Below are 144179 nucleotides of genomic sequence, written 5' to 3'. Positions count from 1 at the left end.
ATTACAATTGTTCTGTCTACAAAACAGCTTCCTCATTTTTCACCTGCCTCACACCGACATTCCGACCTGACACGCACATCCAACCTTTTCACTCTTTCTCCCTTTCTCACCCCCTCTCGCTCATCTTCTCATTCCTTCCTGTTCCTCTCTGATTGGTGTGTGTGTGTGTGTGTGTGTGTGTGTGTGTGTGTGTGTGTGTGTGTGTGTGTGTGTGTGTCTGTGTGTGTGTGTCTGTGATTTTATTGACACTTTACTGATGGAGAAATGTCCACATGATCCGCCTTCTGTCTCAGGTGTCCCTCAGCAACACTCACAACACATCAGTCATCCTAAAGCTGCCCTGCAGCACCAAAACACATTCTCTCACACACACACACACACACACCACCAGTCATACACAACTGCACAGATAAAATCGCAAATCTTAACACAGACTCCACAGAACTCTTACCCACCCACACACACCTTTACCAGCGCAATTCTACATCTGGGGGATGAAGTGGTGGTGGGGGTTTAACAAACTCACTCACACACACACACAAAGCCTAAGGCACATCCTTTAGCCTATAGTCTCCATCCTGGGTGGCAGGATTCAAGCACACACACACACCACATAATCATGTTGGTGATGGAAGTGTCAGAACAGGGTGACAGATTAAACCCAGGCTGGTAGGCACACTGAACTGGAATCAGCATAAAACTATTATCTGTGTGTACTGGTGTATGCGTGGGGTGGTAATTCCATCCGAGACCCTCGGAGTGACCCCAAAACACATATTGACCACCACCCCCCGTGCCCCCCTCCCCCACCACTAGTGCTCTCCCCGAGGCCGCACACAAGCCAAAACACACACCCGTCTAAGCCACACACAGTCACAGACATCAAATGACCTCCCAAGCATACACATGCAAACTAACCACACTCGGAGAAGGCGCATTTGGTAAAGTGTGTTAGAATAACTTGCTAATTTAATAGCATTGCCGTATGAAACTCATTTGGAAAATTATGCGTTTGAAAACCACATAATTTTGTCATTTTTATTTTATTAATAACAAATATACTGATGCAAGAGTATTCTTGCATCAGTACAAAAAATACATAAACCTCTGTCTCTGATATTTGTTTGGAAATCAATGTCACGACATACATGTGTTGTTCAGCCTGATTTAACTAGAGCAGCGGTCCCCAACCCCCGGGCCTTGGACCGGTACCGGTCCGTGAGTCGTTTGGTACCGAGCCGAGTTGAGGCTCAGGTGTGAAATGTATAGTTTTCAGGGTTTTTATCGGTTTTCAGTGTTATTTTGTTATCGTTTTTTATCGTTTACTCGGTTTTCCTGGGTCTTTTCACGTGTGTTATGAATAAATCTTCTTTTTTTCGGTACTGGCACTAGTTTTATTTTGTTGTATTTATCTGCGACACCTTAAAGGCCGGTCCATGAAAATATTGTCGGGCATAAACCCGTCCGTGGCACAAAAAAGGTTGGGGACCGCTGAACTAGAACACAAAGAGTGTGAAGGCCGTGTACTTAAGCACAGTAATAAAGGCAGAATGTAATTTAATTGCTAATCTGACAATGGCAAGCAGGTATAATTTGATTTACATTTTAATTTGAGAGAGTTTGATTTAGCCCTGTGACACTATGGCGACCAGTCCAGGGTGTACCCCGGCTCTCGCCCTAAGACAGCTGGGATAGGCTCCAGCGCCCCCCGCGACCCTGTCAAAGGACAAGCGGAAGCAAAGTGGGAAGGGCAAAAAAACAGGAAAAATTTGCAGTATCTCCAGTAAAAATGTGAAATTCTTTTTTCACTGCTGCAGCTACTTGCTGATAGAGGAGAGAAGAGAAGAAACCATTTGGTCTGTTATCAGCATATTTTCGCACCATTAATGCTAACTAAAAATAAAAGAAGAATGGGCTGAGATTGCCCAGGAAACGTGTGTGAGTTGCTGAAAACTACAAGAAACGACTGCAGGCTGTTTTCAAGCAAAAAGGATACACAATAAACTGTTACCATCATAATAATAATTTTGACCCTGGTAGTTTTTAGTTGAGCTTTTTTTATGTGAAATCATTTTGTGTCTGTTTGCAAATTAAAATAATCGAATTATTCAGAATAAAACAAGCGGTGTTAAAAATCCCTTAGTCTGTTTAGCAGCATTTGGGAAATACTTTCAAAAAATGAAGTTTTCATAGGGGGACTAGTAATTCTACCCTCATCTGTACTGAGTAAATGAGCCCAAGGAACTACATCATTTGCATCTGTTTGTGTCCTCTGTATTCTCTGAGTTCACGAAGAGGAGAGGCCACCTCTTTGGTAAAGGTTTTCGAAAAATAGTCAGAATGTCTTTATAGAGACAGAGAGGCCTTTGGTGCTGAACTCAGATTGGGGAGTGTCTGTGGTTACAGTGATAAACCTCTGTGCCGGGCTGTCTTCCCCACACTGAGATTTTAATCACTACTTGTTGATTCAAGCTATTGTGCTTTTAATCCCCGACACTTACACTGATAGCTTTGGTAAGCCGTGGTGCAGCCTCTGAGTCCAAGTGTGTGTGAACTGTTTTTGTTGGATGTGTGGTTAACTTAGTAAAGCTGACATGGAGCAACCCAGGAAAAAATGTTAATCCCATCTGAAATCTACATGTGCTACGAGCTTCTACAAAAAATATAAAAAGTTCATGTTATTTTTACCTTTTTTAAATATAACAATGCAGTTTCCAATTAAGAGACTTTGAGCATTTAAATAACATGCACGCTATGAAAAACTGCTTTGCTTATAGTAAATTGGCCTAAAGGTGCATTTACACAATGGTGGCCTGAGGGCGAACAAATCGTGAACTAGCAGCAGGCACTGGAGGTTGTGCTGGTGGTGGCTCCAACTTATACCTGAAAAACCCAAAACTTATTTCCAGGACACCTTCAGTGGTTTAGTAGGGCCTATTACTTGGGAGGTTAAATATGAGAGCAAACAGTTCAGCTTTTTACTTTGCTGCAAGACCCAAAGTTCTGAAAAGTGCTGTGGTGGAGTTTTGCCACGGTAAGGGATACATGTAGATCTCTGATACCTCTAGAAACGAATCCATTACATGCGGCTAATTTGTATGAAAAGCACAAGTTACAAAACAAATCAGCTGGATTCACTGCAAATGGAAACAAAAGTCCGGAGTCAGCTGTGATCAGATCTGATCCTCTGCTTATCATCAGATAGCATGTGGAGCCACCCAGAGATTCCACACAAACCACATCTGCTCAGCATATGACCTCGCAGCCATGCCATACGGTCCTGTACGGCTGCCAGAGTCAGCAGGGCTCTGCTCTGATGCGCCTTTGCAGAGAAAAATGAGTCAACATGAAGAAGAAACACAAGACATGAGGGATGAGACTGAAGCAGCGGTATACAGGAAATAAGAGGGAAGACAACAGCACTGAGGCAGCTATAGCTTATTGATCTGTGGTGAATTTGTCTTGTGAGTTCATTGTGTTGTATGAATGTGTGCTTTGGTTATTTCTTCCAGATGATGAAATCATATTGCCTGCCGATCAAGTGACTTACAAGGTGATTTGTGGTGACCTTACCAGCACTTATATACCCAGCCTGCATCCTCTGTGCCGTCATTCTTACATCTTGGCTGACTTTCTCTCATCAAATAACCTGTAATCCCTTCATCATATTCAATCTGCCGACACTTTGACCTTGCAGAACAAATCATTTTGACAGTGGAGCGCTCGGGGGTTTAACCTGCTGGTGTCTGAGCCTGCTTACGCACACAAATGAATCCATGCATTCGCATCTCAAAGCGTGCATGCACTGTACACATTGTATTGTTTTGTATCTGTGTCGGAGCGGAAACAGGTCTCTCTTGCTGCCAGTAAAGTCCCATTAATCACCCGTGCAGCCACAAGGCAGGCCAGGCCAAGCCAGTGAATCGAGCTGTACGCCTGTAACGCTAAACCACAATGCCTTACTGCTTATGAGCATTGTCCATCCTCCATCGATCACGCATCTGGATCCCATTGTCTCATGCCCCGACATCAGACAGTCATCTGGAGCCCATGGAAGAAGAGAGAAGGAACAGAGGGGAAGAGGGGCACTCCGATTACTGGTAGAGTGATTAATCATAACCATATTGGAAGCAGGATGAGGCAATGACAGAGTTGGACCACAGGGCAGAATGATAATGGCTGCTCCTTTGGGTTTGGGGTGTCAGTGATACTGTAAGAATGACGAGCTGAGCCCAAAAGGTGAATGTTAGGCCTGCATTAGAAGAGGGTAAGACTTCAAATCTTCAGAGAAATGAGGGTGAATTAGCACTTTGCATTAGCAATCATAGTTCTGCTTTACATTAGTATAATACACACTGGTAGACTTGCACACTTTTTCTGTGATTTTATAAAACCATAGATTCCACTTCTACATTAAGATCACTCCTTGTGCTGCCTGGCACTGAACAGACCTGTCAAGGTGAAATATGAATTCGGCCTGCCCAAAACGAGGCAAGCATGCTAACCAATTAACTAGAGGATACGACTTATTACTAGAGGATACAGAGCCTGCACATCCCTGCATTATTCTAGCCTTTCAGGAAGCGTAGCCCTCATGCAGTTTCTGCCCATGTTTCCATTTAAACAAGTATGATTTAATTTCCTTAAGCTAGGATGATACACCACAAATATATCGTTTACAGTAAAATAGGAAAAGGGTCATGTGAAATGCTTAAATGTAATTTGAAATTTTTGAGTGGTTTTCACCATTTTGTGATTTAACCCTTTAAAACACAAGTTTCATACAGACCGCCTGGAATTACTTTGTAAATTTGTTTGTAAAATTAAAAGAAAATTCTCATCTTTCAGAAACCCTTTGAATTTTCTCTCTATGCCAAAATGGTTGAGGAGTTTCAGTAATGAGAAATGCACATGGTAAAATCTAATCTGATTTGGACACTCGAAAAAGGGTTAACCTCTTAAGATTGTTAGTCGTAGGGTTAGAGTCACATTTATCCCTTTATATGGAATTTTCACCAGTTTGACACATTTAGATGTGAAGAAGAGGAACTGAGGGTCTCTGAGCACAAAATAGGAAAGGAGTCCAGACTAGGTGAACAAATAAATGTGGATAAATACACAAGGAGGGACAGTTAGTAAAAAACAGGTGAACTTGGATACTTATTAGAAAGTTGAAAGGAACAAAGGAGAGAAAAAACCAAATCATAACGAGGGGCTGTCTTTTAAAATAAAACGGGGAGTAAAGTAAAAGAAACATGAGAGCTGGCTCCAGCTCAGCAGATAGAGCGAGTCATCTACTGATCAGAGGTTTGGCTGTTCAATCCCTGAATCCAGTCTGAGTGTCAAAGGATCTCGAGGTGTTCCTGACGGGTTCATCAGAGTATGAATGTGTGTGAATGTTAAGCAGAAAACACTGTGATGTAGAAAAAAGCGCTTGTATTCATGTGTGTGTGAAACATGTTGTATATAGTAATTTCAGGGCTTCACAATAGAAAAACACTGTATAAGAACTAATTCATTCACAATGACTCAGTGTAACAAATGTTAGAGGGAGTCGCAGGTAAAAACATGAACGTATGAAATAATAAGTTTTGAATAAATGGTTTAAAAAGCTAACTATCTTTGATATGTAACTAACATGTTACATATCAAGGTGCTGATGATGAGCGGTTCTGTGATCCTAGTTCGCACACATATGCTTTTATCCACTGTGGTTAAAAAAAGAATGATATTTTAACCAATCCATGTGTAATTAAAGGCTTTGTGACTTGTAGTTTTGCATTACTCATTAAATATGCTAAAGTTATTGTACAGCTGATTCTGATTGCTTTACGTGGGAGGCACCCACTGACTTTCCATGGAAGGACCCAAGTACAATTTATTAGTCACATGCAGCCTGCAAGTGCTTAAAAGGCAACACTTCCCTTTACGTTAAGCCAAAAGTAACACTTATTGGACTGCTGCCGATGTCTGAAGAATGAGAAGTTGATAGAGGAGAACAGGAAATGGTTCAGAAAAGTAAGGAGGTATAAAGTATATCTTTGGTTTTTGACAGAAAATATGGAGGGAGTTGAGACTGCATGAAGGGATGACTGACCTACTGTGAAGAAATTAAGTTAACCAAGAAGTTGTTTTCCTTGTGTACTGTATTATAGAACTATACTCTATAGTCTACCTGTCAAAGACTTCATGGAATATTTCTGAGGATCACATCAGGAAATACCTGCTGGGCGGCACCTACAGCTGTTTGTCTGTTCCTACTGTGTTTTCATAGAAATGACCTAAGACTGAAGCTCCACACTGTCCACCACTCGTAGTTCACCTCCCTACAGAGACAGCTCCGACACAGCAACTCCCATTAACTTCACCAGAATGCCTTTGGGCTTTAATCTCTAAATTCTTCTCAAGTTCACTCAGTGACAGTCCTCTTGAAACGTGGCAGGAGAGAGGAAGTGCTGCTGACAGGCAGAACATTGAAAAAAGAAAATCAATAAAAGTCTCTTGTGATTTTGGGTGAGCCTCTCCAGATTCTGGACACCACACAAAACTTTCAAATCCCCCCCAAATAAAAAAAATAAACTGTCTCCTTCTTTGCTTTCAGCCTCCACCTCTACTCACAACAACACCAGCCTGTGTTCAAAGGAATTCATTAAATGGATGGAGTGTGAATTATGACTGGTCTTCCAAAACCTCTTACCCTCTATCCCCGAGAGACCTTAAATAAGAGACAGCTCCAAAAAACTCTTTTTGCTTTAGTTTACAATCGAAGAATGTAATCTCAAATGAACACAACGATATACTATTGAAAAACCTCCTTTACCAAGGTTACCTACAAGTAAGAGATGTTGCTAGCTACAGTGCTAGTAACTGCTAAAGTTTATAATTTTGAAGCAACAATTGATACTAGAAATTACTTAAAGGAAACCCACAACAAGCTCAAACGAAATCATCAAGCAAGTTTGCTGTTATACAGATTTTTCACTTACTGTAGCCAACATTTATATGGTTGTTTAATTATCAGTAGCCTCACAATAAAAGCCTACAAAATAAAACTGAATAACCCACTGCCACAAACTGCAGACTTTTGATATTGTACAACTTAAATATGTAGTATGAGTATATGTATATGTAGCATATGAATGTGCAAAGTATAAGGAGCTTTCTAGTTTCTGTTTATAATCAATTTTTAATCTCAATTCTATTGACCAGTTATATTTTCATGGGCTTGGGCTGCAGGTAGGTAAATGTAGACCGTGTCTTTAGATAGAAGAAGAAGAAGAAGAAGAACACACTGCATAACAAGTACACTAAAGAGGAAGTTCTGACCGAGGTGTTTGGCCAGCTGTCTGCTGGCTACACCTGAAGCCCTGAAACATTGGTTGTATGTACTTATGGAAGGCTATGTCTTGGTATTTGACATTAGCTGATGGGTTCCCAGATTGATGTCTTGATAGTAACTAAATTTGGAACACTAAAAAAAGGATAATTTCCTGAATAATACGAGGACCTAGTAAATAGCCTAACAGCTGCATTTTGGATCATTTGTAAGGAAGCCAAACATGATTTAATGAGGTCAATATATAACGAATTACAATGCAATACAGTCTTGAGGGATGGATATTTTTATAAAATTCTGACGAGAAAAAGAAATGTACAACTGGATATCATCTGCATATCGATGATGTAAGATCCCTTTAAAGGTGCCCTAGTGGTAGTAAATATAGCGCAAACAAAACAAAACAGTCCCCAAACAGAACCTTGTGGTACACCACAGGACAAAGTGGTATATGAGGACACAAAGCTGTCAACACCAAGTGAGAAAATTCTCTCACTTGCTCTCTGAGAGGTCAGAAGAATACCAATCTAAGATTGATTTAGAGATACCTACCCATGTCCTTTCAATCAAAATACCCAACTCTGTATCACGGCAAAAACATGTAATAATCATGAAGGCCCAACGTGTCCATTTCATGTTTTTTTCCACTCCAAAATATGCAATGGACACACATGCAGAAGTTGTGTTACCAGCAAGGGAAAATAATATGTTTGAAACCATGAAGTCAGTCGTAAGTAAAAAAACAAACATATGAAGCACACTGCAGGATCCTTAACTGCCAGAAACAATTACACTAGGCGGCTAATATGTACTTACATGTAAATGTGTTAATAATGTCTCTAAACACTTTCCTGTGGTTTTTATGTTGGCTTGAAATAAAATAGCTCACTCTGCTGTTACTGCAACTTACTACAAATTTTGTATGAGTATCTCTTTCATGATTTTAAGAAGCAAAGTGAAAAATAGGCACGGTGGATTGGCGTGTCTGGTACATGTTTCCCGTGATACTGGGTTGAAATACCATGATCAGTTATGTCAAATGCTGTTATTAAATCCAAAATAAAAGAACAGAGCATTCATCTACTTCTCTCTTCATTAATTGTCATTAGTTATTAATCTCTGGCTCTCCTCCACAGCATGTTTTTTATCCTATCTTCCTTCTCTCACTCCAGCCAGTCGCGGCAGATGGCCGCCCCTCCCTGAGCCTGGTTTTTCCTTCCCACTGTCGCCAAAGTGCTGCTCATAGGGGGTCATATGATTGTTGGGTTTTCCTCTGTATGTATTGTTGTAGGTTCTACCTTACAATATAAAGTGCATTGAGGCGACTGTTGTTGTGATTTGGCGCTGTATAAATAAAAGTGAATTGAATTGAATTAGAAACTCTTAGAAGAACAGTTTCAGTAGCATGCAGATGATAAAGCCCAGCCATAAAAACCTTCTGAGTAAATTCAGAGGAGGAAACGAAACATAACACCAGAGATTCCAGTCTAATCAAAAAGGACCGACAATATTTTCCAGCAACTCCTTGCTTCCAAAGCAACCACAGCCTTGCCTGGACTTCAGCATTGCAGCACTCTTCCTGTGTCTGTGTCCGCAGGAGCTCCGGCAGCACTGAGCACCAACATCATTGGCTAATGGGATAAACGGAGGCAACCAAGAGCCTGAATCACCAAGACTTAAAAAAGTACCATGATTCCCCATAGAAGCTCAGGTGTTTGACAGAACCTGTCAGTCATACATCCAGTGAGCAGCAAGACCATCATAGACCAGTGAGCACACCATTATCAACACGAAGACAACAGCTAGCAACCAGTTTGGCAAAGCCAAACACAGGCACAATCTTGAGTAACGGGACTATTGCCTATTAAATGTAATGATTGAACAAATACTTTCATGTAGCACATAAGTACGTTGCTATTGTTTCGTTATTGACATCAGTCTTATTCAGGCCTAAGCTCCAGTATCTGTCAATAATTATGACTAAGTTCCTGTAAGTTCAGGGTTTTTTTTATGCATCTGCAAACAGGGTCAGTTCTGTCTGGTCATGGTCGCAAAGGTCATTTTCATATCTTCTGTCCAGCTGCTAGTTCGTTTTCTCTATTCGTTTGAGCACAACAATTGCGTTAAACCCTGGACTGTGAGCCACAACACCAGCAAGTCTAAACAAAGTACTCTCCACCACTTGGTGAGAATTTGGCTTTGTTTTGACCCAACTAACAACGTATACCCTGCAAGTTTGAGCAGAATATCAATTTCAGACTAAACAATGTGAAATCAGTCATCAAGTGAAATCAAAAGAGGGTAGTGGCCAGACATGAAGTGCTCTGAACTCTGACATGGACTAACAATAAAATTCTTCTGGGCTTTTACTTGGATTTACTTTCTCTGACCAGACATTTGCAGCCAGTGAATGGAAAGACTGTATTTTTTATTGAAATGAAACCAAACTGAAGGAAAGCATTAGCAGGTTTCCCCAATTCATCATTTACCTAACAGGCATAAAACGTTTGAAAACAACCTTAGATGAGTTGATTTACATGTGTAGAGGTCAAGGTGGCCAATAATTTTATTTACTGATAAGATCTAATATTATTCCAACGTGTTGGCAGTTTGATGTACCAAGAGCAAACCGGACATTTCAGTTGTAGCCTGGATCAGCCCAGAGCAGGTTCTCAAAAATATGAACAGATGAGCAGAACAGATGAACATCAAACATTTTGTGCTATCTTTGATCTGTGGATTAAAGTAATTGATGCTGAGTTTTATGGGATGGGCTGTGTTCAGTGTATGGAATATGTTCTCCGGCTGTGTGAGGCTTTGCCCGTAAGAATCTGGATGACTCATTACAACCCCACCACCCCACCCCTCAACCTTCACCGTCCAACCCCCATCAAACTCTCCAGTCAGACACCCCGAATCCTTCTCTGGCACCTCTCCTTCTTCCCCGTTCAGGGCGATAAGCCCCAATTATGAGTGCCCTCGTCCAGAGTTCACATGCGCACACACATGCAAAACTACATATAAGTTAAAAAGTATACACACACACATATACAGAGAGGTCTAGCGGTCAGGTGCTCCAGACAGCATTCCCACGTATGATTAGGCTTAGTGAGCCATCTCCTCTCTCCAACCTGTCGCCAGTAGCTCTGCTTGGCCTTAACACCCAGCCAGGCGGCTATGCAACACCACTGTCTGTGTCCATGCAAGATAGTGTGTGTGTGTGTGTAAGTATGCATCCCCAAATCCAGGCCCCGTGTGTGTTGAATTTCTCTTTCACATACAGCTACGCAGTGTGTGCGAGAGAGAGTGTGTCTGCTGTCTGCAGCTCCTAAAGCTGTGTGGATTAGTGACAGGACCTCACCAGAGCATGACAAGGCTTTTGTCTCTGGAGCCCAGTGGTTTCATGGTAGAGCATATTCGTGTGTGTGTGTGTGTGTGTGTGAGTGCATCTGAAAGTATGTACCAGAAGAGTTATTTGTTTTTTTGATTTCCTGGCTTTTATTTCTTAATCATAGTCTGGAGATGGCTCAGCAGAAGAGGTGAATAAGGCATGCTTATCATTGTATGTGTGTCTTTGGTTAATCATACTGTATTGGTGTCTTGCTTTGCTGGAGCTGCAGTGTCTCCAGCAGTCATTCCACAGGACCTCAACCCAGCTTCTCCACACCTGACAAAATGATAAGTTCAGTTCAGTTCAGTTCATTTTTATTTCAAACATTTCAAACATGTGCCTTCACAATCATTTCAAAATATCATTCCATTATTTGTTTGAAAAGGAGTAGGCAGAAGTATTTACTTATTTGTCCCTACCCCCTCAAGTTTTACCTCTCATTCATTTAATTTTTTTTAGTCTTAAATTAAACAAACAACATATGAAACAAAAGTAAAGCAAAACAAAACAAAACATACATAAATCAAAAACAAGAAATTAGCAAGCCGCACCACAGTATAGTTTCTATGAAAAACTACAGAATGTGTATATTTGCAGATACCCAAGTTATGGAAAAACAAACAAACCAAAACAAAAAAAACAAAAAAGAACCACAACACCATTACCAGCAACTCATTCTCATTGGATCAGTATAAAAAGATGTAGTTTTGCAAGCTAGCAGGATCTTTCATGCAGATCACTTCCATAATAGATCATCAGTCGACCCCTCAGCCAGTCAGTTGACCCTTTAAGAAACAGAGTATTTTATGATTTAAGACTTTATGATAAGGTTCTGAGGTTAACTATAGATAGAAAACTTAGCACGAGACGTAAAAAAAAAAAAAAAAGGCACTTTGAGCACAACCTTTGGACTGTGGAGTTGTTGAAAAGTCCAAAACTGGTGTAGCCAATATCTTGTTAATTTTGGTCTGGGATTCAGTTGTATTTATAGTCTACGGATAAGATAAGAAGAAGATTAGACTCCAGAGGTCTAATAAGCTCACTTTTTCTCATTTCCACCCTAATTAGCAAAAATGCCTTAATAATTTTTTTTTTTTTTTTTTGTAGTTCAACCACGGTGGGGTTGAGAGAGGAGATAACATTCATGATATTTACCAGTCTTTTCAGGCGTGGTTATGACAGCAAATTCACTATGACTTTGCAATGCTCAGAGAAATTCAAAAAAATCACGAGCAACATCTCAAACTCTACAGGTCTTGGTTAGCATGTTAAATTACTTTACAGCACACTTAGAAAAACCCTGAACAAGTATGGTCTGTTTGGAAAAGTTGCCAGGAGAAGCCCTCTTCCATCTTTGCAAAGTTATATCTGAACAAACCATAAAACTGAAGACTGAAAAGCAAACTCAACATATCAGCAAAAACAACTCATATTAACAATTCAGTTCAGTTTTATTTATACAGCACCAAATCACAACAACAGTCACCTCGAAGCACTTTATATTGTAAGGTAGACCCTACAATAACACATACAGAGAAAACCCAACAATCATATGACCCCCTATGAGAAAGCACTTTGGAAACAGTAGGAAGGGAAAAAAAATCCCTTGTAATAGGAAGAAACCTCCGGCAGAACCAAGCTCAGGGAGGGGCGGGGCCATCTGCTGCGACCGGTAAGGATGAGAGAAGGAAGACAGAATAAAAGACATGCTGTGGACTACAAGCTACAAGCATGGTGGTGCAGATGTGGTGATTTGGGCTTGTTTTGCAGCCACAGGACATGGACATCAGCCACTTAGTCGAACACGAAATCTTCTTCTTTACCAAATGACTCCAGCGTCAAATGTGAAGTCATCGGTCTAACAGCTAAAGCTTGGCTGAGTCACACAACAGGAGAATGATTACGGTGGCAAATCTAAAACAGACTGGCTGAAAAATAAAAGGACCACTGGGCTGCAATGGCCATTTGAAAGTCCAGACCTCAACCTGGTTGATTGGTTGTAGGCTTACACAAATGTAGTTTTGGTTTCTTTGGATAGTTTCCCACCTTTACAGAAATGCACAGTGGATGATTTCTTTGTATACCCATATTTTGATAAATTTATACACCAGTGAGTAAAAATTCTAGAATTTTATTAATCTGTTATTTAACTGTTTTTAATGAAAATGTGTGTCTGAGCTTTGCACCCATACAGTATATACGCTGTATGTGTTTGCTAACCAGGGTTGTTAGTGTTGTCATCAAAGAGTCTTGGCAAACTCGTATAAATATGCCAACTTCTGGCTACAAACAAGAGAGAGAGAGAGTGAAACACCGAAGCTGACACTTTAAAATGCTGAGTCTGAAACCAGTGGGTGGCATCAGCTTTGCTTTCAGTCTATGGTTTCCATCTATGACTCCTGTTTGAGCATACCAGCAGCAGGATATGATCCACAGGTAAACTGTTGAATAGAATTACCACTGAAAACTGAAAACTAGCCTTTTTATCATAATGTTGTGAAGACTTTGACATAAAAACAATAAATTCTGGGTTAGTTTAGGAAAACTGAGGTTTGAGGAACACTGTTGTCATAATTGCAATAATAAACCCGTGGGTTTGTTATCCAATCTATATCCAATCTGTAAAACATATTTCAGACTTTGATAATAAAACAGACCCTGTGAAAAAGTCATAATCATCACTTAGTTCCATGATACTGTTTGAACTATAGGGGCCATTTTTTGCAAAAGAATGCAGAGGTAACATTTTATGGTTTTTATTTGTTTTGTTGTCATATCTAGGATTTTTTTTTTAATAAGCTGGCTATCTGACAAAAAAAACCAGCAACATCTTGCCTCCCAATCAAAAATAGGAAATCCAGGGAGATTGATAATGGCAAAACATCAAAAGCATTTTAACCTCTGCAGACTATTTATATGACCGCTCTCATACCCAGGTCTCACTGCCCCTTCCCTGTGAAACCACAGCAGTGCCTCCCATTGCTGTCTAGTGACTGCTGTACCTATGACTTTATCCCCTGCTGGTCAATGTACATACCAAATCTAAGTGTGCGTGTTTTCCTGTTTTCCACACTGCTAGAGCTCCAACCCTATTGTCCCTTGGTGGCCGTGCACGTGTGACGGTGTGTGGTGGTGATTGGGGTTCATGGGGCTGAAGCTGTGGTTTTCCGTGGAACTGAAATTCCAACTGGAAATACCAGAGCTTTGACCTCACACAGAAAAGATCTCCCAGTCCAAATCCCTGTCTGCCATCGGATAGTCCAACACTAAGACACACGGTGGTGTACAGGGGAAAACCTAAGAGACTAGTTGGAACTGGGAAATGTAGGGACACAGCTGATGAGTATTGTCGAGTTTACATTTTCACAGTTTTTCTTAAAAAAAGGACACAAGATTTGGTTTTACAGAAGTAGTCTTAAAAACATACAAGTTGACACTGAACAATAAAATAAACGGACAATAAATAAATGAAAAAATCTGGGCAAAAAAAAAGAGGGAGACAAAAAACAGAAGATTACAGTCAAAATAAATAACTTCAAAATTCTTGTGGACATGTTATGCTTTAAATCAGCGGTCCCCAACCCCCGGACCTCGGACCGGTCCGTGAGTCGTTTGGTACCGGGCCGCGAGAGTTAAGGCTCAGGTGTGAAATGTATGGTTTTCAGGGTTTTTATCGGTTTTCAGCGTTATTTTGTTATCGTTTTTATCATTAACTCTGTTTTCCTGGGTCTTTTCACGTGTGTTATGAATAAATCTTCTTTTTTTCGGTACCGGTACTAGTTTTATTTTGTTGTATTTATCTGCAACACCTTAAAGGCCGGTCCGTGAAAATATTGTCGGGCATAAACCGGTCCGTGACGCAAAAAAGGTTGGGGACCGCTGCTTTAAATAATGAAGCTATAATCCTTTTCCATTTTTAGGAAGAGTCTTTACTCATCATACATATCTGGCAGTCTTTCACAGCTCCATCTAATCCATTTGCTTCAAGTCTACTAACACCATGAGTCCATGCTAGGTTGTGCTTAGCTATGAGCAACAACTCAAAAAGTTAAAAAAAAAATTATTTTGTTTTCTTTTAGCCAATGAAAAACACAGCACAGAAAACTCAAGGTTCTAACTGGGCGGGCAGCTGAAACACGCGTGCTTAACGTGATCAGAGGTACAGACACAAAGAAGTCAGCTAAAGCAGAATAACAACATGAAAATGAGCAGTTAGATTTCCCTTTGAATAAATGTTAACATTTGAGTAAGAGGGTGAGACATTTGCTGAAGACTTTCCATTTGGTTTCAGTGAACTTTAATTCTGATCATTCATTATTTTCATCAAGCTTTTATTCCAACTACTGCAAGAGCATTGATTGATAGTAGGCCTTCTAAGTATTTGTCTAAGTATTTTCTTCTAAGTATTTTGGTGTACACAAAAAGCTGGACAGCTTTTGTTTGAAGGTTTGGGTAAATATTAGTTCATTCAAGTTTTGTTTATTATTTTTAGCTGCCCACAATAAAATAGCAAACTACCTAGAGCCTTGGCTCTGTGTCGCCATCGGTTAACTTGGCGAGAAGTGTAATGTCTCCATGCACCAGGCTCATTTGTTACTGCAACAATAGTCCTTAAAAAATCCTCATGAATCCTGTTCTTTAATGTGCCTAAAGAGTTCTGCCTGGTTAGTGACAAAGGTGGGCACATGAGAAGTAGTGTAGACACACGTTTAATATTTTGTGTGTGTGTTTGCAAATTCTATACACCTCTGCAAACTACAGGGTGGGCCATTTATATGGATACACCGTAATAACATGGGAATGGTTGGTGATATTAAAGTAATGTTTGTGGCACATTTGTATTTGTGAGGGGGCAAACTGGTGACCATGGTGGTCATTTAGAAGTCGGCCATCTTGGATACAACTTTTGTTTTTCCAGTAGGAAGAGGGTCATGTGACACATCAAACTTATTGGTAATGTCACAAGAAAAACAATGGTGTGCTTGGTTTCAACGTAACTTTATTCTTTCGTGAGTTATTTACAAGTTTCTGACCACTTATAAAATGTGTTCAATGTGCTGCCCATTGTGTTGGATTGTCAATGCAACCCTCTTCTCCCACTCTTCACACACTGATAGCAACACCGCAGGAGAAATGCCAGCACAGGCATCCAGTATCCGTAGTTTCAGGTGCTGCACATCTCGTATCTTCACACCATAGACAATTGCCTTCAGATGACCCCAAAGATAAAAGTCTAAGGGGGTCAGATCGGGAGACCTTGGGGGCCATTCAACTTTCCAGGAAACTGTTCATCTAGGAATGCTCGGACCTGGCACCCATAATGTGGTGGTGCACCATCTTGCTGGAAAAACTCAGGGAATGTGCCAGCTTCAGTGCATAAAGAGGGAAACACATCATCACGTAGTAATTTCAAATATCCAGTGGCCTTGAGGTTTCCATTGATGAAGAATGGACCCACTATTGTACCCCATATACCACACCAAACCATCACTTTTGTTGGTCCAACAGTCTTGGAGGGATCCATCCAATGTGGGGTAGTGTCAGACCAATAGTGGTGGTTTTGTTTGTTAACTTCACCATTCACATAAAAGTTTGCCTCATCACTGAACAAAATCTTCTGCATGAACTGAGGGTCCTGTTCCAATTTTTGTTTTGCCCATTCTGCAAATTCTGTGCGCCGATCTGGGTCATCCTCGTTGAGATGCTGCAGTAGCTGGAGTTTGTAAGGGTGCCATTTGTGAGTAGCTAATATCTGCCGAAGGGATGTTCGACTAATGCCACTCTCCAGTGACATGCGTCCACATTTTGGCAAATCCAACACTGAACCAGTTTCACGAAACTTATCAAGCAGTTTGCTAACTGTAGCATGGGAGATGGGTGGTCTCGTAGGGTGTCTTGCATTGAAATCTGCTGCAATGACCCGGTTACTGCGTTCACCAGATATCAACACAATTTCGATCCGCTTCTCACGTGTTAACCTCTTCGACATGTCAACGGCTGTGAACAAAGAGAAACTTGTAAATAACTCATGAAAGAATAAAGTTATGTTGAAACCAAGCACACCATTGTTTTTCTTGTGACATTACCAATAAGTTTGATGTGTCACATGGCCCTCTTCCTATTGAAAAAACAAAAGTTGTATCCAAGATGGCCGACTTCTAAACGGCCACCATGGTCACCACCCATCTTGAGGAGTTTGCCCCCTCACATATACTAATGTGCCACAAACAGGACTTTAATATCACCAACCATTCCCATGTTATTACGGTGTATCCATATAAATGGCCCACCCTGTATAGCCTGGGCATCATTAGAGGAGGATGTTAGTGGTAAATCCCTGAAGGCACTCAGCCTTCACAGTAACAGCGAGAGGTGAAGCCATTCAGCGCCCTCAAAAAACAGAGGAATGAACCAAATTAAATTCAGCTGTGAGTGTGTCTCTCTACGTGTGAGTGTGTGCCAAATTGACATGGGCCAAAATGACACTGAGCTGGACACACTCAGCATGAGCGAAGCTCAGCAGCCTGGAGAGGTTGGTTGTTGTTGTTTTCACACCGGTGCTGTGGTTAATGCCTTAAATATTTGAGAAATCTTCATGGTTGAAAGCAGCTATCTGGTTTCCTGTTGTCTCATGGCTCCGACAAGGTAGATGAAGATGACCAAAAATCTTTTCCAGGAACTTGAGAAAACTCTTAGGGTCTTTTAGTTATAAGTTAAAATAGCAACCAAATAATTAGGTGTAGGGTTCGGTCGCATTATTCTCATATTTAAGAACCACAGCTTCCAAAACGCAACTCTCTATCATGCATTTCTTTTACCTTACAACTCTGCTGTTAGATGATGTTTACCTGAGTATGTCATGAAGGTGAAAAGGGGTAGATGTGAATCTAAACCCTTTAATAAGTGATTAATTGTATATTAAAAGGTGAAGATTGTGTTATATGGCATCTGTTTCATGTGTAGTACTCTCAAAGTCCTTCCAGATGTCTGTCTCTGCAAAAGTGGTCAACAAACCTTGAAATATCATCTTCAGTCCATGTTGAAAAATCTTTCAGAATGGTTAATCGTGATTACAAGCAAAGCAATCAGTGATGAAACTAGTGAAACCATGTGGGCGAGGAACAAGTCACAGTTTATTCGTGACAAATCTGTAACCGGCATAAGTTTGTCATTCGCCAACACACTCAGCTCTGACGTTGCTCAACTTCTGTGAATTCTAAGGAGACGAGGAATGAATTGGTAGGGAAAAGCTTGTGTGAGGGTCAAGTTCACTGATTGTTAACTTGAGTAGAATCAGAATCAGAATACTTTATTGATCCCTAGGGGAAACTATGTGTAGAAAAGGCTTAATGAATTTCTTCACAGATAAAATGTTAACCATAAGAGAGAAAATATCCACAGCCGTCCAACAGATGTGTCATTAAGGACAGCAATGTTTATTTCTGCTGATATTTCCTTTCTCTCCAATTGATCCAAGTCTGCCAAGGAAATGAGGACACACTTGATATTAAAGGAACTGCAGTGCAGTGGACTGGATTCTAGTGTGATAGATTCCATTTCATGCATATAACAGGGAATCTTCTTTACACACAAAAGTTAGTCCCGGCGTTCCACAGGGTTCTGAGCTGGGACAAGTGCTCTTTACATTATACATGGTTCCCTTAGGTATTAGAAAACACTGCATGCATTATATCCATGAAGCCATATGACACAACTAGTTTAAACTATACGCATGTCTTAAAGACCTAAAGGCCTAGATGACCTCTATTTCCTTCTTCTAAATTCAGAAAAAAAGATCCTTGTACGCTAGCTTAAAAATCTTAGAACTATAACATCTAAGCAGATACTTACTTCAGATGATATTACTTTAGCCCCCAACAACATTGTGAGAAATCTTGGAGTAATTTTTCATTGGCAGACACATTAAACAAATATGTAGGACTGCTTTCATTCATCTGCCCAATATCTCTAAAATTAGAAACATGTTGAAAAGCTAGTTCCTACATTTATTACTTCAAGGCTAAATCAATAATGTAAATCAATATTACCATCTTACTCTGAAAGATCACTGAAAAGCATTTAGTTAAATCAGAGTGCTGCAGCAAGACTAACAAGGACAAAAAAGACAGAGCTTATCTGTCCCACATTAGCTTCAACTAATTGGCTCCCTGTTAAATTGTATTTAAAACCCTTCTCCTCACATAGGTGAATAATCAGGTCCTTATCTTAAAGACCTCGTAGTACTGGATTATCCTAACCGAGTACCTGACTCTCTGGCTTACTTGTGGTTCCTAGAGTTTTGAAAAGTAGAACAGCAGGCAGAGCCTTCAGCTTTCAGGCTACTGTGGATCCAGTCAGTTTGGAATTGAGAGACCAGCATTCTCATTAGCTTTTAAATGTTCCTTTAGATAAAGTTTATACTAGTATATAGTACAGGATTGGAGGTAATCTTGCACTATCCTTTAGTTATGCTGCAGTAGGCTGCTGGGGGCCTCCCATGATGCCCTGAGCATTTCTTCTTCACTCACCGTTTTAATAACTTGTGTTTTTAAACAACATTACTGTATTTTTTTATTAGCAATTATTAAACTGTGGTTCTCTGTCTTATACTTCTCTCTCCCTTCACCCCCAACTGGTCGAGGAAGATGACTTCCCCTCCCTGATCCTGGTTCTGCTGGAGGTTTCTTCCTGCTAAAAGGGAGTTTTTCCTTCCTACTGTCACAGAGTGTTTGCTCATACAGGGTTATTTGATTGTTGTTGTTGTTTTCTCTGTTAGTGTATGGTTTACCCTACAAATATAAAGTGTCTTGATGTGACTCATAGGGGGTTATGCAGTTGTTGGGTTTCTTTCTGATTTTGCAAAGTCTTCACAATATCAAATGCTTTGAGGTGACTTTTGTGATTGAATTGAATGTCACACCACTAAAAGGAAATTCGTGAAGTTTCGGGAACTACTAGGCCTCGAGCAGGGACTTTTTAGGTGGAAAAACAATCTTCCCGGAACTTAATTTATATCCTGGTTCCTTTGCCTGATGGTTAAAATTAGTTCTTCAAAATATCCCTATTGGCATACATACTGTACTCGCTATTACTTGGGCCAAGGCCAAAGCCACTCCTGTCAACCTGTGCATGGAGACTGAAACTTTTGGTGCTGACAGACAGGCCTTTTGGACACATACAAATCAAGTTTTTCCTCACTTGCTTCCCGCTAGCGAGGAAACTGTTTGCTCCTGAGTGACGCTGAGAAATAAACACATGCATAGTTGTGGTTTCTGTCACTAAAAACAGAGGAAGTCACAGCCAGTAAATGTGGGGAAAGAGAGCGCCAACAAACGCTAAAGTCAGCACCCGTGTAGTCAACACCTCGAGGGCCCATCTCTCTGACTTTCACTCCCTCCTTTTCACTCATTACTGAATAATACTTTGTGTGAGAGAGAGAGGGAGGGAGAGAGAGTGTGTTATGTGTGCCCCTCACACAGCGTCAGCCCACTGTGGTAAACACTTTCATTTAATCATTAATTAAAGTGGGTTGACCCCTATCAGTAATGGTGTGGGGGTAAATCATCAAAACTTATCAGTCTCATTTTACCATCACATCCTTGACCAAACATCTTTACTCATGCACTTATTGACTACATCATTGCTTGAGTTTAATTTTAGTTTGTTTTTTATTTTTTTGTACTCTAAATTATATGTCATTAAAGCTTCTGAGGCTTGTCATCATCTTTCTAGTTTTATAATGTCTGATAGGTGGATGGATGCACACTACCTTTTTAAAATCAGTGGAAGAAGTAGTTGGAAAACAGGCTGTAGAGGTGGAGGTGGTGCCTTTGAGTAGAAAAATGGAACGACCGTTAGTCAAGCGGACATTCACAGTCTAATTCACCTGAATGAGGGTGAGGCAGGTGTAAAGGTGTAGATGCAAGAAGAAGTAGTGAAGATGGATGGCAAAGTTTTCTTGTTACATGACTACCTTCTGGAGTCAATAGCCAGTTTTTTAGGAGTTAAAGTGGGCAAGAAATACTAAAAGTATTGAAAGAAACTTCTACCATAGAGCCCTGATCTAAAAAACTATCATAGATTTAATGCTCTTGGTGAAGCTGAATTTAAAAATTAACTGTTTAAAGTTCTCTTCTGCCAGTACAAGAGGTGATGTCACTGGCTTGGTTGTTCAGTTGAATTTCCATCTATGTTAGCTAACTAGTGTCAGAATCGATTACTCAATTTTTTTAAAATCAAGGATATACGTCCACTTTTATTCTCTGTCTCTTAAGCAGTAAGTGCTTGATTAGTGTTTGGCTAGCTGCATCGAAACAGAAAAATACACCACATACACCACAGCTGCAGCGCTCAGGTTTGTAGAGCACTTTATGAATGAGACAATGTGGAGGACAGCCTGTTAGAGTCAAGTGTCCTGGTGGCAGTGTTGCCAACTTAGCGACTTTGTCGCTATATTTAGCGAGTTTTCAGACTAGTGATGGGATTTCCGTCTCTTTTTAGAGATCCGGCTCTTTCGGTTCGGCTCACTAAAAAGAGCCGGCTCTTTCGGCTCCGAACCGGCTCTTCAGGTTGTTTTGTTGCTTTAATTAATTTATTATTAACAATAATATAAAATTATACACAAAAAGAATTACTAACATAAAAAAAGTGGTTTTATTTATATATGTTTATATATAAATATATGCGGTGGCCCCTAGAGACAAAACACGTACAAACTCCAAAACACATTTCTAGCATGAACTGAACTTCCAAAGCAGAGCTACTAGATCACTTAAATTACACAATTGAAAGCATGAAAGCATGTGTGTATTGTTTGTGTATTTATACACAGGCACTCATATATATTCAAATAATTTTAAAAAAAGTTCATTTACCTGTTATTACCACACATCAAATCCGGTCGTTGGTACTTGCTGGCTTGTGTAGCCACTAGGTAACAAAAGCTCAACATTGCGCCTAGCATCCTGGAGCACTTCTGTTGTCTTTTGTACGTGCTTCTGAGTTTTTACGTGCTTTGGAGTTTTTACGTGCTTCGGAGTTTGTACGTGTTTTTACGTGTTTTTGAGTTTGTACGTGATTTGAAGTTTGTATGTGCTTTGTCTCTAGGGGCCACCGTAAATATACTTTTATTTATTCACTCCACATAAAATGTAATAAATAAATCATATAATACAAAAATCAACTATTCACATTTCAACTTTTAACTATTTAAATTTTCAGCTTTTTCCTTTTACAAATTGAAAGTGAAAAAACACAAAACACTGCAAACCACAACACAATTAAATATAAATTAAAATATGAAAACAAAAAGAAGATGCACATTCTCTGTCATATGGGCCCGCATGAATAAACTTTCTGAATCCTTTATCATCTGCAACCGAAAATAGTTGAGGATGATTACTATACCTTTCTAATGTGACGTTGTTGTCCCTGGCTCTCTTTCTCTCTCTCTCCCTCCGGCTCTGTTCCTGTGCTACTGAGTGTAACTACCGCCCCTCCCCCCTCTGCCCAGCGTAAAGCAGAAAAAAAGTGCGAGAGAGAGAGAGAGAGAGGCTGAGAGAAAGAAAAAAAAAAACCCACGTGACGGCTCGCGATAAGGAGCCGGCTCGCGTCGTTCACGTCAAAGAGTCGGCTCTAAGAGCCATTTCGTTCGCGAACGACCCATCACTATTTCAGACCCCCTTAGCAACTTTTTTTTCTAAAAAATGACTAGCGACAAATCTGGCGACTTTTTCTGGTGTTATTGGAGACTTATTTATGACAACTTTTTGACGTGAAAGCGGGTATCGCTCTTACTCTCAACAAGCAGCGGTGCTTTGGCACGGTGCACCTCACCCATGCCAAAGCACTCATGGGCGGGAGATGTTCACACCTATGCGTCCAAACTGCAAATGAATCGTGCTCCCGCACTGACTGTAACGCAGTCAGTTCTTCTTTTACTATTATGCTGTTTTGTGGATCACAAGGTTTAAAACTACTTAATGCCTTAAGTCCAAGCCCCGGATAAAGGAGCAGGGTTGGAATTGTGACATTAAAAAACAATAATTGCTAAAAGAAATTAAATTTGTATTTCTAAATAAATTCTAAATGCATTTAGGACGTTTTTTACTCACTTTATGTCTCTTCCATGATGTTATTTCTCTCTCCAACAACCTAGGTTGCAATTACATTAGCAAGATCAATTATGCAAATTAGGCGATGAGGTCATTTAGCGACTTCTAGCGACTTTTAGGACAGCCAATAGCGATTTTCCTTACTGTGGAGTTGGCAACACTGCCTGGTGGTTCACTGAACCCTCTAAGGAAGGAATGGAAGCCACCCCCGTAATCTTTTATTTCATTATAATACTACATACTATGTCTGCATATTTGCAGGTAAGCAGGTACAAAATAGTCAGAATTTAACCTTGGTGTAAGGTTAAGTTGGGAAAGTTGGCTATTAATTGCCATTATTTATGTTTTTGTCTATTTGTTGATAGTGTGTATAGGGCAGGGGTAGGCAACTCCAGGACTCGAGTGCCGGTGTCCTGCAGGTTTTAGATGTGTCCATGATCTATCACAGCTGATTTAAAGGGCTAAATGCCTCCTCAGCATTTCTGAAGTTCTCCAGAGGCCTGGTAATGAACTAATCATTTGATTCAGGTGTGTTGACCCAGGGTGATATCTAAAACCTGCAGGACACTGGCACTCGAGGCCTGGAGTTGCCTACCCCTGGTATAGGGTAAATTAGCCATGGAGCTAACTGTTAGCAGCTAAAGCTAATTCACCAGTCCGTGTGGCGACCTCATGGCTTTTTTTGTGTAGCTAACTGTAATCACAGTGATATAAGACTGGTAATCACAGTAGCTTTTCTTTATTTTGATATCATTTATACTACTGTATGAAGTATTTGTTGTTTTGAGTTCAAAACATACCAGGACAGTCACTTTAACACAGTGAGCCTAGCAAAAGTCTGGAGACTGTGTACAAAATATGTCTGTATATTTGCAAATGGGTAGGTCATACAGTAAAGGCAGACTTATAAAGCCACGCGAGTTTTAACTGATTTTAATTCAAGTGTGCAACAAATACATATGATGAGAGCTGGATGTTGTTTTCAGTGAAACAGACAGTGAATACTAATATATTTGAAAAAGCCAATGAAAGATGTCAGTGAACAGACAAGCAGCCAGGTCCCACTCAGCCTTGGTTAACATGGGTCAAACTACAAAAGGAAACAGAAAGCTTGGGGGTACCAATAATCTTGTTTTTTGGCTACAGATTTTGCATGTTCTGTTTATAGAGATCTGTCATTTACAAAGCTGTTGTGACTGAGGGGTACACAATGATCTCAATGCATGTTTATGCATCATCATGGCTACAATCACTCAGACTTGTTCAGCCAGTGCTGCAGTGATGCAGCAATGTTAGTTTGATCCAGTAATACTGGCTTTGGGTCTTTAGGGAAAAATGGTCAAGAGACTTATTCCTAAAGTAAATCAAATCCCCATTAGCAGAAAAGAATCGGGTCTAAAGAGGCCTTTTAGGACAGAAACTAAATGTTGTGGAACACCACGTTCACAATGTCCCTCTTTGCTGGCTCAGCGGTTTTTGACTGCATTAAATCTTTGCTGAGATGAGGATCATACGGGACCTTGTCTTTATAGCTTCCAGCTTGATGGAAGCAAAAACCTTTTGGACTACAACTTCACAACACACACAATAGACACTACATCAAATTAGGCCTGCTGATGTGATATTACTAAAGTCGAGTAGTATAATGTTGCCTTGCCAAGACTGGAAAGCCAAGAGGTGACGTGGAAGAAGACATTCAGTGCTCTGAATTAGTAAAAAGGCCGGAGTTCTCATTACATTACATATTCTGACAAGATTGCCTCCAGACCTTCGTCGTGCTTGTTCTCATAGAGACAAAGTCATTTTCAAGGTGTAATTATAATTTGATCAGCTTCCACCAAAGTATGGAGACTGCGTTTTGATTATTTTTGTATCAGATGTCTGAGCAGAGACATCATTCCACTGTGGTGTGGGAGAATTCTTCTCTGAAGGCTATAAAACCTGCAGTGAAACTGGCCTCGCCCTGTGTGCAATCATAACTTAGAAAATTTCACCAGTATGACTTTCAGGGGAATGTTTAGTGTCCCTTCATGGCCCAAACCCTGTTCCGGTGGCATTTCCAACCAGACAAAAGGAGTACTCTGCGGCAGACAATTTTTCCACCCTTTATGCCAGCTCGGGTGTGTGTGCGCATCGTGCTGAAGTGTGTGGTCACTGCTGGCTTTTTGCTGAAAGCCAAAGCTCTTCCAAAGCCACAGACAAAGCCACAGCAGGTGGATGGGTAGCCTGGTGGAGGAAAGACAGGAGGGGGCAGGGGGTTACACCAGGCTCAATGCCTCTTCTCATCACGCTCCTCGACTCTGAAGAAAAGGCTGATTAATCAGAGCCTAATAGGATGGAGGGGCCACACTTGTCCTTTAACTAAGCCTGGTCAGGCCTGCAGGACACCAACTGGCAAAACCGACAAGAACCAAATAATTCATTCCAAGGTGAATAACAGAATGCCGGTTATTATTATTTTTTCTCCATGACCTCGAAATAAAAGAGTGACCATCTTCGGGCCCATAGATTTACTTTCTAAAGAATTTGACACATTAATAAGATGAGAGTATTTTGTGCCTCCACTGTTCTAGTGGTTAACACAATAAAATGTTCCTACTTGTTGAGGTTTTCCTGCTAGTTTAATCAAATTTAAAAAAATCGGGCTGTGGCAATAAAGGCTGGTTATTTTAGTCATAGTGAACTAGTGGTTGTTGGACTGCTTAGTGTTTAAGGTTTCGTTAAAGCTACCTGGTAATAAGTGGTGTGAATAGATTCATCTTTGTACATTTGTGTGCAGAGGAGAAAAGCTCCAAGGAATCCTGATGGAATATCAAACACGTCAACAAATTCAGTATGTTGTTGTGAAGTGTTACTGTTAACACTCCTTCGAAGTTGTGTTTTATATATATTTAAGAGTAGTATTTTTTCTTAAGCTGCTTCACCCTGCATGGACTGGGTGGCACACTAATTACTAGAGGTGGGAATCACCATACATCCCTCGATACGATATTATCACAATACTTAACGCACGATACGATATTATTGCAATTTTTTTAAATATTTTGCGATATTCAGATTCTGTACATAAAGGTAAACTTTATCAATATTCATTTTATCTAATATGAAAGTCTCACACTCAGTCTTTCTCTCATTTCAGTTTGATTGTTGACAAACTGAACGGTTTGTATTACAGTCTAGTCCAACTTAACTGAACGCAACCATCTGGTACAATTACAGCTATTCTGAACTATGCAGTTTATGAAAACTATGCAGCCCCTTCAGCAACTGAAGAATTTGAAAGTAAATTAAAACAAAATATAATTTTACATTAAATAAAAAAGTTTTAAACTTAATTAAAATAAAACATGTTTATTGCTGCCAAAAAAAAGTTAAACACATTTGGACAGTGAAGGAATGTCAGGATCAGAAAAAGGAGCTGATCAACATGCTCTGAAGTCAGAGCATGTTCCAGTCCACAAGAACTTTTTTTGTAACAAAATATCGATTTCTGCTGTCCCTGTATTGATACATTATTAGCAAACAAAATATCACAATACTACACAGTATCGATTTTTCCCCCCACCCCTACTAATTACTACCACTGCTTCAAAGGAAGAAGGTCGTGGGATCAAATATCTAGTTGAGGTATTTTGTTGTGGAGTTTTGCATGTTCTCTCTAAGTGCTTAGATTAACTGGCAAATCTGAATTGCCCGTGAGTGTGAATGAGGGTGTAGTCCTGCAACAGACTGCTGGCCTGTCCAGGGTGTTGTTAGGTGAATAACAACTGCTTTATTGTCTGTAGCAGCTGGCATAAGCTCCCGTCCCCTGTGAATTGAATGAATGAGAAAAAAATTATGGAGCATAAATCTAAACCTGGATGCTCAGTTCAGGTTTTGCAGTCATGTGACTTCTAACCACTTGACCTTAACAACTGATGTGACAGTAGCCACTACAGTAGTATCTGTAGCGCCGAGGGTTTAGATATGGTTGAAAACAATGAGGTGGTGAAATCTACTTTCCACTAATCATTGCATCTACAAGTGAACTGGCTTTAGGTTTGACACAAGGTTAGAAGGCCATACATACAGGAAGATACTCAAAATCTCAAAATAATGCGATGACCACAGATCATAAAATGTCAAAATATTCTGTGTGGAACTGAAAAGCAAAATGAATGTTTCTAAAGGGATAGCTCTTCTGTATTAAGACGTTACCAGTCTCGAATCTAAGGTGAGATCATGCCATGTTTGCCTCCATCCATTGAAAGTGTTAGTTATAACCATTAAAAGTCTGTTTCCATTGAATACATGTGGAAAGAGTTGCAAAGGCTTTTGTGGCTTCAGAAGAAATTTAGCAAAATCCAATAAATGCTCTCCAGCAACGGCAGAAGGAGAAAGAAGTAAGCCTACCAGACCTCTGTAGCCTCATCGCCGCTCTGCTCAAGGCTATCTTAGGTGCAACTGGCATAGCACGCCACAATCTCTAGCTTTATTATTGGGGGTTGCGATGCATTGTGGGTGATGTGGGTGAAGGAATAGCAAACTTGATTACTTCTGAGGCATTGATTTCCCCCCCTTCACATTACCACATGTCTCTATTAGATGGAATGTGTTTTTGTGGTTAAGATACTTGCTGATGAAGCATCATCCAGAGCCTGGCTGAAGATCCCAGTGACAGGGCACTTGGGTGACCCACTGACTGATCTTTTGACGCCTGCTGGGCTTTGTAATTGATGCCAGGTCCCTTTAACCAAGCTTAGTCTGGCCCCTGGATCCATGGAAGGACTATGGGACACCGCTGCTGACTGCCCATTGTCTGTGTATGTGTGTGTGTCTGTATCTGTGTGTCCAAAGGGGTCTTTGGAGGCCTCCTGGGGGCCAGTGACTCCTCTTTGTCTCTGGTTGGCCTGCTGTCAGAGGGGCTTTGTTATGACAGTTGGGCTGCTTTCATACAGACTAAATCACCACTCTCAGCTGTTCATTTACAGGCCTAACCCCTGACAGCCCTCGTGACACCTTACACAGACGCACACTTACAGACACACACACAGACACAAAACACCTCGGATATTATCCTCTCATACGTCGACCTCACACTCCAGCTCTTTCACTAGAAAAAACATCCACCCTGTGAAAATCTCTCTTCTGTGTAGAATGAGAAAAGAGGATGAAACAAGAAGGACGATGAGGAGGTTGGATAACAAAGCTCAGGGAGGGGAGGGGGAGGCCAAAGGGCATTTGACCTCTGACCTCCGTGTTATGGCTGGGGCCCAGGGGTGGGGGTCAGAGGACATAACAAGCCCGACTAATCAGTAACTATGGACTAGATAGGATACTCATGCAGAAAACTGAGAGAACAAGAAGCAGAAGAAAATTCAGGGCCATTTAAATGTGATTTATTCGTGTGACAGGAAAAACAACAATCACAGCTACATATAGAATAGCAGTTAAACACAAACTTGACAGATTCACTGTGGAGGCATTTTGTCTCTATAGCAGTGAAAGTGAAGTAATTACTGAGCTCCTCAGGAGTTGGGACTGAAACAGTAAGTCAACATATTGTCCTATCTCTCTCTAATCAGTATAATAAATGGTTTACAGAGCCAGAAACACTGATTTCTGTAGTCAATATTGAACAGCAGTGATCTGAATTGCACACAGTGTTGCATCAGCCCAAGACAGGACTTCTTTTTGGGAAGCACAAATGAACTCAGTGTGAACAAAGGAAACCTGTTGCTAATGCAGGAGGAGGCCGGGAGGGTAGAGGACATGAGATGTTCGATGTGGATGAACAGAGCAGGCGGACTGAATAAATGGAGGTCTTGAAAAGAAGGCAACTGGACGTCTTCATGTTTGTGAAGGGGATTCACCTCTGGGAATAACCCACGTCTTTTTTCACACCTTCGCTCACGTGACACCTCACACGATCACCATGATGTTTGTTAAATCCACAATTTAAAATCAGCTCCCAGTTTGGATTCGGGAGACAGACACCCTCGGGCTTAAAAATGTCCTTTTTAATAAAGAATATAGTTAGCATTGGATCAAGTGACCCTGAATCCTCCCTTAGTTTGCAATAGGTCTCGTCTGCTGCCATGATGCACTGGCTGTTTATTTTTCCACTCACCTTTATCACTTAATATGTGTTTATACACGACTCTGCATTTAGTCGTTAATTATTATTCATCTCTGGCTTTCTTCCACAGTGTGTCTTTGTCCTGTCTCCTTCCCCTCGCCCTCAGTCATTTGCGGCAGATGGCCGCCCCTCCCTGAGCCTGGGTTTGCCGGAGGTTCCTTCTTGTTAAAAGGGAGTTTTTCCTTCCCACTGTTGTCAAAGTGCTTGCTCATAGGGGGTCACATGATTTAGTGGGTTTTCTCAATATCATTGTAGGATCCTTACCTTACAATATAAAGTGCCTTTAGGCAACTGTTTTTGTGATTTGCCACTATATATGAATTGAATTGAATTGAATTGAATTGAATTGAATTGAATTGAATTGAATTGAATTGATGGACTGCCCCCCACCTCCCACCCACCCACTGAGGGTTTATTACCTGGGATTCTCTGGGTTGTTGTAGAACTGAAAAATCATCTTGGATAAGAGTAGAGGTGGGAATCACCATACAACTCACAATACGATATTATCACAATACTTAACGAACGATACGATATTATTGCAATTTTTTAAAATATTTTGCAATATTCAGATTCTGTACATAAAGGTAAACTTTATCAATATTCATTTTATCTAATATCAAAGTCTCACACTCAGTCTTTCTCTCATTTCAGTTTTATTGTTGACAAACTGAACGGTTTGTATTACAGTCTAGTCCAACTTAACTGAACGCAACCATCTGGTACAATTATAGCTATTCTGAACTATGCAATTTATGAAAACTATGCAGCCCCTTCAGCAACTGAAGAATTTGAATGTAAATTAAAACAAAATATAATTTTACATTAAATAAAAAAGTTTTAAACTTAATTCAAATAAAACATGTCTTAAATTAAAATAAGTAAACTGTCATGTTTATTGCTGCCATAAAAAAGTTAAACACATTTGGACAGTGAAGGAATGTCAGGATTCTTGCTCAGAAAAGAGCATGTTCCATTCCACAAAAACCTTTTTTGTAACAAAATATCGATTTCTGCTGTCCCTGTATCGATACATTATTAGCAAACAAAATATCACGATACTACACAGTATCGATTTTTTCCCCCACCCCTAGATAAGAGGTGAAATGTCTTCACAAACCTAAAGAAGTACAGTTGCCTTCTTTTCAAGCTCTCAACCTACACAGGCAATGAATGGATGCTGCCTCAGTTGTAAAGAACACTAAGTTAGCGGGACAGCCTAAAGTCATGAACAACTGGACAGAAAGGATCTTGTGACCAGATTTCATGCCTGCCTGCACTGAACTGTAGCCAAGCTCTGTGTCATTTAGCACGTTACTGATCCCCCATGAATTCAGCCAAGCTTCTTCATGTCACAAAGAAAGAAACAGTTCTGAGTGTTATAGGTGGCTACAGCTACTGTGAGCTCTGGAAACGTCATTCTTCTGGCCAAGTGAAACTTTGAGGACACATCTGTATTCATAATAGCACTTCTTTTGACAGTAATGTCAGGAAAGGTGTTTTTTATAGCCCGTTTGCTGCACACAGACTTGTCCCATAATTCCACCAGTTTATAAACTGCTGTATTACCAAATAAACCTCCTGCTGCTTTTTTGAAATAGACTAGCATTTGCAGCAGTTCCTGTTGTTGTTTCTTTAATTTTATTATCATTTTAATGACTTTACCACCTGTTAAAGTCTCGGGAGTGTTTTTGCTCACTGTGAATTATGTGAAGGTGCAATAGCTAACTGTTATTTTGCAAGTCTTGTAAAGTCCCGTTTTACAAGCACAGTGGTGTTTTCTTCGGTGTATTACACTCTTGGCATTGGAGAATCTTCCCCATCTGATTGCACTGACAGTTCGGCTGCTGGGCGTGAGGCCTGTAATCCTGAAAGAGCTGCATGACACGGTTTAAGAGCTGGAGCTGTTTCAGCAGTTATCGGGTGTTTGGACAACACAGATGAGCTTGATGAACTGATTAAAACCACGGGGATCACAGTGAGTGTAGTTTGCAGTCTGCAGTAAGCTGTTGCTACACTCCCCTGACCACGGTGTGATCATTCCTAGCTTCAGGACCTTTCATGCAGAGGTTCAAAGAAATTTTGAGGGTGTAATACTGGAGACTTTTACTACTATTACTACTATTTTCTGTGGCCTGAACCTTGAGCTTCTAGCTGTTGGAATGTGTCTGTAATACTTGCTGTGGAAATTTAAATGCTCACACTGTTTGTGTTCCTCCATCAGCTGCTGCAGAGGTCATCCAAATGACTCTGGCAGAGGTTACCACCCTCTGAACCATTTATTGAACATGCAGCTGAACACTTCATCTAACACTCATCTCATCACCACAGGGACAGATTTCCAACTCTTGATACTTTGTTTCATACTTTATCGTATTCAGTTCAATATAGTTCACTATTCATAAAGAACTATTTCACAACACTTGCTTCAAGGTGCTTTATATTGTAAGGTAAAGACCCTAAAAGATGAACTGATGATTTCCTAAAAGTAAGCACTTGGCATCAGCATGAAGACTGAGGTTTTAATATTGATGGGGCCTGACTATTTAGGTCTAAATGTGAGGAGATGGGTTTAACAGGAAGCCAGTGAAGAAAAGCTGATATGGGAGAAATATGATCTCGCTCTCTAGTCCCTGTCAGTACTCTGGCTGCAGTGTTTTAGATCAAATGAAGTTTTTTACTCAGTCTGAAAATAATGAATTACACTCACAAAGTAACATTTTCAAGAACTGAGACAAGATTTTTCTAAATTTAGAGATTTTGTACAAATGAAAAAAAGCAGTCCTAAATATTTGTTAATATGCAGACTCCAAGTTCATTACAGGATAACTGGAAGTCGGGGTAATTCCATCCAGACCAGATCACTTGGTTGTGATATTTTTAAGGCCAAATACAACAAGTGTAACACATTTAGGCTGAGGGCTGCTGATATCCTTGTTCCAGCTAATGAAACTTCATACACAGTTAGATAATATAATAACGAGGGCCCAGGAGCAAGAACCGTCCCTCAGAGCATCTCAGTGTAACCCTCCAACCACTCTGCTCCAAGGAAAAATGAAAAATGAATAACCCCCTAATAAATCAGTGAAAGGCAGCATAATTTAATTCATCTTGAGTCAAACTGCAGTGAATCTATTGCTATTGTTTCATTCTAAAGGAGAGCGTTCACCTATGAATTCTGTTTCACAGGCATTTATACGTTTGTCTTAGTCTTATATGATCAAAAGGATAAATATGTCTTATAAATAATTTTTATTTATTCAGTGATGCATGTCCTCCAATGGTAAATCTGAAAGTAAATAAATCCATACAAGGCTTATTGTGTATGTTCTGTCTTACAAAGTTGAGCATTCTTCCGTTGTTCCATGCAGGGCCCTTCATTTACTTTGTCTAATGGCTGTTTGTAAAAAACATATTGCATATGCCTGGTTTACACTGATGACTCATACTGGTGGGTAGGATTAAGCTGTGTTTTAATTAGGTGTAAACATAATTTCCTTTGGTTGCAGATGCATATATAAATTACACGTCTGGATGGGTGTCGATCAGACTTCATTTGCTTTTGAAAACATTTGTGCGACAAATCCACCGCAGGTCCTCTGCTTTCTGTAAGAAGGGCAGTTCACAGTTTTATGTAGATACATAGGTGGAGACATAATCGGCATGAGGATGTCACAGTCATAAAGCTTTTGAAAGCATGCCAGGAATCATAAGCAAACACAGATTTGTTCTCTTTTCGGGCCCAAAGACGAATAAACAACTAAAAACATAACCCAGTTTCTGTTTGGGTATCGATATTATAATTTCAATTTGATTTTAATTTTGTATGTATTATTCATATAATTTTCTCAGACATATTTTCATCTTAATATCTACATTATGATCTCGCTTTTGCTGTGCATGTTTAATTGTTATGTCTCTCTAAACACAGACTACAGCTGTCACCGCCTTTGATAGTCTATGACGAGGCTGGTGGAAAACACTCTGTTTATACTAGGCTGAGATGTTTATGCACGATCCTCAAATGAAACGCAAATGCCATTTTTCCACCATCATTTCCCTTTTTTTGTGGTTCGAGTGGTATGCTTTGAAATTATAAATGAGATGATAAATTATCATCCTATTTCAGTGCCTTCTTCTGCAGTGGTTTATTGGCAATGCGGAATGGAGAATTAGCCTTGTTTGTGCCAAACTGCTTATATTTGTGTAACAGTAGTCGATGGAAACACATGATTTGGCTTTCTCCTTTGCAGAATTTCTGGAAATTTGCTTAAAATTGGTTAAACATTTGGATGGAAACTTGACTTCTGTTACAGTTCACATCAGGGCTGTTATCCCTGTGCGTGTATGTCCTGAACCACTTAGTAAATGATATTTGGTTTGATCTAACACTTTTGTTTTTGGTATATCCTATGATCCAGACTCTTACTGTCGGGACTCTTTCTATTCTAGGTTTGAAAGCTAGGTAGGCACTGCGTATAATACGCATTAGCTTATACTGTGTGTCCAGAAATAAGAGGCCACTATTGTTTATCTAAAATTTACCTGGTTCGTGAACAGGAACAAAACGTCATCCCGGTAAGGTTATCATCGGTATAACTAACCCTATGCTTAGCCCACATATCCTAACCCTTTGCTTTTTGATGCTTGTAAGTTAAAATGATTATCATTATGATCGTTATTTCTGTTACCTAATGGTACAGCATTTCTAAAGCATGTTTCTTTACATATCCTAATAGCATGGGATTACAATTCGGGAGTTATATTGTCGGCACACGGTGGCACGGTGGTTAGCACTGTTGCCACACAGCAAGAAGGTCTTGAGTTCAATTCCACCATCAGGCCGGGGTCTTTCTGTGTGGAGTTTGCATGTTCTCCCCGTGTTTGCGTGGGTTCCCTCCAGGTACTCCGGCTTCCTCCCACCGTCCAAAGACATGCAGCTTGTGGGAATAGGTTAATTGGATAATCCAAATTGCCACTAGGTGTAAATGTGCGAGCGCCCCCCCGCGACCCTGAAAAGGATAAGCGGAAGCGAATGGATGGAGTTATATTGTCAGCATGCCAAACATTTAGGGGTGAAGGTTGATGGTTCGATCCACGGCTGCTCCGTAAGATACCAAACCTCAAGCTGTGTTCATCAGAGTGTGAAGTGCTATAGGGAAATAATGCTTGGTTGAATGGGACATGTTGTATAAAGTGCTCTGAGTATAAATGCACTATGTAAGAATGACTCCATTTACCATGTCTAACCATAAGAGCTGCTGACTGTCATATTTAGGAAAACAGAACATTGGAGGATGGAGCCAGTGTGTATTTGCTACTGAGATGTATGATGAGTGTATGTGTGTGTGCAACAGTTCATTTGTGTAAAGCTGTGTGTGTGTGTGTGGGGGGGGGGGTGTTGCCTGAGAGCAAATGTTAGAGAGCTGAGCAGCATTAGTGTTACCGGGGTGACAGCACAGGAGTGTAAAAAACAGGGGGGCAATATAAAACCTGTGCTTTCCCAGAATGCCTTTGTACCAGACATGTGTGCCAGCGCCCATTGCCATGGAGATCAGGGAGGTCGTTAGGGTAACTCAGACCTTTTCTCTCATGACCCTGTTTCACTTTGCTTCATGTATCCATGCCGATCCATTTCTCCCTTTCGCTGTCACACACATTCATGCGCAGATGTGTGCGTCTGTGTGTGTGCGTGTGTTTGTCTGGGCTCTCCACACGCCGCTGCGTGCCGCGAGCCCAGATGTCTGGGGCTCCGTGGGAGATAATGGTTTCTTTGACCGGTGGTGAGCTTGTGTCTCCCTCAGCAGTGGCACATGCTTGCAGTGGTGTGACTTCAACAAACTGAGCAGGAGTTACACACAACACGTACGCACACAGAGCGCTGGAGAGGAAGCGATGATTGAAAGTGCTGAGTGTTGGCACGAGTGCTTGCATGCTTGTGTGTTTTGCACAAATTAGATTTGGTCCTGATTGTGTGCAGCAGAGGAATCTTCAGGACACCGCAGGAATTCAGCTCAAAACTTCAACATGTCCAATGACGGCCACGTAACATTTACAAATGAGCATGCATATTCATAATCAACAGCTTCTGGTTCCTGTGATTGCTGCTAACAGTACCTGAGCAATTTGAGGTGTGATTTAAAAGTTCTGAGAACAGCAGATTTTATATTCATATTTTAGATTCTTATTGTCCACCTACTGTGATATTTTTACATCGCTTAGAAAGAAATCCTATTAGCTCGCGTTCTGCTTGTGCCTTGATGAGGCACATTAGATCTGCTCCAGAGTAAAACTGGTGAGATCCTTCAATGATCCTTAGGAAATAGCTGAAAAGACAGGTAGGCAATTTTGGTGATAGGTCCACACACACAAATCAATATCCTGGGTTTCTGTGTACATACTGACACACAGTATGGGGGTGGCTGTAGCTCAGGAGGTAGTGCAGGTCACTGATCGGAAGGTTAGTAGTTCGATCCCTGGCTCCTCCAGTCTGCATGCCAAGTACCCTTGGGCAAGATACCCTCTAGATGCTCTCCGATGCATCCATCGGAGTATGAATGTGTATGAAAGTATTTAGGAAGCACTGCAAGTTTAGAAGGAAGTGAATGTGGCATGTTGTATAGAGTAGTCTAAGAGAGTAGAAAAGCACTATATACTGTAAGAATCAGTCCATTTACCATTGCACAACAATTCAGTTAACTTCCAGCAGATAGCCCATGGAGGTTTCCTCTCTACTGTGATATTTTTCTTGGAAGGAAAGTTTGCACAGGGTGTGAAAGGGTGCACAAACCCTGTGAATGCCTAAAAACACAACAAGCACTCTGGCGGTCCTGCTCTTCGCACTCTTGACACGCCACCTCTGGGACAGGTCGCTCTGGACTCTTCAGCTGAAAATTGCGAGTGAGACCAGTGATGTTTTATCAAACACAATTTTGGTCACAGAAGTTGATGTTTTGATATGAACAAGTTAGTCACAAGTTGTTACCCAGTGACTCGATTAGAACATACTGCAGCTAATAAAGCTTTGCACTGCAGTCGTTCATGTAAATGTAAACTTAGTTCACCAGGGTGCAATTCTGTTTACATTATACATGCTTCTCTTAGGTAGTTTCATTAAAGAGCATAGCATACATTATCACTGCTATGCAGATGATATCCCACTTTATCTATCCATGAAGCCAGATGGCACACACCATTATTTAACTGCAAGAATGTCTTTGAGACCCAAAGACCTGGAGGACCTCTGATTTCCTGCTTCTAAACTCAGATAAAACTAAACTTAATGTACTCAGCCCCCAAAACCTTAGAAATATGGCTGGACTACTGTAATTCATTATTATCAGAATGTCCTAAAACTGGCTAAAAAGCCTTCATTTGATCCAAATTGCTGCAACAAGAGTGCTGACAGGAACTGAAAGAAAGAGCATATTTCACTCATACTGGCCTCTATTCATTGGCTCCCTGTTAAATCCAGAATCAAATTGAAAATCCTTCTCATCACATACAACGTGTTGAATAATCAGGTCCCATCTTAAAGCCCTCATAGTACCATTTCATACTAGCCCTCTCTACTTCTAAGATTCGGCTTAAAACTTTCCTTTTTGATAAGGTTGGGGCTGGATCAGGTGACCCTGAATCCTCTCTTAGTTACGCTGCAATAAGCCCAGGATGCTGGGGTGTTTCTTCTTCACCCACTATGTCTTCATACACACTCAATGTGTATTATTAATCTCTGACTCTCTTCCACTGTGTTTTTTCGTCCCGTCTTCCTCCCATCACTCCCAACCAGTCGCAGCAGATGGCCTCCCCCTCCCTGATCACCCACTCCCGGACCCTGTATTTATGATAGCATAAATAAATGAGCTTTGATAAGTTATAAATCAGTTACTCTGTGGTCAACTCATTCTAATGTTATGCTGTTTTGCTTTGAATATTGTCATTTTATTCTTCTTTGTACTACTCTACAGCAGTTTATTCATCTATCTTCCCTGTTAAGCATATGGTAATAATAAGAAGAAATGGTCTTATAAAAAAGAAATGCTTGATTTGACTTGACCCAACCCAAAGAAACAAAAGAAAGAAAAAAAAAAGTTTTATTCATACTTTATTCTTCTCCCCACAAGATTTTTTTTTTGGCCTCAGCTATAAATAATTTAACTTTGATAATTAAAATTAATTATAATATGTTAATGAGCTGCTTTTAAAATCCATATATTATGTAAGAACTTATGAATTTCTGATTTCCTATTCATCATCGCCAAGTTCCTTTACTCACTTCCTCCCTCTGTTGGCCAGTCAGCAGCAGAGCTGGTGCAGGTGACCTCTTGGAGAACGACCTAGATGTGGTTTGGTGGGTCACCCACACCATTTCCATTCTGCTGAAATGCATGCTGGAGCTTTCCCAACAGCAACTCTCACATTCACTCTCTCCTGAGGTTGCTGCAGGTGCCGTGTGTCTCAGTGAGAAGCAATGGATGGTTGAGTGGGAAGACGAGGATTTGGAAGGAACCATCAGGACCAAAATGTAGGTCATCAGGTTCCCACACCAGCCTTGCTCCACCATCCAAAGCCTCAACTCTGTGGGTATTTTTCCTGAACAACCTTCAGACTCTGTGCTCACATGATGAGAGAACACCAGAGAACCTTGTCGGTGACTGTTTTCAGGGTTTAGTTGATGCTACATTTTGGTCTCATGTTTGAGTCTTTTGCACAGTTGAACTCATTCAGTTTGGCTGCTGGCACAAAATCTCCCCGCAGGGATCGATACACACTTATCTTATCTATAAGCATCAAAATCAGCCAGATGACCCGTCTCGATCAGCGCTACAGTATGCGTGTATATTTAAGTGTGTGCGTATGTGGCAACCAGCAACCACACTGCACACAGCTGGTGGCCCAGCTGCAGCGTCTTGTCCCAGCAGGGTGTATTCTTAGCTCCTTAAAACCCAGTAAGTGAAATGAGATGAGACAAAACACACATAACCCAAACCTCAACCCCCCACCACACACACACACACACACACACACACACACACACACACACACACACACACACACACACACACAAGCGGTGAGGCGAGAGGCTCCTGCTGAAGTTTGCTGTCTTTTTTTTGTCTCCGAGTCTGTCCACATCTGTGTGTGACTGAGACCGGCTCTGATGTCATATGTTCACGTACATCCGCATTACGCTAATTACATACACAGTTCCTGTCTTTTTATATATGTACCTTAAGCCTAGAAAATGCTGTTTCATTATTTAACATAATGAATATTCAAACCCATTTTAATAGATGTAGAAAGTCACTTTGTAACATTTAATGTTTCTGTACTTTTGTTGTTGTTTGTCACAAAGAGTTACATTGTACTATTATTTGAATAAATTTGTAATTTTGTTGACAGTGATAATTACATTGTTTGTGTAAGTATATATGGATAGGCTTTATTGTTGTCCAGAAGGTTACCACCTTAATCTGCAGCCATCTGAACAGCGCGCTGCTTTAACTTAGTCACTGGTTTTGTTATTACAAAAGCCTTTTTATTCATGTGTCATTTCACGCCTTGGGTGGGAGTAATGAAAAAAGCAAACCAACCACCTGTCTATCCACCAACGAGGTCTAGGAACGGTAATGAAAACTAAGGCTAGGTCTTTATAAGGAATGCTGTGGTAGTCTATATTTGACCCAAATTGTTTGGCTGAGTATTAAATTTCATTTACTGTTAAAGCGACTTACTCATGTTTGTACACCGACAGCGTCCTTTCAATGTGTTGGACTCTGAGGGTCAACCTTCAAACCTGGGCACAAGCCTAAATACTTGTTTAGTAAAATCAGGTACAATGTGTTAGCTCACACACAGAATCAGCCTTTCTTTGCAGCCACCCTCTGCAGCGTGTCTGCTCACAAGTACAGTTTCATCCAAGGTGGCCATGTCCTCAGTGATGACAAAAGGAAAGAAACGCACAGTTAGTTTGTGTTTTTACAGCTAAAATGGAACTGCTGGCTTTAATGGTATATTTAAGTTCATTATAAATTTATTGCACTTGTCTCAATGCCTGTAATGTATTCTGTTCATTTTATACTTGAGAGTAAAAGGCTTAGAGTAGATACTCGTTTTGGCAGCATGCAGCATTTGAGTGCCTGAACTGTTGCATTAAGAAATATGACTGAAACTGAACATAATTATTTCAAACCAAACCACAAATTCTGTGTACATTACATCCCTCGTCTTTTTCCTGACACTGATAAACAAAAAGACCCAAAGCCTATAAAACTGGGTAATTCATGTGACCATATTAAATGATTTTTTTAGGTTGCACAACTTTCCTTTTATCATTTGTATTGCATTACTCTTACACATTAGATTAGCCTGCATATGCCATAACTTAGTAATGGTAATAATGTATCTAATATCTTCTCATGCCACACTACATGGCACTGTATTTATGTCCAGTAATATTTTACTTTCAAATCCTCAATCTGCTTTACTGAGCTGTATATGAACATTGAATAAATGCACATAAAAATACTGATATTTCAAATTTTTCATTTATGTAATGGGTGTCCACAGAATGAAGAGCTACTCCTGAGGATGATATCATTATTAAACACTTAAATCTGCTTATAATTGAATTATATATAAACACACATATATAAGGTCAAATTATCTGTATTGTTATTTGTTTCTTATGTTCCAAATATATTTATTATATGTAAAGGTTTTCATACATTATATGTAAAGACATCCTTATTATATGTACAGTAAAGTTATTCATTGTTCTTTCACCTAGCGCATACTTTTTTATCTTTACTTTTATGTCCTTATATTTTTATATGTTAATAAATATGTAAGGTTTTGTTATTTTTTATTATATATGAGTTATAGCCCTACATTCAAATTAAAGTGAAGTATTGTGCTTTCTCTTAATTCTTACTTTTTTTTCTACGTCCAATTTTTTTTATACCTCTATCATATTACCTGCATCTTATATAATATATGTAAAGGATTTTACCGTATTATATGTATGTATCATTCCTTTACCGAGCCTTTACTTTCTCTGTTTATCCCTTTTATTGTCTGGATTTCCTCCCATGAGGCTGTCAATGAAGACATATAATTTACGATGTGTTTTATGCAGCACATTTACTGGATACATACTAACGCATATAAATGAAATAAATCTCGTTTTAGCTTAAATATAGTATATTTTCCAGGTGTAATTATACATATATTTATGCTCTTTATTTAAACAGTTATTTAAAAAGAAACAAACTTCTTGATGTTTTTGTTTACAGTATTTATTAATATGGGCTATCCTGGTAACAGCATTTGCTTATCCCCTCAGAGTTCCCCTCAATAACAAACTCTGTTTTATCACTTCATCCATATGAATAAATGTTCCGAACTAACCCACTGCCATGTTTCTTATGGCTGCAGCATCTTAACCAGAAATATTCTACGTGTTTGTGTATCTTTTTATGCACATTTCCGCCATAACTCACTCAGACGTGTTTGGCATATATGGAGTTTTGGGGATTTTCAGTGCATTTAAAAATCAAGCTCAGCGGTCAACTGAAGTGATGGTTCTGAATCGTGCACAATAAATAAGGCCGATTTGTTTGTAAGGTGATATTTTAATATTATTTACATAACAAAAGTCTTCCACTTCCTCTCCTCCTTCGCCAGGATCAGGTGAGTCATGTGGAGTCCTCAATAGTCCTGCGCGAGCCCAGAATGGCTGCCTCACCTTATTATCCTCCTACAACTTTTTCATCAATCAGTAGCGTGGAGCTGACATTTGTCATATTATTGGGATTTTCTGGTTTCAAATGCAGACATTTTGCAGCCAAGCTTTAAATAGACTGTTGACCGCAGAATATTTGGTTGAGTGTGTGACAGGGAGAGCGAGGCGCTGCCAAGAAGTGCGTGCGGTTTGAGGTGTGTGTGTGTGTGTGTGTGTGTGTTGGACAGGAGTGGAGGGTGGCTGGGGAGGGCATTAGTGAATGGCTGTGCTATTGCATCCTCCCAGGAGACCTCTAAAACACACACACACCATAGTACCTTAGCAGCGCATTAAACCCGCCTCCTTCATCCGCAAAAAACTCCCATCTCTCTGCCGTACCTCTATAACCTCGCGCCGCCCCTCAGCTAAAGTCAGTGCACACGCTCTCTCTTCTGCCAGACGCTCAAGGAGACGGCAGTGTGTGAGGAGGACCCGCGTGTATACGCGCGCGCGTGTGTGTGTATGTGTGTGTGTGCGCATGTCTCGGGGTAAGGTCGGAGATTCCCCAGCACGCTGACAGGAGAGCCCCGCTTGTCTGAGAGCGGCAGCCGGCAGCGGGTGATAAAGCTTCAAGTGAAGAAGAGCAGCGGGAGGAAGAAGAACCGGCGGAGAGCTGCTTCATCTTGGCTTTTAAACTTGACTGCTCCTCCACGCGCTCTCCCGGCGCAGAGAAGGAAAGCAAACAAGTTGATTCCGAAGAAGGGTCGATTCAGCCAAAGCTGCACTAGATCTTTTTTTTTAAGCATCCCTTTGAAGCCCCTCTCCCCGTCCCTTCTGAGCGCGCAGTGACAGAAGGAGGGACGGGAGAACCGGGCGGACGGACCCTGAAGCTGCGCGTCTTCCCCGGTGCAGGACCCATTGGATGCGGGATGATGGATTAACAGCCTAGGCTGTGCCGCTTGACGCACGACCCCCTTGTCCACCTCGGGATTATTTCGGCTCTCACTGACCCCCCCCTCCTTCCCTCTCGAGATGACCGAGGAATATGTTTTGCGGTGCGTCCTGATGCTCTGCTGCGCGCTTCTCTCGGCCAACGCGAGTAACTGGCTGTAAGTTGGACGTTCACATTTCTAAACCAGAATCCACAAATCTCCGCTCTTGTATTTCACCTGTGCTCCTGTTTTCCTCCTCATCTACACATCATCGTCTAACCCCCCACCCCGGCTCAGTGGGCGCACAGGTTAATGGTTAACCATCAGGCACACACTGTCTCTCTCTCACTTTCTCTCTTTCAGACTTAATAACTTACTAATATGGCTCTCTCCCCCCCCCCAAAAAAAAACCCACAAGTTGATTTTTTGGTCAGCTGTTTGTTTTGGAGTGATTGGAAGATAAATTGCATTTTGCGCAAAAAAGTTAAAGATTTTTGTCTATATAATGTAATTAACTGGTTTTAAAAAAATTTTAACATAAAGCCCAAGAGAAAAGTGGGCAAACTCAATGTGAGGCTCCTGTGTGCTGCTCTTATCAGCAGCAAAAAGTCAAATTAGGAGGGAGTTTTTGAATTCTTTTTTTTCTCTTTTGCAAAACTGAACAATTCCTCCTACTCTGAGAAACCAGACCAGGCATAAAGTAGATAAATAAATGCATATATAGATACAAAATAAAAGTCCCCTTTCTTTAACTTGTAGAGAAACTGCAGGTTTTTATTTGAAGTAAAGTACTCCCTTTTAAACCTTTTTAAATGAGTGAAATAAAATAGCAACTTCAATTTTGCAAACAAACACTAATGGCATGGGTGCGTGACTAAAGATAAGAAGTTCAGTGAGGTCACTAAAAGCAAAACATCAGTATCATGCATTTGTTTTCAAAAGGTGTAACACACGGCCCGACGCTGTAGCCGAAGCGCACCGTGCCACCTCTTCTTCTGGGGGCCGGTCGGTTGGGTCGCGTGTGTGTGCCTGCTCTGAAGGCAGCCTGTGGGAGGTGGATAGGTGGGTTTCTGCATTCCTCTGCAGGCTCCGCTCCATTTTCTACTGCCATTCATTCCACTCACCTTTAGCAAATTTACAAGCAGTGCTCATCATTCAGGGGGGACTGTTTCATTTCCCCCCCTCTTCCATAGAATCGAGGCTCTGTTGATATGAAGTCGAGCTGACAGAGAGCTATGTAGTGACTAATAACTACAGTATTCTCAAACTGTGGTTACTCACTTGACGATTTGTATTTTTATTTCCTCGTAGTAGGGAGAGTTATAGTAGCCTTCTGTGTCTACGTCAGGCTGGTGCTGCAGACGGCCTGACTGATATTGCTGACAGATTCATCAGAGTAAGTTAAATTAAAGCCCTGCCAAACAGCACTGCCTACCTTGAACTCTGTCACTGAGTACAGGGTAATTGTGCTGTTTGGGGCTGAAGGCGTGGTGACAGCAGCACACAGCAGGCATGTACAGGCAGGCTGCCGAGCTGCCAGTCTGCTCTGCAGGATTAAACTGTTGAGGAAAATCTGTGTGTGAGTCCTCCACGCTTCAGCAAGGGTCAGAGGATGAGAAGCAGTTTCAGCATTGCTGTTACTACAGCGGCTCTGAAACATGCAATAACTACACCTGTTGTGTAACAGAGCAGGTTACCACTGTATCTGATTGGACAGAAGACGGGAGTTGCATGCAATGTTATTTACTTATACTAGGATTTTGACATACAGTAGTCTTGATGTAGTCAGTTGACTTGTGTGGAAACATAAATTGTATATAGAAGATGGACATGGCATGAGTTTTGAACACGTATTCTGTGTGAAGCCAGCAGGGGGCGACTTCTGTAGTTGCAAAAAGCTGTATAGAACTCTGTGGTAAAACTATCTTCAGGTGTCTTGATCTGTGACCTCGTTAAACACTCTCCTGATGAGTTTATGATGTCAGCTGCACTTTTCAAGACCAAATATTACGCATTGTTCATGTTGTAAATTACAAGCAAAGTCAAAATAGGAGGATAAAACAGTATGGCCACTGGCTAATGATTCATCAATCAGATGTGGTTGTTTAACGCTGTAATGTGTTTGGTTTTGCAAAGCTGAGGGAAGACGAGTCTGACTGATGCCCACTAGTGTTGTTCAATAATGGCAAAAAGTAATTACCATTATTTTGCCCAATATTGTGTTTACTGTTTTTTTTTCTGGCCAAATCAGTGGATTTCTTCACATTTTTTTTAAAAGGGGGGATTTAAATGGGCTTCAATTATTAGTTAATAATTTAACTGAATGAATTAAATAAGTGTGAACTCAAGCAAACATTCCACAGCCTGGAGGGAAGTGTTTGGGCTTTAAAGGAGGGAGGAAAGCTGAAAGAGTTATATTAGCAGCTCATGATTATTCCTTTGACCAAATCTAAATCCAGTCACTACTTTTAGTTTTTGTTTTTATGTAAACAAAGCAGTGCCAAAATGCCCAAAGCAGTAGAGAAGCTTCAGATATCGAGATATATAGAAATATGCTTCAAAAGCAGACAAAACATAACAGAAGTTGAATGAGCATATTTGACCTTTAGTTTCAAATTATATGTATATTTCAATATAATCAACACGTATCATGCAATAATTCAAAAGTATTAGTCTTAATAGATACTAGAAGGGATGCAGACTAAATCCAAGGATGTGCGCCTACCGTTTTAATGTGTCTTATAACTCGACTTACTTAGAAATCTGGAAATAGAAACACTGAAAATCAGGGGTTTAAAGGGACATTACAAGGATTTAGTGATACACTTCCAAACAGTTCCAAACTCTTAGAAAAATTGAATTGGCAAAATCTAAAATACCCCGAAATTAACTCTGAGAATTAAGCTCTTCATGAGCTTGATCCTACGTTGCCCATAATGCAACTTGATAGTGTTGTTATCAGACCAGTCGACCTTTCCGGCCCAGTAAATACCCACACCTTTAAAACTACTTGGCCCCTGTTTGTAACAAAGGCACTTCAGAATAATGTATAATAATAATAACATAACAATGCTTTGTCTCCAAGCCAAAATAACCCTGATGTTATCACTATGACATAATTAGGATCGGGAATATGCTGAGTCATGCTCCTAAACTGAAATCCTGGAACACACACACACGCACACACACACACACACACACACACACACACACACACACACGCACGCACGCACGCACACACACACACACACACACACACACGCACACACACGCACACACACACACACACACGCACACACACGCACGCACGCACACACACACACACACACACACACGCACACACACGCACACACACACACACACACGCACGCACGCACACACACACACACACACACACACGCACACACACGCACACACACACACACACACACACACACGCACACGCACGCACACACACACACACACACACACACACACACACACACACACACACACGCACACACACACATGCCTGTTTCGTTTCTGATCCATAGCTAAAGATGACATCATGAAATCTAGCTAAAATTAGCCTTTGGTAAACTGCTGGGCATTTTCACTTTTATGAATTACGAGAACAAATCCATTCCTATAAAGTAATAATGTGCATGTTAGTTGATATTACAAAATAACTGAGTGAACTACAACTTCTGTTGAAGCAGTAAAGGCTAGTAGAGTCACACTGAATGCTGAGGCTGTGTTCCCGTATAGAGCTCTTAAAATCCTGACTGACGAGGAGGTTAAACTGCTCGTCACGCCTCTCAGCTGTTCTTACATCACGCTGAACCGCAGCCTGAACCGGGCTGTTTGTTTACTTCACCTGCAGCTCTCCGTGTCACCTTTAGCCCATCCACCAGGATGTGATCCGTTTGCCAGAACTCTGCGGCTGCTGAGTCACATTTAGTGTCCCGTTTGACAAGCAGGGATCTGAATGCTACTTTTCATTAATTTGTCTATCATCACCCTCCTCCTCCTCCTCCTCGGCTTCCTCTTACCCTGCACCGACTGGTTCTGCTGCGCCTGCCCGCTGCTCCTGGCCTTGTGGGTGTGTGTGTGTGTATGTGTGTGTGTCTTTGTGATTTTTGAACTTGAGTATGTGAGCTGGCATGTCCCCCAACAGTGGCACACGCTCAGTAATTACCACACTACACTGTGCAGGGGAATGGGAGCCACTTACATACGTGCGCATGCATGCACACACACACACACCTACACACACACACACACACACACACCTACACACACACACAGATGTATTCTCCATCTACACTTGGTATAAACACGTAATCTGTATGTGAATAACTGATCTGCATACAGGAAAAAGATGCATTAATGCAGATGTTTGTGCACCTGAGCACCATAAAGTGAGGCAGACCACAGGCTGAGGCGGTCAAGCTCCAGCTGCCTCATACCATAAACCAAAGCTAGGCTCTCAAAGGCACAGGAACTATCATCAGCCTCAGCTCTGCCCTGGAATAAAACCAGAGCTCATGCAGAATCATGTCATGATGTATAGAGTGTTTGCTGACAAGTAGTTCACTTAACTCCACCTCATTTATTTACATAATTAAAACTGTGGATAATAATCGAGATGACAAAAGCGAGAAAAAACGAATACCAATGAAAAGAATGTGATTAATCAGATAACGTATCCGGATACAGCTAATTAGCTTTTTGTTTTGTTTTTACCTGGGTACTAACAAAGGTTTGTGATCGTCTCAAAATTGCGCAACAGTGCTACAATTGTCAAACGAACTGCAGTAGAATCCAATATTGTTGTTTGACAGAGTGTAAACACAGAAATTAGCCACCTGTCTCCTCCCAGGACACTTTCCAGCTGACAGAGTCACCGACCCATCTTCCAATTAGGAACCTCAAAACTTCCATCGCTTTTCCTCCATCACTTTTACTGCTTTGGCTTTTAGTGAAATGTCCTAACCAGATGGATTTTGTGCAGAAATCCACGGCCACCAGATGATCAGACTTAGCTTTTCTTCTATAGATACCTTTGACTTGAGTGGGTGTTGTTGTATAGACGCCGTCCTGCTCATGATGACTTATAAAATCCCTGGTTAGCTTCTAACTTTTCCTCTAACAGGATCATCTGCAAAAATAATAAGGGAACACTCAATCATCAGAGTATAGACAGACAAAGCCAGCTAGACTTCAGGGTAAGGAAGCATAAACCACTGTGGATCCATTTCAGCTGCTTTGGTGCAAATCCTCGAGGATGACACTTCTACACGTGATGTTGCAGAAAGTTGTGCTGTGACTCCCAACACAGTGTCAAGACTATGGAGGAGAAAGCAGGAGATGGGTCATTGGATGAAAAGAGGCGGGGTTAACCCAATAGCAGGGCTGGTATTTGTTTGTGCAGCAAACAGGAGCAGACTCAAACTGTCAGGAACAGACTCACTGAAGGCGGCATAAGAGTTCAGCATCCTCAGATGGCGCCGTTGCTCACAGCATAGCACCGCACAGATCAATCGGCAAGACTCACTCAAGAACACCAGAACTGGCAGATCTGCCACTGGCACTCTGTTCTTGTCACAGATGAGACCATGCTCACACTGTCGGTGTAGTGGGCCCTGGACAACCCTGACCTCAAGTGGTCGGTATGTGTACGCAGTTCCTAGATGACGAAGATATTGACGCCACTGATTGCTCCTCAGGTTCCCCAAACCTGAATCTAACTTGCTGGTCCTAAAACATCATCCCTGACATTGTCTCAAGCTACAAGCACTGACAGGGACACCAGCAAAAAGCAAAGAAGAGAACGATCCATCAGACGAGGGAGCTGTCTTGTCTCCTTGCATCTGTCGTCACTATGATTTGCCCTAAAGCAGGTTAAGTGGATTGACATTAGTTTATTGTTCCAAAGTGGACAAATCAATATCCCTGAGTTTAACTGACTGTGTGTTATTATTGTTATTGAGCAGCGTTGTTTGCAAATATTGTAAGGATAACGTGCTAAACTGATGTCAAAGACGATTTAAAATAATTAATAACTGCAGCGGCAACAAAAAGATTACTTGACATTGGTCTGCGACAGATTCAGCAGTGTCTTCTTATTGTCTTGAATGGAAGTTAAAAGCAGGGCAAAGTGTTGGTTTTGTTTTCCAGTGTCTTTGTGTGTGAACACATAAGCGTACTGCGCGTCCTGGACGAGCATGGTAAGGTGATAAAGAGATGGCAGCTGATCAGTAGTCAGAGAAAGCCCTGCGGTACACACTGGCGCCTCACGCTGCTTTTCACACGCGCACTCTCTCTCACACACGCTCGCACATGTGGTAAATCAGTGGCATGTTATTTCGAGCCCTCTTGTCACCAGAGCGTGTGCAATTATCGTGGCACACTTGGAGCCACGGGATAACCAGCTTACAGCCGGTCCTGCTGGGGGCTGACGAGGAAACGCCGGCACCGCTGAAAGACAAGCAGCGCTGGCTGACCAACAGAGAGGTGCACGGGGCGTTTAGAAGACATAACACGCTTTCGGAGGTCTGGGGGGTCCTGGGGTGAGAACAGCTGACTGCATTTCTGCTTTTGTACTACAGCGTCTGCGATGCTCCTGTGAGGCAGGGATAGGAAATGTTCCAAAAAATATCTCAACCGTACGCAGATGCAGGACAGTCATAGGTGCAGACAAGTGTTCTTAAACAATGTAACACTGTAAATGGTGCCCGTGTTAATAGAATGAGTATCTTCAGTATCTTATTGTAGCGTTACAGTAGACGATACTAATGTTCATTTTATTGACAGTAAAAAAGCTCATAGCTAATGATTTCTCAAAGGCAAGAAACTCAGAAAGATCAAAATTTACAAAACTGACTTAATGTTTTATTCAAGATGACCCGAAACAAATGCATGAGACCCTAAACTACTGCGGGGTCTTTACCTCACAATATAAAGCATGCAAGGGGACTAATATTGTGATATTAGTCCCCGCTGCAAATAAAACTGAACTGAATATAAAGTTTTTTAAATCACTTGTTCATGGGATTCTCTGTATAAGTATAAAGTAGGTTATTCTATAGAGTAGTGTTAACTTGGTAGCAGAAAAGGTGAGAAGAACCATGCTAACCACATGCACGGGGACTTCTTTATATATCCAGTGTTATGTACAATACTTGGGTTAAGTGCACATGTGTTAACTGTGTAAACAGTAAGCAGGAGCGGTAAATGGTGCAAGTCCTAACCTGCCTGCTCCGCATGAAGGATGTCATTCTCACGAGCCAGCTTATCTCCTTATCTATCCAACCTGAATGTGAAAATTAAAAAAAAAAATCATAAAAAGGTCTTTGACACTGTGGAAAAAGGCATTAATAATTGAACTATTCGGACACAATCCTATTCTATCCTCTTTATTCCAGTTTCTTAGGTACACTGGTACAACTGGTTGTTACCTCAAACATCTAATCAAATCAACATGGTAGAAACTCAGTGCATTCAGGCGTGGCCAAGATGACCTGCTGATGTTGAAATGAGCATCTGAACGGGCAAGAAAGGTGATATAAGTGACTTTGAGCATGGCATGGCTGTTAGTGCCAGGTGGGCTGCTCTGAGTATTTCAGAACCTGGAATTTTGCAATCTTACCATCTCCAGGACCACAAAAGAGAAAATAACTGGTGAGCTGCAGTTCTTCTGGTGAAGTTTCTTTGTTGATGCCAGAAGTCAAAGGAGAATGGTCCGGCTGCTTCAAGCTGATAGGAATGCAACACTAACTGAATAACCACTCGTTATAACCAGGCTATGCAAAACAGCACCTGGTAACACACAACGACGAACGTCGATGCAGATGAGCTACAGCAACAGAAGACCACACAAGTTGCAATTCCTGTCGGCTAAGAACCAGAAACTGAGGGCAAAGTCAGACAACAGCAGACTGGAAAAACTGGAAAATGAACCAAGCGACGTGACAGCATGGATCCATCCTGGAGGATCTCAGGTGGTGTAATGGTGTAGAGGATATTTTCTTGGCACATTGGACAGCTCAGTACCAAATGAGCCTGCCTGACTATTGTTGCTGACCATGTCCATCCCTTTATAACCACAGTGTACACACTTTCTGGCAGCTGCTTCCAGCAGGACAATACACCCTGTCACAAAGGTCAAATCACATCCATGCTGTCATGACAACATGGACCAAAATCTCTGATGAGCAATCTGCTGAAAATGTACCCTGAAAAATTAAGACTGAAAGCAAAGGGGATCCAAACTAAGTGTCTAATGACTTCCAACCATAAGGCCCCCTTCCCACTCTGAATTGGATAAATGGAAGATGATTGTATATCTTGGGGTTATAATAGCTGCAGTCAGATTATTGATCGCTTTTCTTCTATGTACATTCTAGCCACATCTGGCTCTTTCTAGCCCATGTTAGCTTATGTCTTGGTTTATTAACTGATATTCTTCCTGATTGAAAGGCAGCGGTTTTCAACAACTAAACTCAGTTAATTAATGTCTTCAGGTAAGGTGCATCATGCTAAACAAACACGGCTCAAGACAAACACACATTTACTTAAATTTCTCTGGAAGTGCATGAGAGCATTTAAGTGCAGCTTAAGAAAGTGACACATTGTGGTCGTGTCCAAATTCATGGGCTGCATCCTCCTGAGGACCCGGCCTTTGCCCTCTACGTGGGCCGGGTCCTCAGAAGGTCGGGTAGACTGGAAGTAAACGGCTGGGGAAATTGGACAGTCTAGCCTTCTGATTAGCGTCACCGCTGTCTCGGTGGAGTTTAATAAACTCGGCCGTCTGCTCCTTGCTATCTAGAATATAACAGGACACTGGTGTAAATTCTCGACCGTCTCACAATTTTGTTTAATCAGTTTTCTGTTTGACGTTTAGTCAGCTGTGTAAAACCCAAGGAGGAACCCACCAGGGGGATTAATAAAGTTTTATTTTATCTAATCTAATAACTTTAATCTCAGCCAAACCGATTTACTCACGAACAAACAAAACACTGAAAAAAGCCCAACAATAACATTTTTAGGTTGTCTAAGTGACTTATATATTACGTTTAACCCGAGCAGCGAAAGTCCGCGGTGATCTGAAAATGATGTACCGTTGTGCCGTTCTCGGTGGCTTCATTGACCCTCGAGCTCCCGGCTTGCTATCGAGCTGGTGGGTAGCAGACGTCTCCGAAAACGTCGAAGCACTTTTGCAAATATGAGGTGTCTTGATAAACCGAGCATATATTTGATGTTTATACAGCTACTTTCTCGCCTGAAAATATGTTAAAAGTTTATTTTGTGACCCAGAAAGATTAGTAAGAGTAATTTTAAAACTTAGTAGCGGCCGCCATTGTTGGAAACTGGAGTTTGGCTGGGCGGCGATATGAATTCTGGGATATGGTGGGCCACGAAGGACACATCCGACCCATCCTTCAAATTCAGGGAAAAAGAGGACGCATTTGTCGGCTGCATTCGGAGGAGTCTACGGATTTGGACAGCCTTCGGCGCGTCGCTGTGACGTAATCGGTCTACAAATGCGTCCTCAGGAGGATGCAGCCCATGAATTTGGACACGACCATGTTGTTGTTGTTCTTCAATGTGATTGTCTTTGATCAACTTGTGGTTAAAAGTCCGGAAATTATTTTTATTACTCCCTGGATGCTTGTTTCTTTGATTGAAGCATGCAGCAGGCCCTACACTGATGGGCAGAGCCTGGCTTCTTCATTTACATCCAACCACAGTTTCAGGAGATAGCTCCACTGTGGTTGTGAGCGCTGCTACGGCTAACCTCTGGATTAGCTTGAATGTGATCTTCCTACAGGTTGTCTGAATGGGTTACCATTCAAATATATGCAATATGCTTGCATACAGGAGTGTAGGATGGACACTGGCTCAGTGCTATTTAAAGAAGATGATTTTTTAAATGTGCCATCCACCAATTTTGTTTCTGCCTCTATTTGTCAGCTTTTAAGGAAATCGACACCAGCATACTTTGACTACTAGCTTTATCACCCGAATGAGAGAATTTTGACCGACAAATAGAGACTTGCTTGCTCACAAGCTGATATCATCATGCATGCCTATCATCTTTGTCCTAAACCCAGCTACACAAAACCATCCAGTTAGCTGGCTAATGTTACCTAAACAGAAACGGCCACAGGTACATGTCACAGGAATCAGACACGGCCAAGTCCTGCATTTAGAAATAATCAGCTGTTCACAGCTATTGTTTCCCGCACACACACACACACACACACACACACACACACACACACACACACACACAGTAATTGGCTCGTAGCCTTTTGAGGCTACCAGGCAGGAGGTTAATTTCATGGCTTTTACTGCTTCTTTCTCCAAACGTGTGTGAAAATGTGTTTTTGTGTGCAAGTGTGTGAGGGTTGTGGGGTTGGCAGAGCATGTTATTTTTAGGGGGAAATGAGCAGCTCTAGTGGAGCCACCAGCATATAAATACACCAAGACAAACGTAGAGGCGCGCAGACACACACACACACACACACAGCTGCAGAGCAAACTGTAGACCGTGCATTAATTGAACTCATCAGACTGTTTGACCTCTCACCTTTTAACACTTTAATCTTTTATCACTTAACCATCTCCCTGCCTCACAGCCACTTTTCCTTCTCTTGCCTTCACCGTCTGACCTTAAACGATTCCCTCTGAGCTTTTTTCCATCCTCCCCTCCTTATCTCTCATTCTTTCCACTGAAGGTACTGTCTCTCTCCCCTACTTTTATTTTTTGTGCGGGTGTCACAAGGACGTTTTGAGTATTATGTCTCAAATGAATACAACACCCGACACATCCACCAAACAACACCGACACCAGCTTCTTAAACCAGCTACTGCATGTCAGCGGTGTTGACATGCAGAGAGAGATATCATGCATGCGATGAGGGCTTATAAGAAAACAAAACAAAAAAAAAACTAATTTAGCGGGTCATTTTTAGTGATGAGGTGCTTCTACTTTTTGCTTCTCTTTATTTTAAGCCCATTTCCTAACGATGCTTTGCCATTATAAATGCAGATATGATCCTGCTTAATTAGATTATATAATAAAAGAGGAGTGAAGAAAAAGCATTAACCGCATATATAATTGAGCAAATGCTGTGCTATCCCAAAACATTTTACATTCTGCCATTCCTAACACATATTTACATTTAAGGCATTTTTTTTAGTTTATATATTTCAATTCAATTCAATTCAATTTATTTATATAGCGCCAAATCACAACAAAAGTCGCCTCAAGGCGCTTCATAGATACAGAGAAAAACCCAACAATCATATGACCCCCTATGAGCAGCACTTGGGCGACAGTGGGAAGGAAAAACTCCCTTTTAACAGGAAGAAACCTCCAGCAGAACCAGGCTCAGGGAGGGGCGGGGCCATCTGCTGCGACCAGTTGGGGTGAGAGAAGGAAGACAGGATAAAAGACATGCTGTGGAAGAGAGACAGAGATTAATAAATTATATTTTCTTTTTAACTTGAGATAAACATGTCTCACCCATTACCCTGGGTAAACAGATATAATATTTTTTAAATATATAATAAAAAAATATCTAATAAAAGAAGTAAACCTGTGTGTAGGTGGAGTGAAGTGATCAGAATACTTACTGTGAAGCCATTCGCTGCACTCAGATGTCATTTTTCTTCTTTTCTTTGGGCCATACACGCTTGGCAATTTTGGCCATCCGCGGGTTTGAATCAAAAAGCAACTGGCTGGCTTCAAACGTGAAATAGAAATGTCATGCAGATGTACTGCCAGAGACAGAAGGAGCAATGTAAAAAGTATAAAAACACTGAAGTTCTGCTTTTAAGCAGTTTCAAGCTGCAGTCATACAGTGCAAACAGACACCTGCTGAACGGTGCTAAAAAACGACTAAAATAATATAGCTTCATTCACCAAAACTGAGGCACAGTTTGTACCAACAGTACACTGTGGCGACCGTGGCGCTGGGGGTTGGGAAGCGCATCTGTAACCGGAAGTTTGCCGGGCTCTCTGTCCTGGTTGTTGTGTCCTTGGGCAAGACACTTCACCTACCGCCTACTGGTGTTGGCCAGTTGCCACTTGGAAACACTCAAATAACAAAATAAAATAAAATTTTAAAAAAAAGTTATTTTTTACTGATCGTGGTGTAAAAACGCCTGCTGCAAAACCAGTCAGCATGAATGTGGTTTCTGGAAACTGGGTTATAAAACACTGTGCAAGCGCAACGTCACTGCGTCGATTTGACAAAGTGGATTATGCAGGTTCCTTCACACGCTGGATATAAAGTATTTATATCGTGCATATATTTGGAGACAGAAAATGTTTGAATATCTTGATTATCTCCATGTGGCATACACTGATACCTTCGTTAGGGATTTTTAAATGTTATCAGTCATGAGTCAATCATTTTTGCACTTCCATATAAGGTCAGCTGTAACCCTATTACAGTTGGATATGTGGACAAGAAGCCTCTACCACTGCCAGAGTGTTTTCCAAATACTAATTTGTACAGGCACATGTACAACACTGGCTGTTCACAGCAGCGTAAAGCCATCAGGAAGTTTAGAAGCTAGAGAGTTTAGTACTGTGTTGATGCTCAGTGTGGGAAGGTGGCTTAAGCCAAACTGAGAGAATAGTGCCCTCTACAGGTCAGTATCTGCTTTACATGCTGTGTGAAACACTGCAGAGGGCACACTGAGGGTTAGCTGGGGCCACTTGTTTTTGAATGTATACTGCCCTCATGTTCTCCACCAGCCGTGCTCATTGTAAAAGTTTATTATTTCATTTGCTTTTACTGCGCTGCTGAAAAATGTCCGTCAGTGCGTGTTGACTGTAACTGGTAGTAGGCTTGTCTCAGCTCTTGTAAAACAAGCACACAGTCCCTCGGCAAAAAAGACTCTTTTCTTGCAGCGCTCCTCCTCGCACTTCCCATTTATGCTATATTTACCGGTCACTGTGTACCTCTGCTGTGTGTTCAGTACTGGAAAGTCAAACATGAGGATATTTTCATATAAATACACACTGGAGACGATGGCGGTGCAGAGAGTGTGCTGCAGTTTGGAAGCATTTGTGTCATTTTGTGTGAAGAGACTGACTGAAGCACAGATCACAGCTTCTACCCCAGCTCTCTCTTGTCTGCAGGTTCTCTTCCTTTTGGCTCTCTTTTTATTTCTGGGGTGAGAAGAGAGACTTTTGAAAGGAGAGAGGTCAAATCTAGCACCGAGCAGGGGTGTTTCTGTGCACTCTGTCCAGGTACTCTGGCTCCTTCCTGCAGTCCAAAGACTCACAGTCAGAAGGGTTAGGTTAACTGGTCATCCTACACTCCCCTCTCTCTCTTTCTAATCTATATATTTGATACAGGAAGAGAGCAAAGAAGAGAGAAAGTCTTGCATTTGCACTTAGTTTACCTCAGCTGGTTCTCTTCAAGGTACTTGCTGATTCTGATCATTTGTCTGTACTGATATCTCATATAGCCACTACAGTCTGTACCAACAAAGTTCATACGTACCAACATATCCTGGTTTGGACTCGGGTACTTCCTGGTGGCATTGGTGTAGGGTGTGTGTGTGTGTGTGTGTGTGTGTGTGTGTGTGTGTGTGTGTGTGTGTGTGTGTGTGTGTGTGTGTGTGTGTGTGTGCCCTTGAAAGCATGATGGTAGTTTTGGTACAAAATATATCTATCTCACATCTGAGCCAAACAAGGAAGTTTTGCTTTTCAGTTTGTGGGTGTTGCAAACAGTATTCTGCTAAAAAAAGATGAACATTAACTGAACTTAGTCTCCACCCCTGAACCTACATGGGTTCAGAAATCACTCTGTCTGGTTTTAGTGCAACATCTTAAATCACAGACTTTTTACAGCTTCAAACCAGGAGCGTCGCAGGCGTTTGACCAGATATTATATTTGAGCTTAGAGTACTTTTATTACAACTGACAAAATGTTATCATTTTATAAATGAGTTATATGAAAAAGCTTTATTAATGGCCACCAGTGTTGTTCAAGTTACTTGAAAAAAGTAATTAGTTACTTATTACTGATTACTTCTGCAAAAAGGTAATCCCATTATTTTACTGATTACTTATTTTCAAAAGTAATTAGTTACTTATTACTAAGTTACATTTAAAAACATGATACACAACCTGAATACATAATAAAGCAACAGACCTTTCAGCCCAATTCTATCTTTTCTGCATAAGCCATCATATAAAACTGAATCAAATGGAAAGCCTCTTTTTTAAACTTGTTTTATTCGTTTGAATTTTATGCACATTGCACTAAACAAACATTTAATTATATGCAACAGTCGTTGTGTTGAAGAAATGTGTTTAACATTTGAACCTCTTTTGTGCATATTTCAGCATATAAAATAAAATAATTTTTTGTGTTTACATTCACTTTTTCAAATAGATGCAAGTAAAACACAGCAGAAAATAAATAAAATCAAAGATTTAGCAGCACTAAGTCCTGTCTCTTAAATCTATTGTCACCTGTTTAGCAGGAGTGGGGCGGGTGGAGGTTTGCCCAGTGCCACAGCGGTCATGTCAGTGGGAGGATCCGGGGGTTTCTCTGTGAACGTCACATTCCCGTGGCAGCGTGCTCGGTACTTGCTCAGATTTCAAGTTTAATTTTTTGCTGTAGAAAAAAGTTTTCTTCCCACGCAGAGTGAACAGCGGACGCTAATGTTTTTGTCACTTTTTACAGAGTCAAACTCAAAGTAATGTCAGTACTTGCACGCTTTAAACGCTGCACGGTCGCACTCTGTCATGAACTCCATATTATCCATTGTTGATCTGCACACGTCTGTTGCTGCCACGGCGTCGCACGCTCGTACGTCATTGTCATGAGACACTCTCACAAACGGCGTGCTTAAGGAAAGTAACAGTAATCGAATTACTTTTTTGCAATAGTAATCCCTTACTTTACTCATTACTTGAAAAAAGTAATGGGATTACAGTAACGCGTTACTGCCCATCTCTGATGGTGACACCGGGCTCATATTGTCATAGAAATACAAACAGGAGTTTTTGAATGGTATTCATTTCTTTTTTATGTAGCTGCAATAAACCTGCAGTTATGGCGGCGCTCTGTTTATATTTATCTGTTATTTTCAGTTTCAGCCTCTCATGAGTGTGGGCTGGAGGGTGAAAGGTATGGAGCATTCCACCTGAAGCGCGGTGCGTTCGCAGGCCGCTGTGTGTTTGTGTTGCATTACACGTCGCAGCCTTCACAGCACCATTGGCTCCACTGGGCTTAGGCTTCTGAGATTTAGGCACGCAAGCACCAGAGACCCGAGAGACAGAGGGAGAAGAGGGGGAGAAACCGGGATGATGGTGTGTGTGTGTGTGTGTGTGTGTGTGTGTGTGTGTGGTGTTCTGTCCTTCTACGGGTTGACTCCTCTGTAGAGGTGTTTTGTTAACCTCATCTCTGGGAAGTGAAGTGTATACACTGCAAAATGAACAGATAAAGTGGGAGAGGACTCACACACACACACCCAAGGCCTTCAACTAGCTTTCCCACGCACACACACACACACATCTATAAAATTACCTGAATAACAAGTTATCCATTGTTTATTAAATGTTTCCAGGGTGAATGTCAGGCCAGAGCGATGCCATCCAGCTGCTTCTGTCTCTTTGTGTGGGTGCTGCTGTCAGTCGTTTTGCGATTTTGGGCCTTTTTCTGTTTTGGGGGATTATTTCGTGCTGACTGACGGTCTCCCAGCTGGATGCCTTGACCCAAACGTAGCACCATGCCCAAGGCTATGCTAGAAAACAAAGACAGATCAAAAGCCCCACATGTCTTTGATGAGAGCCGTGCAACTGCAATCGAGCAAATCAGAGGGAAGAGTTGAAGTGGACTCGATCCAGTTCAGATGGAGGGAGGGAGATGAGGGGCAGGACCTGTTGAAAATGATCAGAGGATGTACCTCACAGGGAGCTAGAGGGTCGACCGTGAGGCCCAGGGCTCCCTTGAAACCGTGCGGATTTACCTGAGCAAAACATTTCCATGCTAAATTTGAAGAATTTGCACAAAGAACCACCTTTAGCAGCAGTAACTTGAAGTCATCATTTTCTGTATGACTTTATCAGTCTCTGATAATTGTGGGTACTCTTCTTTAGAGGGGTGCTTCCGTTCATTGAGGTTTGCTGACATTCATTCACGCACAGCTCTCATAAGATCCCACCACAGCATCTCAGTCAGGCTGATGTAATTTCTATAACGTTGCGCAGTCTGACCTTGGGGCGACATCGACTCCTGGGAGGACTGTGGTTTGTGTGTTAACACACATCTGAAAGCTCCAGACCAGGAAACTGCAAAAAGCACCTGGCTGCTACTTACCCTCTTACTTCCTACAGAAGCAGTAAGGATGTACTTACTTTGCTAGTTTCCTAGCTGGACTAGGAAGGGCGACCTTATCTTTACAGGCTTCAGGCAAATCCAAAGTTATTGTTCTCACACGCGGGCGCCGTGGTTCGCACCGTTGTCTCTGAAGAGTTAAAGGAAAACTGTCATGTTTGCACCGTTCACTTTTTAACCAAATCTCAACATTATTCAAACAACTGGCAAAGTCGTGTTTCATGTCTTTTCAGCCACTTTTCGCTCAATGGGGACTTCTGTTCTTTCCCAGTTTCTGCAGCAGCATTAACCTTTCAAAGAGGAATCAGAAGTTACATTTATAATCAATAAAATACACACTTGCACGTTTTAGTACAGCCAATCAGGAGTGTGACTTGTTGCATGGTGAGTTAATAGTATGACACCAGCGCTTGTGGTTGGAGTGGCTTGTATTACTTACCTCTGAACACTCTGAACACACGATTACCAAAGCAGCTCCACATTGTCAGCATTGCTCAAGATCCCAACTCTGTTCAGCTTTATTGACGTCAGATCTAAGACCCAGGTGGACCACGCATGGCTCAGATTAGTGATACAATTTGCTGACTTTGTGTCTTTGTCTTCAGCGCTGTCGTTTAAACGTACGCTACCATGTACATTTCTTTGAATGTATTGGATTTAATTGTACTCAGTCTTGTAAAATACCTCGTACTCTTTTTTTTCTGATTAAAAACATTACTCTGGTAGCTGTAGTTTGTAGATATTTCCCTTTTACAAACCCAAACCTCTGAGTGACTTAAAAAATATGATTTGGCACTGCGTGTGCACACAGGTGTTTTGACTTACGCGCCTTGATTAGAAAGGTTGGAGGTTGGAGGTCGTTCAGATTGGAGTTGTGCAAATCCACATATGCTGGGAATTTACTTTGAGCCAATATGTTCTAATAATAATGATAAATATGTATCTTGTCCAGACAGTAAGTCATTTATATTCTTCCAGTACTTGTTGCTTGTTACACTTTTCATTTGTATTGCTTGTTGACATTTCTACACTGTGTACAATTCACAAAACATCCGAGTCCTCTTTCCACCAAATTACATCTTAGCACATCACAGATAAACATTTCAGTGAAATGCATACATAATGTCTCCTCTGATTACCTGTTTGTTGATTACTGTTTATGATCCTTCACACTCTCATGTTGTTTAATGACGATGTCACTAAATAATGAGGTCTGCAAATGTCAGGTTTTAGTGTCCTTTGTTAAAGGTTTAAGTTCAGGGTTTTACATGGATTCAGTTTGGCTTCAAAATGACAAATATTTTATAAAATGACAGTTTATTGTTAAATGATTAACTTAACGTTCATTTTGAAGTCTTCAGGCCTTTTGAAGCATGTTGCTTTATCATCTAGTCTACTCTAAATTAAATCACAATGCAACAAACAAACCTATAAAGAGTGCTTGAAAGTAGCCACAGAAGCCCTGAACACATTTGAAAATAAATGAGGTGATAAATTGTGAAGGAATGGGCGTCATTTTCATAAAGACTTTCATGCATGCCCACACTTTTTCTGACTCAACAAATGAATATCCACACTTTCTCTTTCCAGCTCAGACCTTCTGTGGCTCTGTAGTTGCTTAATGCTGCATGTTGTCCAAGCCAACATGCAAGTCACTATTTATCAGAGCATGTTACTTCTGCAATACACTAAAATGTGATACATTTCATAGAGTTAAATGTAGCCATTTCAAATTTTTACATATTGCATGTGTAAGTCTGTACAGACTCTCTGTTGAAGGTCAGCATGGAGGTGCTTTGACTTTCTGAGCGCATGATGTCAATCGTTTGGGAGGATGTGAGCAGATGCGGCTAAGAGGTGGCAGAGTGGCAGAGAGTAGGGTTATCACAGTGATGAGTGTTTAATCCAGACACTGTCTGGATGGGAAGAGAAAAAGTCCATGGAACAGACAGAGAGAAAGAGAGAGGAAGACATTATCTCAGCTGTTGAGAGGTGGCGATGAAGGGGGTGAAGGGGGAGGAGGAGCTGTTTGACCTCAAGAAGGACGCCATCGTAATACTGCCCCATTAACACGTGTTACATCCACCAGGTCATTGTGTCCCATCTAGGGTCAGGGCTAGTGTTTTGGTAACGTTAGCGTCCACCCTTTTTATAGAACGCTTGTCACTACACCCAAACAGGGAAGCTGTAATGCCAAAAGGAATGCATGCGATTTCAGCTTTTTTACTTATTTATGACTTAAAGAAAACTAATCTTAGTAAGGTCTCCAGTGATCTGGTGGATGTTAAGAGGTTAAAAGAGTTGAGCAGTGGCTACGAGCCAACTTTATTAAACGATCTATAGCCTCAGCCAGTGTAAAGAACTTCAGCTGGCTTTGTGTTATATTAAAGTTTGGTCTGTAATCTTACAGAAGAATTCTTTGCAGTCTGGTTGTGCGCCATGGCTTGATTGAGATGGGCAAGCAGGGCTTTACAGAGGTATGTGTGGTCTGGGAACTCATAACCCAAGACTCATAAAAGCAGCTCGGGGAACCTGAAGGAAATACACGTCTACTTGTACAGAATAATAGTCTAAAAGTTAATTCTGTTGGAATTTGCCTTTATTAAGGGACATTTTGGTATTCAAACTCTGACCAGTGCCCATTTACTGAATTCTTTCTTACATAGTAAAATCAGCCATGTCTCCTAAAAAGACATGGCTATACGACTATATAACTATATGCAGTGCTCTTTTTTTCCTCTCGTTTTCTCCCTTCAGAAATACCTTACAGTGAGACCAACAGGTGGTTAAAGAATTAGTCACAGCCCATTATTTCAACTTTTTGGCTTCTAAGCTTTCTTTTTGTAATCTCAGATTTAAACTCCTTTTTACTAACTTTTGGAAATGACCAAAAGTTACAATAAATGCTTTCAAACATTAACTATATTAAACCTTGAAAACCTCAGTTTTCAAGGTCATTTTTTGCCCCAAAAGTGGCAAGAAAATAAATGACATTTAACAAATGTGCATGTGTTTCTTTCAAAATGTGATTGAGAATCCAGCACAGGTCTGTGGAAAGATACCTGATAAAACAGGGTGTTCACTTCAAAATCTAGATATGATACCACATTTGAAAGTGTATGCCAGCTTTTGAGCCTTTTCAGTTAATACATATACTGCTATATATACTGATGCTGTGAAGCCCCACAGAACACATCACAATCCAATGTTTCCTGAGAACTGAGAGATCAATACTCAGCTCTTCTTTGGATTTCGCCTGCTAAAGAACACAGTTTGGCATCCCTCCATGTTTTAGCAAAGCCTTTTGATGCATTAATAACAGTTTTTTTGAGGATCAGTTTTTAGACCTGTGTGTCTGAAGCTTTAGCAGTGACTGACAGCAACCTCCAGAAACTACTCACAACCAGTTGGAGAATACTCACTTTTCCCTAGTGAAGGTGGTTGCCAACTGGTCTGTAGCCTTGTGTGACCAGTTGCCAACTGGTCTGTAGCTGATTAGCACCTCCTGAATCTTCCTCTGCAGATATTTACTCACAGATATGAGGCTGGAAATCAATTTCCAGCAAGATGCAAAAATTAGCATAAAAAGCAAACAAAAAGTACATATGGAATACAACTTTTATTTTAATATTTTTATACACCAGTTTATTCACTGACTTCACTGTATGAAAATGATATTCATAAGTGTCTTGAAATTAGAGATAAAATATGAACTCAGGAAAAAGTGTTAGTATCATTATCATTGTTTATAACCCATATGGAAAAGATGTATATAAATCTTATAAAGTTTGTATCTGTCTTGTATGAAACTTGTATGAAAAGCATACAAGAGTGAAAACACATATAAGATCCCTTGAAAAATTATATAAATGAAACTTGTATGTTTTGGATACTTACTAAAAAAATATATGAAAGTAATGAGAAAGTGGCCACTTTCATGAGTAAATCATATATGTTTTTACTATTTCTTTTCCATATGGGAAAACATTATTCTTCATTTATTATTTTCTTTTTATTATTTTCTTCTGTCTTTGTTTTGGCAAAATCTTGTTGTAAAATTGCCATTTTGCTGTATTTCACAAAAGCAGGTGTAATAGTTAAACTTCAGCCTTCACAGTTTCTCTAAATATTTTACCAAAATAAAATTAATCATTATTAGATACCGATTTCTAACCTGTGTTTGGTTTATTTCCCCTTTTTTGGGAAAATGAAAACAACTTATGATCACATGCGTTTGTTTTAGAAAAACAAAACATTTTAGACTCAACATGGAGATGCATATGACGTCTTGGGACACTGAGGGGTGCAGACAGTACACAGCTTGGGTAGTTATGAGAAAGCCTATTTCTGTAAGGTGAAGCTATGACTTGAGATACGAGGCTGAGGTGGAAGTGGTAGGGTCAGGGCATCCAGACTGTGTGTGTGTGTGTGTGTGTGTGTGTGTGTGTGTGTGTGTGTGTGTGTGGGTGTGTGTGTGTGTGTGTGTGTGCAGTATATCTCCCTGACCTGTCTGGCCTGGAGGTGGTGTGTTTGTGTGATAAGCCACTTTCCCTCCTCTCAGTGTCCTCACAGTTGGATGTTCATCCAAAACATTCCCACAAAGGCACGGGAGCTTTTTGCAGCTCTGCTTCCCAACTGTAAGAATGATTAATGATGAGCATGGCTCAAGAAAGTCTGCAAGTTAGTTCAGGCTGGATACTCGAGTTGCTGCTTGCATCATACGGCTGACTCTCCTTGCTCTTCTTACTTCACAAGCATCCTCCTGTAGGCTCCAAGTAAATGTTTGTTCAAGACTCACAAATTTCTTTGTGTATCATATTTGCACTGAATGATGATCTTGGAGGGGGGAAGGAGCCAGTTTAGCAAGCAACCCATATAGCATAAAGTTTAATGCAGAGCCCTGTTCAAATCCACCTTGAGGCCATTTACTGTGTCTCCTTCGTCAATGTGCATTTGTAAAATGAAATATTGCTTTTTTAGCCCACTAAAGAAGCCTTGTTGTTTTTTCCACTAGGTACCTCGCCAAGCTGTCATCAGTGGGGAGCATCAGGGACGAGGAGACGTGTGAGAGGTTACGAGGCCTGATCCAGAGACAGGTACTCCACTCAACTTACTGACTTTGTAGTAATAAGTTACTAAGTCAGTTATGAAGTTACAAATGCACTTGTTTTTCACTATAAAAAGTTATATTCAGTCAAGGTGAGCTGTCCATCAGTGTCCATCAGTCACCCGAAACTCCAATATCAGTATGGATATACATAAAGAGCAATACTATCCATACAGGACAAACATATTTATTGCACCAGCCTACAAGCATGGCTTCCTAAGGCTGTAAAGTTGGTCATTTTAACATGGAAGTCTCTGGGGGATTGAATCATTTTTGGACCCAGCCTGAAATGTTCATGGAAGGACCTGCAAAGGAATTTCAACTTGCATCACTGAGGGTTGCAGATGATTTTAACAAGCATGTAAGTCCTTAATCATGAAAAAGAATTTATAAACTACTGCTATCAATCATTTTTAAGGTTTGATGGTGTAGACTAGTAAAACCAAGCTCTCTCAAGTTCTACATTCAAAGAATTTGAACATAAAAAGAAATGTGTACATAAAGCGGTTTTAAGGATTGTTAGCTCGTTGGTTTTCTGATGTTAGTTGGTAGCGGAAACAAAACCAGCCTGCTTCCTCTTGAGAGGACAACACTTCATAGATGAGTCCTTGGAAGATTCAGAAACTGGGGCCTGACTTGTACACCATATACACCATATAGCCCAACATCAAGCCCAACAAGCTAAGGCTACTATGTTACTCGATATGGTAGCATCTACAGAATACATCAAAGGCTTCTAGGCTACATTATGACATTGTTTGCTACATTTATGGCATTTGGTTTACTGCTTTGTCAGGAATTTGAAACAGATATGTAGCGATATTATTTGTTCCAGCCACTTGTAGCTGTTGTTTTGCCCTCCTCTGTTCCATATCCAGTTAAGCTTTGCTGATTTCTATGCATTGCCTGCCATGAAAAAAAAAAGGTTTCTCGTGGTAAGCCATCTTGATTGTTTACATTTGGTATTGTGAGTCTTGGACACTCCAAGCTTGGAAATTGAGTTGAACGCACAGCCGTGCACACTGAGCGGTTACCTGTGGCCTGTCCTGCCTCACTAACAACATATAGGCTCCATTTCCAAAATTAAATCCAAGAGGTCATCCAAAACAAAACTGAACACATTTACAAAACTACATATAGAAGTTTACATATGTTAAAGAAAACCATATGGGTAACAATATGGACAACATTTTGCCATGATCGTTGGAACTCATAGGCTCATGGAAATTAGAGGTAGTAAAGTTAGCATGTTGATATGTCTCACTAACTACTGGTTGCATTGCCACTGATTTTTACACTGACATTCCTGACTCCTATTGACTCAGGTGATCCCCAGACATTTCCTGTAGTGCCACCAGTAATCCCAAACGTTCCATTATCCAGCGAAATATCTCCACATCTACTGGATATATTGGGACATAATTTTCTACAGACATTCCCGGGTCCCAGACATGACTTTGTTGATCCCCTGACTTTTCCTCTGGCGCCACCTCAAAGTTGACATTTGCGGTTTTGGGTGAGATTTTCTTGACAAGTTTCGAATTGGTTACAATGACATTTGCCCTTCAGGAAAATTTACAGTGGAATTTAATTCTGATGATCCTCTTACTTGTCATGAGGCCTCTCCATCAGGTCAAATTTAATTTGTCTTGTATTTTGGTTTCTGACAGAATACAGGTATTACATAACTACTAGCACACAGACAACCCAAATTATTAGAGCACATGCAGCATAGGCGTTATAATGTATTATGCTAATACTGAGAGTTTGAGCATATAAGCATCATGAAGTGCCGAAACAGGTAGTAACAATAGACCGTATTTAAAAGATGAAAGTGATGATGTTGCCTATTGTTTTTTGAGGATCTGAAGCACTCATATTTTTGCCCATGTTGGTTTTGGACTCAGAAATGACTATATAAACAGATGAGAGGGTGGGGAGCTAATTCATTAGCTAGAGGAGCAAGTCTGGGTTGAATACTACATCCATGAAGTGCTCAAATGGACTTGCTTATCAGTGTAAGTGACAAACTTATTAAATGCTGATGGGGAAGCTTCTTGGATAGGTGGAAAAACACAGCAAACTGTATTATTTCCCAGATAATCCCATTACAAATGCTCTAAAAGACCCAAGAGCACCAACAAAATCGACAAGTTCAACCCAGTGACTCGTTTTAGCTAACGTGAGCCCTAAAAGACAAATATCCCCTCCGGCCCCTCCATGCCACTAATTTTAAGCTTAGATCAGAGCAGTAAAAACTTTTTAGCTGCATGCTCTTCGTTTGTGGGTGACGCAGCTCCTGTGTGTCCGCTACAGGTTCAGATCTGTAAGCGGAGCGTGGAGGTGATGGATGCGGTACGTCGTGGAGCCCAGCTGGCTATAGATGAGTGTCAGTTTCAGTTTCGCAACCGTCGATGGAACTGCTCCACACTGGAGTCGATGCCTGTGTTTGGGAAAGTGGTCACGCAAGGTAAGATTATCCACTGCAGCGATTCCAGAAGACACTTTAATGGCAGACAACACGAAAGCTGGTCTATAATGCTAAAACAGGTTTATCTGTTCTGCATTTACAAAAGTGCAACATAAATAACTCATCTTGTTTCCATTTATATTGGCTCCAGCGTGTTAATGTCTGGGCCCAATTCTTTAGATTTTAACACACTTTTGTGTGTATACACACACACACATACACTTTATCTGATCATTCAGAAGTACGAGCTCTTTTCATTTGCATAATGACACAATGTGACTGTGTGCTTGTGTTTATGCTTGTGTGTTAGGCACCCGTGAAGCAGCCTTTGTGTATGCCATCTCAGCAGCCAGTGTGGCGTTTGCGGTCACGAGGGCCTGCAGCAGCGGGGAGCTGGAAAAATGTGGTTGTGACCACAATGTACATGGAGTCAGTCCAGAGGGTAGGTCTCTCTCACTCTTTCACACAAACACACACTCAGAAAAGGAAACACAAGGGCCAACTGATCCTGTACAGTTTAATGCAGAAATAAGACTATATAATATGAAAATTGTTTTCCAAGCAGACATAACTGTCAGACTGTTAATGATGACATTTTAAAGCCACCCCACACACATTTCCACATTAAATTATAAGTTTATAAAGAATAAAACCTAACTGAAAAATAGCTTGTGGTATAGTATCAGTGCAACATTTAAAAGCCGATGACTGTTTCTTGTCTCTGTGTTAATATCCTTTATTAGGGTTCCAGTGGTCAGGCTGCAGCGATAACATTGCATATGGAGTGGCCTTCTCTCAGTCCTTTGTCGATGTGAGGGAGAGGAGTAAAGGCCAGTCCTCCAGTCGGGCTCTCATGAACCTGCACAACAACGAGGCCGGCAGAAAGGTAATCCACTGCTGTTGATAAAGGGATGATCTGATATCCTCGTGTTGGTGTTGTTCCCAGATCATCATGAAAATGTTGTTCCAGGTTCAACATTGCAAGTGACCAATCACATTATTGTGACGTTATTCTTTTGCGCACCAACCCATTCGTGCATTTATGAAATTCCAATGTTGCAAGGACAATGTCAATTCTGCTTAGCGTTTATTAAAGGGTTAGGGTCCATTGATCGGCGGACAAAGGCGGTTTCTCGCAGCTTAAGTACAGTTTTTTGTTTTACGCCGGTTTTTCCCAAAGTCGCAAAAGTATGGCATCACAACATTCTGATTGGTCACTTGCAATGTTGATCCTGGAACAACCTTTAGTATGATGATCTGGGAACAACACCAACACGAGGATATCAGATCGTGCATTGATAAAGAGCCGTGGCTTATGTTCAAATTATTTGAAACAATCAAGTCGTTCAAGATAACAAAAAAAAAGCTTGAAACCTTGAATTTATTTACAGAAGATCCAAGGTCAACTCTCAAGTAGATGAGAAGCCTCAAGTCATAAGAGTTATAAGACACTTCCCAAGTCAAGTCTCCAGCCATTCAAAGGATCAAGATATTTTAAAAAGTAGTTTTTACCTTTTGTAGGGGTTTGATGTCCATTACAGTCAAATCTTAAGTCATTTGAGACAAGTCCATCTAGGTCAGGTTTTAACTTCTTGAGAATAAGGTTAAATTGAGTGTTAAGTCACCAGTGAAAGGTCCAAGGTGTAACTGGACACACATGTAAGACCAGAGATGGGCAGTAACGCGTTACTTGTAACGCGTTACTGTAATCTGATTACTTTTTTTCAAGTAACGAGTAAAGTAAGGGATTACTATTGCAAAAACGGTAATTAGATTACCGTTACTTTCCCGTAGGAACGCTGCGTTACTGCGTTACTAAAACCGTGATTTTCTTGCGAGAATGTCTCATGACAGTGAGGTAAGCGAGTGTGATGTTCGTGACAACAGCTGTGTGCAGATCAACAATGGATAATATATCGAGTGCGGAGAGAGTATGAGCGTGCAGCGTTTAAAACGTGGAAGTACTGACCTTATTTTGAGTTTGATTCCGTAAAAAGAGACAAAAACATTAGTGTCCGCTGTGCGTGGGAAGAAAACTTATTTTTACAGCGAAAAAAAACCCCTAAACTTCCAAGCAAGCACCGAGTAGCTACGACGTAATGAGAAACTCACAGAGAAACTGCGGTATCCTTCCACTGACCGCTGCGGCACACCTGCACCAGGATAAACCTCCGCCTACTCTACTCCTGCTTTACAGGTGAAAATAGAGCAAAAGGACCGCTAGTCTTTGACTTTATTTATTTTCTGCTGTGTTTTACTTGCATCTGAAAGAGTGAGTGTAAACACAAAAAAATTATATATATAGATATATATATATAATGTGCTGGAATGTGCAGAAAATAGGTTTAAATGTTAAACTAATTTCTTCCAGTCAGAGAATGGTGCATATAATTAAAATTTTGCTTCATGCATAAAGTTAAAAGATTAAAACTAACAAAACAAGTTTTAAAAAGAGACTTTTCCATTTGATTACATTTTGTATGATGGATTATGTAGAAAAAGTAGAATTGGGCTGAAAGATCTATCGCTTTATCACCTATTCAGGTTGTAAATCATGTTTTTAAAAAGTAACTAAGTAACTAAGTAACTAAGTAATTAATTACTTTTGAAAATAAGTAATCAGTAAAGTAACGGGATTACTTTTTTGGGGAAGTAATCAGTAATTAATTACTGATTACTTTTTTCAAGTAACTTGACCAACACTGTGTAAGACAAGTCACAAGTCTTTTTTAGCTGAAAGGTTTTAAGTCCTTCAGTTAAAAAAAAACCAGTCAGGATTATATTCGTTAAAAACAGGCTTAAGCCAAGTTGTGATCAAGTCACACCATATGTGACAAGTCAATGTCAATTCTCAAGTCAGCCTAGAAAGTCAAACCCAGAGTTCTCAAATCATGTCACAAGTTCTTTAAGTTTAATGTTGTTGTTGATGTTAGTAGTCTAGTCCAGCCATTCGAGAAAAGTCCAAGTGAGCATAACCAAATAGAAAGTTGAGCCCCAAATTATAAGAGATAAACCCTTGAATCAAGTCTCTAGTAATTAGATTTGCCCTTTTGTAGTGTGGCACTGCATTAATGTACAGTCAAGTTTCTTTGAAAAGAAACATCAAGTCTGGTCTTCAGTCATTTAACATCAGTCCAAATTAAATATAAAGTTACTGAAGAGAGATCTAAAAAAAATGTGAGAAAACTAAAAGACAACAAATTATTTGAGACAAATGCAAAGTCAGGTATCAAGTCATTTAATAGAAATACGAGTCAAAGCTCCATTTTTGTTTTAGGTGTTACTGAGAGCAAATCCAGCGTTATAGAAACAGATGTTGGCATCCAGATGTGCTGCTTTTAAAGCTGTTTCAGCAAACCAAATGTTCTTTGGAATCCTTGCAGGCCATCCTGTCTCACATGCGTGTGGAGTGCAAATGCCACGGCGTCTCAGGCTCCTGTGAGGTGAAGACCTGCTGGAAAGCCATGCCACCATTTCGCAAGGTGGGCAACATCATCAAGGAGAAGTTTGACGGCGCTACCGAGGTGGAGCAGCGGAAGGTGGGCACAACCAAAGTCCTTGTTCCTCGCAATTCCCAGTTCAAACCTCACACGGATGAAGACCTGGTCTACCTGGAACCGAGTCCAGATTTCTGCGATTACGATCCACGCACGCCAGGGATGCTGGGCACGGTGGGTCGCCAGTGTAACCGAACATCCAAGGCCATCGACGGCTGTGAGCTGATGTGCTGCGGCCGTGGCTTCCAGACACAGGAGGTGGAGGTGGTGGACAGGTGCAGCTGTAAGTTCCACTGGTGCTGTTACGTCAAATGCAAACAGTGCCGTAAAATGGTGGAGATTCACACGTGCCGGTGATGGAGGCGGAGGCACAGAGGGAACTGCTGATAGACAAAAAATGCCCCGTACTCCTGACCGGCTAAAGAAAAGAGGGAGTAGGGAGGACTTGTTTGGTTCCTTCGTCTCCTTTAACCATCCCAGCCTCCTACTGCTATTCAACAGACACAGACTGATTGCCTGAGAGGTCAAAGGTCATCCGATCCTTTATTTTTTTTTGCCACCTTAGTGGACATCAGTAGATTAGGCATGGGATTTCCTATAAAGCTACAGTCTGTTTGTTTCTTCTCAAGTAGAGAGCATCTTTCAGTTCCTGATTCGCTCCCTCACAGTCATATTTAGTTTGTCATTGATCCTTATTTTTGTAATGTTTAACTTATTTGTTGAGAGTTTTTGCTGAGGGGGTTGACAGGGGCAGTTATAGAAGGACTACAGACAAACCGACGAGTGGAGTTTATCATGGACAAACTAGACAAACGGCTAGGCAGTTTGGGGGTTTGGGGGTTGTGTTAAGGAGGAGGGTTGTTGGCCGTCAGCCCTTGTTGCTGCTGCTGCTTCAGGGACTCACTTGGAGACAAAAATGGAGACTGCGAGTCTGTCACAGGACAGGCGAAAACAACAAAGAGGAACACTTTGTGATTTGCTTTCTGAGTATACATGGCTGCGCTGAGGCTCATTTGCCTCTGAGTCGCTTATTTTGCCCTCCGCAACACCCTGATGCTGCTCTACTCACTCATCCACTGTCTTCCTACCAACGAGAGGACGATGACGGACGGACGAAAGCCACTGTCAGCTGTGTCCTGTTTTTTTCAGTAGGCAGGTGATGGGCGTCGGTCAAACAAAACACTCACACCTGCATTCACCCACAGCTGCTAGCCACAAACACACACCAGACAGCTTCCACGGAAAACACTTTCTACGTCAGCTTCGGCGCATGTCCTCAGCATCACCCTGTGTGCTCGTTTGGGAATCGACGTGGGTTCTGACCTTCTGCTGCACGCTGTCATCTGCCAAATGCTAGTCAGCTTAATGCAAACAACACACAGTCAAGTTAACACACAGCGACATGCGAGCATCTCCAAACAGACATAATGTAAATACACATTCAGACATACAAAGAAAGGGGTCTGCCAGAGGGTTGCCGAGCATGTTCATCACACATGATGACTGAAGCACTTTCTCTCCAAGCGCACATAGAGCCCTCGCCCTACAGCAACAAACACAAAATCACACGACCAAGTGTTCCCTGTTCCTTTCCTAACACGCACACACACACACACTACACACACAGTTTCTCATGCCACTTTCAGGACTCTACTGTCATCTTGTACCACCATCATAAAGCCAAGCTTTCCTATAATAACTTGCTATCATCATAGAGACATACTGTAGATCTGTAAAGACTTATACACTGAAGACTATACTGCCTATGAATGTATGTTAATAATGAATATATGCTGTGTCAAAAAAAAGGCTTTTGTTGCTTTTTGTTATAAAACACGTGTGTGTGTGTGTGTGTGTGTGTGTAGGAGAGAGACAGGCAGATATATTAGACAAGAAGATGGAAAGTAAAAGAGTGCAGAGTCTCCACCACCAACTCCAAACACACACACACACAGAGCTCTGCTGACAGACATACACATATTTCAATAAAATCACCCATTTCCCGTGTCTTTCAGCTGCATTATTATGTGGCCACAGTTTGCACTGTGCAGTATTTTGTGTGTGTGCGTGCGTGTGTGTATGAGTGTGTGAGCAGTACACCCCGAGATGTTTTCCTGCACCCCTGACACCTATAAACACAGTTTATGCACCATATATCAGCGCTTATGCTACACCAACCAAGGATGTATTTCCTGCAGCGTGGGGAAGGCAGTTTTGGGAAGAACCGGAGCGACTGCTCAGATTTCAAAGCCCGTCTGATTGGGTTTGGGCTGAAGAAGGAGCACAAGCAGGAACACCAGGCTAGAACAGGGATTATAGTGAAATGCAGACCACATGGCATATGCTTTTTTTTCCTCCTTCTATCTCTATCAGTATCATGCTACCCCCCTGCACCCTTCCAGCTCTGGCTTGCTTGCTCGTTCGTCTCCAATATCGTTGACTTAACACTGGACCCAGTCAGCGCTCCACTCTGCGGAAAACGTAACTGTAACCACTCTCAGATCTGTCCTTCATTAAGCCACTGTGATGGCCCACATGAGGTGGGTGGTGGTGGCCACGCTGATTGCGAAAGTCTGCAACCAAATTTGTGTGTGTGTGTGCACGCATGCTGAGATAGTGACATGTATTGTACAGCGAGCCAGCCAGAGAAGGCTAATGCTTCTTGTGGTCTTCTGTGGTTGTGGCAGAGACAAGAGGCTGACAGTGGGGGTTTTACCACTTAATCTGTGTACACTAGAGAGTCTGTCAGAATCAAAATGCAACAAATCTGGATTTATGAGCACTGAAACATAAATGTTTAAGCTAATCATAGCTGACATATTAGACTAATACCTAGCATACCATCCACACAAACGTTTAACAGGCCATAACCAACCTCCCCAAACAAAAAGAGGCACTCACTATCGAATACACACACCTTTCATAGACATGCAACGAGGTGATAGACGTGCATTCGTCCACTGAATGACCGAACCCCTCATCATGTCTCTCCGGACCTTCAGCTTATCGGTTCCCCTTGCACTTGCGCTAGTTTGTGTGCCAGAGGAGGAAAATAGTGGTGCATCCTGCAGCTTGGATATTGACATTACAATTTTTTTTTTTTATTGCACAAAAGGACAACAGTTCAATGGTAAAGTGCAAACTGCGTCCACAACAGAATCAACCGCATTATGCTGCTGACACATCTTCGGTGCCTGCTAACGCTAAGCTAGCCAAGAATCCAAAGTGACGTTAAAGCCGTTGTGTTCTGTGTAGTATGTGTAATACATTACTTTTTTTGAGTAATGGCCCCAACACTGATCACAAGGAGAAATACCTCTAACACGCTAAATCTGAATCATTAAGTTCTTATCAATTCCCGTCCCTAGTGAGTCGGCCATAAACTGTATGGGCGGAATGAACAGTGACACCTATCAGCTAAGCATCAGACTACTAAAATACCAGAATTTTACTCACCAAAAGTGAAGTGCAGCTCTCTTGAACAAGCCTTGTACCACTTGTACCACACAGCATTTCACCACAAAGTGAAGAAATCCAGTTCACTGTGCCAAATCAATGGAGGCCTAACTACAGCTCCACACCTCTCAGTCAAAGTGGTCATGTACCCAGTTATATTAAAAAGTAATTTTCCTGTACCCGCCATGTTTTTTTCTGAAATGTACCATCAGATTTTGATCTATGTGGAGAGAGTCTGAGTGGTGAAAGCCTAATTTTTCAACATGACATTCAGGCGCAGCCCCAGTATTCTGATTTTGGACACATTAGAGTCATTTGAGCTTGGCCTTGTAATTACATGTTAATGTTTTTATCACTACTGCTCCTAGTAGATGCAGGCACGTGTAAAACCTAAGAAAACAATATCAAACTATCATTGTTATTTTTGCAGTGGATTATGAGGACAATGTGGGCTATCCGCTCACTTAAATACCAAAATCCAAACTGTAATTAAATGATCCATCTTACACATGAATCAAAGAGAGTGAGAGTAAGAAAGAGACATGAGCCACATCGACATATTATCAAATCAACCAAGCCTCCTGCTTATTAATTTATAAAGATTGCTGTGAAATTGTAGCTTCATATGTCAGATACTTTTCAAGATATATATTTTCTTGGAAAATAATCTGTCTACCTATCTTCTTTCACACATTGATAAAGGTAATTTTGTTTAATATGTGAATTCAGTAAAAGCATACCTGGATAGAAAAACACAGAGAGCACTATGAGTCATGGACTGGCCTCCCCAGAGCACAGACCTGAACATTACTGAAGCAGTGTGCCATCATCAGCAGAGCAAAGAAGAGCGTTGAAAGTCCTTCAAAAAGCCTGGAGAACTATTCCTGAAAGCTACTTAAAGAAATCACAAGAAAGCTTGCCTAAGAGAGTTCAGGCTGCGTTGAAGAATAAAGATGATCACACCAAAAATTGACTTTCAAGCTTGTTACAGTTGTACAAACTTTTTTCACATATACTGTATTTCCACGTTTCAGTAAATCGCTGCACTCATTTCCCATTTTTCATGCAAAACATGAAGAAGTAAGGGTTGGTGCAAGACTTTTGCACCCTACTATAGATACCAAAATGACCATTACTACTGGTATAAAGTTGTGATTCCCTAAACAATATTCTCAGGTGTAGTGTTTTGGGGGGTTGATTCTTTTCATTTACTGCAAAAGTGAAGTTTTGTGATTTCAAATGCATTATTAAGAACGACTTTTGTCAAAAAAAAGTCAAAAACATTACAGAATATCAGGTAAGGATTTGTTCTGAGGCTGCTCTGTGGGATCAAATCAGCTGGATAGTGAACAAAGTTTCCTCACTTATGGAACCAAGCCTGGGAATTCTGAATTAGCTCTGGCTCTCTGCAGACACGGTGTTAGCATGATTAAAAGGCATCTTTGGGGAGCTCTATCAAATTAAATTTGGAATATATTCATGTATTCATCCCAATGCATTTCCTTTCCAACACTTCATCCCTCAGACAGCTCCATTTACCACTCAGCTACCTACGCACGTTAAAGGTTAAAGCCCGTTAAAAGTTTGCCGTCTTTCTCCATCAGTCTGTGTTGCGAGCGTGCAAAGGGTTAACTCTGCAGGTTGGCTGGATATTAATGCCAGTCGCTCAGAGAACCCAGGAGAAGGCTGGCTTTAGCCCAGGGCCCAGCCCTCCCAGGCCTCTCTCAAACTCCCAGATCTCTTCAGCATACTTCTCATATTAAAAGAAAACAAGTTACACAAATGAGACAGATGGTTCTTGTTTATGATGACAGTTGCAGTTCTTTCTCCTCCTGCTCTCCTCCCCTCATCTTCCCTCTCGGCTTTCCTCTTAGTGTCTCCAGTGTTTTTTTGCTGTGAAACGGTCGCGTTGTGCAACACAAGAAGAGCGTTTGTTAAAACCATGCTGGTGGCCACTGAGACACCAGCGTCAGTGTTTTACATCTGACACTTCACATTAAAAATGTGTGTGCTGTATTCTACCTGCTTGGGAGTCCCGAACAGATCAAGTCAATCGAATGATAGAAAATCCTGGATCTCCCGTAATGTTTTCCATGAAATATGCTCTCAGCATCTCACTGGGGATTTTATAATGAAAGTCCTGGAAACCACATAAACCACTAAGACCTATAACTTCTGGTCTGTGGTATGACAGCCCAGTCTCATGTTAGTTCATGAAATATGACATTTATATCATTTAATGCACAGCTCCACGTTGGGGGGGGAAAACAAACACAGCATATCAGCACACAGACCTGCACGGTGGGGGAGGGCTCATAACTTCGGCTTGTTTTGCAACCACAGGATCTGGGCACCTTGCAGTCACTGAGTCAACCACGAGCTCCTCGATAGGCCATGTGTCTGACAGCTGAAGGTTTGCTTAAATTGGATCATGGAACAGGACGATAATCCCAAACAAATCAGCAATCAGACGTTTTCTAGTGAAACCAGGCTGAATTTAAAGGCCTCAAAAGACAGATGGAGAGGGGTGTAGACTGAAACAAATGCTTTTGTTTTATTACTTATCCATGACTACACAGACCAGTACCACATACTTAATGTGTGTCGCATCCTCTCAGAGCTTAGAAGTGAGGGTGTATTCAACATGAGGTGCCAGGAAAACTAGATTGTAATAATAATAATAATAAAACAGGGATAAACAATTTAAATAAAATTCTGTGACTGAATATTTTGTTGTAAATACTTTTTTGAAGCTTGATTAGCGATCCAGGTTACACATCTAGTTTTTAATAGTGCAATTCAACATAAAAACGTAATGCAGGGTAAGTAAAAACCAAGTGCGACCAAGGGTTTTGGACTTGCGCTGAGGCATTTATAGTGAAATTTAACACGGCCTATTTCTCACATGCAAAAATTATTTAGATCGTAGTAAAATTCCAAACAGCGAGTTAACATCTTTCAGATTGCAATTCATCCCAGAGCGGACGGATCAGATAAGGAAACATCAGAGAGAGGAGGAGTGAAACAGCTTCTCCCCCACAGAGATGGTGGATCAGACTGTTGATGGGGGCTTTAGCTGCCACAGCTTCATCTCTGGATGCTGGTATGGAGGATCACTGAGTCTGCTCCTGCACACATACTTTCTATGTGTAGTTATAGCCACATGTCTGTCATCAGCTCAACTGCAAAGAACTTTCCCTTAACACCTGGACACTGAATACACATATTCCCAAAACCAAAGCTGCCTGTGTATGCGGGCGAAAGAGGTTAGAGTGTGTGTGTGCGTTACATGTATCTATTAACTAACAGCAACCCACCGTGTCAAAATAATCCTTGCGGTGACCAGTGGTAGCCTCACCTGATGGCTGCCTGGCTGTCAGACACGTATTCCACTCACACAGGGCGCCTACGAATTTTAAAGACCTTTTAAAAACTTCTGTAATTCTAATTGAGGACCAAACAAACACCGTGACAGTGAAAATATACTCGTTTCAAGCAAATGTGTTGATGTCCATGTCCAAATGAACAGAAAGGTAAAATGAAAGTGCTGTATTTAGACGGTGACGTACTTTGCATAGTTTTTCCTCTGTACGCAGCCGCAGTGAATTTCAAATCAAATAGTTAAGATGTGACTGAGGACTCCAGCTTTGATTTAAGGGGTTTAAAAGTATTGCATTAACCTTTATACACAGTGCCCCAGCCTCATGATTAATTGGACCATTGACGGACAAGCAATGGTCCAATTACTCCAAATACAGTATTCATTATATTCCATGACAAATAGAAGCTAGAAGATCAGGGCTTGATTCCAAGTGTTAAACTTGGGTTTGGTAGCTGTTTTGTAGTCCAAAGAGATGTTAACGAAAGTGAAGGAGACCATCATTAGGCTCAAAGACCAAAACATTAACAAGAAAGAAATGAAAAACTTTAGAAGTGTCCACATCAACAATGTGGTACATTCTTAAAAAACAAACAAACAGGAAATCTGCTGGCCAACTCAGCCAGTCCTAACGGCTCCGGAAGACAGCATAAGATTACTTTGTTTGTTCTTGTTTAAGAAAATCTCAACATCTAACTATGATCTACTGATCATACAAGGACAGTCTTAAGGAAGTCATAACAGTATCAAAGTGGGGGGGGGGTTACAAATCACTAGTTACGCTCAAGAGCAGGAAGGCCAGGTGAGACTTTACCAGAAAATATCTCAAAGAGCCTGCAGAGTTCAAGAAACAAACAGATCTTTGGACAGATACTTTGCCTAAAAAAAAAACCCAAGTCAAAACATCAAAACATCCACCTGGCCAGCCCTGGGGAAAAAACTGTGAGCGATCGATAGAAAAAATAAATTTGTACCTGAGTGTAAGAGAAAACTCAACTCTGTCACATTGGTTAACTGTTTTTGAATCACCTTATGAGACACTAACTGCATTGTTTTTCTTGGACTGTGATTCCAGAGTACCAATCATTCAGTTTGGGAAGCAGCAATGATTCCTACTGCATGAATGGTAACACTATGAGTCACGGATTAGCTGGTTGTCTTTTGGTCTTTATTCAAAGCTGAAGTTAAGCACACTAATAAACTTACTGCCACACCAGCCTACCTGCCAATCACCTGCATCACTCTGGGAAGGTTACTTTTAAAATGTATTCCATTACAGAATACAGAATACATGCCCCAAAATGTATTCTGTAACATATTCCGTTATGTTACTCAATGAGAGTAACGTATTCTGAATACTTTGGATTACTTAATATATTATCATGCTGTTTACAACTACATGAATGTACTATTGCTGTGATTTATTACTGTTACTGAAGGTCCGCGGCTCCAAACCGTAGTAAAGGGACCTCTGACTAATACGGTGGGTTCTGTGTCGGGCTCGTAGCCGAAAACTAGCTTTACTTTGTTGTCTGGGTCAACTTTGCTTGCGAGAGACAGAGAGAGGCGTTGAAAGGCTGCTCCAACAGAACTTATTGTTTTGGAGGAAAACACGAACACGGTGTACAGTCGAGTCTTAATAGCTTACTTACAACTGGGCTCGTCAGGCACTCTTCTTGGCTGCAGTGGTTATTATTATATTTACATGCTTCCAGCTCCCGTTTTTGCTCGATGACAGCTCGTACTTTTTCTCCCTCCCTCGCTCACAGACACATAACGGGTACAGCAGTCCATTCTCCCTGCAGCACGGACTACACTGCCCATGATGCTACATTCTTTAAAGCTATACCTGTAGCATTCTGACTATTAGCTTAGCGCAACAACAACAAAAAGGCCTCTCTCACCCAGGAAACAGGCAGAGAGAGCGTCACCCTGTAACCATGGCAACCGTAACGTTGCCGCCTGGAACAACAGAACGTAGCTGTCAAACAAAACCCAAACAGTCCTGACCCACAATATGAAACAGGGAAGTACCACCGTGTAATCCATTTATTTCAACAAAGTAACTGTATTCTAAATACCACCTTTTTAAACGGTAACTGTAACGGAATACAGTTACTCATATTTTGTATTTTAAATACGTAACGGCGGTACATGTATTCCGTTACTCCCCAACACTGATCACTCTGCCCCTACTAATGAACAAGAAATAGTTAAATAGTCTTCATCCTTTAGCAGATCCCTGTCATATTTAAGCAATTTCTCTCAGACAGTCCTACAACGTTCCCTAAAATGTACTGTGCTATCAGTGTAAGTGGGGTCAAAAACATCTGCACAGTGATTTTTCTCTAGGTGTGGCCAAGCGCTCCCAATGCTGGGTAACTGTAAGCTGCATCAGTTAGTGTCTGGCACCGAGCAAGGATGACAATCTCTTCATCCAGTACAAACAGCTTTTCGATGGAATAAACCCAAGTGCTCAGGGCCACTTCCCCCAATGATTTATAACACGGCTGGTGTAAAAATAAAGACCCCACACTCTCCACCCTCAGTTTTCTCCCAGCTTCCCCCTTCTACCTGCTGGAGAGCAATTAAACCAAACCTGCAGCTCTACACCCCAGCCAACATCCACATAAAAAAACCACATTGTGTTCTGTGTGTTGGAAGCGACTCCGGACACTGAAACAACACAAACTGTCAAGCCTTCAGTGCTGTGTCCTGTGGCTTCAGCCAGCACTGGAGAGTTATTTCCATGCGCGCACACACATCGCGCACACATGCCCTCGTACTGTATACAGCTGAGATGTCGGAACGGTGATTTACCGCTTAGCTCCGATAAACTGCTAAAATCCTCAGCGTGCTTTTCATCACAAATCAGTATCTGTGCAGATCATCATAAAATCGTCTCATAAAAGTGGGTGCAGCACATGCAGCTGAAGGCCAGCGCTGCGTGTGTTTTTATGTGTGCTGGTGTGGTGAGCGGTTATTACATCGCGGCCTCGGCCTGCTCGTCCCAGGCTCGGCGGGGATCGGACAACTGCTTGGAACAAAACGTTTACTCATTTGTCAAATGCAATGAAGACCGGTGGAGGCCAGGTGGCGTCTCTCAGCATATGTGTGTGGATGCAGAGGGCTGAGGAGCATCTGCGTGTGTGTCTGCATGAATATTTCAGCAGAGAGGAATGCCCTTCGTTCAGCCCGTGTGATAATTAATGGCTGTCAGCGTCTCTTTAGCGGAAGAAGGCGCTGACAGACAGCACTCCAGAAACTCAGGGAATGTGTGAACGCCTCACTGGGGTGGATGAGGGTGAATAGGGGATCCACGGGTGAGGGGTGGTGGGGGCTGCTGCGTAACATCCATCCCAACTGTCTGTGGCAGATGATCCAGGTCATGAAACTTGGGAGATTACCCTCATTTGCTGTCATTTGAGGAATTTTGGGACATCTGCGCAAGCTGTATGAAAATAATACCGATCACTCAACACCATCTGACATCAGCACACGGCTGGATCCTGCGTGAGTCTGCGTGTGATGGAAGGCGAGTGATTCATTTAATAGGAAATAAAAGATCACATTCGAGAATAGCAACGTTCAAACTATGTTTTAATCGTCTTTAAAATATGGCACTGGTTTTGAAGGACATGGGTGATCTGTCATCCAGGTAACGATAGTCAAAGGAGCTTGAAAAGAAAGGGACCGGATTTATGTGAGTTTCATGACGACATCTCACCTGTCATCCAAGAAACTTCTACAATCAAATGGTGGAGTTTCATGTATTTAAACCCTTAAGAGGGATGTTGACCCACTATATCTCTCTCTGTGTTTATACACCACTCTGCAATTATTAGTTATTATTAATCTCTGTCTCTCTTCCACAGTGTAGAATCATGTCTTCCTCCCCCCACACCCAACCAATTGCTGCAGAGGCTTCCCCTTCTTGAGCCTGCTTCTGTTGGTGGTTTCTTCCAGTTAAACAGGAGTTTTTCTTTCCCACTGTTGCCAAGTGCTTTCTCATAAGAGGTCGTCCGATTGTTGGAGTTTCCTCTTTAGTTCTTTACAATAGAAATAATACATTTAATAATAATAATAATACCATGAATCCGGATGCTCCGTCTTCCTGTAACTTTGCTGCAGGAATACATGAATTTCCCCAATGAGGGTTGTATCCTTCTAAATCACTTTGAGGTGACTGTTATTGAGATTTGGTGCTATATGAACAAAAGCACGGCTGTTTTCCTTTAGATTTTTATATAATCTGAATAATTCAGAAGTTGCCCTCTACTGGCCATTAAAATGAATGGAAGTTTTACTTGTAGGATCTGGGAGCTACAGCTATCTTTTTATATAATCTATGGATAATTCTAATGCACACAAGCAAGGTAACGTCACAAGGTGTTAGTCGCTGTGGTTTAACGGGGATGCTTGGTTTGTAGAAAAGAAACAAAAAAGGCTCCAAAATATATGTTATCTTACAAAAGGAAAAAATCCTACCTAGTCAAGTTGGTTTGTTGATCTCTCTTTGAGGCTGAACCTCTGGATCGAGTCACTAGACTAACAGTGCACTTTCATTTTGAAAAGAATGAAAATCTGGCTAGACAGTTTAACTATGATCAGTATTTTAATTACTGGCCAAGTATTACAGAATAGCTTAATCAAAGTTGGCATGCTGGGAATCCTCCAAATATACGAGGGGCTATACTTTACTACCGTGTAAGGTAAGACTTATGTAATGAGATGAATACTGTGTGTAATGGAGACAACTTACATTTCCCCCCTCAATTTAAGAGCATCACCAATGATACATAGTGAAAAATGGGTCATGAGTCCATGAGTAGGAAAATGGTTTCGTCTCTCATCAGGATAACATGGTAACATGCTAAGCGAAGTAGTTTTCAGCAGGTAAACACACACCTTCCCAACGTACGGACCTCTAAACTAAAATATTCTGACAATGCAATCCTGAAAATCTGTTCAAACCTGTCAACATAATTAATATTTTTTGTAATGATGCTTTAGATTTTTGTAATGGAAAAAAACAAAACATTTCAGTGAACTTTTGTGGGCGTTTTGCAACATTTTCATTTATCAGCTTCGAATGAAGGATATAGACGATGGAGATGTGATTAGACAGCTCCACCTGCTGGCTGGAAAAACAAAGAACAGCAAGTGCAACGTGGTAAAGGCAATTAAGGTATAAGTTTAATATTTTTGAAAAGAATGCATATACAAAGAACAAAGACTTTAGACAAAGCATTTGGTTTTGCACCAAAACAACAACAGGTTATAATAATAATTTTACTGACTTGGGCTGGACGTCGACCCAACTCTAAGCCACCAGTAAAGAAAAACAAGAACCAACCAATCACAAATAATCATTACCAAACAGTCTCGCTGCCATTGGAGGTTTTTATTCAGCTAAACCAATCAGAGGTTTACTTGGTATAAACTGGCGGGTGAGAGTTCAGATGAGTTCCGACCCCTAAAATGTAAAAGGAGTGAAAGTAACCTTTTTTATTCATTCATATATATATATATATATATATATATATATATATATACATATATATATATATATATATATATATGAATGAAATAATAATAAAAAAAATAGAAATTAAAAAAACAACAACACACAAACAGAAATGATAAAGAAAAACAGATTTTGGTAAAAACACCTGGAGCCTACATGAACATTGTGTGCCAGCTTACATTATAATTACATCTGTTAAACCTATCATTTAGAACAGAGACCAAGGCCGAGCTACATGCAGCACCGTACAGTGTGAACGGGTACAACAGGCCTCACACCTCTGCCTGGATATGACGCACTACAGGAAGGCACCAAATTCTGACCTGGCACAGAAATCTGGTGAAAATTCACATTTGCTCATCTGTTGTCTGGCCAATAAGCATTCGTCATTTAACACAGTTGTCTCTGCTATGCCCGTTCTCAGTGTACGGTGATGACAATGTGAAAACAGTATTCTACTTGGTCCCTGGCAACGCATGAAGAACAACCGCTTGTTCTGCTAACACTGTTTAAGTTCCCTCCATCTAAAAGGCCAATTCCTGTGGTCGACTATGAGACCCATTACTAATGAATGCCTTTAGCTTTTCAAGTGATTTCCACACTCTAAAAAGACTGCTACTCTGTACTGTGGAGGTAAGGCTTGATGGAGCCTTGACTGAATTACTGAGCTGTGTCAAACCTCCACGGTGTCCTAGTGGTTAAGAGCGCGTCTACTTGGAACATCGAGTAAATATCTCAGACTGTTTGAGGGATAAAGGAGGTGTTGGCAAACAAAATCAACAACACTACTCTGTTAGCATCTCTTGTGGTAGTGCTGAGTGAGAACATAGAGGGGGCTGAGCAATGAGCGTGCTCGTCAACTGAGGCGACGGGAACAGCAGCATGAGCAGCTGCTAATTAAGCAGCTGGGAGGGGCTGGGGCTGGGCTTATGTCCACGAGACCCTTACATTGGCTGAAGACGACTACACGGCTGGACAGCTAGAACTCGATTAGGCCACAACACTGACTGAACTAATGAAATCAGCTATCCAAAGCTCGACAGAGGGATTTCTACTTGTGAGTATGCTTGGTATCTGGATCCCTGTCTGAGCCCTCACTGGCTTCTTGGCCATGTAACGTTCATGTTTTATCCCGAACTCAGACGCAGGGGTGAAGCTTGGTTGTTATTATTGCAGAGAATTATCTGAAACTTGGTAGGCTGTTTTCTTCCTAGTCTTCCACAAGGAAAACAATGCTGTCAAGCAGCCTTAGCAGAGCAAGGGAGGGGGGTTTGGGAGAGGCAGGGATGTATGTATTTAAAGACGTGTGTATTTCTGTGTGTGTGTGTGTGTGTGTGTGTGTGTGTGTGTATGCGTGAGTGAAGGGGGTGTGTGCTTTGGAAAGGTAGGAGCCTCTCATAGCAGCACACATTTGCGTTTCTTCTTGGGCTCTGGGGGCTCCAATGCAGCCAATATCGCCTCATCAAACACATTCTTTAGTCCTTTCTGTGAACAAAAACATACAAACAGAATGAGGGAGCAGCGCAAACACACACACACACACACACACACACACAGATTTAAAACAAACAAAAAAAAGATCTTGCAACAAAAGGCAGAAATGGCTTCAACGGGGGGGGGGGGGGGGGGGGGGGGGGGGGGCAGTGAAAAATCAAAACACACTGAAGGTAATTCAGAGGGGTTTCATAAGAAAGAGGGGAAGCTGGTGGGATTGCAAAGAAAAAGATAAAACAACATAAAATTTCCAAGTAGGATCTGCAATGAACAAGTCAGGAGACTGTCATGTAGTGTTTCCCACAGAATCAGACAAATGACACAGAAGGTGCACCCGTGCTTTTTAAAATAATTTAACAAATAATAGCACACATTCTCTGTGACAATAATACGCAAAAATTGCTGCCTCTACATTAAACTCCTGATCCTGTGCAGAGCTGCTGACTGTAGTCCTTGTTTTGCTCTGTGGTCTCAGTGAGCTACATCTTGCTGTGAGGTCAGGTTAGAGTGGCCTTAAAGCACATCTTTTAAGTAGAATAAAGTCTACTTTGACCAGCTGCAGTCCAGCATAGTTTAGTTGGAGTTTATCTGACTGCAGAACCAAACAATTGCATTACAGAATTTATATTATTAGTCTACATGCTTAGCAGTGACTAAATCGATCAAACTGTAAATAAAAAATAAGTTACACACTACACTTAGTTAGCCATCAGCATCCCTGGAGTACCCTCCCAAGTAAAGTCTGTGTGGGAAACGATGTCTTGTGGTACTTTCAGTTGTGTAAGCCAGATCAGGGATTAAGTGTCAACAACACAAATCACATGCATGTCTGAAAAGTGCAGCTGACCTGAGACAGCCGAAATCAAAGGCAAGTCAAACAAGCAAGTGGAGGAAAAACAGGACATAACCCTTGACATTACAACGGCAAACAAGAACTTTTTCTTGACTTCACTGGTTCATGTTCCAAACACATGACCACAATCAAGCACTTGCCGAGCGCAAGAGGGGAACCTCTGTATTAACCCGAGCAGAACTGCTTACGTCATGAGCTCAGTCATGTGAGGTAACCAGAGCTGCACCGCGTTGCCTATCTCAGCTGACCAAGCTACTAGACACGGCACTGAAAAAAGACGGAAGCCAGATGAGCGCAAGTTAAGTTGTCCTTTATTAATTCAGTTCACAAGTCATTTCACACAATTATAGCTTTTATTATTATATAGACTTCTAATACAACACAATCTGTACCACGGGTAATGGCACACTGATGTTATATGTAGAGAAAGCGAAATAAGTCACTAAACACGGCTTGCAAGTATCATCAAGTGTGGCTTAGCTATAAAATAGATCAATGACAGTACCATGACACCAGCACATAGCAATGTCTGCTGAGGTCAGACACTCCCATAGGTGACTTGAGCAGTTAAAAGCCCTGCGTGAGAAACCACAGTCACACTTCAGATTCTGATAAATTAAACATAACTGTAGAAGTATAAAAAATACTTTAGCATTAGAAATGGAAGCTCTGTTGAGTGTAAGCTCAATCTCAGCCTGTAAAGCCACCACCTTCACACCGACTACTACTCACACAGAGCTCACAAAGAATCGAGGACTATCCCAAACAAAGGATGTATCCTTCTAGACACTAGCCACCTATTGTTAGACACAGGTCTTGTTAATAAGCTAAACTCAAGACGTTTTCACACACGAACCTTTCAGACGGTGTCACAATGAACCAGCTTTACCGACCCGGCTGTTTCAACACAGTGTGTGAATGACTGTCAATGTACACAGCTGCTGCTCTTGCTGTGCTATTTATTCACATTTTATTATTGTATGATTTTAATATTGGTGTTAGGCTTATTTCTGCTTTCTCTTTAATTTGAAATTACAAACAAACAATGTGGAAAGTAAAACAGATGACCTGTAGCACTCTGACGTAGAGAGTGGAAAGTTGTCTGCAGACTGTGTCAACAGCCTACAGACAGCAGTGAGTAAACAGCGCTGCACAGATGTGTGAGTTCTTACAGTTTGTATTTTATAGCTAGTTTTGCTCTATTCTTTTTCCATTCGTATTTTAAAAAGGAAAGAAGACTGCTGGTGCTACTACATTCAGCACCCTAACATTATGTGTCTGGAGCACTATAAACTACAGAAAGTGACACGTTTAAAAAAAATGTGGTCACTGACTGCGATCAGTTTTCAGTGGCTCTTAAATACACACACAATAATGTTTAATCTCATCTTTTAGAATGAGTTCAATTCAGAGGCGTGGTGGCGTTTAAGTCCATGTTAGAATGAAGGAGGTATCTGTGTGCAGAATTTATCCTTCCAGAAAGGACAACTGTGTTTGACTGTCCAGAGTTCATGTGTGAAAACAGTTTAAGACACAGAGTGGTCCAAGAATTAGGATGTGAAATGCTGCAGGTGGTAACACTAATCCAGAAGAAAAATATGACGATATGATGCCAAGTAAACCAAATTAGAAAAGGCAACAAGTATTTTTAAGTGCAGAAAGGCCTCTGGTTAGTTTAACAAGCCACAGAACAAAGATGAGAAACGCAATCTTAATGCAGAGTAGAGAAGCCGTCTGAGTATCAAACTGGTGGATCTGTTAATAGATGGCTGAGATTGAGACAGATGAGAGTTTTAAGCAGCAAATGCAGAGAGAGAGAGAGAGAAAATGGGAAGGAGGAGAGAAGTGGAGTAAGGGAATGAAAAATGGATAAACAGCAATGACAGGAAGAAGACATGAGCGATGTGGCACAGAAAGTTTAAAATAAACAACATTTCCTCTTTCTTTGCGTCTCAGGAGGCTCTAGGGCAGCTAGGATAGCTTCGTCAAAAACATTCTTCAGCCCTCGCTACGACGACAGGAAGAGAGGGAAGAGAACAAGAGTGCAATTAGCAGAGCAAACACAGAGAGAGAGACCAAAGAAGAGGAGGAGAAGAAGAGGAACATGGCAGAGTGAGGAGGAAGGTTTCATAGCGTAAAGACGAGGAGTGCCGTGCAGCCGTGTCAACACTGAATGAAGACAAGGAAGTTGTTTAGCAGGGGGCTGAAAGTGAGCTGGGGACCTGGGTGTTGAGATCCCCAACAGGAAACAGGAAATGACATCAGCAGCTATGCAACTTTTGTGCCAGTGAGATAGGGGGGAGTAGAGGAAGGAAGGAGCAGAGCAGGGAGGTGGGGGCACCCCAGCTTTATCAACACTATTGTTCAGAATCAGAGATCCAAGTCACCTGCTCTCCTCTGAGTCATGCTTACTGTGCTTCAGTTTCTAACAGTTATGCATCAACGCCAACGCAAACAAACTCGGGACATAACTGAGCAGGTAAAGCCTTTAAAGGCACTGACTGATTTAGTCAACACAAGCACTCAATAATATAACATTAAATCTACCACAGAGAAGTCAAACGCTCCTGAATTTGACATGAAGCCCACTGTCTACCTTTGGTCCTCTTTAGAAACAGTGCAAAAAAACCAAACAAACAAACAACTAACTAGCTGCAAGTTTGCCTTCATAAACTAGAAACATTTTACTTTGCCATTTAGTCAAAATGCTGACACAATAATGTGTTTGTGCCTGTTCTATTACTGCAAACACCATCAGCTGATCCCAGGAGCGATTGCTGGTCCATGATTTGGTGTAAAGCCCATAGGCTTTAACAAGCACATATACTGGAGAGGTTTGCAAAACATGAACTCTCTCCTTCCTACGCTTTAATCGCTTTAGGTCTGCTCACCCAGAATCCTAAACTCTAACATTTAGTGCATTTGCTTAAAATCCACCCCACTGTTAAGAAAAGTTGGCTAATCTACCATGTGACTATGCTCAAGACCAGTGCAGCTGAATAAGTAACAGTTTACCTAAATGAAGGTCTGCTTACTGTAGCAAGGATCATTTCCAACTAGCGACATCAGTGAACCCACAAGTTACATCAATTACCAAGATCAAACCAGCATGCAGAACAAACATGCACAGGACAGTGGGGGTACAGGCATGTTCCTCTTTCCTCCACTTTCTTAGTTCTTGCCACTGAAGTATCCATCATACTCGTCTCTGAGAGTGTGTGTGTGTGACTGTAAATCTTTTATATCCGAGTATATACAGTACCTGTGTGAGGGCTGAGCACTCCACATATTTCACAGCCTTGAGATCTCTTGCCAGCTTCTCGGCTGTCTCCGGAGTAATGGGCTTTTGCTTGTTCTTAGCCAGCTTCTCTATAGTGGAGGGATCATCTCGCAAGTCGATCTGAGTCCCAACTAGAAGGAAGGGCGTCTTTGGACAGTGGTGGGTGATCTCGGGAACCCACTAAATGGACAAATACAAGAGTCAGCACAATACCACACATGTGCGGAATACCGGGGGGTTTTCTTATTAAACAAAATTAGGAAAATGTTAATTTTATTTTAGAAATTTGAAGAGAGCCCTTTATTTTAACCCTTTTTAAGGCATTTGCATCCTCAGATAAGCACTGCATTTCTAACCAAGTTCCCTTCCCTCTGACTTTTTGTACCAAACGGCTAATTAGTACTGTACCTGCCAGTAAAATTTGAGCAACCCATAATTCATCATTTTTACAAAATAAATAATATGCAGTATATATTACACAGTATGAAACAAACTGTTACAACATGTTCATTTTTACACTAACAGAAAAAACCCAAAATGAACAGGTCACACTTACCTTTTCTTTGACATTTTCAAAGGAGGATGGGGACACGACAGAGAAACAGACGAGGAAGACATCTGTCTGGGGATAACTCAGAGGTCGTAACCTGTCGTAATCTTCCTGACCTGGAGAAGCCACACAAAAATTATATTTAACTCTAATTGTTTGGTCGGCACGTAAGCCAACAGAGGCTGAGCAACAAAAACAGAAAGCACAACTCTGACTGAAAGAAAACATCACGCAAACTCTACATTTACTAAAGCTCCCCTGTGGCTGCAGTGTGAAGACAGACAAGCTGCTTCTGAAAGCGTGATTCCTACTTTATAATAGAAAGTGAAATGTAACATACCTGCTGTATCAAACAAGCCCAGAGTGTAGGGCTCACCTCCAATCATTACAGTTACAGCATAGTTATCAAACACCTGCAACACACAGACCAAAATCAGCTCGGCCACTCATAACGCAATAGAACTAAAGATACAGTTATAGACACATTTATTTACACTGCAGAGCTGAGAAATAATATATTCAAAATGCTCGTCTGTTACTCTTATTCAACATCCTTCAAATAAACCATATTCCACAGGTTCTTCGACCTGATTGTGTGTTTGTAAAGCTGCATACAGAACACAACTTTGATCACGTACTTAGTGGTCAAGGCCAATTAGTCAACAATAGCAAACATCCTGTTCAGACCTCTGCAGGATCAACGGAAACATGCAAACAGCATTGTATGTACTCAAACTCCAAACTCCAGCTGAATCTTCTGTAAATTGTGCAACAAGCAAATATAAACTCACGTGTGTGTGGTTCGCTGAACATGTGGTAACTAAAACATTTAAAATCTAATGTAGAGATTGACGCACTTACCGTAGGTACATATTCAGAGGGAAACTTGTTTGTGGTGTAAGAGATGAGCAGGCAGGTTTTACCCACAGCACCATCACCAACTACAACACACTTAATGGTCTGCATAGCTGTGTGTTACAGTCTTTGCTACTCATTCAAGATCTGGAAAAGAAAAGAGGCACATTTAATAATTTACTTTTTGGCTGAACAACTTTCACAGACATACCACAGATAAATTAAAAAATATCATCTTTGATCATTATTATTTTACTTTACATTATACATGTGGACTTCTGACAGGAGCATTTTGTTTGAGGTGAGCTCATATTAGGAGAAAAATGCATGGACCAAGGAATAGCCATTTTTTGTAAGCTGAGTACCAGATGGCATTTTTCATTATTTGTAAAAGACAAAATGTTGGTTAAGAACTTTTTACCTAAACTCTGACTACAAATCGTGATTTACTTGCCACAGGAAGTGAAGTGAAAACCAGTAACCTCCACTAACTACGGGAATTAAACTGGAAAGGCTCCAATGAGCTTTTTACAGTTAATGGACTGAGGGTCAGTACAGCTTAACAACTGGACACAGCACAGGCCTGCTTCACACAAATGAAGGAAGGAAACATGAAAGGAAATTTGGGAAAAAAGGGAAAACATCAGCTGGCGCAGTCTCTCTTCCCCATATGACCCAAGAAACAGATCAGACTCAAAAACACTAATGGTGGCTTCATGATCTTATTTTATTTGTTATACAAAATTAGAAACTAAAACATCAAACGTGAATGTAGTGTAGATGTGAACACAACTCCAAGAGTAAAGCTAACCTACAAAGTTCTTTCTGACTGTTATCACAGGAAAAGCTCAAATTGCACAAATACAAGAAACAACAAATCTGTTCTATTCAGTTGTGATAGTGAGCCAGTAGGAACACCACCAAGGCTCGACCTACACTGACGTGTTTTATTGTTGAAACCAACACACATATTAACATGTCAGAACGTCCATATTACAGGATGCACACGGGCTCATTATATATATGTTATTAAGCTAATGTATTTGCACTACTTTTCTTCCAGCTTAGTGTGAATTCTTCACTTGTTGCCATTATGGCCATTCTAATTTGCATTTTCCTCCGCTCTCGGTTTCACTTTGTTTGCACCCACTAACACACTAAGAGTGGAGCAGACAGTGCGCATAAAAATGAGGACAGGAAGACTCGACTAGGAAACAATTTGTTATGTAACTTTAAGTGAAATAAAAACTTACCAACAAGTGATTTATGAAAAGGAACCAGACTAAGCCAACAAAGAAAATTAATTGATGGGGCTGATGCTTTGCTGTTATGCTAACTGAGTCACTGACAGGCATATAGGAGGTTGGGGCACTCCTGATATATTAGGCTATCGTAGATATATAATATCAAGTTCTACGTAGGGATGGGAATCTCAACCAAAAGAACTATTCAATATTCATTGACAGTCATTTGATGGTTCTTCAACAATCATCATCCGCCTCAAACCACTTCTAAATGACTATGTATAGCTTTAACTACAGCTTTTGCTTGACTTCATCTGCTCGTCTTTTTTGCTTTTATTTCTAAAGCTGTCTGTCTTTCCATGTTTCTTGGTAAGTAATGTATAATGTCACAGCACTACTTTCTTGGTCTGACAACATTGTTCAGTGTGTGCCTGATTTTAGAGACAACGCACTGTATGTAGTACACAAGCAACACTATTCCCCCATTTCTCCTCTGTAAGTTACAGTCTGTCAGTGCTAAGCCACTGCAGAGCTCTGCAGCACAGTGTGGGGGTGGGGATGTCATTGAGAGAAGCATGAGGGACAAAACTGCAGGCACCAAACGCTACAGTGTTTAACACAGAAACAGAGCCTGCTAAAACAGGTGCCCAACTAACAGCCCAAATATCTTCAACATACCACTCCTTTTCAAAAAAGGCTTTTACATTAGACCTGTAAGTTTTTTTTCCCTGTCATCATCAGTGCAATGCCTGCTACAGATTTATGTGATTTCTACCACTATGCCACTGCATATGTCTAATGCATATGTCATTGTTTAAAATGCCTTGTAAGTCTTTAATGATTTATTCCAGCAATTAGAGCACAATCAAATGAAGTTGTCCACTTCTAATAATGAACATTTCTAAACCAAAAATCATTTCCCCACACGTGTACCATTTTCTGAGCACAAGTCAAATCTCCCCTTATTAACAAAAACCTCATCACAAAATACAACATGTTTCTATCCAGTATGTTGTTATAATACAACAATGTTTAACATAATTACAGCTATTAAACATCTAATTGAATGGAGCTGTACGTGCTAATGGAGCTTACCCATTACCGCAAGTGCATCATATGAGCAGCTAGCATTACCGGAAACTGAACAATGGGCGCTTCCGGCTGGAAATTTTCCAGGTGTGATGCAATACAGGGCAGTTCTTTTAGGAGGGATTTTATTAAATAATGTGAATAATGTGAACTTTAACATGTAAAAACAAAAAAATTGACCATACGTACATTGCCTGAAAATACTGAATTGTAATGCTGAACTATAAATGGTTGTCCGTTCATGTGAATTTGTTAATGTTGTGATAACTGTTTCATGTGTGTCACAATGCTACACAGCAGTTTTCTCAGTATAAACAAAAATTTGGTGCCACCAAAAAGAGTCTGGCCTTTCAAAGTAAAATCACCAGAACACAAGACTAAAAAACAGAGACTAAGTTGGCTTTGATTTTTTTCAAGTTTAAATCATTTTGTAAAAACACATACCCTACAATAATAACAAAAAAATGCACAGACTTGTAATTAAGGTCAAACAGACTCTTTGCCTTAAATGCATCCAGATGAATCAAGATTACCTGGACTGTCACCCCTGGTCTGCTTTGAGCCAGGAAGCACTCTTACTGAACAAGTAAATAGTCAGACATGCAAAACTTGATTAATCAGAGTATATATGTTATCAAGGTTGACCCCAAAAAATCAATATATAAAGCAACTGCATTATGCCTCATCTTAATCCTAAAAGTGAAGACACTCCATTTGGCTGGGATTACACTCCTGCGTAGATGTACGTGCAAACTGCTGCAGACACCATGGACAAGTAGCAGGCGCTATCTGATCATGTTCTAGTCCACTCAGAGTACACACCACTGGTTTATCAACAAACTGACAGATTTCTGTCTCCGAAAACCAAGAACACTGTTATTACATATGTTGGCAGATGAATCAAGCATAACACTAATCGACAACATTCCAACGCACATCATCAAGGAGAACTGTGCCTTAGGACCAAGTCAACTAATTACTGACTAAGAGAAAGCGCCACTGTATACAGCAATTCTTTGGTTGGTGAATGCATGGTCAATTTCACTGTACAATGAACACCGTGACATCCATGAAACACAGTAGTGTATGAACACAAGTATTTTACTGTGTCCCATCAATCTGAATAAAAATCTCAACTCATCTTGTAAAAGTAAAAAATATAAATCTAAGTGTAACAATGTAGTAAGCCAACGGCAATGGGCACCAAAGGATGACTGCAGCTGCATTAATGCCGCCAGACTTAATCCTCACATTTGTGTTTGTAGGCCAGCCAGCACTAACTGCAGCCCTGCTTAAATACTAATAGCGAAAGCGGCTCAACTGAGCCTGATAACAGTTTCCAAATATTTAGCTGCCATACTGAAATGGACTCTGTATAATTTGCGATTTTGTATGTTCGGGTCAGCTAATCCTCTGAGCAGTGTGGATTTATTTTAAAGCGGACACGTATGTCATCTACATGATCAAATATCAGTACATTTAAACACAAACCGGTAATGATCGTTACGTTGGAGGCATTTCCTTAAGGATTGATCATAACTTACTTCTAATTTCCACTGATACATGTACGTACTTCCGCACGTTGGAGGGAAGAATGTTCCCCTCTGATTCTTGACAAAAACAGACCTCAATCATGTGTATTTTTGATCTGACATCACCGACCCGAAATCTCAAACTAGACTTTGTCTTCCATTGGTACACTGAGTTTATAACATGTTTAACTACGCAGCCGCGAGTGGTGTCCCAAGCTGTTAGGGTCAGCATGTAAATATCCTATTATGGAACATTTTACCTCACACTTGAGAGATAACTACCACTTAAAGATCTGTTAGCTTGGTAGCATTAGCCATATATTTCGGCCACATCCTCGGCCTCAGTCTGGCCTAATTTCCTGCCCGCTGTTAAAACGATAAACTTACAGCTGATCCCCTATTTTACAGGGTCAGTGTTATGAATCTTTTCCTTAGTACCCAGACATTACGCTTTCCATCTATACGATGGGGCTATGCTGTCTACAAAATTATAACTTAACCAAACTCTTGTTATGCTCGTTTATTCTGTTTGTTAACCCACTTACCGCGTACCGTAACCAGTCAATTCTTAGGTTCGTCACCAACTTATCTTAATAACAAAGAGGTGTTTTATTTTATCATTACAACATCAGAACCACCAATAAAAAAACTTGCGTGTGCTTTATGAGTAACTCCAGGAGCTTGATTTACACACCGGTCTAACGATAGACACCCTGCCTGTTTCGCTAGCTAACTACTGTCCTCCCCAATTAGCTTGCGAGCTAACGAGCTGTGCTAAGCTTAGCGGATGCTGTTGCTGAATGAGACTGATAAACTGCTGATTACAATCCGTGTTAGGAATACATATTATACAGTAAAGTGACATGAGTTAGACCTAAACATTAGCCAAAAGAATATATAGTAATAAGAAACGAGTAAAAAATTTCCATACCGTATCCTCTATTTGTGTCTTTACGCCGGGCGTTGGCAGCTCCGCGCTAGGGGTTTCCCAGTCAACAGAACAGGGACACGTTGAGTTGCGTAGCGACTCACTACGTAATTACGTTAATCAATTTGCCTACATTAAGGCTCATTTTTTTGAGGCCAAAAGCTAAAATGGTATAATTGTGTAAACCAAGTAGTGTGTGGTTCCAGTAAAGTAATAACCTGATTTTATAACTTTTCAACATAACATTCAAGATCAACATTCACAGCATCTGTGCCGTTTGCTAATCAGACCAGTAGATAGCATTTACTGTACAAAGTACATTGTCGAATTTGTTTCAATTTATATTCTCCCTGCATTTTGTAAAATAAACAAGCTATACACGACTTACAAAACGTACACATACATTAAGTAGTCTGCACACATAATTTGGGCATGCACCCAAGTTCTGCCCTCCTAATTTTCTTTGTAGCAGTTCTGCTTTCATACTATGTACAGCATAGAAAAGTTACACAAGGAAGCACATGTTCATTTTCTGTATTTCACACACAATAACGCCTGCACTTACAAGACAGATGTATTAAATGCAACTGCGCCGCTGCAGTGCATTTGACCTATATACGTGCACTGCAATAGTTCTGTCTGCCACTAGACGGCAGCACAGTCCATTAAACCAAAACACATCTAGAGTCTGAAACACTAAAAAGTTAACAGAGAACAACTGTAAGAAAAAAAACCTTTATTCTCCAAACAGATCCATGTGGTAGAAAGAAACAATTACAATATTCATGTCATAAACACAAACACTTAATCTCTGAAGAAAAACAAACACCCAATTCCTTCTACAAAAGTTGAAGTTTGTAGACATCTCCATTCTCGCCTCAGTTGGACACACTCTGCAGCAAGGTAATGTTGTCTCCCTTCAACATGATCCTCCCTGGGCAACACAGAAAAGAATGAAGGAGAGATCAAAGCTAAATTAGAACAGAACTGCCAGATGATGGACAAGGGGAGGCACAAAGTGTCTGTTCACTTTCAGACAAAGCACCATGCCCCCATCAACACTGGGTAAAAGTAATGTGAAATCTAACATCAGTACAAAGTAGATCAGTAGCCAGGGGCATGATGCAACAACAGAGCAATCGTCACCAACCACCTACAGCCCCCAACAAACACACACACACACCTAAAAATCCAAGAGTTGATTTCACTTACAATCCCAACTGTGAATAAGTTGTGATGCTGTGTAAATTGTGAATTAAAAACAGAATAAAATGACTTGTATATATATTGACACCTATGGTCAGGTCCTCAGGCAGCACTGCGTTAAAATCAGACATAAGATAAGACAACCTTTATTAGTCTCACACGTGGGAAATTTGTTATGATTCTGTCATGGAAATCAGTGTCTGTGAACACAGCTCACTGTGCCATCCACAAATGCAGGTTGAAAGCCATATGTGAACATGATTCAGAAATTCCAGTCTGGGCCAAAGTTCATTCAAAATGAACCGAGAAAAAGGGGAAAACTGCTCTGTGATCAGATGATTCAAGATTTTTGGAAAAAATGAACTCTGGACTAAAGAGGAGGGGGACCATCTGCCTTATTATCAGCGTTCAGTTCATAGGTCTGCATCTCCGATGGTAGATTTATGCCTATGGAATTGACAGTTTGCAGGTGTGGAAAGACAGCAGTGCTGAAAGTTGTATACAGGCTTTAGAACAACATATATATATATCATCCTGATGACGTCAAGACAACGCTAGACCGCATAGCACAGCTATTAAAACAGCATGGCTTCGTAGCAGCAGAGTCCAGCTGCAGATTTGGCCTGCAATTTCACCATTTGAAAACATTTAATACGTCACGAAACAGAAAATGCACCAAAGCAGACTGACGATTGTCTTGAAATTCTTACATGTGTTTTGTGTTTGTATTCTGCTTCTTTGTTTCAAATCACTGTAAGTGTTTTCAATTACACTTTACATAGCATCCCAACATTTTCAGAATTGGTATGCATATGCAGGACAATTGTTTTTCAAAAATCCCTGAGAAGCAACAACGTCTTGATGACACACAATTTTTCTTCATTCTTACCTTTCACAGTCAACCTTCCTAAAATTGTAAAATAATAAAACGGCTTTACAAAAAGTGATGCGCTCTTACCCAATGGTTTTCTGTTCTTAGTCTTCATGTGGACTTCCTCAGCATCGTCTAGAACCAGATTCATGTACTCATCGAAACCCTAAGGCAATGAGACACAAGACAACAAAAGTGAGTCACATCGGTTTAACTAGAACTTGTACATGCCTGATCTCACAGAAAGTTCAGCCTGATTGGAAATGCTACTCATAGATCAGGCCATTTCAAGTTAGACCGAATCATTTTAAGCCATGCTAGGACATAATGTGGCCATACAGGGGAACAGCAAGTGACAAAGGTTTGTTCCTAGTGAGAGCTTATTTCTATCTAGATAGCAACACGCACATGGTGAAGATCACCTTCTTTGATTTCTTTGGTGCGTATAACACATTTCAGCCACTGCTACTTAGAGAAGGCTAAAGGGAATGTGAGTAAACAGTATGTGAAACTGGGCAGTGCTCGGTGTCAAAATGATGACATGGTACAGGAGCTCCACAGGGAACTGAGCCATCTCCACTCCTGCTCACCTTGCACACCTTACTTACCACAAAACTAATAATTCTGCAGTGGTCAGATGCATCAATGATGGGCAGAATGAGTACAGAGCACTAATGGATGATTTGGTGGAGTTGTCAGAGAGGAATCAGCTGTTTCTGAATGTGAATAGGACCACAGAGATGACAGACTGCAGAAGAAAATGGGTGGCTATACCACCTCTGTCTATCCTGGGACAGAATGCTAATGTGGAGGAGGAGAACAAGTACCTGGTCATCCACACTGACAACAGGCTGAACTGGAAGACTAAGGTTGAGGCTGTATACAAGAAGATACACTGACACCAAATAAGTGGATAAACTGATCAGGAAGGCTGGCTCTGTGACTGGCTGCCAACTGGACACATTTGAACGTGTGTTACAGAGGGTGGTTACTGAGGTTCAGATTATGCTTCAGTGGGAAATCTGCATTGTAGCTTACAACATAACCAGAAATCCCCTTTAACCCTATGCCATAACCTTCCACATAACCCGACGTGCACCTCCTGAGAAATCTGCCTGCCAGGTCAATGCAGCCCGCCACAACTGACTGGCCTGGAAGGTTACGACGTAGGGCTAAGAGGGGTTTCCACACTGCCCATCAACATCAAGCTCTATAAACTGACCAAGAAAATGGAGAAAGGTTACATGTTACTTACAATAATGCAGCCTTCTATCCGCATGTTCACCTGTTCATACAACCAAACCTGGATCCGTGAGCGCTGGAAATGAGAGGGAGAATAAACTGAATACAGTTTTATCTTCAAAATTACCAGAAAACAAAACTAATCAGAAGGATGCACCAAAAAGTTACAAGCTACTTACATTTTGCAGGTACCTGAAAATGAGATTCTGACAACCACAGTCAAGGACATACACACAGACTCAAGTTCAACATGTTTATAGTTAAAATGTGCACATATGTTGTCAATGGTTATATTTGCATTTAGTCCAAGTTATTGGAAATGTGATTCAGAGTCAGAGTTTGGGTCAGGGGTTCTTCCTGGCTTAAAATTGGCTTTTGGGCTTCATATCTTGAGGGCAAACTTTATTTTCCCCTGATCCTTTTGTAAATAAAAATCTGTTTAACAAATAATTAAAATATAGTTACATTTATTTTTGTCATTATTTTAGGTTTAGGTAATTCTTACATCATATTAGCACTAATATCAGTTGCTGGCATTCCCATAAGACCATGTAAACGTGGATCGATAGCAAATCAAAGAAAACACTACCAAGTTTCACTAACAATTAACTAATTATATATTTAAAATATTTGAGAAGATGAAAGTAATTCCAGTTTATAGCTATTAACTGTCAAAACACTTTCGTTAGGTAAGTATTCTGTAACTTCCTCACTCTCCCACATCATATTATATTTTGGTGTTAATAACTATCGATTGGTGGGCCTAAAACCCTCCATATGGTATCATATTGAGTAGTTTGAAGGCAGAAATTAGCCTCTTTTGCGTTTAGCTATAACACGGAACCACAGAGCCGGACACCGGGATTAACGCGGCTAAGTCTATACACTGGCTTTCTGACTGCATTTCAATAAACCACATTTTTTTCTGCAAACATATTTCATACCCGCGCGACTTCTCTGGGTGAAACTGGTCTTCACAAAAGCTTACATGCCTTGTAAAACTCCTCTCCTCACATAAGTGACTACAAATGTTTACGAATGACTAAATGTTAGCCTAGCTGCTAAGCTATTGTAGCAACCAATTCAACCGCGCAGTGTCGTTCTGCAATACAAAAGGATACAATGGGCTGCACCATAACCTTCTGGACCTTCTGTCCTTGTCCTCTGTATGCCATTCCGCCAACTAAATACCAGCTGTAGGTATATGCTGAAAAAAATTGCACCTTTTGTTAAAAGAGTGCACTACAACGAAACTCTCACGTTGTGAGACGTCTTCAATGGCGGGTTTCCTTTCGCGTGCTCTGCCAGCACGGAGGTCTTGTGATGTGAAAGAGCGCCCCTGCGGGTGGGAGGTCACTATAAAAACACTAGAACAAATCAACGTTTATAACCCGAAACCTCGCGAGAACACACCTGTGCAAGTTTGCGGGCAGTGTGAAATGCGCCCAGTCTTTAGCATAAAAACAAACTAGAAAGCCATGACAACAACATCCATCATCGTCTGTATGTGAGAAAAGTTAACATTCTCCAGCTCTAGGTGTAGCGTCATTTCCTGTTTCCTATGATAGAGCTATAGTATGTAACCAGAAATGTCAACTTTAAAAGAACTTAACTATGTCAGTGGGCCTCGTTTATTCCATTGGTTTGTCAGTAAAAACCTACATGAGTCAGATCGGCATCTACATCTGTGCAGGAACAGATTATACAAAAAAAACAAACAAACATGTCATCATGATGACTTTTAATTTCAGGAATATGTACATGTTATTTAGGATCAAAACGAATCTGCACAGTATCATTTTTTAGTTTAGTCCATATCAGCTGTACTTCATTTTATTGAACCCCATTCATTATTAAGTAGCAAATGTTAAAAATTCTCCTGACCACAAGGTTAATCGTGACTCTTCGAATTTTACCTGCTGTGTTCTTGTGTTTCTGTTTTTTTTAAAGCGCTATATAAATACAGGCCATTTACCATTTTTACCATTTTAAAATCTTTTGGTTGTAATTTTTTTGCTGTAATGTTATGAATGAGTGATAAAAAGCGTAACAAAGCTACGTTTGTTAGCAGAACAGTCAGGACTTGAGTGCGTTTTTTCTTTTTATTTGAGCCATCTCATTTTTAAACAAGAGCCATAAAGTGTCTATCTGCAGGGACACAATGGTTGTGACACAACATCAGACACCGTCTTCTTGGATGTGTCTCAGCCTACAGTTTGATTGTTCCCTGCAGAATAGTGATGGCCTGTCCAGCTATGTTGATTCTTCCATCATCCCTCAGTTCAATTTCCAGCTGGCCACCACGACTGGAGCACTGGTAAGCTGCACAGACACAATAAGCAGATTAATAAAGGATAAAAGTGGAACACAACGTCTGTTATCAGATAAATGACACATTAGTAAAAGGCGGAGAAGGTTCAAATACGTACCCAGCATTTTCTTCTTTCCTAGTTTTTCAGACCAGTAGCTACCTAGGATTGTGTGGTTAGAGCCTGCCAGAACAAAGAATGCATAGCAGGAATAGCTTAACACTTTCTCTCAGTAATAAGACACCTGTAAATGCATCCTATTTAATCACTTTAGTCCAGCTGCTTATATGTAAACGTTTTTAGACACACAAACATGGTCAGAATTATGTTATTAGAGGAATAATGTACAGTGGGGCAAAAAAGTATTTAGTCAGCCACCGATTGTGCAAGTTCCCCCACTTAAAATGATGACAGAGGTCAGTAATTTGCACCAGAGGTACACTTCAACTGTGAGAGACAGAATGTGAAAAAAAAATCCATGAATTCACATGGTAGGATTTGTAAAGAATTTATTCGTAAATCAGGGTGGAAAATAAGTATTTGGTCAATAACAAAAATACAACTCAATACTTTGTAACATAACCTTTGTTGGCAATAACAGAGGTCAAACGTTTACTATAGGTCTTTACCAGGTTTGCACACACAGTAGCTGGTATTTTGGCCCATTCCTCCATGCAGATCTTCTCAAGAGCAGTGATGTTTTGGGGCTGTCGCCGAGCAACACGGACTTTCAACTCCCGCCACAGATTTTCTATGGGGTTGAGGTCTGGAGACTGGCTAGGCCACTCCAGGACTTTCAAATGCTTCTTACGGAGCCACTCCTTTGTTGCCCGGGCGGTGTGTTTTGGATCATTGTCATGTTGGAAGACCCAGCCTCGTTTCATCTTCAAAGTTCTCACTGATGGAAGGAGGTTTTGGCTCAAAATCTCACGATACTTGGCCCCATTCATTCTGTCCTTAACACGGATCAGTCGTCCTGTCCCCTTGGCAGAAAAACAGCCCCATAGCATGATGTTTCCACCCCCATGCTTCACAGTAGGTATGGTGTTCTTGGGATGCAACTCAGTATTCTTCTTCCTCCAAACACGACGAGTTGAGTTTATACCAAAAAGTTCTACTTCGGTTTCATCTGACCACATGACATTCTCCCAATCCTCTGCTGTATCATCCATGTGCTCTCTGGCAAACTTCAGACGGGCCTGGACATGCACTGGCTTCAGCAGCGGAACACGTCTGGCACTGCGGGATTTGATTCCCTGCCGTTGTAGTGTGTTACTGATGGTGACCTTTGTTACTTTGGTCCCAGCTCTCTGCAGGTCATTCACCAGGTCCCCCCGTGTGGTTCTGGGATCTTTGCTCACCGTTCTCATGATCATTTTGACCCCACGGGATGAGATCTTGCGTGGAGCCCCAGATCGAGGGAGATTATCAGTGGTCTTGTATGTCTTCCATTTTCTGATGATTGCTCCCACAGTTGATTTTTTCACACCAAGCTGCTTGCCTATTGTAGATTCACTCTTCCCAGTCTGGTGCAGGTCTACAATTCTTTTCCTGGTGTCCTTCGAAAGCTCTTTGGCCTTGGCCATGGCGGAGTTTGGAGTCTGACTGGTTGAGGCTGTGGACAGGTGTCTTTTATACAGATGATGAGGTCAAACAGGTGCCATTCATACAGGTAACGAGTGGGGGACAGAAAAGCTTCTTACAGAAGACGTTACAGGTCTGTGAGAGCCAGGGATTTTCCTTGTTTGAGGTGACCAAATACTTATTTTCCACCCTGATTTACGAATAAATTCTTTACAAATCCTACCATGTGAATTCATGGATTTTTTTTTCACATTCTGTCTCTCACAGTTGAAGTGTACCTCTGGTGCAAATTACTGACCTCTGTCATCATTTTAAGTGGGGGAACTTGCACAATCGGTGGCTGACTAAATACTTTTTTGCCCCACTGTATATAGATTACATACTAGTAAAGAGCAACCATCTTACCAGTGACAGGATCCTCAGGGACGCCAACCCATGGAGAAAAGTCTCTCGAGTAGAAGTCATATCGTGGCTGGCAGTCAGGTGATCCTGTTTCCACATGTTAGCAGTGTTTGTTTAATGTTTGTTGGCAGAAACCTTCAGTGAATGTTGTTATACAAATAAAAATGGGCAACAAACGAGTCCACAGGATGGTGACGGCAAAGGAGAAATCGGACCATTTGTCCTGTGATCAAACATTTCCCCAGAGCTCAACCCAAGTGAAGGCCTATATCAGGGGTCCCCAATCCCAGTCCACGAGGGCCGGTGTCCCTGCAGGTTTTAGATCTCACCCTGGGTCAACACACCTGAATCACATGATTAGTTCATTACCAGGCCTCTGGAGAACTTCAGGACATGTTGAGGAGTCATTTATCCATTTAAATCAGCTGTGATGGATCAAGAACGCATCTAAACCCTGCAGGGACACCGGCCCTCGTGGACTGGGATTGGGGACCCTGGCCTATATTATGAGTGGAATCACAGACTGTGTTCTTCATTACCATCATCATTAAAACACCAAATGAGGGAATGTTTTTGGCAGAGTGCTGTTCATCCCTCTAACAGAGGTGCATTGAAGCTTTTCTGATGGTACATGGTGGGACCACACCTCACTTAAACACTTCATGTTGGGTTTCCTCTGGTTTATTCTTTACTGTTACGTCTTCATTTTAATGGAATTACTACATGTGGTCCGATCCAGCAAGTCTACAACTCTACGACACGCACAGCTCCGATTACCTTTCATAGTGACGATGACGGCGCAGAATCTTCCACTTCTCTCAGTATTCTCAAGAGCCACAGTGTCAACTTTCAGATCGGTAAGCGCGGAGCTGGAGATAATACACAAAAAGCACATATACATTTACTAAAATGTGATGAGTGGGTGTAGAAGGCCAGTTGCTTGATTATTTGTTTGGGCTTTAAACATATGAATAAGCCCCACTAGCCGGGCACCTGAGAAATATAATTGATTGTTTTTGCTGAACAAATGTTTAAGATCTCATGAACAGTAGGACCACTATTGAGATTCCTTTGAATTTGGCAACAAGCAAAGTGTTTTTTAACCAACGTGTCACAGCTGTCAGCCAGTCGAATCAGCAGCTTCTTGGTGTTGTAGCAAAATAAAACTTCCTGAACCGGGAGGTGTCCGACTGCTGCCTGTGTCACACATGTAAAGGCAGAGACTTAGCCGAACACACACACAGGAATGTAGTACACTTTCACAAACTGCTCACAAAAATGTGATTTCTGACCTTGATGGTGTCTTTGAAGTCGTTGGGATCCTGAAATAAAGGGAGTTCAGAAAGAAAGCCATTTTACATACACTGTTAATAAAACACAAGAACTCATTTTTTTACATTACAGGATTTGATTAAATTGTTCGTGTAACTAAACAGGAAAAGTTTGTTTTACCACTCTGGTGGGGGGATTCAGAGGAAAGTCCATGATGTACCCTTCCTCCTTCTGGGTGACGCAAAGATCTCCACTTTTGGTCTCAAACACCAGGGTGGGATTTACATTTTCTGAAGGAAAAAATCCATTACATGGTTACATGCTGGCACCTCTTTGCTCCTTCTTGCAGTCAGCTGCATTGTGCATTGCAGGCATCTTTAAAAATAGCTCCAGCGGCCTTTTCTAGTGCACCATGATGTCACTTTTTTTTTTTGAAAAACCTTTTTATGTGTAAATGTTGCATCTTACTGATGTGTTGGAATAGCACTGCTGCAGAGGCCAGAGTGGCATGACTGCACAGGTCTACTTCAGTAGTTGGTGTAAACCATCGAAGGCGGAATCTTGATCCTGTTAATCACACATTTAAGACTTTTTTCAGTTTTGTTTTGGTATTAGTTTCAAATACACAGAGTTAAGCAGTGTAGATAATAATGTTAGTGATTGGCTTACATCCACAAAGGTCTTCAAGGTCAACTTAATGATTTATTGGTTAAAGATTGACAAAAAGCCTTATAATTTAGAAACCATCATTCATCTTATTAATTGTCATTTCATGTCATTTAGACTTTATTTTATTTTATTCATTTTCTTTTTTGTTTTGTCTGAGCACATACGTGTGTGTATTTACATATATATTCATATTTGTACATGTAAATGCAAGTATGTGTACTTGTATATATCGTTTTCTCTGTATGTCTGAAATAAATAAAGATACAATACAATACAATTCTTAAAAGCATGGTGTGTTGTCAACATATAGAAAGTACTGTAAATATGTCAAATATGTCACATTTGACCTATGACCTCCCCTTCAAGGTCAAGACATCTGAATGTCAATGTTATAATGCTATATAGAGCTACTTAAATGTGTTTCTTACTGCCATTGTACTGTCAACATGTAGGCATATAGGGAAAGATACATGGTATTTATAAAGATGATGCAGTCATGTGACCAATTAAACAAAGATCGAGGAGGGCATTACACAGCAGCTGTTTTTTTTTGCTCTCAATTTTGACAGCCCTATTAAAGATTAATATCAGTTTCTACATTCTTTAATTCTCACTCGCTTTTGCAACTTTGTACTTTTGTGTTACTCGCAGCAACAACTCCACCTCATTGTTAGTCCATTTAAAAAAACTTGCTGTTCTTCCTCAACATTTTGCTGTGACGTTTCAAAGAGCCGGAAATTAAATAAACGGCAGATAGAAATGAGGTAGGTCGAATCTTCTTACGTTTTACACATGAACAGTACTGGAACGTAAGTGTTTTCGGCCGTTTCAATGTGGACGCACAACTCTGTGAAAACGAATTAAAACGCTAGTGTGGATGCAGAGTGTTTTCAGACGAAAACGCCGTTTTCAAATCTATCCGGGCTAGTGTGGACGTAGCCTTAGAGAAGCTGCTCATAGCTGGAAGTCATTAAATTGTGGGAGATGAGGAAAAAATGTGGGAGATGGCTCTACAACATCTGTGTGTGAGCAGAGAACTGCAGATGCCAGATGATATTTTTGGCACATTACAAGAAGAATACTGAACTGTTACTGTCATGGTTTGGGTTCACTTTTTACTTATTTAATTTAAATATCAGGCACACTTTAAAAGGTCATACATCCTTTGATCTTAGTACATGTGGACTATTGTAATTCCCTCTAGGGTTTTTTCTCCTTTCTCAGCAAATATAATTCAGAGTATTCTTCAAAAGTCACATTTTTAAGTCTGAAGTTAAACTTATTGTATCTGTTCCTGCTTCTTCTTTGTCTTAATGATACCTGCATTCCTCTTGGGCCGACTGCACACTGCATTTTTCACACTGACAGCTTGTTGCACAGTTCTTTGGACTCCATACAATGTAACATTTTGACCTGACGGACTGCTGAGGACAGTTTGTACACAAAGTGAGTACAATGCAGCTCTGTGTGTGTTTAACTGTATAGGATCTCTCTAAACATAACTATTGAACAGATAAACTTCAAAAATAATAAGCTCCTGCTAATGGTTGTGGGTCCTTAATTCTGCCTGATGGCACTAGTTTAATTTTGCTGAAGGCTAACCTTTCGTGAATGACATTTCTCAATAGGTACAAAGTGCCATGAAATAGACTTTGTGGTGATTTAAAGATATTTTTCTCCAATGAACTGTATTTTGATCCTGAAATGTCTGTTGTCTCACTTTGTTAACAGAGCCACTGGTTTGATTCAGACACTCCTAACTGTTCCTGCAGCTCACATCATTACAAAATGACGTGGCGTTTTCTCTTAGAGCCTCACAGCTGTGCAAATTCTTCACCACTACTCACAGCTTTTAAAAAAAAAAAAAAAATAGTGACTCCGTTTTTTCCTATCATACAATTTCCTTCACTCATTTATTTCTCTTGTCATGTTATTCAGGTTTTCAGGTTTTTGTTGTTTTATTTCAGTCTTTCTTATTTTCTGCAAATACGATATACTACGGTTCTTATAACTATAAAGTCATACAAACTTGTTAATCTATATTGAAACATTTCAATCCTGCACCTATAGGGACTACTTTTAAGTTTAAGCAGTATGTGAATCATACACCATACTGTATACTTTTGAAAGGGAGCTTTCCATTACAGCATTATAATCTAAGAGGCTTTGGAACTGGCAACCCAAATGTGATCTGTATTAAAACAGACATACCTGTAGTAAAGCTGTCAGAGGGATTAATCCTGGTGATGAAAGCAGTTTCTGAGAGGTTCATCTCTGCTGCTATCTTGTAATACAAGTCATCACTCAGCTCCTGTTAGAAACACACGATTTGACGAGCAAATATAAATATTTGTGATGAGTGTAAACATGCACTGATATGAGCTGCTATGACCGCGGTTCCAGATTAACTGGGGTTGGTCGAACAGATGTGTGGTAGACTTGCTTGTCAGGAGCCGCTACCAACAAAACAGCAAATAAACACCAAACATTTCATCTGTGATATTTGTGAGGTTACCTCAATCTTGTTGCTCATGAACAACTAAATGTTTAAAAAACATGTCCTGTGTACCTGGTGATATTCTCATGCAGGAGGCGATCGTGAAAACGGCAAACAATTAACACCACGCCGATTCTATTCACAGCATGTCGTCGTTATCGTTCCCCTCGTACGTGTTATTACTCCGATTTCAGTGTTTTCGCTTCACAACTAAAGCGTGCAGTTTACTTTGTGTTCAAATGGAGTCGAGTCAACTAGCTCCACCTGTGGCCGAGTGCCACAGCCTACAGCCAGATTAACTTGTGACACACATCTGCGCCTGGCTCTATCGCCACGTTTGAATTCGTTTCATGCACAATACATTTGGAACTTTCTATTTTGTCTGTTTGCATGTCTTGCAAATAAACCTTTCAAATAAATGAAATGGTATTATGTATTTATTTGTGGCCTACATCAGTAAGAAATGCACAATTATATACACAAAGTTATAGAAATAGTTATAGAAAACACCACTCCCGTTGTTCATGATGATTTCAGTATTTCTTCCCATAACAAAGAAATACGTCTTGAACAAATATTTCACTGGTGTTGTAACATCACATCCTGTAAGCATAGTCTGCCTGTGTCTTTTCTCTGGAAATGAACATTTTCAGCCAGTAAAACATCAACATGGCTGGAGAGAGTTTGTAGTTATATACAGTCTGTGTAATTGTGGTTAATCTATAAACATTTGTAAAGAGATGGCAGTTACTGTCAATCCACATTGCTGTCATTGCATCTTTCAACATGTTTGTGGGTCGATTTGAATGATCCAGATGTAAGTGCAGCCACTCAGCCTCTTCTGCAGATGTGTCACAAGTTAATCTAGTAGTAGGCTATGGCACTTGGCCACAGGTGGCAGTAGTGGACTGACCTCCATTTGAGTTCATCTGGAACACCGGCTTTATTGCTAAAGCAGATGATTGTAAGCTTCTGGCAGGCAAACAGACGAAGTTTGCTCACTGAAAAAGAATAAACAACTAAATAAGTTAATTAGAAGCAGCAGGCTGATGTATCTTATTGTGTGTATCTTATTCTGTTCTTGTGTGATAAGAAAGTTTTCAGGTGAATGCAAACAAAAAACCCACTTTGATTTTTATAGTTTGATTGTTTGAGTTAAAATACCTTTAAAAACACATCTTGTCGAGCTTGTTTTGCAGAACGAATTTCTGCTTCTGGTCTGCACTTTGTGCAAAGCACCGATGCAGGCCGCCATAGAGCCAGACTAGACCTTAAGCTGTGGCCTAAATAGTTTTACTCACATGCAGAAGTGGACAAATTGCCGCAGGGTTTCCCTTGAACGGCAAATTGGTGAAGGAATCCAGCGTGTACACTGGTATCTCCATTGTAGGTAAGCGAAGGAAGCGAAGCCTCCTCCTTCAGCACCGTTTTTGGTGGACAAAGTCCGCACCCACTGCTTTTTTATTTTTTTTAAAACAAGAACTTTATTAATCAATCAGTGAGTATACAACATACAAACAGATGAGGTATACAAGAGAGTAGAACATGAATACAAATAACCAGGAGCACAAAAGAATAATAATACGTAAATATACGCAAAAATTCACATAAATGTATCGTTATTAAAAACGCCTTTTTGTGCGCCTGAGTCTGATGTTGACTTTATGTACAATTCCACATCCTTAAGAAAATAACAGAAGTATGGTGTTTTATTAGTAAACTTACATTGGATTAAAAAAAATAGCTAAGAGTATTAACAGATTTATTATGAAAAAAACATTTATCATTCTTCTTGGAGAACTTAAAGAAACAAAATAAAACATTTTCCCATTGTAGAGGGAACTCTTTTAAAATACGGACAGTAACAAACCTGCTAAATTCTTCCAAAACCGCTGTGTAAAAGAACAGGACCAAAAAAGATGTATCACAGTTTCTGGATGGTCCCCACAGAACGTGCTTCCGCACGCACTGCTGTGGATGGACTGTAGACCCCCCCCCTGCATGTGTGTGCGTGTTTTTCCTCCCTGGAGCCAGTCCTATTTTCCACTCTTTTACGTTTAGACGTAACCGGTTTGTGACTGTAGAAGATTGCGTTTAAGACTACAGACTTTACCCCCTCAACATCACTTAACTGTGGTTATTTGACAATCTAAGAATAATATTTTTTTAATGTGATAAATCGTCATGTTTTGTATTATATAGATAGCAGGAATATGCATTGTGATTAATTTATAATTATAGACGAAAAACCCGATGACGTTTAGTCTTAAACGCATAATCTGGACTTTGAGTTTACAATAACGCGCATGCTGAATATTTGGAAAATTAATTAATTTTATTACATGTCCAAGATACCAGCTCTCTTCGGAGTCGTAAACACAGGCGTCATATGAAAAGCAATTTGGAAACCACGATCTACGCACTTGATAGTACTTGCAGGAGAGCACTTCTTCTTCTCTTGGCTGCTACCTTTAGAGGTCAACACAGCATCATCTGCCTCGATCTCACCCGATCCTTAGCAATTTCCTCTGTCACACGAACCCTCTGCATGCCCTCTTTCAGCAAAACCATGAATCTTCTCGGTGGTTTTCCTCTTTTCCTCCTACATAGAGGCTCCATCTTAAGGATCTTAAGTATCAACTATTCCTGATCTGCACGTCATCTCATCTTTGCCTCCCTAACTTTGTGTCCAAACCACTTGACCTTAGCTGTCCCTCTGATATTATTAATCCTGTCTATCACGTTCATTTTCAACAAAACTTCCACAACTTTAACTCTGCCACCTCCAGCTCAGCCTCCTGTCTTTTTGTTAATGCCATCATCTCTTTGATGCACACTCTGCCCTGCCTGCACTGTCTTCTTCACATCTCTTGTGCACTGTCCGTTACTTTGAATGGTTGATCCCATCCATCTTCACTGCCTCAGGTGTAGCAGCTTTACCATCTTTTCTTCAATAATAATAATAATATTTATTATTATAACAATTCTTTTAACTATTATTGCCTTTATTAACATGTAATACTACCTTCAGTAGTACACTGAAAAAATATGTTGTTGGATTTATTTAATTCAATGGTGGACATTTGTTGCACACAGATGTTTTGCTTTGGCAGCAACTTAAACAATTGAGTTAAAGTAACACAATTTATTCATGTTCTATAAACCTGTGCAATTTGTGTTGATAAAATGTGACTTAAACATGTTTTGATGAATTAATTTGAGCTCTTGGAATATTTTAATCCTTCACAATTTTCTCACTTTATCCCAACACCATTCAATAACTTTTACCCAATACTACTTGGTCACTTAAATACTACATGTTATCTTCAAATTACATTTTGCTATTATATTCTAGTATCACATTGCTATATATATATATATTATATTACACGTTTAAAAAAAATTAAATGTTTTTTTCCTGCTTTTTCGGGCAGCACGGTGGCACGGTGGTTAGCACTGTTGCCGCACAGCAAGAAGGTCCTGAGTTCAATTCCAACATCAGGCCGGGGTCTTTCTGTGTGGAGTTTGCATGTTCTCCCCGTGTTTGCGTGGGTTCCCTCCGGGTACTCCGGCTTCCTCCCACCGTCCAAAGACATGCAGCTTGTGGGGATAGGTTAATTGGATAATCCAAATTGTCACTAGGTATGAATGTGTGAATGAATGTGAGCGTGAATGGTTGTCTGTCCCTGTGTGTTGGCCCTGCGACAGACTGGCGACCTGTCCAGGGTGTACCCCGCCTCTCGCCCTATGACAGCTGGGATAGGCTCCAGCGCCTCCCGCGACCCTGAAAAGGAGAAGTGGAAGCGAATGGATGGATGGATGGATTCTAGTATCAAATACACAATTTTCAAATGGAAGCCTTATAACCAATTGTATTGTTCTCTTCCAAGATGGTTACTGGCATCCACCAGTAACCTTTCAAAACAAAATGTCTAATTTCACTGCATTGACAGTAGGTAAAGAATTAAACTGACATTACTCCTCCACTGAATCTGTATAAATCAACAGTTAAATAATGTCAGTTCTTCCGTGTTCTCTGGAATCAATCACAGAAAAGAAATTAGACTGTTTCTTTTGAAAAATGTTACAAGACAATACAAAACATTCTATCTAAGGCCTCTGACGTCAAGATTCAGTTAAACAACAATTATAACTAAACAATTTGAGGTAATGTTAGTTTCCATTAACATTAAATTAGGTTACTGAATTGGCAAACACCTTCCTATTAACATTACCCATTTTACCCCAATAACTAACGAAATTAGCATTTGCAGGTCAAAACCTTTATTCAAGAGACGCAAAAATAACATTGATACAGTGACTGTCAAAAATTACAGCACTGATCATATTGTGACATCTTGGTTCAAAACAGCACACTTAGAAATATTCAACGTTCTTTACTTCAACTGAATGAAACTGAAAATACCATTTCACACGACCCATATGGGATATTTAGACTGTATAACTGTTCACGCTACATCTCTTCACTAGTAAAAGAAAGAAAAATTACAAACAGAAATTTAAAAATGCTGCCAAACAGACAAACAGAGAACTTGTACAGAGCAAAAGGAAAAACAAACAACAACAAAAAAACCCGGCCCTGTCCTCATGGTGTTGCAGAGTATATAAAAATGAACCCTGCGATCTGTTCCTGGAATTGAGCTTCAAAAATGCAGCAGAACAAGTGTGAGATTTAAATGTCCTCTCACCTAGAGCTGATCACCTCACATGCATAACAGTGAGCTTTCCTTGCAGGAGCAGTTTTGTCTTAGTTGTGAGGTTTTCCTGAGAGCTGAGTTGCATCCAACTCCATTACCACCCTTTGAATCACCGCAAAAGTGCAGCAGGGCTGTGATGGGTAACTCATATTGAAGGAATAAAAAAGGTCCAAACAGCATGGCTACTGCAAAGGTCACGTTATCCAGATCTTGAAGAACTACTATACCCTCGATGATAATGCCAACATCAGAAAAGTCATTGCCTGGCGTATCCTCTGGAGACAGATGTTCATTGTGGTTTTCTCAATCTGTGCAGTGGCCTCAGTCAAGTCCTGGTTAAACACAAAACATTTTTTTAAGATTCCTTTTTAAACTCATCTCTTTTGAATCTACCAGTTCTAATGTTAGAGTAATGCAAGCAACATAGTAAATAGCTATAGCCAAAGAGTGGCCTGCCATGCTGCCATTCATGGTCTAACAGAGTTTCTAAGAGAGAGTGAAAAACATAATAATTTCAAATGCTTTACATTAGTTTTTGTTAGAAAGACACCGGCCCATCAGAAATCCAGGTTATGTCACTCAAAAGATGTTAGGATTTAGACTTTCAGCCCCACAATTTGGTTAGCTGTTAGTCAGTTGGTCTTTTTTTTTTTTCAAACAAAAGCTAATGTAAATATTGGTGGGATTTTCCTTTGTTCACTAGAATGACAAATTTAAAGTTTTTTCACACTGATGTGACCCCTAATACAGGGGTGGGGCCTCAAGGGCCGGCGGCCGAGTTCACTACCAGGCCTCATGTGAACTTCAAATTATTAAAGAGGACTACTGGTCCTAACCAGTCCAATGAGGATCAAGTGGATAACTAAATGCATTTTAAAATGTTGCAAAGCCACAATCTACTCATAAAACACTTACCATGAACTCCTGCATCAAGATGTTGCAATTGTGTTTCACACAGATGCAGAGCACTTTGATGAGGGACTCCCTTCGAGCATTAATGTCATCCTTAAGTATTATAACAAAGAAAACAGAGATTTGTGAACTCAAAATTTTCAGTAGCACAGAAGAAAATGATCCCAGACAAAAACTCTTGACTTTTTGAACCAGTTAACATGCAACACCAGCATCTACAAAGCAATATCAAAAGTTCCTGTTTGACATCAACTTTATGGATATATAGTTTCCAGAACATATATTTTTAAAAAAAGATACATTTTTCTCAGTGGGCCAGTAAATGCATGACGAAAATTATGGCATCCTTTTAGTGGAATCAGTACTCACAGGTAATAGTTGACTGTTTCAATGGATGCAGCATTGTGTCTGGAGAGCTTTGCGGTTGTAAGCGGTGCTGTTGCCGTACCAGGTGGTGATGCATCCAGTGAGGATGCTCTCAATGGCACAGCGGTAGAAGGTCCTGAGGATGCGGGGGCTCATGCCAAATCTTTTCAGTCTCCTGAGAAAGAAGAGGCGCTGCTGCGCCTTCTTCACTGTTTTGTTTATGTGTACTGACCATGTAAGATCCTCAGCCAGATGTACACCAAGGAAACGGAAGCTGCTCACTCTCGCCACAGCAGTGACATTGATGGTGATGGGGGTGTGTACTTCTCTGCACCTCTGGAAGTCCACTATCAACTCCTTTGTCTTTGCGACGTTGAGGATAAGATGGTTGTCTTGACACCAGTGGGTCAGGTCGCTGACCTCCTCCCTGTAGGCCATCTCATCACCGTTGGTGAGAAGACCCACCACTGTAGTGTCATCCGCTAAGTTGTTAGTGGAGTCGTAGGTGTAGAGTGAGTACAGGAGAGGGCTCAGTACACACCCCTGTGGAGCACCAGTGTGATGGGGGATGAGGTGATGCTGCCCAGTCTGACCACTTGGAGTCTGTCAGACAGGAAGTTAAGGATCCAGCTGCAGAGGGAGCTGCTCAGTCCTAGATCCTGCAGTTTCCTGTCCAGCTTCGAGGGAACGATAGTATTGAATGCTGAGCTGTAGTCTACAAACAGCATTCTCACATACGTGTCTCTCTTCTCCAGGTGTGACAGGGCAGTATGTAGTGTCAGGGCTATGGCATCATCGGTGGACCTGTTGTGGCGGTATGTGAACTGTAGAGGGTCCAGTGAGTCGGGCAGTGCAGAGCAAACGAAGTCCCTGATCAGCTTCTCGAAGCATTTGCTCACGATGGGGTTCAGGGCTACAGGTCGCCAGTCGTTCAATGGGGAGGAGATGGTGGAGGATTTGAGTACAGGGACGATGGTGGCCATTTTGAAGCAGGCTGGGACTACAGACAGAGAGAGGGAAAGGTTGAAGATGTGTGTAAACACTCCAGCCAGCTGAGCCGCGCATGACTTGAGAACGCGGACGGGAATCCCGTCCGGACCAGTAGCTTTGCGTGCGTTCACCTTCTTGAAGCACTTCCGCACATCCTCCTCAGATCTGCACATCCTCCTCAGTTGGTTATTAGCAGCATCTAATAACCAACTCGCAAAATAAAACAAACAAACACAAAAACACCAGACATTATGATACAGACTTATAATCTGCACCGATGTTCTTTCGAAATTCTATACCGAAAAGTGAGCGCGAGAGCCCTCGGTGCGCCTGCTGAAGTCAAAGTAAACTTTATTGTCATCTCCACTATATAAGTCCAGTATATAGAGAGACGAGACGACGAGGCTCCAGTTACAGCAGTGCAAGTAAAAAAACAATATATATAAGTAGAGTAAGAAAATAAATATAGACTTTAGGACCAGGGGTAAAGAGATCAATAACAATTAAAAATGTATAATTTACAGTTTGATGATTTAAAGTCTCACAGGGGAGGGAGACATGCTGCTTCCAAATAGAGCACATTTCATTCATAATGATGTAAATCCAAGCCCATTATGTATTCATGATTACACTCCTGGGTTGTGCAAAATCCCAGAAATTAACAAAGCCAATCTGTGAACTAAGGTGTAGGTCTATTACGTTATGTTGTGGTGATCCTCGGGTTGGGGGATGGGTGTTCATACCGTAGTGCAACACTAAAACCAGTGGAAGATGGACAAGAAAAGGTCAAAGCCATCAGGTGCTCAGTTTAGAAAAAAAAGAGGGCGTGTTCGCCCAGGGCACCAAACAGGCTAGGACCGCCACTGGGTGGCGCCATGGGAAAACCAACCCACTCTGCTAGCAGTGAACAGCACCATCTGTTCAGCACTGCTGTAGATTTAATACATTTTAAGAGAAGATGCAAAACAGTCCACTGCCTGACAACACATGTGCTTGACGATAACAGAGTTTTCTATACAAAAAAAGTTTGAGCTTCACTTAAATTAGTAATTTAAAAAATATTCATCTATCAGTAATTAATGTTCAAGTAAAACTAAATTCTTATGTAGAAATCAGAACAATTTCTAAATCTCTCCATACTTTTGTGTGTGTTTTATTATTAGTACCTTAAAAATAAAAACTTCACTGTAGCTGCAGGGTTCTCAAAACCACTGCACAGCTCAAAGGTACTTATGGTAAACTCCAGTCTTTTAACATATCTTAAAACTTTCCAAAATGAATACAGCTATCAACAGAATATGAAGAAAGAGCCACTCTGACTATATGTCCCAGATGTCTGTGCATCGTGCTAAAGAAGGCTCAGCCAAGACTGAAACAGGGCCAGGCCGTATTTTGGTTTAATTTGAGGTTTGTACTACAAAAAGATGCAGTCAGTCAGTGTGATCTTTATTTAACCAGACAAGTGATTAAGAGCAAACTCTTATTTAAATCCAATATCAATAAATACATATCATTTAATACTTGCAATAAGTACCTTTAAATCTGCAAGTAACATCCAACAATAGTACTCTCAGGTACCTGCCTCTAGAGGGCGCTCCAACACATCTAATATTCCAGCACGCAGCACAATTATCAAAAGTTATAGTGTCAGAATCGATCAGTAAATTAGTAATAACAGTTCTCTTTGATCACTGGGAGATCCCTATCTCTTCTGTCTGTAAAGTAAACGTCTCTTGCATTTGTCTTGTGTCTACTCATTTTTAATGATGCTCACAGGGAGAATATCACCTCAGTCAAAAGACATCATCTGTTTTTAGTCCAAGAAGAAAGCCTTTAAGTCTGCTGACAGATCCATCATGACAATCAGCCGGCTTCGAACCATAATTGGCCAACGCATTCCTCGTGATATATATAGATGGCATTATATAAAGCAGGATTGGCCATTTCTCTGCTGTGCACAATATACCTGTAACATGATGAGCTGAGTCAGGAAGGCCAGCCTTGAGTGTGCAGTTAACAATAGTATTAATAACATACGACACAGTCTTGCCCCCCGCGCTACCCTCCCTGGAAGAGAAAGTGTGACGGAAATGAGGAGCCGAGGACAGACAAGAGTCCGCAAGTGGGGGGAAAGACAAGACGCAAGGAGCCTCGGTGGCGCAGGCCGAGGTGTCGCCTTTCAGGGCAGGAACCCCTCAGCGTGTGTCTTAAAAGGCAAGGGGGCTGCTGCGGCTCGTGGTGGCGTGCGTCCCTCATCTGGCATCCCTGTCAAGTGCCACATGCTTTGTGTCTGTGCTATGAGCGCAGGAATGGCCCGACTGACTGTCAATGCCACATGCCTGCTCACATTCTCAAGGAAGACTGAGCGGAGGGAGACGCTGCAGATGCTGGCGAGCCACAGAGGCCCTGAAGTCAAAATAACAATAATGGAGGCAGCTGCTAACACGGAACAGAATGGTAGCTTCAAAGTGCTGTCATGACCTTTGTCACAGTCAGGGTCACTTGGGCATCGGACATTATTTTCATAATTATAACACCTATGAGGATCAGATATGAAGGAAAGAACACAACAGTGCAGGAATATTTAAAAAAAGAAATAGCACAGGGCTTAAAACAATACTGGACACTGTTAGTCATCAGTGAACAACACTACAGGACTGGAATACTCTATAAATAGGAAAGTCTCGCACTCACACACACACACACCCAAACAGGAAACTGTGCCACCACTTGCTGTGTATGTTTTCTATCTTTTCCCATTTCCACGCCTGTCTTTCCTACCTTCTCTTCCCCTGTCTGACCTATCTGAAAGGAACTGCCCCGGTTAGATCAACCTCCTCTCTACATCACTTCCTGGTCCTGTTGGTGGTGATTGTTCTGAGAGGAAGAGAAGGCAGACGGGATAGGGGAAGGAAAAGGGGGTGGGGGTTTAGTAGTGGTTCTTTGTTTTCCTCACTGGCTCACCTGCCTGACCCCCACCACCTCCACCGCCGCACCACCTGACAGGCTTTTGACCCCTGCAGCCCTGGTAGAGTGAGCCACTGGCTGTCTGTTTCCTGCCTCGCTGACTGGCAGGATATTCATAACGTACTTGGGCCACAGTCAAAGCGAGACTGCAAGTCTGAGTTGACAATGGCTTTTTTTTCTAAATATTGTCACATGTTGTTTGACTGCATATTTACAAAGTGTTTGTTCTTGCTCCAAATTATTGGTTAGCCTTAAAGGTGTGATGTGCTGCTTTTTTTGCCTTAAGGTATATGAGCATTTTCAGTTTCACCAGTTGGTTGAGTTTTTAACCGTCACGTCTTGATGACAGTAACTGATTCCTTTGCTGGGATTGTTTTGAACCGGTGCTTTATTGGCTGGTAGCCAATCCAGGAATACACTGCAATTATGGACTGTTGTTCCAGACTAAAGAGTACCAATCTGAAACAATCATGGCAATATATTTAGTCATGCCATACATCGCACAGTAAGAGTGGGCTGCAGAGCATCCTGTAAAACTTCCATACACCTTACACCTTCCATAGCAATTAAGAGGGTCAGTAGCAGCGAGGTGCTGCAAATCAAATGCACTTGATTAGCTCGTCATCATCAAGTCTCAGCATCTCTCTAAAAGCAGAAGTTTTAGCACTTTGCTAGTCTGGAGCATTCACAATGTTGCAGTCTTCCCAGGATTGTTTGTCTCAGCAATTCACCCCAAGGCCAGACGGTGTAAGACTCAGAGAAACTGCAAAAATACCAAGAGCTACATGTAAGATTTTACAGGCCTCAGTTCACATGTTAAATGTTAAAGTTCATGATGCCACAATTAGAAAAACACTTAACAAGTGTGGCTTGTTTTAAGGGTGGCCCATCTGGCCACACTTCATGGTGATGGAGGAGAAAGGCTTCTCTCTATAAAAAGAAGATTAAACATGGTTTAGCTTTATAAAGTTGTATTTAAAAAAATAACAAGATTTGTTTGTTTGTTTGTTTGTTTTGTTCCAGACAAAGCCTAGACCTCAACCAGATTGAAATGATGTGGTGGGATCTTAAAAGAGCCACATCTACAAACCTCAATAAACTTAAACTGCATTGAAAAGAGGGGTTAATTAAAATGCCTCTATGTGAGAGTCCTACAGAAAAAAAAGTTTGCTTCAAGTTGCTATTGCTGCTAAAAGTGGTTCCACAAGCTTGTGAATCATATGCTGATTTGCATACAGTCCTTTGGAGTTGCTTTCTGACTGTATGGCTTATGGCTGTTAATCAATCAATAGGAATGCAGTTTGAAATGACACAATGGACAAGGCAACAAAAAGATGTTGGTAAATTATGCTAAACAATGTGTTCTGGATTCTGGCGAAGAAGAAAAATCCAGTTGAGCTAGTTTGCATTGTGTGCCCTCCACTAGTAACCATAACAGGATGAAGCATAAAAGTCATAGTATGGACAGAAGTAGCGACAGTTGTGTTGACAGTTTACAAACATCAAACCTGATGTGTTTCTGGGTCTATTCGATCCGTATCTCTGACTGTGGACACAGATTAGCTCAATTTTGACCTTTCTTATTTACCAAAAGTTAGTAATGTAGAATTGATGTAGAGTTTTCTTTCTTTTTATTAATTTAAACGATGCAACTTGAAAGTGATTTTGTGTATAGTGGGTAAAAAAACAGATCTCCAGCAAAGCGCATGCAATCTAAACCCTAAATAGCGATAACTTTTAAAATACACATTTAATTCTTGGGGTACACTTGGGTCATCATAATCAACTGCAGTTCACAGTGGCTGATGTTAGCTACTGTTCAGTATAAAACATAAGTAGCCTGATTCTTATATAGCGCTTTTCTACTCTCCTGGATCACTCAAAGCACTTTGTGCAACATGCCACAAGAAATGTTTGCTTCGCTTTTAAGCGCTTTCTAACTAACAGATGCTCCATGCTCCAATGGATGCATCAGAGAGCAACTTGGGGTTAGCATCTTGCTTGAGGATATTTGGCATGCAGACTGTGGAGGGATCGAACCATCAACCTTCCAACCATCATCGAGAGAGACCCGCTCTGCCTCCTGAGCTACAGCCACCTCAATATGTCAAAAGCACTGCTAAGAGTCTACAGCATTTTGAACTCCTGTCCAAGAACTTGCTGATGATCATCGCTTGGCATCATGAGTGAACTGCATTGCAGTTTTATTTTCTCATTCACCTGTTTATGACACTGAAAAGTCTTTTTAGAAAGATTCTTAAAACTTGAAGGTTCCGATTTGGCTCTGACAGCAATCATATCTGACGTCTGATGTTTCACAACATGTCTCAGAAATGGCAAACAGTAAAAATAGTAATTGGAGTCACTAGTATCTGTAGCCTGTAAACTATGTAGTTCTTTAAATCCCATAATGCAATGCTAAATGTTTTAATGCATGTGTTGTTTACAGGATCACCTGTAAAGCAGGATACATCTGGTCTTATCACTTAAAAAGAAACTATAAGGGAAAAAATAGGAAACTAGCAAATATTTACATTCATGCAGCTCGAGCAAGCATTTCATTTTTTTTAACTTTTCTTTTAAAACGCTGATGAATTATTATCAATTATTTGTCTGAACTAGCTGATTATTCAGTGGGTCTCCCACCGACCTCCACCTCCATTTAAGATAAAACATTCATTGTTCCTCCTCCTCTACCTTAAAAAAATAGCTAATGTTTTTGAGGATAACAAATCTTTGCCCTGGGTCCTGGTAGGAGGTTACTGGGGCCACGCAGAGGCTGTGAAGACTGAAAGTTGCAGGGCGACTGTGTGTCTATATGCCTGCACAGCAGTAGCTCTACAAAGCAGCGATACGCTCCAGCTTCTCAGACATTTTTCATTTTTTAAACAGTTGAAATAATAATAATTTTATGACATTCACTCACCCAGATCAACACATTCCAACTAACTCTGTCAAATTCTGTCTTTAGGACATGTTTATGTCAAATGATGTAAGACCCTGCAATGGACATTACTGCTCAGTGAAGACTCCTAAAACTAAATGCACATAGATACCAACCAGTTACCTAATATCTTTAATAATTACCAGCTAAAGACTTTTGAGTCAGTCAGCAGTTTTGGGGGAAAACTGTGATGGCAGATGAGTTCAACCTGTATGTGAACCTTGTACCTGTTCACACACTCATTCATTCTGTGATGCTTTTCTCTGCGATAGATGGTATCACTCCGAGACGTGGCAGCGTTCAGTAAAGCCCCTACCAAACAAACAGCTTCACTGACATGTTTATTGGCTTTATTCAAAGTGGACAATCAGTTTGCTTCAGTTTGCACAGGGTGGAGTGACTTGTCACTGCTCTAACCTGTGATGCAGAAACCCTTTATAGAAACACATGCAACCATATACTTCTTTTCTGTGCCCCAACGTTACCAAATATGGACTTTACTGAAGTGAATCAGGGTGAATGAAACAGCTCTTACTGTACTGCTTCAGTTTAGTGCCGCTTTTCTGCAAACCGGGTTATGGTGTGTGGTTTTGAACCACCAAACATATTTGTAAGTACAGAATGATTTCGTAAGTTCTGACCTCATGATCTTTTCCTTTTTAATCTGTCATCTCTCTTTCATCTGTTTGATTCAGTAATCGAAGCAACTACAACCGTTAGGTTGTAGTTGAAACTTCTCTGAAAGCCTGAAGATAAAAGAGGACTTTATAAGCGCGCTGTGGCCGAGCCATTTTAATTCATGCGATGCTGCCACTTTATTAGAGGGCCGTACTTGTCAGGAACACGGGGGTGAGGGTCACTGCGGCCCGAGGCAGCGAAAAGCTCGACAGCTGCTTAGAGTGAAGCAAAACGTCTCTATTGAAAGAAACCTGCATGCGGGTCTCCTTAGCTGCCATATTTTACTCTTATGTTCAGTGTCGCTTACCGCTGCCTACTGAGTTATCACATTTTCACGGGTGGTGATTGTGTTTCTTTGTGCGCATGTTTAACGCTGACCTTTGCTGCCTGAATACATAACGCTACAGCTAGTGACAATAAATAAATGACACCTACCTGGGGATTACCAGAATGGTCACATCAGCCCCACCAGAGCACAGTTCACCAGAAAAAGAAAAAAAAAACACAGTTCCTAACTTGTTCACACTTTCGCTATTAAACAATTCATTCAATAGCCACTGCGTCGGACCTGCTTGCGCGGTCCTTATCTTGTTTTAACAGCACCGTTGAGATGCACAATACACTTATTTTCCCTCCAATTAACACCGTGAATAATACACAGGTCCGATAAGGGCTTTTTGTTTCAAACAGTGTTTGTGAAACCGGGGAAATGTGGAGGCATTTTTCATTGTGAGCTTGTTTGGCAGTAACTGAATCTGATGTGCGCGTCAGCCAAAGCTGCTCCAGAAGTGGCAAGGGGTCAGTGAGCAGAGGCACTGCTTGAGGAAAGTGGAGAGAGAGGAGGGGAAGGAAAACTTGAGCAATATCACAGACACTGATCACCAGGAGATGTAATCAATGATTAGATATGAAATATTCATTTACCTGTTGCTCAGTGCAGGAAATATTTAAAGTAACTTTTTCATGATCTTTATTAGACTGAAATATGCACAGCAAATAGAGTCACGTGACAAAGGTTTCTCACAGGACTCTATGCAGTGCTGTGAGAAACTATGCACACGCCGTGGTTCACACTAACTCCTGAGAAATCTAAAAGTAGAATCCCAGCCAGAGCCTTTCACGTGGAGGGCTCTTGTCTGTCGAACCAGCTCCCAGTTTGGATTCAGGCGACAGCACAGTTTCTACTTTTAAGGTTAGGCTTAAAAGTTTCCGTCTTGATAAAGCAGTTAGAGCTGGATCAGGTGACCCTGAATCCTCCCTTTAGTTACTAGGCTTACCATGATCCACGTTTTCTTCTTTACTCACTATGTGTTTATATACCACTCTGGATTTAATAATTAGTTATTATTAATCTCTGGCTCTCTTCCACAGCCAGTATCCTGTCTCTTTCCTTTCACCTCCACCACATCATGACACATGGCTGCCCTCCCTGAGCCTGCGTCTGCTGGAGGTTTCTTCCTGTTAAAAGGGGGGTTTTCCTTCCCACTGTCACTAAGTGCTCATGGCTTCATCTTGGTGGGTTTTTCTCTCCATTACTCTAAGGTCTTTACAATATAAAGATCCTTGAGGCAACAAAGTACTTATTGTGTGTATTACTTTATTAGACTCTCACATCCTTGTGGAGGACTTTTGGCCCACTTTTTTTTACAGCATTGCTTCAGTTCAATGAGGTTTGTGGGCATTAGTTTGTGCACAGCTCTCTTAAGACCCCACCACAGCATTTCAGTCGAGTTGAGGTATCAAGTTTGACTGAACTATTCCAACACTTTGATTCTTTTCCTTTTCAGCCATTCTGTTGTAGATTTGCTGTTGTACTTGGGATGATCATCCTGCTGCTGACCCAGTTTCAGCCAGGCTTTAGCTGTCGGACAGATGTGCTTATTTTTGAATTTTTCTAAGCTTTGCATTACATTGACCTTGGGTTGAATTTGTTGGGATGTCCACTCCTGTGAATTGAAGCATTGTGTTAACACATACCTAAATATTCCAGACCAGCAACCTATCAAAACCTGTGCTTTTAAAGAGGTGCTCTCACCTCCTGATGATCAGTTTTGTGCATATGATTAGTGGAACTCAGCTACTACTTACCCTCCTATGAAAGCCGTACGAGTTTACTTAGTTTTTCACAGGACTGCATAGAGTTCTGAAAGCTTTCAGTTTCACATGACTATATAAGCAACTTACACTGCAAGATGATAATCTGAAATTTTCAAATTAACAATGCTGACTCATAATAAATTACATGAATGACTGAAAACATATGTGATGTTAAACCTGTTTTCCTTTCTTTCCCCAGTCTTTTTGGGCTGAATCATCTCACTGACTTGTTTAGTCTACCCAAACCAGATTTGGTTTGGTAACCAAGAGATTTCTGGGTTAAAATATCTTGTTGATGCCAGATGTCAGAGGAGAATGACCAGACTGTTTCAAGCTGGAAAGCCACAATAACTCAAAAATAACCATTTGTTACATCCATCTCTGAAAACACAACACATCGAACCTTGAAGCAGTTGAGCTACAGCTGCAGAAGACCACATATACAAACTGATTTATGCCACACTTACCCGAGTATTGCTGATGACTATCCCTTCATGACCATAGCACGCCCATCATCTGATGGCTGCAGTTATGGCTGCTGGATAACACGTCACAAAGCTCAAATCATCTCAGCCTGGAACATGGAAATATGTTCACTACACTCAAGTGGCATCCACATTCACCAGATCTCAATCCAATAGAGATTAACAATTGAAGAAGCAGCCATCAAATCACACAGTAAATGTTTTTTAATTAATATAATCAGTAGTTATCAAATATAGAGTAAACACCAGCAAACATGGTAGACATTTAAAACCTGTGATTGACACACAAATACATGTGTGTCAATCACATGTATTTGCACATATTGTAGGTAAGAATGTTTTATTAATATTCTGCATATCATGTGTCATACGCAAGCCTACCCTTTTTTAGGACAGCCTGTATTTAGACTCTTCTTAAGTGTTGGCTCTTTTGCTGCAGCTGTAAGCTAGCTAGCTAGCTAGCTAACTACCACTGTAGGTATAAAAAGGGAGAACTCAAGTTGAAGTCATCATCTGCATCATCATCATGAAGACACGAGTCAGTTAATTTATATAAGTACCTAAAGCCCAGCTATTAATTTATCATAAGGTAGTTGCCACTTTCCAAAAGATAGGGTGACCATATTTTGATTTCCAAAAAAGAGGACATTTGGCCCAGTCATGAAGAATTTTAATAATACTGTTTGTTTAAAGAAGATTTTAACATATTTAAAAGATGCCTTCTTTGTGCAGTTAATGAACGGTGAAATAAAAAATGTCATATAGGCTTTAACAAGTGCAAAAAAAATAACGTACAAACCTCTGGAATTAAATAATGTTACAGAAATAATCTGTATAAGAAAAATTATAGTGAGGTACCAGTGAGGTATTGTGCAATGGTTTCTGCTGTCTCATTTGGCGTTTCTAACCTCAAATAATTTTGTTTGCACGCCACCATTCTTCCAGTCAAAGAATGATTGAGAATATTTTCCCTGTTCCATGGTTACCGAAGTCTGAGAAATGCCACAGTACTGGATTTCATTAAGAGCTTCAAGAGCGACTTTCACTGAATGTAGCACTATCACACCATTGACAATAGCTTCAGTCTCGGTGCGGGCACTGCTGAACTTTTTAGCTGTGTTGAAGTCTGGAAATGCTTTTTTTTTCTTTCTTTTTTTTAGCAACAACATCCAATCCACGGATCTGTAGCTTCTGTGATGCTTCATAGTATGAAATGTCAGTGCACCTGCTGCTGCAGAGCAACAGCATCCTCGTTTTTCCAGGTGTAACAAAGAACAGTCAACTTACTAGATGAATTTTCGCCTCGCACAACCTTTTTATGTTTTTCTGTGTCCATGTAAGCAACAAGATCTCCGGCACCTTTGTTAGACACACAAACGTTATTTGCCAGCTCTGCACACAGCTGCACTACGCCTCCCATTTATTCCGACTTGCGCTTTGGCATCTTTTTGGCGCACCGCTCCGCGCTCTGTCCCGTCTGTGAGCGCGGAACAACCACTTACAACACAGCAGTTTGGGGATGACGTTGCACATAGGAGTCCTCTGTAGGCCTATAGGAAAACCTGGGCATTTTCATCCATCTCAAAAATCCCCCCGGACAGAACGTGAAAAGTGGACATGTCCGGGGAATAGAGGACGGTTGGTCCCCCTACAAAAGAATTTGTTTCTATCTCCAGCTAACTTCAGCTAACTTTGAGTCTCAGAGTTGTTATACTAAGGCCTGTGAAACAGAATTAAGTTATTATTTTTATTATTAAAGATTTGACCAAATGCCAGGTGCTGATCTTAACCCCAAACCCTAAACCTATGCTTTGGAGAAAAGTGAAACTATTTTTTCTTTCTTTGTGAAAATAGTTTCTGTTGTGTGTCAGAACGATCCATTTCTTTTTCTTTTTCCTCTTCAAATATTTTTATTGTGAAGCACAAATAACAATCACAAATTGTCCTGTAGACTGACATTGCTTCCTTCTTACAGTTTTGTCATCAAGAAAAGGGGAAAAACAAAGCGAACAAAAAAAAAACCAAAAACAAACCCAAACAACAAAAACAGGAAAAAACAAAACGTACCAAAAAGGGCGGTCAAAAGAACAACAACAAAACAACAAACAAACAAACAAACAAACAAACAAACAAAACCCCTCCTCCCCACACCCTTCCCTTATCCCAGAGTGCTATCAGCTTATTTTCAGCAATGGTGAAGTCCACATAATAGCTCTCATTTGTTCATAGTTTCCAGGGGCTCAATGAGCGGCCTCGAAGTCCAGTTTGTCGTTTATAATGTAGCGGATCCTTTCCAGATGACGAGTATCTGTCAGTACTGAAATCCAGACGTTCAAGGAGGGCACTTCTTTTCCCTTCCATAGGAGGAGAATCAGTCTCTTTGCACTCATCAGGCCATAGGACAGGAGGGAAATCTGTGTGCTCTTAAGTTTTTTAGATTGTCCTGACAGTCCAATAAGAATCAAAATGGGGTCAGGGTCGATCCATTTCTCATTGATTTCTTTGTTTTCTGATTTCCAAAACTTGGGAGAATTTGACACAAGCACAGATGACATATTTTGATTGTCTAGGATAAGGTTTGGGGTCGTCACCTACAACAACTTAGACCTCAGAGGATTACCTGTGGAAAGTATTTGGTTTTATGAAGGTTGTTAGGAATTAGCTGTGTAGTAGGCTTCTTGTAAAAATGGATCCAGAATGCATTGTTTGTTTTATTTACTTTTATTAACACAATTGTATCCCTTCTCGAGTGTGAAACATGCGTTAAATCACTAAACTAAGACACGTCAGTAAAACACTTTCCTTTAAACTGGCCTTGATGTGATTCTCATTTAAAATCTCACTAAAATTAAATTGTTCTCCCTCTGCTCTGTGCATTTTAAACATAGTGACAGTGTGTACGCAACAAACCTGTGTAGTTCAGTTGAGACAGTTAGTGAATGTCAACCAAGTAAAACACCTTTTAAAACAATCAGACCACTTGTAGATCATTCAAAACACAATGTGAGCTGAGAAAAAACAGACTGTGTTAAGTGCTGCCATGGCTGCAAATAATCTTAATTTCACAGTTAAAGGTTTCTCGGTATTGTTGCTTGTGTAATGGCAGAAGAATCCAGTCTTTGGGTTTTTTCCCCACAGGGAAAGAAACTGGCAGAGCCAAAGGAGATACCTTTGACATGATTAGCTGACAGCAAAGTTCATAGGAATGAATAATTGACATTGTTTGGAGCCGTTCTTTCAACCAGTATGACATTTGAAGCCTGACGTGTTGGTGCACAAATGCTGCTAAATGAGTTACTTAAGTTCCATTTGCAGAAACAGGAAGGAGGATTCATCTCTATTCTCTGCTGCTGTTGTTTGTCAGTCCCACATGCTGACGCCAACGGGCTGAATGGCTGTGTGCGTCCAAACACGTGGACCAATGTAAAAGCAATATCGTCTAAGAGTAAGGAGTGGTGTTCATTCACCCCAGTGACAATCTTGGAGCACACTTTTACTTCAGACTGCTGGGGCTTGTCCTACAGAAAAATCTACTTAGCTTCTAAATCTTAGAAAGACTGATGGTGTTAGTAGCTCTGACGATTGCACAGAGCATCCAACAGATCGTCTGTGACTCCAGGTGTTTGTGTTTTTTGCTCCACCAAGGGGGTTATGGTGTTGGAAGCATTGTAACACGATAACTAAAAAAGTTTTGAATGAATTCTGATCAGACTTTTTTGGGGTGTAGAGTGGATCGTGTTAACAGTCCATTAAATTTGCCTTACACCCACAGATGTTTTCAAGGTCAACCAAATGATTTATTGGTCAAAGATGAACAAAAAGCCTTAGAACTTTGGAAACTATGATTTTTACAAATGTGGTGTTTAATGCCAACATATAGAAATGACCATTTAAAGATTTAAAATATGTCATATTTGACCCCTGACCGCTCTTTTACATTTCACTTCTGCCTTTCTTTCAACTTGACTCCAAAAATGTGTTTACATCTTTAAAGAAAAAATTGTCAAGAGAAAGAGAATCAGCTGCCTAATTCATTACAAATATACTGTAGTGTAATATTATATAATAGACTCAAGTTATTCATGTCCAGTTATTTATAAGTCAGTACCTATTATAGTGAGCTGCCTTGATGGAGGTTTCTTGTTTTTGTTTTTTGTTCGTTTCTTTTGTGCCGTGTCCAAACCCTATTATTAGAACTACAGCTCTCTATCAGCTCCAAAGCATAAAGACATGATGCTCATGCCCAAAAAATCCACCAGAATTGGCTGTTTTCGTTATCCATCTGAGGTGTAAGTCATCATCAATGACGATGCAAGTCCTAAACCTTGAGCTGCATCCACATGGATGTCGCACACTGCTTTGAAGATGATGGTTGGTCACTAGAGAACATTTCAGGCTCTGGTTGCTTAGTTAACCCTCTTAGCCCCTGTACTAACTACAAGACTGTTGGTGGGGTCCTGGATAAGTCAGAAATCGGGAATTCCCAGAGTTCCCAGGTAGAAATCTTTTGTGGAACACCCCTTAAACTGAGATTTGCCACTCAGAATGTCGGAACAGACCAACATAGCCCAAGTTAGCAATCCAAGATGGTGGCACTGACCGTAAACAGTAGTAAAACTGTAAACTTTGAATCTGTATCGCTACTGTTGTGTATTTTTGACTCGCTAAATAAGCCATGCACAGAGCAGTAATGATGCTCTGTGCATGAACGCGTTTTATAAGTGCAAAAAAATAAACATTATGATGTACAAATCCTGTCTTCCCTGGCTTTTTCTGGAACGCGCCAACATTCGAGTTGCGAGATGTCAATTACCAGAATCCTGGACTCTCATTGGTTGTCGCTTCAACCATTAAGGTTAAAATTGCAAAACGTTTATCTCAGAACCTGCCAGTTTTGTGTTGTCAGCTTCCGTTATTGGTTTGGCATCACCACTAACTGTCTGTTGTCTGGTTGCCATGTCATTCCATGTGGACGCAGCTTAACACAATGCATAAAGATACATTCAATTCAATTCAATTCAATTTTATTTATATAGCGCCAAATCACAACAAAAGTCGCCTCAAGGCGCTTCATAGATACAGAGAAAAACCCAACAATCATATGACCCCCTATGAGCAAGCACTTTGGCGACAGTGGGAAGGAAAAACTCCCTTTTAACAGGAAGAAACCTCCGGCAGAACCAGGCTCAGGGAGGGGCGGGGCCATCTGCTGCGACCGGTTGGGGTGAGAGAAGGAAGACAGGATAAAAGACATGCTGTGGAAGAGAGACAGAGGTTAATAACAGATATGATTCAAATAATAAATAAATAAGTAGAAATGAACATAAAGTTAAAAACAAAGTACGGCTCCTTGCTTGCGTCAGTGGAATGAGCTGATAGAAGGGCCGAGTCATTCGACTGTTTCATCTCTAGTCTAAAAGATTTCCATGGAAAAGGGGGAGGGGGGTGATTTCCCCTAACCAGTCACTAGAGAACAATAATTCCCTCTAAAGTGAACATCGGCAATAAAATTGAAGTCAAAACTTCAATAATTCAGCCCCTTCGTTAATTAACTGGTTAGCACATAAAGTAAATGACAGCTAGCCTCCAGCCACACTCACAATTTTACTGTTACAGCTGTTTCACAGCACCTAGCCTCATGAAGCATCCTGAGCCTTTCATTGCTGTTGGGATTTCAGTTCTATTAAAAGTGTCAAAATATTATTCTTCTCAACATTTCCCTTTTTCCCTGACCACAAAGGTAAACAGACCCGGCACAGGTCTCTATCAACAACACTCTGGGCTTATTAGCACTTAAAACTCTATGAGCAACAAAAGATTGAGAAGAACCATATAAAAGTCAGCTTTAAGTTCAAAGGCAGGACGTTTTCAGCAGTAGTTAATCGGTCTTCTGGCACACTTCTCCCACGTAGTGATTCATGACCCCCGCTTGCCTCTTCCCCGTCGTTAGGTGACGGGTCGTCCATCGTTTCTGGAAGGACGCCACAAAGTCAATAAAAGCCAGTTTCCACGCAGACTGTAATTCGCTCAGGACAATGTCTGTTTTCCTCATAAACGCTTGTACTTTGAAGTTACATGAAGCCCGAGGGCCATGCTTCATATTGCCAGAATGAGGAGCCGTGTAGGGATAAAGCCAATCTCTCCCCTTCTATGTGATGCCTGCGAGGGCTTTATTTCATCTCAGAGAGCTATTTTATCTTGCTTCCTGTTTTTATCTCCTCATGAAACTGACACCTGCTCACACACGTACACACACACACACACAGAAGCACACACACATACACACAGAAGCACACACGCAGGCACACAATGACACACATTGGCAGCAGATCCCAATGAAGTGCCTAAATATGGTGAACAAAAGGTCTGCAGGGGAGTGAAAGGAGAAGCGGAACAAAAAACAAATAAGTAATGAAATTATAACAATACAGAGAGAAGGGGAGATAGAGAGACAGAGAAAGAGAGGGAGAGAGGGTAGGGTTGCCACAATGGCAAGGAACAATCGCGCTGCGTCAATGGAAAAAGAGAGGTGGTGGGGGGGGAGAGGGCTATCTGGACAATAGAGCCGGTGACAGGAGCACAATGGCTGCAGTGTTTTCAATTAGACATTATCTCATAGACAGAGTGGCAGGTCTCATTGTGTGAGGGGGCTATTTCAGGGCTGCCTTTGTGTGGGGTAGTGCCATAGCCCCCCCCGCACCACCACCATCCCCTCCACCTCTCCTCGATCCTCAACTCCCTGAATCACCCACCCACCTACCCGCCACAGCCATTGCGCACCCTCGCCCCTGCAGAGGCCTTGTTATCTTGTGCAAGGCCGTGCGTGCGTGTGCTCGTGTATGTGCCCGTGGACAGAGAGCAGGCCTTTTATGCTGCTTGTTATTTGCTTTCCATCAGTGGAGGGCAAAGTGTAACCTGCTACGCAGAGGATGGGAACGACAGAAGGGACGACGAGGAGAAAAAGAAGGAGATGCAGGAGGGCGATGGGTGTCCGAGTATCTGACCCCATCACGGCTGACCTGGGACGTTCAGCCAGCGCTGATTCCGAAGCGTCCCCGCCGTCCTCTGGAGGCTTTCTGTAGAACATTGTGCATGTTGCTATCGGCTCAATCGGGTCATTGTGGCCTGCGTATCTCTATAGGGTAATGTTTGCGAAGAGCAGCTCTCGCCTTCGACACGCTTCCGCTGCGTTGTTTTGCTGCATTCAGCGGATGAGGGGTCGGAAAACAGGGTGTTGCGGTGTGCTCGCTTCTCAGAAATAATGCGGACTTTGCTTATCGGATGGGAGCATCTGTAACACGTTGACACGCTCACAAAAAAACCAAAAAAAAAAAAACCCAACGCTTGTCTCGAGTCCCATTCAGCCGCCCCGTGCGGTTTGCTGTGTGTGTTGGTATGAGTGTGTGCTGTTTGTCGCTTTCTTGGAGGGTGGTGAAGAGGCCGTGCTCGCTCTAAATGCACACATAAGCAGATCTGCGCTATCGCTGTGATATTGTGTCAGCTAAGCAGAATAATCTTATGAGGTTTTTCCACTGTTGGTGTTTATCTCAGAGGGTTGTCAGTCAGGGGCCACCCCTCCCTCCTTCTGGTGTGCATGGTGCAGTCCGTATTCAGGGTGGATGTCACGGGTCACATTATTGCAGGAAACTACACTTGCAACGAACAGGTAAAGGGTTGACGCTCATAATGAAAAGCCTGGCGTTTTTCAGGAGCCGTAAACTGTTTTAAAAAGTTGGACTGCGCTCAGCGTTCTTGTAAAAGCTAACGTTTATCATGAAGTTGTGTAAGAAGACAATCATAAGAGGCCCATCGCTCGTGTTGGACACACAAACAAAGTCAATGTTCTCAGGTTAACGCCGCCATTAGCCTGTTAGCTTCACTGGAATTCCAACATGTGCAGATTCCTGAAATATGTGCATTTGTGGAATTCAGATTGGTTTATAGTTTTAACTACGTTTCTAATGAGTTTTTATTTTACTTTTTTAAATTTTAGTTTAGTTTCAGTTAGTTTCCAGAGCCGGTTTGGCCTTTTCAGTTTAGTTTTTGTTTACTTTTAGTTTAGCTTTAATTAATTTCCGTGTTTGTTTTTAAGTTCTTAGTTCTAATTATTATTGTATGGAGGGCACGTGTCAGAGGCTAAATGTAGTAAAACCAGTAGAAGTGTTGCAGTAAAAACAGACTGTTTTTAAAACCAGTCTTTTAGACGTTCAGAGTCTCAATAAACACGTTCATCAAAGTTTCCACATTTTTAACAAACTAACAAAAACTAAGGAGATTTCCTCTAAAAAGTTATTTTAATTCGATTTCGCTACAGTTAGTTTACTTTTTTTCAAAATATTATTTTTATTTTACTTCACGAAAATGTTTTTTTTACGTCTAATTAGTTGTTAGTTGTTGACTATAATAACTTTGGCTATAACTACAGGTTGCATCTGTAATAACCCCGGTGACATGGCTTTTGATTTAGCAGCAAAAACCCTTAAATACAAAAGGTTTTTCACCTAATGAGACTCTCTAGAGTCTGCTGAGGTATTTGGTCACAGAATATGAAACATTTTCAAAGTTTTCCCAAATTTTCATTTCACAGTTATTAAGCTTCCATTAGCTACCATAAGTGCTAACCATTTTGGAAAATTATTGATTTGTTTTAGTTAAAACTGATTGTCAAGACTTAGAAGAACAATTTTTAAAAGAATAAATATTACATAGTGATAGCACAAGGTTGGAGTCAGGGTTAAGGGTTATCACTATGAGGGTTAACCTTAACCCAAACCCTACAAAGGACAGATGGATGTAAGGAAGTTAACATAAATCAACTGACTGTGTAAAATTCACTGTCATTAACACTGCTGACTGATAACAAAACTGCACCACTTGAATTGGGCTCATATTACAGATATAAACAATGTTCTTATCGGTCATTATGGCAGAGTCTCTCTAGTGGAAACAGTGACCCCAAAATCTCCCCTTTGCAGTGGCTGTGGGCCTACTTCTCTCTTTAGTCCAGTGTCTCTCACATCTATTTCCGTGCTTTGAACCAGTTCTGTGACCCAACAAACTCAAGAGTGTCTTTGTCAGGGTCATTTTTGTATGGATGACATGTCTCCCTCTGTGCTTTCCAGTAATCACGGCCCATGAAGAGCGTGCAGGATTTCGCTCTGAATAGCATGTCAGTATTTATCCACTGTAGTGTGCTTTTCTCACTATCAATTAGTGAACTTAGCAGTCTTCATCTCGCCAAAAATCAGTCCGTTCTGTTGCCTACGTTATTCTTTCTATCTGTCTAAAAAGTGCAGGACACCGCAAAGTTTTCCCAAAAGAAAATACAGCACTCGACAAATAATGGGTGTTTTAAATTTTATTCATGTGCAGGTTCTTCCCATGCCCAAACCATGCCCGGTTTGAGTTGTAAAGTGCATATATATGTGTGTGCGTGAGGAGCAGAGTGTAGCAGCAGGTAGCTGTGCAGTCAGCAGCGCTGAGATAGAGCAGATATCTATCTAATGGGTGAGTGGAGATAGCAGCCGAGTGACCTGATTCCAATCTCTACCATCAGAGTCTAACAACCCCAGAAAAGAGGGGCAAACTGGGACACAGGAAGACAGTGTGGGTAATTGACTTCAGTTGAGGTCAGAGTTGTTATGACATGTGGCATGTAGATCACCACAGGCTGTTCATGCACAACAAGCCTCCACTAACTGTCACTGTGGCCAGAGGGGTTTGTGTTAGTGTGCATAAAAAAAACTCATAATTGATCTAATAACATATTTTCTATTTGTTGTCATGCAGCACGGCCGCGTTTCAGGCAAACTGAAACACTGTTAAGAGATCACAAAAAGCCAAAAGTTACTTTTCTTCCTATTAAAGTTAAAGTTAGTTAAAGTTAATATATATATGCTCGATTTTCATAGGTGTTTTGGTCATTTCCTGCCTGTACCCACAGTTTTATGGTCTACAGAGAGTTCCTTGGAAGCCTTTTGGCCCTATGTAATATCATTTATATTTCTATATATTATACATCGCGCTTGTGTGTATGTCGGAGAAAACTAATGCAACTAGCACCACAGTCTTAAATGTAAAGCCCAGAAATTCTTCTGTAAATTGAATATTTACATTTTTTAAATCCATAATAAAGTAACACACAAAAAACCATCTGAATAATGCTTTATTTATTTTTACGGTTGTTGACGTGGTTAGTAAAAGAGATGGGAAATGAAAGGAATTTAGCAATTACAATTTCATTGATCCATATCAGTTACTGATTTCGATTCTCTTATTGATTCTTATCCGAGACGCTTTAAGAGTCGGTACTATTTCTAAGCAGCAAAGACATTATGTGCTGTGTGGTCCAATTTTTGTGCATGTTGCAGGTATTTTCCCTCTTTGTCGTGATCATTGTTGGGGTCATTACGCAAAAAAAGTAATTATTACACATATTACACAGAGCACTTTTCTTAAGAGTAATGCATTATGGTGTAATATTCATTATACAACTTGTGGCATTACTTTCATGTTGAGCTGAAACACGCTGTCTCATCATTAACATTTAACAGTAACCTACAGGCTACAGCTCCACACACCAACACAAGTCCCTATCCTGATGAGGACACACGTGATCTTTCTCTTAGTATTTAGCTATGAACACAAAACAAAGCAAAGATGAAAACTGCGCGCTCGTTGTTTTGTGCAGGAACTGAAATAATCTGATTGTAGCGCCAGTACAACTGGAACTGACAAGTGGGATTGATGGGCAGACAACAATTCGAAGGAATTGATCACTAAGTGCAATCCTCTTTTTCTGACAGCGTTGTATTTTACTCAGTTATGTATAGTATTTTTGTTCTATTCTATTCTATTGTGTACAGTATTTTATTCTTATTCTTATCATCTTATCTTCCAGTGTTTTTCTAATTTTTGCCATGTAACTTTGCACTGTCTACTTTCAGCTGTAACAAAACAAATTCCCCATGTGTGGGACTAATAAAAGTTATCTTATCTTATCTTAACTAGGAACCAGTTCTCAATTCCCATCTGTAGTTATTAAGATTTGTAGTGGTGGTGGTATTTTTTAATCAATTTAAAACGTAAAATAAAGTTCACAAAGTACATCATGTGTACTTACAGACACCAAAACTGTCAGTCTGCATCATCAGTCAGATAAATAAAATGAACCTTTATAAAGGAAATGTCAGTGAAAAAAGAGTAACTGTGGTGCAGATAAAGAGACACAGTAATATTAAATAAGGATTCAATCTGTTGGTTTTTATAAAACGATTAAATCAGATTAATGAACTGAAACAGTCATAAACAATCTACATAACTATTTATGTATCAATTTTTCCATAAATACCACAGAACAAATAAACTGTCCCTTATTAGGTGTCAAATGTTGTAGATATGATCTCAGATGAAAAACACCACAGGGCATTTTACATCATCCTATTGTTTATTTAATAAACATGATGCCAAATGTAGAAACAGTGAGTGAATACGTCCTAAACACTAACATCTCATGTACTAATTACACCCTTCCATAGGAATTAAGACAGTAAGTAGCACGTATGTGCCGCACATGATCTATAAAAACTGAAGTTTGCTTGTCTGGAGCATTCAGATGTGTTTAGCACAATGCCAAATTCTCAGGAGTGGACAATCCAGCAAATTCACCCCGAGATCACATCGTGCAATACAGACAAACTGCCAAAAAACAAAACTGCTCTCTAAAGTGAACACGGCAGCATCCCAGAGAGCTGATTATGTTTATCTGGATGCAGCGTTTTCCAAGGAAAAATGTTTCACCACTGATCCAAGTGACTTCTTCAGTCTCATCTGACTGTGCTGCTGCATCTGCAACTGGGTTGAAGACACGAGTGCATGGTCACGTCACCTTTTACCACCATTTCAATGATATATTGGTGCAGAAACTCAGAGATTTACAGATTATACCGTTTGAAGCAGATAACTTTTCAATTTCTTTGTCAGTCACTTGGATGAGTGATTGAATGCCTCTCAACAACAGCACTGTGTGGAGATGACCAGAATCAACTTTTTGGAGTTTCCTTACCTGCATGCTTGAACGGGCAACGCAGCAGCATGACTTACCTTTGCAATGTTGCAGCTGAACAAAGAATTTCCTTTGTTTTATTTTCAGACATTTGATTCTTGTTTTAATTAAGAGCCAGCAAACAAATGACAGAAAACAAAGAGGAAGAACAGAGGAATGACACTCAACAATGACAAAGCCAAGTTATTGTTATTATAAGAAGTTGGTGCGTGGGTGGTTAAGCAGGTCAACCAATATACCCCCCCCCCCCCCCCCCCCAATAAAATTATGAATTATCTTGCATAGATTGGCTGTTGATTTTCTTTACTCATTTCAGTTAATACCAGCAAAGTAGTTGCGTGTTTAATCATCTGGGAATTTACCCAGATTTATTTATTTATTTAGACAAAGATCTTGACCCACCCCACCCCACCCCACCCCCACCCCATTGTTCAGCACAAAGTTAAGCCGATGGATCCAGTCATCGCAAAGAATAGAAAACTGCTACATAACAACCAGCACATCTACCAAGAATGCAACTGAACCAATTAACTGAGTTAAGATCATTAAAATTGTAGTAAATGTGGTTCGATTTAGAAAGCAGACATAGTCAACTGAAACATACACTCAACTGAACTGTGGCTTCTTTGAGTTTTATGTATGTTAAATATCTCCAACTTGTTCAACCTTATACCTTTTTATTTTATCCTTTTCTTTGCTGGATCCTATTATTTGCTGTTGCAACAGCTCAGTTACCTCTTGGGAATCATTAAAGTTTCATCATCCAAACAAGCTGGCTCACGACTATGGAAACTTTGGTGCTTGAAGAGTACAGAGGTTGAGGCTGTGGAGAATGCGGTAATATAAGAATATGCTACAAACTACAGCTGCGGTGTCTGGGGGTGCTGTAGTGTGGGCCGGCCTGACAGTAGAAACAGAGCCGGCTGGCACTGCTTAGTGAGGTTTGTCAGGTTTCATCAGCAGGTACAAAAGAGAATACTGCTACGACGCTGTGAAAAGTGCATCAGAATAAATAACTGTGAGGTTTATGTGGACAGCGTGACATTTTATGTTTGTGGAGACACATAAGAAGCATTGTCGTACTGTAGTGTGAAACAGTGCTCCAGTGCAAATGATTGCACTGCTACAGTACTCATGATGAACTGTTTAAAAATAGATTAAGACTGGTACACCATGAGCCATAGACTATCTAGTAACAATAACAAGGCAATAATAAGGCAACAGTGGCACAAACATGTTAGACAGGTCCAGTTTGCTTATTCAATGGCAAGCGAAGGTCCAGCCTTCCATGCCCGCACAGCTGGCTGTCGACATCGCCAATTTCCACATGTTTAGTCACCATACAGGTTTCATGAAGGGGCAAACTATCAAAGGAGACCAAACCCTGAAGTAAATTCACCACAAGGTCAGATTCAGCAGAGAAACTGCAAAAGACCAAGAGGTACTTCTCAGTATATCTACAGGACTCAATCGGCATGTTAAATGTTGAAGTTCATGACAATATATTTAGAAAAAAACGCGTCTGGCTTGTTTGGAAGGGTAGCCAGGAAAAAGCTAAAAAGAAACATGGTACCATGGCTAAGATATGCAAAGTTGTATATGAACAGACTAAAAGACTAGGGGTGCAACGATACACAAAATTCACGGTTCGGTTCGGTTTGATACTTTGGTGTAACGGTTCGATATTTTCTCGATACAAAAAAATTGTTCATGCCTTTTTAATTTGTCATTTATTAAAATTATAAATATATATTTTAACTCAAAAGTAATTTTTTAAATTTAATGTTGCTGAAACAACAAAGTAATAAAAAATAAATAAATCTCTGATCGAGAAATCACTCATCTTAGGAAAAGAGAGTTTATTACAGAGAAATGGCTCTTTCCAAAATAAAAGCTATACTATACGCTTCTTCTGGGGTATGCTCTCAGCAGCATATTAAACATATCAGGTCCCCATAAGGAGAATCATGTGCTAACGGCTGTCTAAATGACTCGGCTAAAGTTTGTAGCATGCGTGCTTGTTGTTTTTGTCTGCTTCCACTTGTCTTTGCACTAGGATGATGTCGGCGTAAATGTGCAGTCATATTCGTTGTGTTCCCACTAGTGCTGTCAGCGTTAATCTGAAATTACGTTAACGCCACAACACGGCAAATCTCCGTTAACGAGCTACGGCGGATCGCCCCGTGCGTGGGGCTGGACGGCGTCAACACGTTAACGAGCTAACTGCGCTAACGCACTAGTTCCCACCAATGTAATTGAGCATTGCGTGGCACATCCGACATACTGTTTTACTTTTGTCCATGACGCGCTTACCTTCAGGGTCATGCTTCACATGAAAACCAAAATAGTTCCAAAGGCCAGATCTGAATGAGGGTGGGGGAGGTTCAATTTGCCATGTTGCAACGAGCTTAGCTTCTGTCTTGCTAGCTTGCGCTGTGCTCAGTGGATCTGCGCTCGACAGTGCAGCCTAGGTGGAGTAGTCGAGCGCAGATCCACTGAGCTCTCAACACAGACAGCATCGTCAGAAGAAAAGTTGATAAAATAAATGAAAAATGTTGTATTGTTCGATACTTATGCGTACCAAACCGAAAGCACTGTATTAAACGGTTCAATATCGATACGAGTGTCATTGCACCCCTATAAAAGACCTCTGGAAGTCCTTCGGACAGACGAGAGCAAAGTGGAGATGTTTGGCTGTGATGCACAGCGTCATGTTGTGCAAAAACCAAACAGCAGCATAAACACTTCATATCAACTGTCAAACAGTCATGGAGGAGTGATGATTTAGGTACCTTTCAATCACTGTATTGTAGACTCAAATGTGAGACCATTTGTCCAACAGCTGAAGTTTGGTGTCACAAACTTGTTTGATTTTCGTTGACTCTGCATCTCTCTTGATGAAGGCTCATCATTAAAAATAAATAAATATGCAAATATATGTTTTTAAAAAGTGACATATTCTGATGGGAGTACATGGGTTGCTGGTTCATAACACTGGAATTACAGATGGCAACTTAAAGTTGAGTTTGCTTGTGAGGGAAAAACACTGACGACTGTGGTTCCTGAATCATAAAAGATCCATTTGCCAGTGTAGGAAACATATATTTATGTATACTGCCACCTCCACAGTTCCCGCCGTATCATGGTGCAAAAACTGACAGCTCCATTCTGGATTGCGACCATTCACACCACGGCCGTGTGCATGCACTTAAAATAAAACACCCTGTTCATTTTCATTTCATTGCAGGAGAGACTTTGATCAGCTGGCCAATGTATACAAAGAGTTAAAATAGGGGCCGCTAATGCATGCATGTGAATTTGCTGTGGACCCTGTGCTCTGTGCTGATGTGAGCGGATGGGTGGCACAAGTGCAAATTTTGGTAATAATTGACACAAAAATTACACTTCACAGCTTGATTATTACTAGAACTGTACTTCTGCCCCCACACGTCACAGTTAACTTCTCTGTCTGTCACCAAAACACCAAACAGGCGAACGTGAATAATAAACCCGGTTATGTAAATGCCACTTTGCCATGTATTCATCTTTTTTTTCCCCCAAGTATCTGATAAAAGCTGTATCCTATTATGATAAGGAGGCGAGGATATTTGGAAAATGTGCTGTCATATCTACCAGCATGTAAAAACACACAAGTAGGATGCCCAGAAATATATGAATATGGATGGTTTTGTAAATATTCATATAACATTGTATGGAGTGTTCAACTATATTTATTGCCTTCGTTTTCTTCAGCACTAGTTTTGTTCAATTAAAACTAATTGTAACTTTGTAGCTCCTTATAATATTATGAGGACAACAGTAATATTAATGCAGAAACAGAAAATTACTATTAAAATACCAGGGAAATAGAAATGAAACAGCAATATACCAATAATTACATTTAAGTCTGAGAAACCAATCTCCCATACTCTCTGTTGGGCTTAGTCTGCATAAAATATGGATGCAGCCACCATGATGACATTTTTGGACACCACATTTTCAAACTTAAACATGCTGCCATGTTAACTTTTTGGTACACTATAAGATGCTGTGAATTGTTTGGTTAGATGGTTGAGTGCTAAATTATCTATTAACACTATAGCAAAGTTTGTTGGCAAGTGTTAATAAATTCATGGATGCAAAGTTAAACTCTCCGGCTGCAGTGCGCACAAATCTGCAAATTAGTGCTAAATACCAAACTAATAAATTTCTACATTTTCATTCACCAAAACTGAAGCACAGCTTTAGATAAAAGCTGAATTCTGTTGGCTATTTCCAACAGAATGACGTGTCTTTCCTACCAATGCCATGATTTACACCAGATGTGCTTGAGTCCCCCACCCCAAGAAAAAAACACACATTTACTTCTAAGTTAGATCTGTGGTGCTATTTTATACAGTTCACGGTGTTCTCATGAAACTGTTTCATTTCTGAAATAACATCCACTGTGAATATTTCTTTTTCTATCTGCTAGTAACAGCAACTTATTTCACCTCTTGAGACACATGCAGTCTCCTAGCGTTTAACCTTCTGAGGGCTAAGTCATCATGCATAACGACCGTAACTCTAACCCTAACTCTGTGCCATCAGAATCATTTTTATTCTTCTTACAAAATGTTTCTCCATTTTCAAAATGTCTTTGCAACTGGCGTACAAAGAAAATGACCCGAATGACACACACACTGCTTAAATTTCTTCTAAAAAACTACTTTTTGCTGCTCTGTAAAACACATGATCCCGCACACATTTCTGTATTATACCTTCATGCACCCATTTCTTAGATTCATAGTGCTGTAACTGAATAATTTCCATTGTAGGATCCATAAAGTATCAATCCTTCCATCTACGGGTGGATTGCTGGTCATTACATAATAATGACTGACCTCAGAGACTTTGCCGTCATCTCTTTGCCCTCTAAAACAGCAAATAGCATAATCACCTGTAAATAATGTGATGTTGTGTATTTATGGGCGGGGTTAGCTATGTTAAAGGTGATCCAATGGGAGACCCATATTGACAAAACTCACTAAAACCTAAATAAATAAAAGTATTAAATAAACAAGAAACACGTCACAATATTTTAAATGGAAGCTATTTTTGGTCAAATGAGACAGAAATTCATATTTTTCTTAATTTAGCTCCTATATTTACCTGCACATTACTCCCCAATCTTTTTTATTTCATACTTTATTTCCAGTTCAGATATTCGATAGTCTTAATATCCGTGGAAATTTACCTTGAGTTTTCTTAAATATATGGTTAAGTCCATACGTACTCTGACACATCTCTTCATTGTGCCTCTCTGTACAACCAGAGTGAAATTTTAACTCAAACAATCTTTCAATTTTCAATTTTAGTGATTGAAATCCAGACTTTCAGCGTTGATTTAAGCAGTTTCATGGCAGTATGGCATTATTTACTACACTGTGTTCAGCGCAGTCTCCCATTTTCAAAGAATCAAAAGTAATGGGACAGTTGACTGACAGGTTTATGGAGCCCGTGAGACCAATTTTCTCACTATTTCATGACAAATTAAGCAGAAAAAGATAATGTGTTGATTCCAAGTGTCGAACTGGCATTTTGTAGCTGTTCACTGAAAATCTCACTATAAAAATGAGATGTCAGTGCAAGTGTGGGAGGTTAGATCAACAATCTGGGTGTGTCACAAGGTCAACTTTGAACCTTTCAGTTAATCAGCATTATGGACGGGCCCTGGGGGTCCAGTCCCAATACAGTTACTGTGCCCCCTCTTCTGAAATCTACTGATACTTTTGAACTATAACTTACCCTAATTCAGTTTGGTAATGAAGAGCTTAAATACCTATATTGGCAAAATTTTATTGCAATGCGAGTGTGGTTTAATTTTTCGATTCACAGTAGTTTAGTGCATGTGCAGCAATCAGGATACAGACAGCATGTCTTCCTTCTCTCACCCCAACCAATCGGGGCAGATGGCCCCGCCCCGCCCTGAGCCTGGTTCTGCTGGAGGTTTCTTCCTGTTCAAAGGGAGTTTTTCCTTCCCACTGTCGCCAAAGTGCTTGCTCATAGGGGGTCATATGACTGTTGGGTTTTTCTCTGTATGTATTATTGTAGGGTCTACCTTACAAAAAGCGTCTTGAGGTGACTGATGTTGTGATTTGGCGCTGTATAAATAAAACTGAATTGAACTGAATGGTAACCAGCATGGCTGAAGAGGACACCAAGCGGGTTGTCCTGTTCAGGTCAGAATTTGGGAAGTATCCCTCGTGTCTCTTCAAAATAAAACGAGGTCACTCATTGGCTTGTGCTTCTCATTTTAAAGCGAAACAAAGGAAAATGTTTTGAGGATATTGCGTGCTCACAGTGAGCTGTCCAAGTGTGTGGAAAGTTCACCGATCCACTTCTTCACAGACAAAATGTCTCTCCTGTTTGTCTCTTCGTCTGCAAACTAAGACGGATATATTTGCACATTTCTAACTGTGGCTAGAGTTCTCTCTGAGTGTACGATGTATATATGGTAGCAAATAGGCATAGTGTTTTGTTTTTTTTAAATAGAATTGCAAAGTGACTTGAGCCGAGTGCCTTCTTGTCAAAAGTAGCTCCCTGCCCAGTTCATATTTCCTGCTACTGACCCTGCAGCCACAGCAGGAAACCCTGTCTCTGCTCAGATCAGGACAACTGACACACTTAGCTAACCCGGCTAAAATTAACAAACTCACTCAGGACTACTAACTTTTCCTGGGGACAGCATCAGAGTCACACAGAGTTTGTGTTTTAAGTGATGATAAGTGAGTCATCAGTATAAATTTGGCATATTTTATGAAATCCTTAAGGCTCCTTTGACTGTTGAGCAACTCGAATGCTATAATGCACAAACCAGACTCCTCATTTCCCAGAAATAAATGGATATCAGTTAAAGGAAGAGGGGATGCTACAAACATGGCTCTGTCTCAACTTTCCCAAATAAATTTTTTTGCTATATTTATATCATATATCTAAGAGCTTTTGATATTTTTTTATTCTACTTGTGTGGATAAAATATGGATGTATGAGTTATGTGTTTGAATTTCTGTTTTATTTACATTTTTTGCAGTGTCCCACGGTTGGGATTGCATATCCAGTCACCAACTAGGTTTATAGTTGTTTAATGTGCATGTGCTGCATATTTAGGCCTCTTAAGAACGTGTGAGTGTGCACAAACTGCGCAAACATCTCTGTGATCCTACAGGTGGCATTTTTTTAGACCTGCAAAGGTGGCACAACACGCCATGTTTGCACTTGTTAGTGCATAGCATTTGGTGCAAACACATGCACAGGGTGTGAGCTGTGGACACAAAAAAAGCAGATGTCTTTGAAGTGTTGTTATTCATGATAATTATTCAGGAACCACAATGTTTTTTCGATTACGAAACCTGTTCACAGTCAGGCGATTTACTTTTGCCGTCGATGTAATGTTCACAGGATAATGAATTTCAATGAAACTAAATGTAATAGCTTTTTAAATTTTCATGAATTAAGTTGCTCACAAGTCTCAATCTCCTCTTTTTCTTTTGTGGAGGACGGGCTGCAATCACATCACAACAATGCAAGCAGCTGAGAGTTGTTTTAAAATATCCGAATCAAATCTTGCTGTCACGCAGCGTCTTCCAGCCAGGCATGTCAGCTTTGTTTGTGAATGAATTAAATGACTGAGCTGCTATAGCACACTGCTAGTTAAGAAACTGGTTTTCAGTCCGTCGTAGTATCTCTTGAATTTTCTTTTTTTTTATGAGCGTGTGCCCTTTGCTCATTTTTTGTTCTCTTTCAGGTAGTTTATGTATATAAACAGCTTTGGTGTCGTACCGAAGGGCCTTATATTTGTCAAGGGAGATCTGGAACGGTTCCAGGATCATGCCCTGGCCTCATGCTTACAATGAAAGCTCGTGTTGTGTTTTGTACTACAGACTGTTTAGAGTTGAGGAACATCAGTTGAACCCCCCCGTCCCTGTTGAAAACTTTTAATTAGAAAATTAACCATAATATGTATTGAATTAAAGAATATATTTCCATTTGAGATATCGTCCAGTTCAATTTAGTTTTATTTATATAGCACCAAACCACAACAGTCCCCTCGTAGCGTTTTATATCGTAAGGTACAGCAATACATAAATAAATGTGAAGCTGCTTAGCAGGGAAATGCTTGATTACAACATAAAACTGCACTACCTTCCACAAATTACCACCTCACCTTTGCAAAGGGGTTTGAATGCCTGAGTGATCTTAGGAGCCATGCTGTCTGGGAAAACTCCCGAGTCCTGGATGAGGGGCCAATTTGTCTAATGCTTAAAAAAAATATCTGTTTATGTAGGGAGAACAGGGCATCAGGTGGGCTTGGTCCACTCTCCCGTGGGCCTAACGCCTGCTGCCAAAACTGGCTTAAATAACGTGGAATGTAATCTCTCTGGGGTGACAGGAACCCGAAGTTGTGTAAGAAGCTGACAGACAGGCAAACTGGTGTGGTGGGCCCCTTTTTAAAAAAGGCGTTAACTGATGTTTTGTTGCATTTTAGCACAGAACAAGAACAAAGGCCAACTTAAACCAAACACTACATGTTTCTCCATGAAAGGAGAAAAACTTTTGAAGCTCCTGCACAGCTGTGCACCGCGCACAATGGTACTGTAGAAGCTGCAGCTGGAAGTTAAGCCTATATGGTTCAAAAACATTATAAAATAATAATAATCAAAGCTTTGTGCTGTTGCCGACAGCTGAAGGCAGTCATTCAGGAGAGTACAGTTTCTCTCCATTGTTCCGGTGTTTGGCTACACACAATAGCGCATGCTTTTTAGAATAGGTGACAAAACCAACTGTTTGAGTTTGCAAAATAGCAAATGCCCACTCAAGATGTTATTGAGCTCTGAAACCATTAACAAAATTGCATAATGGTGTCTAAAAAGAATACAAAAAGAAAAGAAAAACCCTCGCTGAAAGCAGAAAGCAGAACAAGCCTCTTTTCAAGGTTGCAGTTTACACCTGTAATCATCCAGCAGTGACACAAAAACATAAAAGGAGACATGAAAGATCCCCTCCTGATATACTGGAAGTCACATTCAAATACTGTGCTTTGAGTCAAAATTTCATGTTTTTTATCACAACAAACATTTAATTACCTCATTTTAAATTATTTATAAAAAAATATAAAAACAAGAAGACACCAAGTCCAGCCTCGAGATGTGTCAAACACATGTTTTACGTCTCCATATAGAACTTGTTTGGCTTTCACACACTTTAGATGTTACAAATGTTTTGCAGTATACACAACCTCAGCTCAGCATGGGGACACACACGTATAATATTTTAGATGTTTCACTGGAAAACAGGAAAAGAAGACTATGTTTACCCTCTCAATATCCACCATGTCACCACCAACCCATTGAGAGTTAGGGTTTCGTTTGGGTAAATGTCTACCCATTTTTATTGATTTTTCATCTTTTTGGAGCATCCAAATAGAAAAGCTTTTAACCCTTTGAGGTGACAAGATGGGAAAAACTGAACATCACACACACATGAGACAGATGACGATTAAAATCAAACAGAAAGTAACACACAATGAGACCCAGACTACGACACGGGCTGAAGATAGACTGACGGACATGGCTGACATGGGAACCAGAACTGGAAATGTATTAACTAGAAAAGACAGGGAACCCTTTCAGAACACAGACCTGGAGATGCAAGTGGGAAGACACTGATGACAGGACATGAAGAGGAGACTGGGAGCGACTGGGCATGAAAGGGAACTAATATAGAAAAACAAGAATGAAATGGTAATGGCCTGCATTTGTATAGCGCTTTACTCAGTCCCTAAGGAGCCCAAAGCGCTTCACACTACATTCAGTCATCCACACATTCACACACTGGTGATGGCAGCTACATTGTAGCCACAGCCGCCCTGGGGCGCACTGACAGAGGCGAGGCTGCCGGACACTGGCGCCACCGGGCCCTCTGACCACCACCAGTAGGCAACGACTAAAACTGTCGGAGCCGGGGCTCGAACCGGCAACCTTCCGATTACAAGACAAACTGCCAACTCTTGAGCCACGATCACCCTCAATGAAAGATGAAATGAAGAAAAAGAAATACAAATAACAAAAAAAAGGACCAGGAAATACAGAAAACTAATGCATAACTAGAACATAAATTATCTCAAAGTCCAGAACAGAAACTCAAAATACTCGGTACCCAGGACCACGACACTAAAAACAATCGTTTCCATCTCCAGAAGACTGCTCAGGACCCAGTAACAGAGGTTTTGTCTTCAGTGAGCGCACGGGTCTATGTAAACATCAGTGTGCTTGCAAAATTTCTGATAAGTGCATCTGTTGAAACTACAGTACAATGCACCAACTACACATGTAGGCAGCAGATATTAAAGAAGTATAAACAGAATGACTGCTCACCAATCCCAGTAGTCCCCGAACTCTAACCCTACTCACTAACATAGTGCACACTTCTTAGACCAGCTGCAATCACAAAAATGAACCAACAGTATACACCGTGAGACTTGTTAGCACAGCCAGGACTGTTAGCTTCTTTGTCAAACAGGCACACTGTATATCTGATCATCATAAAAGCAAACAACAGCTTTTACCAAACATGAGGACTGCACCTTTAAATATCTTTAAAAATGTTCTGCCTCAACTAAAAAATCTGAATGTGTGTGTGAGAG

The 144179-nt window shown here is 40.8% G+C and overlaps 4 protein-coding genes across 6 annotated transcripts; 1 reads left to right on the top strand and 3 right to left on the bottom strand.

The window, feature by feature from the left end:
• Positions 1–41149: 41149 nt before the first annotated feature.
• Positions 41150–70794, top strand: wnt4 (wingless-type MMTV integration site family, member 4). The gene is made up of 6 exons (XM_006800179.3): positions 41150–41786; positions 62976–63057; positions 65385–65538; positions 65849–65980; positions 66282–66424; positions 68922–70794. The coding sequence occupies exons 1-6, from the start codon at positions 41710–41712 to the stop codon at positions 69390–69392; spliced, it is 1059 nt and encodes a 352-aa protein (XP_006800242.1). The 5' UTR covers positions 41150–41709; the 3' UTR covers positions 69393–70794.
• Positions 70795–81044: 10250 nt separating this feature from the next.
• cdc42 (cell division cycle 42) lies at positions 81045–93333 on the bottom strand. 2 transcript variants are annotated; one of them, XM_006800180.2, is made up of 6 exons: positions 93226–93333; positions 88436–88576; positions 87915–87987; positions 87581–87690; positions 87007–87204; positions 81045–82882 (listed from the first exon to the last, which is right to left on the bottom strand). In XM_006800180.2, exons 2-6 carry the CDS (start codon positions 88538–88540, stop codon positions 82793–82795), a joined length of 576 nt encoding a protein of 191 aa, XP_006800243.1. In that variant the 5' UTR covers positions 88541–88576; positions 93226–93333; the 3' UTR covers positions 81045–82792. The 2 variants fall into 2 exon arrangements, with proteins under 2 accessions (XP_006800243.1, XP_006800244.1); XM_006800181.3 differs by lacking the exon at positions 81045–82882 and adding an exon at positions 83032–85752.
• Positions 93334–93941: 608 nt separating this feature from the next.
• On the bottom strand, positions 93942–97866 carry snrpe (small nuclear ribonucleoprotein polypeptide E). Its single transcript, XM_006800182.3, has 5 exons — positions 97663–97866; positions 96721–96747; positions 96555–96617; positions 95387–95465; positions 93942–94156 (listed from the first exon to the last, which is right to left on the bottom strand). Exons 1-5 carry the CDS (start codon positions 97714–97716, stop codon positions 94101–94103), a joined length of 279 nt encoding a protein of 92 aa, XP_006800245.1. The 5' UTR covers positions 97717–97866; the 3' UTR covers positions 93942–94100.
• Positions 97867–98293: 427 nt separating this feature from the next.
• On the bottom strand, positions 98294–106731 carry LOC102788839 (phenazine biosynthesis-like domain-containing protein 1). 2 transcript variants are annotated; one of them, XM_006800183.2, is made up of 10 exons: positions 106576–106731; positions 104989–105088; positions 102577–102675; positions 102289–102398; positions 102129–102158; positions 101945–102033; positions 101614–101705; positions 100840–100923; positions 98971–99033; positions 98294–98863 (listed from the first exon to the last, which is right to left on the bottom strand). In XM_006800183.2, exons 1-10 carry the CDS (start codon positions 106657–106659, stop codon positions 98751–98753), a joined length of 864 nt encoding a protein of 287 aa, XP_006800246.2. In that variant the 5' UTR covers positions 106660–106731; the 3' UTR covers positions 98294–98750. The 2 variants fall into 2 exon arrangements, with proteins under 2 accessions (XP_006800246.2, XP_006800247.2); XM_006800184.3 differs by lacking the exon at positions 106576–106731 and adding an exon at positions 105347–105488.
• Between the last annotated feature and the right edge of the window lie 37448 nt (positions 106732–144179).

Source organism: Neolamprologus brichardi, chromosome 5 (genome assembly GCF_056152115.1).
Source record: "Neolamprologus brichardi isolate AB-2024 chromosome 5, ASM5615211v1, whole genome shotgun sequence".
Lineage (NCBI taxonomy): Eukaryota > Metazoa > Chordata > Actinopteri > Cichliformes > Cichlidae > Neolamprologus > Neolamprologus brichardi.
The sequence above is the reverse complement of the archived record's forward strand: the minus strand, read 5'-3'. Positions and strand labels throughout refer to the sequence as shown.

Bases quoted from the DNA above. Each gene is read 5' to 3' on its own strand.
- LOC102788839 (XM_006800183.2), bottom strand. From the start codon at position 106,659: ATGGAGATACCAGTGTACACGCTGGATTCCTTCACCAATTTGCCGTTC. The intron at 105,089-106,575 runs GTGAGTAAAACT...TGTTTCTAACAG, and splicing joins CAATTTGTCCACTTCTGCAT to GAGCTGAGTGATGACTTGTA. The intron at 100,924-101,613 runs GTAATCGGAGCT...ATGTGGAAACAG, and splicing joins CGTCATCGTCACTATGAAAG to GATCACCTGACTGCCAGCCA.
- cdc42 (XM_006800180.2), bottom strand. From the start codon at position 88,540: ATGCAGACCATTAAGTGTGTTGTAGTTGGTGATGGTGCTGTGGGTAAA. The intron at 87,988-88,435 runs GTAAGTGCGTCA...TGTGTGTTGCAG, and splicing joins CCTCTGAATATGTACCTACG to GTGTTTGATAACTATGCTGT. The intron at 82,883-87,006 runs GTACTGTATATA...TTTTGTTCACAG, and splicing joins AGTGCTCAGCCCTCACACAG to AAAGGACTAAAGAATGTGTT.
- wnt4 (XM_006800179.3), top strand. From the start codon at position 41,710: ATGACCGAGGAATATGTTTTGCGGTGCGTCCTGATGCTCTGCTGCGCG. The intron at 65,981-66,281 runs GTAGGTCTCTCT...ATCCTTTATTAG, and splicing joins ACATGGAGTCAGTCCAGAGG to GGTTCCAGTGGTCAGGCTGC. The intron at 66,425-68,921 runs GTAATCCACTGC...GAATCCTTGCAG, and splicing joins ACAACGAGGCCGGCAGAAAG to GCCATCCTGTCTCACATGCG.
- snrpe (XM_006800182.3), bottom strand. From the start codon at position 97,716: ATGGCATACAGAGGACAAGGACAGAAGGTCCAGAAGGTTATGGTGCAG. The intron at 96,748-97,662 runs GTATCCTTTTGT...TGTGGTTGTCAG, and splicing joins AGGTTATGGTGCAGCCCATT to AATCTCATTTTCAGGTACCT. The intron at 94,157-95,386 runs GTAAGAGCGCAT...TGTGTTGCCCAG, and splicing joins TAAGAACAGAAAACCATTGG to GGAGGATCATGTTGAAGGGA.